At 38.8% G+C, this 144179-nt stretch overlaps 1 protein-coding gene across 5 annotated transcripts; it reads right to left on the bottom strand.

Moving 5' to 3' along the window:
- Positions 1-22860: 22860 nt before the first annotated feature.
- On the bottom strand, positions 22861-102130 carry Tmem161b (transmembrane protein 161B). 5 transcript variants are annotated; one of them, XM_013126380.3, is made up of 13 exons: positions 101786-102130; positions 100684-101368; positions 71159-71262; positions 57502-57585; positions 55178-55275; positions 47181-47337; positions 35966-36117; positions 35450-35510; positions 33239-33379; positions 30514-30627; positions 25565-25739; positions 24657-24753; positions 22861-23593 (listed from the first exon to the last, which is right to left on the bottom strand). In XM_013126380.3, exons 2-13 carry the CDS (start codon positions 100684-100686, stop codon positions 23328-23330), a joined length of 1452 nt encoding a protein of 483 aa, XP_012981834.1. In that variant the 5' UTR covers positions 100687-101368; positions 101786-102130; the 3' UTR covers positions 22861-23327. The 5 variants fall into 5 exon arrangements, with proteins under 5 accessions (XP_012981834.1, XP_005065742.2, XP_012981840.1 ...); XM_005065685.4 differs by lacking the exons at positions 100684-101368; positions 101786-102130 and adding an exon at positions 72833-73475; XM_013126386.3 differs by lacking the exons at positions 100684-101368; positions 101786-102130 and adding an exon at positions 65935-65959.
- Between the last annotated feature and the right edge of the window lie 42049 nt (positions 102131-144179).

A 144179-nucleotide genomic window follows, 5' to 3' on the forward strand; every position in this document is an offset into this window, starting at 1 on the left:
TTCACACAGTGTTCAAATGTCCCTCAACAAAGGCTCTCTGATGATAACTGGGGTTGTCACCAATCTGCTGTCAGATATCTTTTTCTATTGCTTTCCACCCTCGCTTTTTCTTTGCTCAGTTTTTCACATGATTGCTGGGGATCTAAATTCAAGTCTGGTGTTCATGCAACAAGAACCTTACCCACTGGCCATCTCTACAGCCACCAAACTCTTTATATTTTAGCCAATATCCCGCAGTTTTGTCATTCTACACTCTGTTTTCTAGTCTGTGCTTAACTCTGTGTCTTTCTCCTTCCCGTTTTTATTGTCGACATGATTTTTTTTTTTGGTTTTTCCAGACAAGGTTTCTCTGTGACTTTGGAGGCTGTCCTGGAACTACTAGCTCTTATAGACCAGGCTGGTCTTGAACTCACAGAGATCTGAGTTCTGGCTCCTGAGTGCTGGGATTAAAGGCGTGCACCATCACTGCCCGACTCAAATGTGGACAGGCTGCATTGGCCAGGGAACGAATCCATAATTTCTATATGGATTGATCAAATTTTTTTTGAAAAGTCCCTCATATGGGATTTTAATGGCTTATTTTTATTTATGTGTACATGTGTATGTTTGTATGTGGGCATGTGCACATGAGCGAGAGGTGCCTGTGGGTTCCAGAAGAAGGCAATGGATTCAAAATTGGAGTTATAGGAAGCTGTGAGCTACTCAATGTGGATTCTAGTATAAAAACTCAGGTCCTCTCCAAGAGTAGAACATGCCATTAATTGCTAACTCTTGAGCCACTGAGTGGGATGAAGAAGAACCCAGACCTCTTCTTCATGATGAAGCTGGTGTTATGGGGCTTAGGAGGATGACCCAAGAGGTAAATCTCTGCTCCCATCACATAAAGGGTACATGCTATTACTAAAGTGGCATTTTTTCAGGCACTGCCACCAGTTACTCCTTTATTCTGTATGTTTTGTAAGGAAGTTAGGATTCATGTCCCACTTTTGGGGCCCCCACCTTGAGGATGAAAAATCTCTGCAAACAATTTGGATTTGCTGTAGTTGAATCTTAACCGACCCTAAGACTAAGGCATTTGGAGCTTGGTCCCCAGGGTGGTGCTATTGGGAGACAATGCAGCCTACATGTTGCTAGGAGGTGTGAACCACAAAGGGGTTATGGAATCTTGGTCCTTTCTCCTTTTCCTTTCCTTTCTAGTCATGAGGTGAACAGTTTTGTTCTTCTGTGTGTATCCATCATGATACACACTGCCTCATGTTGCTTTAGGTTTATGACATGAAGAAGCTGAAAAAGAGTCTATGTAAGCAACCAACCAATTAAGAGGTTAAAATAATTATTCATCTTTGTTCCTACAGTGTCATCTCTTAAAAACAAAGTCATTAACCACACCACATTCAGGAGTAATCAATGTGCTTTAAAACTTTAAACTGATGGATTTAACAGCTCAGAAAAAGGAAAGTCTCAACAGTTTGAAACATTTGTGTGCATTTGCAACCACATTGCTCCTCCCTTACAGCAAGGGAGGTACTCACCCTCTGTTGCTCTCAAAGACTGTGATTAGAACTGTTATTTCTTCTTCAACTCTTAGATTAAGTTTACTGCTGAAGCAATTTAGGCCAGAAGTTTTCTTTCTGGGAAAGTACTTAAATAATGAATTTATCTTCTATAATAGTTATTCAAGTCTTTTATTTCTTCTTCTGCTGCTGCTTTGGAAGGCTACTTTTCTTCAGTAATTTGTTCATTTTATCTAAGTTGTCAAATTTACTGAGTTAGGGCTATTCATGTTACATTTTTCTTCACCATTTTTTATTGTGGATACTTGAAGCAATTTTACATTAAACACATATGTATTTTCCTACTGGATTGTACCATTAGAATCTCATGTCAAATACATATCTGTCAACTTATCATGCATGGTACTAAACACCTATCCTAATGTTTGGTGCACTTTAAAGTAGATAACACATACAGTAAACTTCCCCTTATATATTCTATGTATACCACTAATTAGAGTGGAATAAATATGAGCTCTTTCCCCATTATTGTTTGATGTTTTCCTTTAAGTAATATTTTTAATGAAATAAACAAGTGAATTACCACTGAGTGCTAATGGATACACACATTCACTTAATCTAAATTATATCAAGTGTCTTAGTTAAGTTTCTATTGCTGTGGAGGGATACCATGACCATAGCAACTCTTACCTGTTTGTTTGCTTGTATATTTATTTATTTATTTTACACCCAGACTCCCTCTGTTCCCCTCACTCCTCTCCTCTCAGCCCCTTTCCCTCCCCACTCTGTTCCCACCCCTCCCCCAGTTTATTTCATGGCAATACCTATGAAGAAAATATTTAACTGGGGTGGCTCACTTACAGTTTCAGAGGGTCAGGCAGACCTGGTGTTGAATACAACTGGCATGCAGGCAACAGGAAGTTGACTGACACACTGGATGGTATCCTGAGCATAGGAAACCTCAAAGCTTGACCTCACCGTGACACACTTCCTCCTACAAGACCAAACCCACTCCAACAAAGCTATATCCCCTAATAGTGCCACTCCCTGTGAGATTATGGGAGCCAGTTACATTCAAGCTATCACATTCCACTCCCTGGTTCCCATAAGCTTGTACAAATATGATGCAGAATGCATTTAGTTCAACTTCAAAAGTACCCATAGTCTATCACAGTCTCAATAACGTTTAAAAATCCAAAGTTCAAAGTCTCTTCTGAGATTTATGCAATTTCTTAACTATAATCACCAATAAAAATCAAAATAAAAAAGCAGATCACATACTTCTAACATATAATGGCACAGGATATATATTACCATTCCAAAACTTAGGGAAGGGAGCATAGTGAGGAAATACTGGACTGCATGTTCAGAAACCACCTGAGCAAACTCCAAACTCTACATCTTCATGTCTGATGTCAAAACACTCTTCAGATCTTCAACTCTGTTCAGCTTTGTTGACTGCAACATACTTTCTCTTGGTTCCACTCCCTGTTAGGTCTCCTTGGAAAGTACCCCATGACTCTGGCATCTCTTGGCAGGTGTCCCATGACTCTGGCATCTCTTGGCAGGTATTCCATGACTCTGACATCCCTTGGCAGGTATCCCATGACTCTGGCATCTCTTGGCAGGTATCCCATGACTCTGGCATCTGTAACATCTTGGGTTCTCCAAGGCAATCCAGGTTTCAATTTCACAGCTTCACACACACACAATGGCCTCTCTAGGCCTCCATTCAGGGACATTCCTGACACATGCCTGGGCTCAACGGCTTTATTCCATCACTCCTTTTATCTATCCTTAATTCTAAAGCCCAAACCACATGACTGGAGCTGCCAAATCCTACTGATTCCTGGGAATGGAATCATCATCAAGGCAGGGAGCAAGGCAGTGTGCAGGCAGACATGGCGCTGGCCACATCTTGGCTTGAAGCCAACAGGAAGTCCACTGACATACATACTGAATGGTATTCTGAGCATAGGAAACCTCAAAGCCCTTCTCCAATTGATATACTTCCTCCAACAGGGCTACACCCACTCCATAAAGCTACACCTCCTAAAGTACCACTCCCTATGAGATTATGGAGTACAATTACAGTCAAACTACCACAATAAGGAACATTCTTTTCTTCCCTGGCAATCCCTAATGACAACATTCTCCAGAGGCAACCATTCTTTTGATAGTTTTTTTTATTGTAGATTAGGTTAAATATTCTAGAAATTTATATAAGTGGAATATTCAGTATGCTATGCTGTAAAGGCTTTATCTTTCAGTGCATTGTTTTAAAGATTAATCCAGGCTTTGTGTGAATCAGTATTATGTTTTCATTGCTGAATACATTCTACTATAGACATATATCAGTGTCTTTACATACTGTATTACTACTGGATTCCAGGATTGCTTCATGAGGCTACTATGAATACAGTTCTACGAACATCATTCAAACTTTTAAAGGTGTTTTCTCTTAGGTAAGCAAGCACATGCTGGCATAATTGCTGGATTATGAGGTAGGTGGACATTTTAAGAGAAATCTTTAACTTCTTTCCAGTGTAGTTATCATTGTTCTGTGGGAAAACTACTCATTTTTTTTTAAAGATTGATTCATATTTTCAGGGAAGTGTTTACAATATCTAGAGTTTCCTGTTAAGGGCTTCAGGGTCTCTTAGGTTTAGTCTCCTAAGATGAGCACATAGTGATGACCTGACTTCTTCCTTTGCTGCTTCTCTGTTTCTCTTGCCTTATTGCTCAGTGCAGACTCTAAGCACCATATTGAATAAAAATGGACAGAATAATCAACCTTGTCTCACATCTGATTTTTGAGAAATTACTTGAATTTTCCAGCATTCAGGAAAAAAAAATGTTGGTTATCAGTTTATTTATCAAGTTGAGGTTTGCTGTTTCTGTCGTGAGCTTCTTTGAGGGCTTTTATCATGAAAGGATGCTAAATTTTGTCAAGTGTCTTTTCTGCCTATTTGACACAGGAGGAGAAGCGGAGGGGGAGGATGGGGAAAGTAGTGGGGTGAATAGAGTCAAAGTACACGGTATACTTGAGCTATGACACTGACACTGCGTATAATGAATACACTGCAATGGAAACCAAAACCACCGGTACCTTTTCTAGAGCAGGGATGCCACTTCCTAAACAACTATACCAGAGCATAAAGTCTCTGTTGCTTTGACTGCTTTTCTACATCTAGGGATGACAGGCTTCTTACTTTTCATCAATTTGTTGGTTATCCCAGGTAGTTTTAATTAGCATTTCTCTGATGACTAATGATTTCAATTGGTATATCTTTTAAAATAACATGCGAACTGGAAGCCTGTCTGTAAGCAGTGATGGAAAACAAATATTCTTCAGCTCGGAATTAAAACCAGAAGCTAGTTAGAATCTTGTACCTCCATCCAAAAGGAAATTAGTGGAAACCAAATATACTCCTTTACTTTTAAAAACTAAAACCCACAAACATATGTTAAATAAAAAATTATAGAATTGAATAAGTCGGGTACTGGAAAGGAAAATAATGAGATAAACACTTGATTGTGCTACTACTAACAGTAGTATCAAGCAAGCCACAGCCCAGCAGAGCCTAAGCAGCCCAGTGTCTCCTGAGGTAAGAGGTTTGTTATGCAAAAGGGAACTGGAGTTCACACAACACAGAGCCATTCAAGACCAAAGCCAGAGCTCTAGAATGGCAGGGGCTACCTCATGCTTTCAGCTGAATTCTGAATTTTCATTGTATTAATTCCTTATAGACAGTATGTTAGACAAAGACATTTCATTCCTGTATATACTATGCACTGAGAATCTTTCCCCTCATAATCCCCTTCCTATGCCTTCTCACCTGATTCCAGGTTTCTTTGTTACTCTGGGAAGTTTTGCTGCTACTCTCCTGCCTTATGTCATAAAATCTTGAAACCACAAATGAGAGAAATGTAGAGAAATATAGAGTATATGTGTGTCCATAGCTCAATTACTTAACATCACCAAGTACGTATTTTTTTTTGGTGTGTTTTGTGTGTGTGTGTGTGTGTGTGTGTGTGTGTGTGTGTGTGTGTGTGGTGTGTTCTTTCTGCTACTGAACTGTGGTAGAGTTATTGTGGACTTCTCTATCTTCAACTTCTATCATTAAAGCATAATTTTGTATTTTTCTTTTCATTAAGCAATCTTAATATACTTCCTTTTAGATCATGTGGTTCACGTACACTTATCCACTACTGGTATAACTGTATGCATTTCATTGTTCATGGTTTCACACTGTTCTGTTCACACTAGCTTTTCTTTCATTCTGTGAATGAACACTATTCTCCTCTACCCTTCCATTTGTTGTAAATTCTTAAACTGATTATTTTAGAATTCTAATGTGTATTTGTTTTTAAAGAAATAATAAACACTGACTCCTTTCACAAACTGAAACATTCTTTTAACTTTTCTTTCCCACTGTTGCTATGAACTCTGGGCCTGTTGAATTAAAAAAAAATAACTTTATGTGTACGTCTGTGCGCTCAAATATATGTATGTGTGCCATGTGCATGGGGTGCGTGTGAAGCCCAGAAAAGGCACCGCATCCTGCAGAACTGGAGTTACAAGTGGCTGGGAGCTAACATGTGGGTGCCGGGAACGGAACCTGAGTCCTCTGCAAGAGCAGTAAATGTAAGCGAATGTGCGTGCCGGGTTTTGGCACCAAAATGTAAGCGAGTATGACTGTGACAGCTCTGGGGTTGCAAAGGTGTCCTGACTTACCGGGAAGCCAGACTACCTAGAGCTGCAACAGGACAGCTCAGACCCGGAGAGAAAGGTGTCCTGACTTGTCGGGAAGTCAGGCTACCAGAAACTGGGGCGCGGTGTGGTGTGGTCTTCCTACAGGATATAGCAATCCTGCTCCTAAGCAGAGCCTTTACAGCTGAGCTCTGCTCTGTTCTCCTGAGAAAGTCCTAGCAGAGGTAACTTCTTCTTCCGCCCTTCTTTCTCCAGTTGGCAGAAGGGGAAGCCCCTGCAGAAATGCAGCAATCTCATCCGGCTCTGGCAAAAGTTGTTCTTTTTCTGCTTCAGCCTCGCTCAGCTCTCTAAGGGAACGTCCCAGAAAGTTTCTTTGGTTCTTCCCAGCCTTGCTCAGCTCCCCCCCATAAGGGAACGTTTCAGCATGCTCTTCTATTGTGCTGGTCAATAAAGATCTTCGCCCAAGACTCTTTGGATAAAGTGTTTCTCTTACTGGCTCAGGTTTCAAATCCCAAGTCTTGCTTTCACTGGCTCTGGGTTCAGAGTCAAGGTACTCAGGGATTGGTTGGTTTCATGTTTCAATTGGTTAGGGGCAGAGTTGGTTCTGGTGTCAGGGCCAAAGTGGATTTCTTTGGCCGGCCCTTGTACAATCAGTGCTCTTAACCTGAGCCATTCTCCAACTTCAAAGTGTGTGTGTGTGTGTGTGTGTGTGTGTGTGTGTGTGTGTGTGTGTGTGTGTGTGTGTGTTCTCTCTGTGTGTGTTGCCTCCATGTATGTATCCATGTGTGCAGTGCCAACAGAGTTCAGAAGAGGGAATCAGATCACTTAGAGCTTAGGTTACAGGTGGTTGTGAGCCAGATATCTTTAAAGCACCATCAGATAGTCTGGCAGTGGGTACTGAAAGCAGGAGACACTGCCCCAAGCAGTTCCCTGTAGCAACCTTAGTTCTTTTCAGAGACTCCTCTCAGGTGAAACTGGGCTTCTTGACAGCTGCCCTAAAAGGATGTCAGGATAAGTCACTATTAGCCTGTGTTAACTTAAGTTAGTGCCACAAGGTTTTTAATAGATTTCAGCACATTAGTAGAAACAGACACCAGAAAGGATAATATGCACTCAAGAGTCACACAATATATATTCTGGATGACTTCAGAGGATACACCTTGTAGCACAGCCAAGGGACAGTCCACCCTTTCCTGAGGTGTCCCTGAGAGGATCACACCCTCACAAGTGACAACATGGTCATAAAGACTGCACATGGGGTTAAGGCATGTTAAGGTGGAGTTTATAGTCCTGCCCATGAGCTTTCTACAAGTTCAAGACTAAGGCTGAGAGAAGAGCAAGGCCATGCTTGCCCAGAAGCTCAGGCCTTAAGCATGGCTCCCTGCTATTACCATTTCTATTTGAAATATCTAATATAAAAGAAATATTATCTCTATATAATCAACCTACAAAGTGAATTTTGTTAATTGTGCAGAATTCTTGATTTTCACATGGTGAAAGACTTAACCAGATTAGGTGTTTGTCCTTCCCATGTCCCCCCAGTTTCCCAGATTTCCCCATCTTCCTCTCCTACCTCAGTCACCTTCTCCCCCTTTAGCAAGGATTCATCCTACAGAATTTCTATGTTATGTTATTTTTAGCATGGTCCTGTCGACCACAGATTATCTTTCTAAAAACAAAACAAAACACTTACCCTATCTAGAGGGCACATATATCAGCATTATTTTCTACTAACACACTGAAGTAGTAATTCCAAAATGGAGTGACAGCATCTAAACAGCATAGCGTCAGTTCCCAAATTCTTCTTCCTAAACCCAAAGGTACATGAGGTCATCAGTATACAACCAACTTTTTCATGAGAAATACAGAAACCAGTTGCTCTCTTGTAACCATACACTGAAGCTGGGATTAAATCCTGCCGCATGCATTTCCCAGTCTCTCCAGAGTCCAGTGAACTGCCTCAGTGGAAACTAGCCCACAGACTCTTCTTGGACAGACAGAGAATGAAATGCACAGCCCACATCAGACTTTGGGGCTACAGGCAGCAGCTGCCTTGCTTCTTTGCATGTGCTTGTCTTTTGAACCATGCTTCACTTATCCAAAAATGAAAGCATGAAATAAAAACATCAAACCTTAACATTGAAACTGAGGTGGGAGAACCCATTTTAACTTAACTTATAACTAAAGTCCCCAAATACACACCATGAATATATTATCATTTTAAGGAATACACACACATTTATTGTTTTCTTGTGCATATTAGTACTATAATTTTAAAGTTTACTTTAAAAAAAAGATTTGTTATGTATACAGTGTTCTATCTGCATGTATGCCACACACCAGAAGAGGACACCAGACGTCATTACAGATGGTTGTGGGCCACCATGTGGTTGCTGGGAATTGAACTCAGGTAATCTGAGCAGTCAGTGTTCTTAACCTCTGAGCCATTTCTCCAGTCCTGGTACTATAATTTTAATGAACTTATTTAAACTACTGGTAGAGAAAGCTCATATTTACAGCCTGAAGGAAATTTGAACTGCTGAATATTGTTGAGTAGTCCAAAGGCCACAGTTTATTTTGCTATATTTAAATCTAAAATACTTCTTTGTTAAAGATTTATTTATAAATTTTATTTATTTATAAATATGTAGTGATATGTAAGCCACTTCACTGTAGTTTAATCTAGGGTCTCTGGACCTGAAGCAACTAGTCTGGAAAAAGAAGACCTATCAGGATTATGTTCCAGAACTTAAATCCTTTGACCATTCTTAAATGTACTTTTATGCACTGGTCCAGCTATTCCAATTCATATAAATAAAATAGCTTTTTTTAAGTAAATCTAAGTGTCCAGGTGTGCTTAGTTATATTCTAAACTGACTTCTAGTTTAATATTTTGAGGGGGTGATGATCATGAAACAATACTTGCAGGAATTAATGAACACTGAAAACTTTCTTGATGGAAATGTTCTAAGGTGTCCGGTAGTTTCAGTAACTAGTTTCTATATTACAACAACAGTGCTGCTAGTATTCTTGTAAAGAAATGTTGAAGCATAAGTGACTAAAGAGATATTCCAATTATCTTATGTTTCTTTATTGACTGGTGTTTCCTACTTTTTCTTGGATGGTCCTTCACTGCCCTTAGCAGTGGAGTCCAGCGCTCAATCTAGTTCCACCTCTAAGAAGAAAAGCAGATTCTCTTTGGCCTCTGGGAAACAAAGTGATCACAGCAACTACAGTGAACACAGGAACAGTGTCTGAGAAATGCACTGGGCAGGGAAGCCAATCCTTGCTGCCAATCCATCACCACAGTACAACAGGAATATACGCTGACTCGCTTTGGACCTTTCAGCTCAGCTGAATAACACAAAATAACCTCAATATGTGCCATGTGGAGGAGGGATCATGGGATTGCTTGAAATGAGGCCACAACATCAGGACAGGTAATAAAGCACCTGACTGAAGACGAAAGTTTGTTGTCATAATTCTGGGGCAATAGATAGTGGAACAAATGGTTATCAATAGCAGCTTGCAAGATTCTCCTTGCTCCATCAAATGTTTTAGTTCATTTACAAACTATTCAAGTACAATCTTTTCTTTTAGCCTTACCCACTGATTTGCTGTAGAGACATAATAGAACCTTACCTTTCCAATCTGACTTGTGATAAATCTAGGTGATCAAATAATTTAATTTTCAATGTTTCATTTAATTTTGATTAATACCATTAAATAAGTAGCTTTGGCACATCAAATGCTTGATTGAGGTAAACATGTGCTACATCTGTATACATTCTACCTATGGCTAGCCAGATATTTATTTGAAAATTATCCAACGTTATAAGAAAATTATAAAGACAAAAGCTTCAGCATAATATATGTGCATTCTATTAAAAGTATATTATAGCAAAAAACATACAAAATAGCGCTAAATCCATATTCTAAAAACACCATGTGAAATCTTTCCACTTGATCTTTGAAATGGACCTGGAAAGGATTGACTAGCTGAATTTGCCTTATGGTGACCCTAGAGGACAAACTACTGAAAACCTCTTCAGTGACCCCGGATGCCTCACACTTGCACTCTAGCAGGAGGTTATAAAACACAAGGAAGAAGTCCAACTTTCACTATTTGCAGATGATATGATAGTCTACATAAATAACCTGAAGAATTCTACCAGGGAACTACTAAAGCTGATAAACACCTTCATTAAAGTGGCAGGATACAAGATTAACTAAAAAAAAATCAGTAGTCCTCTATACATAGACAATAAATGTGTTGAGAAAGAAATCAGAGAAACATCACCTTTTACAATAGCCACAAACAACATTAAATATCTTGGGGGTAATTCTATCCAAACAGGAGAAAGACCTGTATGACAAGAACTTTGAGTCATTAAAAAAAAAGAAATTAAAGAAGATATCAGAAAATGGAAAGATCTCCCATGTTCTTGGATTGGTAGGATCAACAGTAAAAATGGCAATCTTACCAAAAGCAATGTACAGATTCAATGCAATCCCCAACACAATCCCAGAGCAATTCTTCACAGACCTTGAAAAGGGACAGTTCTCAACTTTATATGGAAAACAAACGACCCAGAATAGCCAAAACAACCCTGTAAAATAAAGGAACTTCTGGAGGCATCCCCATCCCTGATTTCAAGCTCTATTATAGAACTATAGTCCTGAAAACAGCTTGTTATTGGCACAAAAATAGACAGGTAGACAAATGAAATTGAATTGAAGACGCTGATATTAACCCACACACCTATGAACAGCTGATCTTTGACAAAGAAACTAAAACTATACAATGGAAAAAGAAAGCATCTTCAACAAATGGTGCTGGCATAACTGGATGCTGGCATGTACAAGACTGCAGATAGATCCATATCTATCGCCATGCACAAAACTTAAGTCCACATGGATCAAAGACCTCAACATAAAGCCAGCCACACCTAACCTCTTAGAAGAGAAATTGGTTGGTTCCCTTGAACAAATTGGTATAGGAGACTGTTTCCTGGACATAACACCAATAGCACAGACACTAAGATCGACAATTAATAAATAGGGCCTCCTGAAACTGAGAAACTTCTGTAAGGCAAAAGACAGTCAAAAAGACAAAACAGCAGCCCACAGAATGGGAAAAGATAGTCATCAACCACACATCTGACAGAGGGCTAATCTCCAAAATTTACAAAGAACCCAAGAAGCAAATCTCCAAAATATCAAATAATCCAATTAAAAAGTGGGGTACAGAACTAAATAGGGAATTCTCAATAGAAGAGTCTAAGATGACTGACAGACACATAAGTGCTCACAACATCCTTAGCCATCAGGGAAATGCAAATAAAAAAAACCTCTTACTCCTGTCAGAACAGATAAAATAAAAAACACCAATGACAGTTTATGCTGGAGAGGATGTGGAGAAAGGGGAACACTAATCCACTGCTGGTGGGAGTGCAAACTTGTACAGCCACTTTGGAAATCAGTATGGAGATTCCTCAGGAAAATGGGAATCAGTCTACTAATCCAACAATTCCACTCTTAGGCATATACCCAAAAGGTGCACATTCATACAACAAGGACATCTGCTCAGTTTGTTCATGGCAGCATTATTTATAATAGCCAGAATCTGGAAGCAACCTAGATGCCCCTCAACTGAAGAGTGGATAGAGAAAATGTGGTACATTTACACAATGAAATACTACTAAGTGAAAGAAAAACAAAACAAAACAAAAACAAAAAAAATGGAATCTTGACATTTTCAGGCAAATGGATGGAACTAGAAGAAACCATCCTGAATGAGGTAACACAGTCACAAAAAGACAAACATGGTATGTACTCACTCATATAAGGATTTTATATATGGAACAGGGGATTGTGAGTCTACAATCCAACTGCCAAAGATTTTGAGAAACAGGGAAGACCTTAAGAGAGGTATGAATGGTAACCCGGAGAAGGGGAGTGGGACAGAATCTCCTGAGTGGATTGGGAGCATGGGGGGAGTGGAGAGGGAGTGGGGAGAAAGAGAGGGGGAGAAGAGGAGAAGAGAGAACACCACAGGACAGGGGAGCAGAAAGGTTGAGTCAGGGGAAGAACAGAGGAGAGCAGGATGAGAGATATCATAATAGAGGGAGTTATTACAGGTTTGAGATTTGTACTAGTGAGATTTCCAGAGACCTATAAGGATGACACCAACCGACAAACTAAGCAATAGTGGAGAGGCTACCTTAAACGTCCTTCCCTGATAATGAGATTGACAACTACTTTATATATGCTGTCCTAGAGCCTTCATCCAGTGGCTGATGGAAGCAGAAGCAGACACCCACAGCTACACAGTGAACGGAACTCCTGGAACCCAGTTGCAGAGAGGGAGGAGCGATGAGAAAGGCATCACAGAGACAGCAGACCTGAACAAGGGACCCCAGACTGATGGCTGAGAGGCCAGTGTGGGACTGATCCAGACCCCCTGAATGTGGGTGTCAGTGAGGAGACCTCGGCAGTCTATGGAGCCTCGGATCAGTATTTATCCCTGGAGTACGAATAAACTTGGGGAGCCCATTCCACATGGAGGGATGCTCTCTCATCCTGAACACATGGGGGAGGGCCTAGACCCTGCCCTGGATGATAGGACAGACTTTTGAGACTCTCCATGGAAGATCTCACCCTCCCTGGAGAGAGGAGGTGGGATGGGGTGGGTAACTGGTGGGATCAGGGGAGCAGGGGAGGGAAGAGAGAGCTGGGATTGACATGTGAAGTAAGCTTGTTCAAAAAAAAAAAAAAGACACCATCTTCAGATTTACAGGTAACACATGGCTTTTTACTTGCAAATATCCATGTAACTTCAGGCTAAAACTTACTTCATGTGCTTTATATATTAAAAATCCACAAAAGAAAGTGTCAGTGTGAAAACTAGTAATTTTGTAAATACATGCAAAGTAAGAATGATTTCTAAGACACTGATACTCTTTCCCATGGTCCAGGGATCGCGAGGAGAAAAGGATAGAATGATTGTTAAGAGCCAGTGATGGTGTATGACAGTGTTTCCCAGCCACAGTAGAACAGCTACACATATGAACTCAGAGCAATGGGATAGCAATCACAGGGTCTGCACAAGCAGGACAAAAATCCAGCATAGAGAGGAAACAATTGGGCATGAGGTCCCACCCACAGCCAAGGAACTGCTGGCAAATGATTGATGCTGGGAGAGGGAAGAATCAGTTGTTTTTAAAAATATAGCCCCTGAAAGGTCAACCATGTTTCAGTGGACGACCACACTCCAAGAGTGTGTGAGGAGTACTAATTGAACTTGATGGATTGAACAAAAGGTAAGATACAAGTTGTATTGGGGAGGGGATCTGAGAAATAAGGAAGAGGAGGTAAATATGACTAAAATACATTGTATAAAATTCTCAAAGAACTAATTAAAAAAATCATAGAAGATAACATTTAAGAACATTATTGACATAGTCAAGAGGGGTTACACCCTAGTGCTTATTCCTCGTACATGTGAGCTCATGTGGTACACTAGCATGTAAGTACTAATAAAATGACCTTTAATCATGGGATTCCATTTAAGCCATGAGTCTTATTTAGAAATTCACTTATCTTGTGAAGATTAGTGTAAAAGTTAAGTTGCCTCAGGAACTCTGAAGTTCCTAGGAAAACGACAAAGCATCTACATTACAACTCTCTTATTTACTTTGACACGGAAGCACAGCTCCTCAGTCAGTTTCCCTGCAGATTTTAAAATTTCATTTTTCTTCATAGCTGAATACTATTTATTTTTATGTATACAAGATTTCTCATTATTCATCTGTTGATGGATAGCTAGGCTGATTCTAGTTCTGTGCTGTAGTGAATAAAGTAGTGATAAATGTGGGGTGTGAATATCTCCACTGTAAGGTATGGAGTTCTCTGGGTGTGTACCAAGGAGAAAAACAGCAGGGTTATGTGCTAGTTCTGTTTTTAGCTTTTTTTGAGAAACCTCCAAACTGATTTCCATAGTGTATTAATTTGTACCCCCACTAACTGTGAATAAGGGTTCCACTCTTTCCGCATTCTCTCCAACATTTGCAGTCAGATTTCGAGAGTCAAAGTCTCCTATGGCATATCTGACTACAGACACTAACTTAATTCACTGGCCTCAAAGTGCCAGCCAGTCTGCAGGCACTGTGGATGTTGGCTTTGCTTGTTGACTCTTCTTAGTGCAGTGTCTTTCTCCCACTCTTCCTGGTTCTTCTGAGAATGCGTTTCATGTAGCCCAGGCTTGCCTTGAATTCAGAATGCAGCTGAGGATGATCTTCAACTCCTGACTCCACCTCCCAAGTGCTGGGACTTCAGCAAAGTGCTACCATGCTAATAGAGATTGTTCAGTAGAATTTTAGTTCGGATCTTTCATGCACTGGGTTCAATGGAAGTCCTTGAGTCCATTTGAGTTTTTTCCCCCTTCAATTCTGGAACACATAGTTGAGATATGTGTGCTATGTATGTATATATGTATGCATCGACATGTATTTAGCAGCTGGCTGAATCCTCAAGGTGAGGATTCAAAATATGAATTCAAGAATATGAATATAGAAAAACTTAACTGTTCAAATTAATTTTTCCTTTTACTCCACAATGCTATTACTTTTCAAATTGTATGACTGACTTTTAAATTAACTAACATTTTAACATAATTTTTCTTTTATATAACCTAGCCCACTGATGTCTAACAGAATAGAACATTAACTTTAACTATAAGCCACTTATTCAAAATAGCTGTAAGGACTTCTTATCATAATAATAGAAATCTGAACATTTGATAAATACTTTATTCCTTGCTTGAAGAAACTATTAAAATTGGGGAGGAAATAGTAAGCACAAACACACTGACATAATAACAATTGTAATAATTCTTTTCACTGCTAACTTGTGGTTTCATATTTCTAATCTTGGAATTTTTTTACTCAAAATTAGGAATTACTTCATTGTACAATTACAGAATGAAAAATCTATTACAAGTAAAAAATGTGTGCTAAAGCTAATTCTTTTTTTTTTAATAAAGCACCGGTTACCAATATCAATATTGATTGAACCGTCCATTTATTATGTGTACAGTGTTCTGCTGCATGTATGGCTGCAAGAAAGAAAAGGGCAGCAGATGTCACCATGTGGTTGCTGGGAATTGAACTCAGGACCTTTGGAAGAGCAGACAGTGCTCTTAACCCCGAGCCATCTCTCCGGCTCCTAAAGCTAATTCTTTTAGACAACATTAAAAATAAAATTTCTATCTCTTAAAAAAAAATAGTGTTGGAGATGCTCCCTATCAGAGCTGTCTACCACCCCATTTTTATTGTACTTAATACACTTCGTGTATAAATTAAAATAAGATATATAAGTGTTTATTTTATTAGTTTCAGAGCAAGCAAAGTCCCGGCACTCAGGTTGTTTGTCGTGTAGTGAGTGTGCCACAGCAATAATGATAATAACAATCATGTTCCTCTCTGCCCTCATGTCCTTCAAGTACTGAGAAACCATTCTCAGTGATGCTTTATGTACTCCTCTTGCTTAAGATGTAAACTTAAGATGTTAACTCCACATTCTCCTCCATGATTTATCCTCCAACCTTGAACTCTCCAGATTTCATTCATATTTAACACACCCTGTAAGAGACATATGCATCTTTTTTTATTTTCTGCCTCCCTCACTAGATTCCCTCTAAGACAATTTAGCTGTATTTAATTAGTAGAAATTGAGGGCCCAGTTCATGAAAAAAAAAAAAAAGGTTAATCACAGACAAAAATGGAATGAGTTATTTTTCATATTAGATTTGTATTTGTGCAAAATCATGCTAGTTCACTCAAGGAAATAAACTGTCTTTTGCCAAATGGGAGTTATATGGAAGAAATACAAAATGCAGAAACTATCTACTCTACTAAAAATAGAAACAGAAGGCAGTTGTAAGGATGTGCCCTGGTTTTCTTCTGCAGGAAGAAACACAAGTGAGTGAGAGCATTCGCTGCTCTAATGAAAGGCCGCCATCCGCTTTCTAGGCATCTGTGCCTATGTTGCCTGGAAGCAGCACTAGGCACAATGAGAAGAGTAGAGGGTGAGACTGTATGGGCTACAGGTCTTCCAAACTCAGGCTTCAAGCTACTGCAAGTTCTGTGAAGATGCAGAATGAACCACATTAAAAAAAAATCACATAGCTTATTTTGCTGAATAAAGTCATATACCACAAGAGTATTTTCAATTATGTGCTGGTTCAGAAAAAGTGTACAAATTCAGAGAATGTTGAGATTTTATGCTTCCAGATACTGAGAATTTAAAGTTTCCACTGAAAAGAAGGAACTATCCAGTGATATTCCAATTATGTATTTTATAATGGATTCAACTCCCTGCTTCCTGGATCTAATAATTCCATCAATAGATGATTGTCTCTTCTGAATCACGACTCTAGGAAGAAATGGATTTTTACCAATGATATTTATTTAAGAAACAATAAGACAATGTGTCCATTATGCATGCATGCATTGGTCACTCCACGAATAACAACTGGGATTTGAAGGAAAGGTAATAAAATTCATATAAATAATAAGATAAAATTATGTGCTTTTCATGTCAGAAATATGGTAACAGAAGGAGCATACAGCTGTGAATTTTACAGTGCATTAGGGCCAAAAATCATCAAATTAATTCTATAAATCATATAAGGCAGTGTTATAAGTGTTTCTACTTATAAGTGTCAAACATGGATTAAAAAAACACTTGGCTTTTGAAACATTCTTTTGAAAATATTCTGAGGATTAGTCTAATGCAAAAAGCACAAAGAACAGTACTGGTCTAATTGGTGGATGCAAACATTATTTGGTAAGAAGGTGTGTCTTTAATTCTAGCACTTGGGAGGCAGAGGTACGTGGATCTCTGAGTTTGAGCCCACCCTCCTCTATAAAGTGAGTTTCAGCACAGCCAGTACTACACAGAAAAACCCTGTCTCGAAAAATAGTAATTGAAAATAAGAAAAAAATTATTTGGTTTATATAAACTACACGAAATTTCAATTAAAGAACATATTTCTTTGCATATAGGTAAGCTAGTTAAATATACTAGTTCAAATTAAGATCAAAATAAATAATTAACTTTTAAAAAGAGCTTCTTTTGCCCAAGTCAATAGTATACTTAGGGAGAGTTCTATAAATAAAAGAACCAACAAAGCATTAAGTACATGTTATTCTATACAGAACTTTAGTGCGTGTCTTTCATCTGACATGCTACCGTGCAATCTGTGAAACACCAAACAATAACTTTTATAGTTCTGATCTTTAGCAGGAGATATAAACACCAGGTGCAATTCTTTCCAAGATTAGCATCTCAGAACCTATACATCCAACATAAATCAAACTCTGGTATAATCTTGTTGTAAGCTACATACTTATTTCGGTGATGCCGGTACAGCTGGAAATACATTTGAAACGTTTTAGAAATACATATAAAGTCTCATTACACTGCAGTCAAAATTCATTTCAATCAGTTTTAGACTTAAAAAGGAACTCATTAGTCTTAAAATATCAACTGCTTCCAAAATATTTAGATGTATATTAAAGACAAGAATTTGCTGCCCTGAGACTATTCAAATGACTGTGAACCATAAGCCATGAAAATTAACTGCAAAAAGTGCTTCAAAACACTACCTGCTTTCAGGAGTGGTAACAGTACTAGAGCTCAATACATAGTTTCCTAGGACAACTGTATGAACATTTATTTACTCATTAAAAAACAAAAAACCCAAACAAAACTCAAACCTATTAATTTCTTATAGTCACTCCTGTTATAACTTTAATCTTCTATTTTGAGTTTCACTTCATTTATTATTTTAAAAATATTTTAAATTTCAGACACTAAAAATTCAAAAGAAGTACTATTAAACAAAGCTTAAACAATGCAAGTAAATTTGGTCAGGAAGCGAATATAACTTTGGAAAATCCTACAGGCCCCACCTGCCAGAAAACCAAGACCACAGACCTCTTACCCCACTGCTCTCTAGTCTCATCCCCAGCTCTGAAGCAAAACACCTGCGGCAGCCTTCCCTGTCCCCATCCCACTCACTGTCCCCCTCTTCTGTGACTCTCATACTTCCCCTTCTAACCTCCCTTCCCCACTCATTGCTTTGTCCAGCTCCCAGCCCCAGCAGGCACGCCATCCTAATCCAAGGGTCCCTCCACCAGAGAAACAAGTAGACTGAGGTACATCCACACACACCTCTTCTGCTCCAATTCCACAGCTCTGGAGCAGCGAACCTGCTGTGCTCTCCCTTCCTTCTCTGACCCCATCCACCAAGGAGCACAAGGAACATCTCCCCCAACCTTCCTTCCCACAGACCTAGACATCGGCATAAAAACATAATTATTAACAGCCAGGAGAGTATTTCACCACTAGAGCCCAGCAACCCTACCAGAGCAGGCACTGAATATTATAACACTGCCGAAGTACACACACACACACACACACAAAGACCATAAGCCAGCCTGAAAGAAGATGACAGAGGCCATAAAAAGAGAAAATGATTAAATCCCTTAGTGAAAACAGGAAAGCAAAGAGTTGTAGGAAATGAATAAAACTGTTCCAAGATCTGACAATGGATACAGAATCTATAAAAAAGCACAAACTAAGGGAATTCTGAAAATGAAAATTTGGGGAAATTGAACAGGAACCAAAGAGGCAAGCTTAACCAATAGAATGCAAGAAATGGAAGCGAGAATCCCAGGCGTTGAAGATATGACAGAAAAAAATGGACACACCAGTCAAAGGAAATATTAAATTTAAAAATCTCCTGATACAAAACATCCAGGAAATTTAGAACACTATGAAAAAACCAAATCTAAGCACAAGAATAGAGGAAGGAGAAGAAACCCAGTTCATAAGCCCAGGAAATATTTTCAACAGAATCATAGAAGAAAAGTTTCCTAACATAAGGAGATGCCTAAAAAGGTACAACCTTGCAGAACTTCACCAAATACAATGGACCAGAAAAGAAAGTTTCCATGATACATAATAGTCAACACATTAATTTTACAGAACAAGAAAGAATATTAAACGCTTCAAGGGAGAAAGTTTAAACAACATATAAAGGCAGGTCTTTCAGAATCACACGTGGCCTCTCAATGGAGAGTCGACTAGCCAGAGGGTGGTGAAGAAAGACGTACTGCAGACTCTGTAGCAAAGGGTCACAACATTAGGAAAGCTGAGAACCACAGAGAAAGAACATTCAAATTAACAAAGTCAGAAATGAAAAGGGAGACATAACAACAGGTATCAATGAAATCCAGAGAATCTTAAGTACATACTTTAAAACTATACTCTACCAAAATGGAAAATCTTAAAGAAATGATACCACTTGCCAAAGTTAAATCAAGACCAGAGAAGCAATTTAGGCATACCTGTAATGCCTAGTGAAATAGAAGCAGTAACTAAGTCTATCAACCAGTATAAGCTCAGGGACAGATGTAAGTTTAGCACAAAATTCTAGCAGACTTTCAAAGAGTTAAGACCAATACTCACAAAATCACTCCACAAAAGAGAAACAGAAGAACCACTGTCCAATTTATTTTATGAGGCCACAGGTACCCTGATATGAAAACTACATAAAGGTCTAATAAAGAATTACAGACCAATTTCCCTTACGAATATAGATGCAAAAATATCCAGTAATAACTTGCAAACCTAATCCAAGAACACATCAAAATGATAACCCACCATGATCAAGAGGGCTTCATCACATCAGTCCAGGGATGGTTCAATGTATGAAAAGCAATAAATATAATCTACCATGTGAACAAACTGAAAGAAAAAAAAAACACGATCATCTCATTAGATGCAGAAAAAGCCTTTAACAAAATCCAACACCCCTCCATGATAAGAGTCTTGGAGAGATCAGGAATACAAGGAACATACCTAAATGTAATAACAGCAATATACAGCAAGCTGGCATCCAACATCAACCTAAAAGGAGAGAAACTCAAAGCAATTCCACTAAAATCAAGACAAGGCAAGGCTGTCATCCACTCTCTCCATATCTATTTAACATAGTACTCAAAGCGCTAGCTAGAGCAGGAAGACAACAAAATGAGGGTATGGGGATACAAATTGAAAAGGAAGAAGTCAACCTTGCCCTATTTGCAGATGATGTGATAGTACACATAAGTGACCCTAAAAAATGCATCGGGGAACTCCTATAGCTTTTCAGTGAGATGTGGCTGGATACAAGATTGACTCAGAAAAATGGGTAGCCTCCATATATACAAACAACAAATGGACTTAGAAAGAAATCAGGAAACAACACCTTTCACAATAGCCTCAAACAATGAAAAATATCTTGGGGTAACTCTAACCAGATACACTGAACCTGACAGAAAAGTGGGGAATAGCCTTGAATGTATTAGCACAGGAGACAACTTCCTGAACAAAATACCAATAGCACAGGCACTAAGGTCAACAATTAGTAAAGGGGACCTCATAACACTAAAAAGCTTGTGTAAGGAAAAGGACACCATTAGTAGGGACAAAGCAGAAGCCTACAAATGGATAAAGATCTTCACCAACTCCACACCTGATAGAGGACTAAGAAATCAAGATATTAAAGAAACCAAATAACCCAATTAAAGAATGGGGTACAGATCTAAACAGAATTTTCAATATAGGAAACTCAAACGGCTAAAAAACACTTAAAGAATGTTCAACATCTGCCGGGCGGTGGTGGCGCACTCCTTTAATCCCAGCACTCGGGAGGCAGAGGCAGGCGGATCTCTGTCAGTTCAAGGCCGGGCTGGACCAACAGTCTCCAAAACAATACAGAGAAACCTTGTCTCGTAAAACCAAAAAAAAAAAAAAAAAAAAAAAAGAAAAAGAATGTTCAACATCCTTAAACATGAGGTCAATGTAGACCAAAATGACTCTGAGATTTCATCTTACACCGTCAGAATGGCTAAGATCAATAATACAAGTCACAGGTCATGCTGGCGATAATATGTAGCAAGGGGGCACTCTTCCATTGCTGGTGGGAGTACAAACTTGGACAGTCACTTTTGAAATCAGTATGGTGAGTCTTTAAAAAGTTGGGAATTGGTCTACCTCAAGATTGAGCTATATATCCAAAGGATGCTTCCCCCTACCATGGATACACTTGTTCAACCTTGTTCACTGGTGCTGTACTCAGAAACTGGAAAAAGCCTAGGTATCCATCAATAGATGAATGGCTAAAAAAATGTTACATTTATACAATGGAGTATTGCTCAACTATTTACAAAAAAAAAAAAACCATGCAATCTGCAGGCAAATGGATAGAATTAGAAAAAAGTCATCCTGAGTGAAGTAAGCCAAACCTAGAAAGAGAAATATGGTATGCATTTGATCATACATGGATATTAGTTGTTCAGGCATCATCAGAGTTTTCTTCTACAACAGATGGGAATGAATATAGGGACCCACAGCCACATATTATGCAGAGAGGAGACAAGAGAAGACAAGGAGAGGGAGAGAGAGAAAGAGAGAGAGAGACAGAGACAGAGAGACAGAGATGCACCTTGGAACACATAGATTAAAACAAGATGTCTCCGTCAAATTCCTCTCCTTGAAGAGTCAGTGTTGGGGAGACAAAGGGGACAAAGGAGACCAGAAGAACAACGTCCTTCCTGAGCAAGGCTCATGTGAAATCACAGAGCCTGAAGCAGCAAGCCCAGGGCCTAAAAGGGTCTGTTCCAGGTCCCCGGCACACACTACAGCTTTCAGTTGAGCACTTTTATGGAACTCCTGAACGTGTGAGTGAGTGCGTCTCTGATTCTTGTCTGCTTTTGGTGTTCTTTCTATTTTTCTGTTGGCTTGCCTTGTCCAACTTCAACGTGATAGTTTATTTTATCTTATTGTATCTTATTTTGTTATGTTTAAGTTGTTGTCTCCTAGAAGCCTGTTCTTTTCTAATGAGAGACAGAAACAGGGTGGATCTGGATGGGAGCAGAGGTGAGAAAGAATTTGTTTAATAAAAGGCAACAACCCCCCCAAAAAAAGAAAAAGAAATTTAATTTGGGAGAAATTACCTAAGCATCCATAACATTTTAAGTACTATCATATATGCACATCAAGTAAATCACACTGTTGAGCTTTTAAAAATGTATTTTAATCTCATTCCAAACAAAATTTCTAGATACAAATACATCTTATTCAAATCACTTTTTAACATTCTGCAACTTAAAATATTATAAGGATTCAATATTTTCATCTTTTATAATCTCAATATATTATATATTTGATATATAATATAAACACAATACATACACGTAGTCAGCAGGATTATAAAGTAATTTTTAAATTTGATCAGTATCGATAAATATTTTTAGGTTAAACGTAACTACGTAGAATCAAAGTAATAAAATACAGCAGACCCAAAACTAACAGTGAGACTGCAAATGTTCAAATAGCCAATCATTGGAAAAGAACTTTCAAGCTTGGTGGCATACACTTTAAACAATACTTTTGCTACTCTCAAGTAGCAGTACTTGTAGACATTAGGCATTTATATTTCCACTCAATTTAAAATGACTATGCAGCTTGTCTTACTGTAATATACAGTAGCGTTCTCTTCCTTTCTGTTGGATTTTTTTGTTTGTTTGTTTAAAGACTAATAGATTACCAACAGAAGTGAGTTTAGTTCCTTTCCCTCCCCTAGAGCATGGCTCAGTTTGAAGATTGTTCTATAGGCAGCAACTTAGTAATAACAGTACCACAACACCATGAAGAGTAACCAGTAACTGGAGTCTTAGGAGTCCGTTGGAGGTTTGCACTGTAAACCAAGGTAATCAGAAGGATCACTCCTGCAGATAGCCCTCTCCCACTAGTTAATACAGTGAGTTAAAATTCCAATGCCACAGTGTAACAGTGTAACAACCTATCCTGGGATTTTTAAATATCACAACATGGATTCACCCTGAGAGTACAGAGGAAGCACTGAAAACAAGACACTCCAATAATTCTTTTTCTCCTTCGTATTTGCATTCTTCTTTTGTCAACCCTTCAAGGGCACAACCATTTGAATTTGAAGTGTGACTTGGACATCTGTTTTTGACTGAAATTCATGCCACTGTCAGATACTGATGATAGAAAAGCCCAAAAAGGCTTGTGGAAAAGAGGCAAGCTGCAATCCACCATGTCAAAAACGACAGAAGTCCCCGGAAAAGGAGGGGGGTGAAGATGGTTTTTAAGCTGCTCAGTGCCACGGTGATTTGTGTAACAGTCACCTTCATCTTCCCATCAGCTGACGGTAGTTCAGAGTTGGAAGGGAGGTTATTCACTGGCAAGGGAGAGACAGCTTCTGGATAAATCCCCCAGGAATGATTGCCTAGAATATTCAAGACACAAACTTGATAAAACAACTAAACAAGCAGAAGAAAATCTTACATCCCCAACCCATATTAGAAACAAAGTGATACTGTGATACGGTAAATCATTTTATGTTGAAAATAAAGTAATAGTTTTCTATTTGTTAAGAGGACACAATTAATTGAACCACATTACAATTTAATAAAATTATTAAAAACCAAGTCTGACAAGACTCTCAATTCATTGCAGTAAAATCTGGAAATCCCTAAGCTATGAATCAACCGCCTTTACTGACAACAGACTTGTTCACTTCCTAGAATCCTTTCTACCTCTACCGCATCACAACAAATGTCTTTCTGAGAAACTATGGATGACGTCAATGTGAACAACTACTAGTGGCTTTCGAACTGGTTTCATCTACCTTGTACAGGATATGACTCACACAATGTAACTGAGCTACCTGCTTGGAATGGGACACAGGTTCTAGGGCACATGTATATTTATCATCAGCTCTATGATATGAGTTAGCCTACTCAGATCATACTTGGTGCTTCTAAGCCTACACAATAGCAGGCTACCCAATCTAAGAGATGAGAAACAGGGTAACAATGGACAGTTCCTGGGCATTGCCACACAAGGCAAGTTGATAGTAAAGACCTCCCTTATTCCCTGAAAATCCTTTACCTTTTCTGTGTAAGTTGCCTAAAGTCAATCTCTCTACATAATCCTGAAGTCTAGTCAAGCTTACCAAGACTTTGTAATAATTAAATGTTAGGCACTGACAAACCTTTAATTCACTTCTATACTAACGTCTAAACAAGTGCTTACCTACATTATTTGAGAAATCTGGACATTAACATTAAAATAATAACCTCTACAATAAAAAATAAGAAAACCATATACTCCTGGGTTTCTAAAATCAAAACCAATCAACTTCTACACATAAAACTTTCCCGGTTCCTCCTAAAGCTATAACAACCACAGCACAAACATCATGACATGCATTTCTGTGCCAGTAACAGAAAGGGAATTAACAACAAATAGAAAGCAAGGGTATTTTCCAGTTGCCATGGCATGCCTACCTAGTGTTTTCAAAAGCAGAGTTGTGTGAAGCAGCATTACCAGAGGGGCCACATACTGCAGGGCAATGACACAAAGGTAATAAAAGACTCGAGCCACCTGCAACCAACAACATGCTTAAGTATCTAATACAGCCAACATGTTATGAGTGAATTAAACTTTCATAAAATCACCCAGCTGAAATGCTTATAAATAATCCTTTCATGAGAAGAAAGCTAAATATTATTCATTTATATTTCACTATACATGTACCCTGATTTCAGAAAGGCTCAAGCCAGAGATAAGCTTTTAGAATTTGAAAATACTACAAAATTTTTAAAGCAACATTTCTAAGGTAAAACAAAACGCTAAAATCTCTATGGAGAGCTACTTAAAATTAAGGTAAATAACTGTGACAAGAAGGCATGTGTGAACAATAAAAACACTAAATATTCATTCTGTATCAACACATTTGCGGTCAAGTTTTGAATGACATGATAATATATGAAACATAACAACAAAACACAGGGGCCCAAAATTATAGTAAGTTTAAAAAGAAAGAGGACTAGATTACAGGTCAACTATAATGGTGATAGATCATTCACATTTTTCTTCTCTAAAACTCTCTGCTAAGTACGGAAAATACACATGGAAGCACATGGAGGAAGGTTAAAAGAACAATCCGAGGCACTGAACTTCCCACCCTTCTAGTCATGGGGTCTGGACAACTGAACCCAGTTGCCACAGCGCTGCAGCACACATACTGACACTTACAGCACCAAAGGTAGGAAAACAAGCCAGACCCTTGCTCGGCACCAAAATCAGGTAAGATCTCTGACAAATCAGCTTACAGCTTCAATACCTGTTTACTGTAAGGATATGAGATGCCTTGTGCCAATTTTGTTTTCAGTTTGACTGTTGCATAACTTACCATTTTCTGTAGCTCAACTGTACTTATTCGGCCTGCTTCTTTCTTCATTTGATCTACGCATTTCTGGGCCAAGTTTAAATATGCTTGCAGGTGACTTCGCATCATGGCCAACCGCAAAGCACATAACAGGATTATTAACCAGATTCGCAGAGTATCGAATGTGGCTTCTGTCATTCTATAGATCAAAAAGTCGATACAGTGCTCTCAGGGACCACAATATACTAGCATAGCAGTTCACAATGTAGAGAATACAGAAAACTTCTACTTCCCTAGTAAACTAGTAGACCCAAACATGAGTTTCATTCTGCCAATAACTTATCTGATGGTTCTTAGTATGTGCAAAATAATTAAGCAGATAAATGTATAATGAAAGCACAAGTCACAACAGAGCCCTCTTTATATCTACCTGTATCTATGGAAGAAATGGCAGCTATAACCCAGGTAGTGATTCTCAATGCTTAGAGATCGGAGAGTCCCTAGAGGACCATAGGTGATCAAGCTGGAACTAATCAAGTAAATGACTCACCTATAATTTGCTGTAAGTTTTGTCTGCTGATATACTTATTTGGTTGGGGGGATTTCAGTCTATTCAGTTTCTAATTAGGACCACTGAAAACTAAAAAAATCTTCACATATTACAAAGATATTAGATACCTCAAATTTCTCTAAAAGCCGTGCCTCAAACTGAGTTTACGATTTTAGCACATCTTTTAGCTAAAGATTAGACGGGACTGGGGGGAAGCAAAGACAGATGCATCCCTGAAGCTCACTGGCCAGACAGTCCAACCAAATCAATCAGCTTCTATGATTCTCTGCCCAAGAAAAATACCAGTAGATTATGCCTAGGAAAAACACCTGACTTTGACAATGGCACTTCATCCGCATGCACACACATGCACCCAATACCGAGCACATACACACGCACACACTCTCACTTCCACATACAACTTTTCCCTTTTGTGTGCTTCTATCCATATATCACCTATTTCAGGACGCTTCTTCTTAGTTCCAACTCCTATTTGGGCCATCAGTGTGTGCTCAACAACAGTCATGCTACATACATTGGGATTTGTTCTACAGATTAGAGTAGTAGCAAGTTCTGCCCAGTTACTAGCTGAATTTACTCACAAGGTAGTCCCTTTCAAGCAGAAATCACAGTTCTTACAAAACAACAAAACCCTTAAACATGGAAGGACATCAGGCTGTATTCAATATGAAAATATTTTACGCTTTTCCTAGTAGTCTAATTTCTGGAGAGATGTCCTAAGAGTATGGTTGTCAGGCCTGGTTTTTTATGTGGGTTCCAGGGACCTGAACTCGGGTCTTGTGCTTACACAGCTGTCAGCTTTACCAACTGGACCATCTCTCCAGGCTGTAAAGATGAGAATAATAACACCCTACAATGATTCACAATGGTTCTCCCCTAAGCATGCCCCATTAGCACACTATCCCTTCGTCCAGCACCTGGGAAGTGAATGAGAGGCCCAGAACAGGTGCTATGGAACGTCACGCTGTTGAATTTCAAAGGACAAGAAAAGGCAGGGAAGATATCAAAGTGTGATTCTGTTTAACTGTCAGAAATGGGAGTGAGAAAAAACTTTCTAATCTATAATCTTCTGTTTCCTTTTTCAAGGTTAAGAATGCACATGGATATAAAGCTCCAATGTGAAGGCACCGCTGCCTAGAAAACATAAACACATAATATTTAACAACACATTTTGACTACAATAAGAGACAAATGAGCCAGTCACATAGACGTAACAGTATACAGGATGGAAGGGTATCTGCAGCTTTGAGGCTTTCCAAGGGACATCTGAAAATCTGTTCCCTGGAGTGTACAACAAGAGCGGACTGGTAACACAATGAAGACAGCTATTTCACAGTCATCAAGGAGAACAAACATGAAGTTACTAGAATAAAAACAAAAATGAGTGACTCACTTTATAAGTTCAGGATTTGGTATAACAGCTATTAAGTATCTTCTAATTCATATTAATGTGCCTTAGTATGTGATCAGATGGGGTATGCCAAGAAGAAATCTGAGCTGGGATAAAACAACAGGTTGAGAATAGGCAGAGGCCAAGTGTGGGAGCTTACATCTTACACAGTAGTCCCTGGGAACCCTGAGCTACATCTGAGACTCTATCAAAAAGAGAAAAAAGAAGTCCAGGCATGTGATGTGGGGGAGGCAGAGGCAGGTCATCTCTGTGAGTTCCAAGCCAGTTGGGGCTGCAGTAAGATCTTGCCTCAATCAATCAATCAATCAATCAATCAATCAATCAATCAATCAATCAAAGAGACTGGGAAGAAGGAATTCTCCCCAGATCCCAAGGTAATAGCGGGCTTTATGGTAACTACTGACTTTTCTTCTCGGGCTGTAACACTAAAAGGATGCACACCCACACTTTACTTTCCAGTACTTTATCAGAGTATATGCATGAGTTAACACACACTTCCAGATTGTACAGCACCACATCTCTGCTTCTGACTACAGATACTTTTCCATATACTAATGTGTTAATACAGAAACAGCCATCATTTCCTTTTTGACTGACAGACAGTCATTATTTCATCATCTACCACAAGGACACTGGAATTTAACAGAAATTTTAAACTAAATTATTAACTCACAACTAAACAAGCGTGAGACAGTGCATACTTAGTGTTATACTTCTGACTGACTATTTATCAAACAGGGCAGAAGCCACGATGACACAAGGGAGAAAAAAGTTTCAGCAAGAAGACCCTAGGCTGCTGTATATAAGCAAAATGGAAAACAAATTTTGGCACTGCTACCATCTGGGGAAGGGATGGCTGGGAAAAGATAAGAATCTCACTCTGTAGCCCAGCATGGCCTTAAACTCCTGATCTTCCTGCCTCAGGCACACACAACTGGGATTATTAAGTGTGCACCACCATGTCTGGCTTCCTCCAAAATGGCTGAACAACTATTTGCCAAGCTAACTTCCGAGACTGCTGCTTAATACAAACAATTAAGACCAGTAACTGCACTGGGTGGTGGTGGTGCACACCTTTAATGCCAGCACTCAGCAGGCAGAGACAGGTGGGTCCCTGTGAGTTCAAAGGCAGCCTGTCTACAGTGCAAGTTCCAGGCCAGGCTCCAAAACTACAGAGAAACCTGTCTGGAAAGTGCCCTCTCCCCTCCCCAGAAAAGATTAATAACTACAAACAATTACTATACAGAGTACCAAGAAAAAATGTCGAGATTGTTGATACATAACATAACTGGTTTATGACAAATGCTAGTTTCCTTGTTTTTCCTAATTTCATTTGTAATCTGTCAAGTTAAAACTATTGTTAAGGTCTCGTTGGTTTACGTATATGGAGAATAAACATTACTTCTTCAGTGGGTACTTTCCTAGTTCAAGAAGATTAAGTAAGAAAAAAAATCATTATGGCCTCACTGGTTCTATTCAAAACAAACAAGCATTTAAAAGAAGTGCATACTATATAATACAATGACTAGTCAGGCTTTTCTATTTTAATTCTGATGAGATAATAGGGAAAAGAATATTACTAAGCATATAATTATTTATTTGTTTGTTTGTTTGTTTTACGGGACAGGCAGGGTTTCTCTGTATTGTTTGGAGGCTGTCGGTCCAGCCAGCCTCCAACTCACAGAGATCCGCCTGCCTCTCCCTCCCAAGTGCTGGGATTAAAGGCGTATGCCACCACCACCCGGCTACTAAGCATATTATTAAACACTCATTTTCAAAGACTGCATTCCATTCCATGTGTTCTTTCACTAATTCTAGCAATAACCCTGTGAGGCATACTACTTCATTTTGCAGATGGGGAAGCAGAGGCATAGTCCAGTTAAATAATCTACTGAGTGACAATTTCCATGAGGGGCAAAGCTGTGTGGACCTGTTCAGAACTGTAGCTTAATTCCACAATACTGTACCTAACACACAAAGTGGCTATTAATGTCTTTCAATAAGTTGCTTTTATATCCTTGACAACTAATTCTGCTAAAACAAAGTTGTCAACCTGGGGATATCTGAACAAGTATTAATCATAATCTTAAGACATTATTTTTAATTTTCCTAAGTATGTCGTAGACAAAACTTATCATTTGTTAGAGAAGGAAATTGCAGTACTTATTGCCTAAAATATGTCTCTAATTTATTTGAAAAATATTTTATTCAAAAAAACGGTCATGAAGCAAAAGGAAATGTTAAAAATTTTCATGGATAAGGAAATGATTACCACTTATATTTCCATTGACTATTTTGCCCTCCATAAAGTTCACAATAGAATAGTAAAAGCACTATACAAAGCTCTAAGTAGGCAAAACAACAAGAAAAATGAAACATGACAATTGGTATGTACAGGCTAATATTAAACTAGTAATCATTAGCATTCATCTAAAAAAAGATAAAAAATGGGTTACATGATGGCGTGCAGCTTTAACTTCAAAAACTTTTCAGCATTTTCACTAATATTAAGTAATAAAGTACCCCATGCTGGACGGTGGTGGCATATGCCTTTAATCCCAGCACTTGGGAAGCAGAGGCAGGAGGATTTTTTTGAGTTTGAAGCCAACCTGGCTTACAAAGTGATTTTTCAGGACAGCCTGGACAACATAGAGAAAGTCTATCTCAAATAACCAAAAAGTAAATATATAAACAAAGTAACTCAATTTATCAAAAAAACCCAAACAAACCCTGAAACAAACAAACAAACAAACACTTAGATATAAGCCAGGCATAGTAGTGGCGTATGTCTTTAGTTCTAGTACTCAAGAGACAGAGTGAGGCAGATCTCTCAGTGAGCTCAAGATCAGACTGGTCTACATAGTATAGGGCTATACACTAAGACCCTGCCTCAAAAAGCAAACAATCAACAAACCTATCTAAAATATAGTTAAGTAAAGCAGCTTTGATTTATAACGAAACTCAGCTCAGTGCTCAAGTCTCAATACTCACAAAGGGACACTTTCTTTCCCCAGTGGTGGGTTCATGATGTAGTCTTTGGTAATTGGCTTTACCCAGAGCAGAACCATAAATAAAGGTGCTAAGAAGTTGATATGAAGTAATGTTCTGAAAGAATACAAGAAATAAACATAAAGATCCAGAAACAAAATGTGCTAGTACAGTGCAACTTGCATATTTCATTTTTAGTCATTTACTGTTAATCTGAGTCCTTAAGAAATGAGGTTATATCTTAGTTTTTCAGATGATAACATGTAGGTGTAGAAAGTTATATAAATGGCTAGAAGGATATCTTAAGACTAAAACTGAAGTTTGTTCACTTCTACTCTAGATGCACTCGGTAATTCCCTATTAAATCTGTGATTCAACAAACAGGTATTTTAATGATTCTCTAACTTCCCATAGTAAGTAATTCCAATGGCAGATATACAAATCATCTGATAATTTTCAGCCCAGCCAAGTAAAATGCTTGCTCATTATTCATAAATAAATGACAGTGATTAGCAAATGTGATAGGTACATGGCAAACGAAACATAACAACTTATAACTGAGGGATCTTGCAATATGAAATCATCATTTACAATGTTAAAATTACATCATCAAAATTATATGTGACTCAAATTTGTATTTCTTTTTGGACTGTTACAAACATAGCTGAAATTAATTTCTTTATCATATTCGAATACAGATAATTTACTTTTGTTTTCTATTTTTAATTTTGTGGAACAGCTCATGTTACCCAGCCTAGCTTGGCCTCCAGTCCATGATACTCTCAGTCTCACAGGGTTGGAAATATAGACATGAGCCACCACAGCCAGCCTTACTTTACACATGACAAGTCTACACTCCTAATGCACCAAAGGGTATTTCAGAATCGAGCTACAACCTCACTGTTAACTAGAATCTAAATTTGTATCGTACAGATACACATGGCTGCTAAAAATTTTGTTTCAGGGAGAAAAAGGCAAACTTGACAGTTTTGTTACAACATACTGTTTTCAATATCAAGAAATGATAGTTAATTTCAATAATTAATTAATTTCATTATCAAGAAATACAATTAAGCACCAGACCGGGTTTAACTACAGGCTTTAACATACATACAAACACACACATTTTAACACATTACTACATAGAGGACACAGGGCTGAGTTGGGAACAGTGAGGTGACAAGAAAAGGTGGCTACAAGCCCTATTACTGTACAAGTCCCAGTGCCTTGCCACAGCGGTAGACAATGCTGTTCCTGTGCCACTCAAGTTACCGCAACAGAACTAGCTGGCCCCAACTGCCAGAACACAGCAGAGTGCTGTATTACAGCACGAGGATGTAGTAACCTGGAAATAAACAAAATCCCAAATCCCCAAAGGAGAAAAACCTTAAGAAACAGCCACATTTTACTGAAGATAGATGTACCACCGCTGTCTCCAGCCATCACTAAATGCTTTATGTTTTATAAAGTGCTTCTTTCATCCCACAGCCTTGGTAAACCATCGAGGGCAGGGAAGAAAGAGCAGTATTAGGTATGCAGTGTTGCTAGGGAACACTCCAGTATCAAGGAGCAGCCCACTGCGGTTTCAGTAGCTTGAGAAGGGCTCCCCTCCACCCATCCTTTTCAGCTTATTTAAATAATAACACTGGGGGTAGTGGACTGCAGTGTGTGTGTAGAGAGGAGGGGGGAACCAGATTTAGTCTTAAAAGGAGCCTTTAGAGAGATGGGTGGTGGGAAAAAAGGCTGGACACAGTAAAGAGCATGCTGAGGGGAAAAGGAGATGAAGTAGTGTGTAACGGGCGTGGGGGACTCAGACAAGCAAACACACACTAAACATGTAGAAAAATGGCATCAAGGAGAAAGAGTAAACATTAAATAACATAGGTAAAAAGCAAGAATGCAAGGGCAGGAGAATCAGCATCATTAAATAGAGTGTTTGAAAGAACAGTAAGTTTAGAAAATATGATTGCCTGGAGAAGCTTCATGCCTGCACTCGTGGATATACAAATGGAGTATTTGAAGCAGGGCTTGCAGTGCAGGTTAAGATTAAGAACCCGGATCTAAACAAAAGTATACACAAGCCTACCTTTCTGTTCATAAACAAACAAACAATCCTCCAAAAACAAAACTAAAAATCAAACCCTGAAATAACTACAAAGAAAACAGCAAAAGGCTTGGAATGATAGGCAAAAGTTTCATGTTTCCTCATTCCAGAATCAAAACAGAATGTGATGGTTGGAACTGATTTGCTGTAGGGTGTGGCTCATTATTTGCAATGTCAAAATAAAATAGTGAGTTAGCCTAACCAACAACTTTATGAAAACAGTTCTTACAAATACAACTCAGTTTTAACATATTTAATAACTTAATTAAAAATAAAATATTTGAACAAACACAAATATTATTAAGTATTTTAAAATAAAATGCAAAAAGATTTCCACAGATCTTGAGTTCCAATACAGACTGAAATATCAAAACTCTCTGAATTAAAAAGGATATAAACAGTGATATTTTCAAGTAGAAACACATTTAACAACAAATGTATTTTTAACACAGGCTTAAAATTTCAAAGCAAACTACTTATAGCTGAGAGGAAGTGGTTGATATAAAATATTTATTAATATTAATTTTTAATAAGATAACTTATTATTTTGTCACAATAATATACCTTAATTAAGATGGAAAACATATATTTATCTGCATGTGTTTATGTACATTTTCCGCTTACTGTGTAATTTTTTCTGTTGCCAAATTCAGGGCATCCAGATGCATTTGAGCCAGCCGTAATCCAGGAAATGTCAAAAAAGCCCCAATGAGTGAACAGAAAATAGCCAGGAAAAATTTGAAAGTAAGTTTTGAAACAGGACCCCTAAAAATAAAATAAAAAAAAAGCTGATAAATTTTTAGTTAACAAGAAGCCATTTTTCCCCCAGTTAATTTACAAATCACAATAATATCAGTACATCAAAAAATGTATCTACAAGAATATTGATCTTATAATAGATCTTGGTGAATGATGAGCTAAATAAAGCAGGTATTTCTTAAATGACAGCTAACAATCCATGCTACATATTCAAATGACAAATGGCTTGAATATATGTTGGTTTCCTCTTTGGAGACAGTGGGATTGTAAGAGCAAATACAGCTAAGAACTTAATGGAAGCTTCTAATGTCACAACTGTAAGGAGTATGAGTAAGCTGTCCCTAGAAGTGATGACAGGGCTGGAGAGGCAGATTTGGGGAAGCCCTAGCTTATGTGCATGCATTAGCCCCTGTGCTTGATCCCAAAACTGCAATGAGGGAGGGAGAGAAGTGAGTATTACTAAGAATTGTTTTATGGATTAAAAGCAACTAATTATAATATATATATATTTACTATAAGTAAAAACTATTTTAAGAATGGAAAATGGAAACTTAAGTCCAAATGGACCAAAGACCTCAACATAAATCCAGCCACACTGAAGCTCTTAGAAGAGAAAGTGGCAGGTATCCTTGAATGAATTGGTACAGGAGACCACTTCCTGAACATAACACCAGTAGCACAGACAGAGGTCAACAATTAATAAATGGGACCTCCTGAAACTGAGAAGCTTCTGTAAGGCAAAGGACACAGTCAACAAGATAAAAAGGCAGCCCACAGAATGGGAAAAGATATTCACTATCTCCACATCTGACAGAGGGCTGATCTCGAAAATTTACAAAAAACTCTAGAAGCAAGTCTCCAAAACACCAAAGGATCTAATTAAAAAGTTGGGTACAGAACTAAATAGAGAATTCTCAATAGAGGAGTCTAAAATGGGTGAGAGACACTTAAGGAAGGGTTCAACATCCTTAGCCATCAGGGAAATGCAAATCAAAACAATTCTGAGATACCATCTCACTCCTATCAGAATGACTAAAAAAAAAAAAAAAACAGTGACAGTTTATATTGGAGAGGATGTGGAGAAACAGGATCACTCCTCCAATGTTCATGGGAGTGCAGTCACTTTCAAAGTCAGTATGGAGAATCCTCAGGAAAGTGGGAATCAGTCTACCACAACATCCAGCAATTCCACTCTTAGGCATATACACAAAGAATGCACATTCATACAACAAGAACGTCTGTTCAACTGTGTTCTAGCAGCATTATTTGTAATGCCAGAACCTGGAAGCAACCTAGATGTCCCCCAACTGAAGAGTGGATAGAGAAAATGTGGTACATTTACACAATGGAGTATTACTCAGCAGAAAAAACAAATAATGGAATCTTCAAATTTGCAGGCAAATGGATGGCACTAGAAGAAACCATCCTGAGTGAGGCAACCCAGTCACAAAAAGACAAACACGAGTCTTCATCCAGTGGCTGAAGGAAGCAGAGGCAGACGACACCCACAGCTAAACATTGAACTGAACTCCTGGAAACCAGTTGCAGAAAGGGAGGAGTGATGAGCAAAGGGGTCAAGACCAGGCTGGTGAAACCCAAACCCCCAGAAACAGCTAACCTGAACAAGGGGGAGCTCATGAATCCTAGACTGATGGCTGAGAGGCCAGTATGGGACTGATGAGACCCCCTGAACGAGGCTGTTGTAAGGACACATCGGCAATCTTTGTGGCCTCAGATACTAGATTAGTATTTATCCCTGGCATTCTAATGGACTTTGGGAGCCCATTCCACATGGAGGGATGCTCTCAGCCTGGACACATGGAAGAGAGCCTAGGCCCTGCCCTGGATGATATGACAGACTTTGGAGATCCCTCATGAAGGGCCTCACCCTCCCTGGAGAGTAGAGTGGAGATTGGGTGGGGGGTTGGGAGGCTGGTGAGAGGCTGGGGAGGAGAGGAGGGAGGGGAGCTGCGATTGACATGTAAAGCAAGCTTGTTTCTAATTTAAATTAAAAAATCAGGAAATTTAAAAAAAGAATGGAAAATTTAAGTAATGCTCAACTTTTCAAAAACTTACTGAGATTCTAAACCCTGCTTTTCAAGAAACTGCATCGCACTGTCTGAAAAATTTGTAAACCCTGTAGGAAAAAAGAGATTACTCATATCATGAGGGTGAAATACAGACTCTCCTACAACAGAGCATCATGTAGGTTAGTGACTAGCTTGGTGTTTGTGTTAACTAGTATGCTATAATGCAATAAAATTAGTTATTAGCAAGAACAATCTCTAAAATATCCCTTTGATACGTACATTCCGTGAGTGCATAAAAAAGTTGAATTAATTCTTTAGTATTACATAAATTGACTTAACTTTAAGAAAAAAAAACTAAAGTGGAAGTATTTCGGGGAAAAGGATAATAAAAACCTTAGCTAAAACAGCAACAATAAAGATCTCATTGAAGATTAATAAAGATATCTAGAACAAAAAACAACCACAATTTTAAGTATTTCTTAGACATAAAACAACTAAGTACTGAAATCAAAATTATACCATGCAAATAAAATTGATTTTTAAGATTATATAAAACTATTACCTGTTTCAAGTCCGAACTCCAGGTAATTCTCCGTTACAATCAAAACTGCCATTGCTTTAACGAAGAAAAAAAATCCAAAGGTGACACAAACTGACCTTTCACCACCGTCTTCTACTTTAAAATAGTGTGTAGTTAATGAAAATAGAACTTTGCTGCAGAAGAAAAAGTTCAGGAAAAACCACCAACAACTTGTGGGAGCTATGCGTAACATCTTTACATGATGCAAATGCCAAAGAAGTAAGATCATCCACTTCCATTCTATTGGTTTGTCTGTCAGCTGTATTTTGGAAGTAAGGAAAACTTTAAAGGAAATAGGACAGAAACAAAGCGGACATCTAATATGAGTTTATATTTTTACACTAAGGAAGAGTACATTAAAATTCAATTGCAATTACAGAATGTATTTCTTATATATATGACCCAAATTTAATGTGGGTAACTACAGAATTTTATGCTAATAGGTTTGTGATAATAGTAGCACGAAAAGAAGGGGTAGAGATTTTAGGCAGTTAATCTTATTGGGAATCTTTATCAAACATTCTATTTATATTTATTGATTATAATTAAATACATAATACAACACCACAGGATTCATTTGTAGCCACTTAATAATCCAAAATTTGAAAATTACTAATAGCTGCTGGTTATATGAAAACTGTTATATGAAACTGTTTAGGACCATCATTCATAGGGTTAAACAAAGACAAGTTCCAACTGAGGATTCCAAACCAGTCAAAGTTTCAACATGCTCAACTTGAAAATCAAGCTAAAAGATCATGTAACCTGAGCCCCACATAACACACTCACTCATTTATAATTAGGATCAAATCAAATATAACCCAAAGATAGAACTTGGACCTTACGTATACACTCATGTTTCTTGAAAGGATAAGAAAACCCCACACAAAATAATGCAGCAAGTAAACAAATCTAGACACAAGCAACTTTGATATGAATGTTATGTTATGCACTAGAAATAATGTCACTTAGTGTGAGTCATGTACAAAACAAAACACATTTAAAGAAACCCGTGCTGGGAGTTAAGTAAGACCTGAAAGTTATGCAGATTAGAGATGGCCGAGATTTAAACCTAGGGAGTCATAATGCAGAGCCTGGGTGCTTGGCACTCACTTCTCTGCCTCCATAAATTACACAAAGCACCTAATACCTATGTGCGGCAGCAAAGACATAAAAGATGCAATCTTTTCAAACTAGGTAAGCATTCTTGTTGCAGTTTTCAAAGGCAGCAAGCTCTATTTTTTTGCATTTTAATTAATCCATCAATTAAAGGATAGATGATGATGGGTTCCAACATAGGTTCTGCTTTCTAGGCAGGTGCTGAGCCACAGAGACACAGGCACATCCTGCTACATTATTTTTATAGCACAGAATAAATCTTCAAGTCTTCTGAGTTTGGAGAGCTGACAATTTCTTCAAAGTACAGAAAGGCTTTAAAGAGCAGTACTGACACGTGTATGTCGCAATGCAGTACTTTGTGGCGCTTCTGTTTCATTACTCCTAAAATCCCTACTACTACTGTATAAATCTTACCTGAACACAGCAGTCAATCTTCTACTTTCACTAACATCTACTCAATCATTTATAAATAGCAAAGAGCATACAGCGGCATTCCTAACTTTGGCATGATTTTGTGCTATCAAGATTAACCAAATTATCATACTTCAATGATTGATAGGTTTGATCAGATGCAGATTTCCATGTTATTTTAAGAAAGATGATCTTTTTAGTTTCTCTTCCACAAAATCAATGCATATAACCCAATATTATTCTTGTCAACTTTTATGCATAAGGAGAATTTACCAATTATGCTTTTACTTATAGCTATAGAAAAGGCTCTTCAATACCAAGATTTTTGATAAAGGTTCAAAGAACCAATGATGGGGATGCACTTCTGTAAATATGTTTCTCTTATTGGTTGATGAATAAAAAACACTGATTGACTGGTTGGCCAGGCAGGAAGTACAGGCAGGGATAAAAGATGAGGAGAATTCTGAGAAACGTAGGCAGATGAACTCGTCATGTAGAGCCTGGGAAGAGAGGATGAACAAGGCATTCTCTGGTAAGCCAAGACCACGTGCAAACGCATAGATTAATAGAAATGGGTTAATAATTAAGACAGAGCTAGCCAGTAAGAAGTTCAAGCCACCTGCCAACAGTTTTATAATAAGTACTGTGTGTTTATTTGGGGTTCTCCGGGGCAGTGGACTATGGGGGAGAAGGACTGTAATGCCCAGAGGACCAGAAACTCTGCTGTGTCCCCACAAATGGCTGTCTATATAACAACTGAACAATGACAATGCTAATATGGAAGGGGAAAAAATATCATGGGGTCGAAATCCTAGATAAAGAACTACAGGCAATATGACTACTGAGAAAGGGAGAATCAACCTCTCCAAAGAATGAGCCCTCTGATTATCTAATACAAAATGGTCAGCCCTGAAATCATACACATACAAAGAAAAGAGACTCAGAAGGCTGTATTTACATATCTCTGCATCTCCCCCCGACTTCTCTCTCCTCTCCTCTTTCTCTCTCTCTCTCTCTCTCTCTCTCTCTCTCTCTCTCTCTCTCTCTCTCTTTCTCTCTCTCTCTCTCTCTCTCTCTCTCTCTCTCTCTCTCTCTCTCTCTCTCTCCACATAAACACACACACCCCAATAATAAAGGAAAATAGGCTACCAGTTGAGAGGAAGTGAGATAGGACATGGAATAGGTTGAAGGAAAAAAAATGGGGAAGCAATGTAAGCAATGTAATTATATGTTAACTGAAAGTATATTAAAACTATCATATACATTGAGAGACTATGACCCTGACAATGATAGTCTCCAATTTTAGCAATACACAGATAAAGGTAATTCATCAAGTAGTTAAGATCAAAACACAGAAATATCATAATTACCTAAACAGAAAACCTTTGACAAACTCCCGCATTCCTTCATGATAAAGTCATGGAGGGAACATACATCAACATAATAAAAGTTATATTAAAAACCTATTGCTACCATCATATGAAATGTAGAAAAAAACCTCATTCACACTAAGATCTGGAATAAAGTAAGGATGTCCCCTCTTTCCACTTTTATACAATACAGTTTGAAGTCTTAGCAAGACAAAAGGAATAAAAAGGAATACAAATAGGAAAAGGACAAAGCATCCCTCTTTTGCAGATGACATAAGAGACCCTAAAAATTCAGACAAAAAAACTTTTAGAAGTGATACTTTCAATAAAATAGGATACAAAACACACAAAAACTAACAGCCCACCTATATACCAATGACAAGCACATTGGAAAAAGAAAACCCCATTTACAATAGCCATGATAAAATAAAATGAAAATTAAACCAAGGAAATAAAAGAACTCTTCATTGAAAACTTTACAACAGAGAAGAAAGAAATTAAGGAAAATATTAGGACTGAAAAATTTTCCATGCTCATGAACAGGAGCAACTAGCTCATCCTACAAACAGCAACCTAGAGACTGGGGTCAACTAGCTGTGTGTCGGGAGAAAAGTAAGGTTAAATGTATTCATGTAAATTTTAAGCCATCTTACATGGTCTAAGATCTTAGAGTTGCTTCATAGTTAAACAAATTACAAATATACTATGATTTACATTTATTTTGCTAGGTTAATAATGGAAAACTGTAAAGTAAGCCTTCTCTACTTAAGACTTTCTAGCTTCTCAAGGAGAAGGCAATGTAATATATATGAAACTCTCATACACAACTAGTTTAAACCATACATCTTAAGGCATTATTAACCACTTAGTAATAGAATTGAAAGCCAACTTATGGTAGAAAAAATGGAAGCAAACAGAAGAGAACAAAATAATCTTCAGGACTTAAGATTACTGAAACTTTTATCCATAGGAATTATAATTCACCCTTGAAAAGTTAAGAGTTTGACTCTCAAGTTAAAGAGAAAACAGCAACAAATTAGGAAACATTTTAAGTCTTAAGAGAAACACATTAAGTAGTCTTCATCTAATTAACACATTAGCTAGAAGCCATATAGTTAAAAACACTTTTCTGAGAGCAATGGTAGGATTCCAGAACACAGACGGTCAAACTATCCCCTATTCCTTCCACTTTACTTTAAACCATGGTTCACTTATTTATCTTTTCCAAAACTAGAGAAGCAAACACATTGGTTTCTTATATTTTTGGTTGTGAGCCTAGCCTTTAACGGCTGAGCCATCTCTCCAGCCCTGATTTCTTTTACTAGAACCAAACACTATGACTCCATCTCTTTGACATTCTATTGGAATACCCAAGAAAAGAGAATAAAGGTAAAAACAGAGAATATGCAATCTCCAAAACCACTCCCGAACTACTTCCAAGATCCAGTTTTGCCATCTTTCAATGCCTCAGGGCCCTAACTCCTGGTTTGAAAAACACATGCATTTTATTGAAAATAGAAACTGTAATTTCCAAAGGGACAATTTCCAACTCCTCCGTTGACATGGAGAAAAAAAAGTCTTTGGCTAAAGTGATGTCAAATGACCGGAATGACATTTCCAAAGATTGCATCTAACGATAAACTATAAATCTGAAGCTGGGCGTTGGTGGCACACATTTTTAATCCCAGTGCTTGGTAGGCAGATCTCTGTGAGTTCCAGACCAGCTTGGTCTACAAGAGCTAGTTCCAGGACAGCCTCTAAAGCCATAGAGAAATCCTGTCTTGAAAATCCACTCCCCCACACACACATAAAACCAAAACAACAAAATAAAGAAACTATAGATCTGAATAAATTACAAATCTACCAACACTGAAAGCCAACAATACTAGATATATAACATGACCCAGGCATTAAGTATGACCTTGCCTTCATAATTATCTATTAATATAATCTCATACCATAGATGTCTAAAACATAACAATCCCTGACTCAATTTATACTACATATTAGATAAACCAAATCACTCCAAAAGACCAAAGTCAATGACATGATGGGGCTTTTTACAAGACGAGCTTCAATATTACAAAATTGTTCTTCAGTGAAACTACCAAACCCTACCTAGGTATATTCCTCTTTCAAGTTTAAGTCTCTCACTTTTAAATATGAAAGGGATCCTTAGACATTAAGGCATGGATCAAAAATGTTCAAATAGTAAATGTTTTGGGCTTTGTGAGAAACATATACAGTCTAATTCTGTACATAAATTTTGCATGCTATTCCCTACCCTGAATTCTTCAAAAAATGTTAATAAACTATTCTTAGCCCCAGAGCTATACAAAACAAGCTGTGAATGTAGGCCTAGTTTACTTGCATAATACTATAGTACACTAAATCAAAGATACAATTATCAATGAGGGAAAATTAACTTGGTAAAAAAGATGCAGTTAGCAACAAGCAACATTTCAAATATGTAAATTATGCATGTTTTTGTACACACATATATATATGTATTTCATATTAGCTACATAAAGATAGATGGTTAGCTAGTAAAACTAAACATATGATAAACAAAACAAAAAATTAGACAAATGACAGTTTCATCAAGGAAAACAAGAGTATCAATGTATGAGGTGCACTATCTGTCTAACAAGAGACTCTGTGTGTGTGTGTCTTAATGATTTTAAAGACACAGTAAAAGAAACTTTCCAAACTTGAAGTTTCCAAAGTCAAGGAGTATTAAAGAAGCTAGACCAAGGAAGCAAGATCCCAATCAAGGTATGTGGCAACTAGCTCACAGAAGTGGGACAAATCATACAACCATTGTTTCCTGGGAGGGGTAAACCATATGTATATCAAAATGAGAATGTTATATTTTTTTATTCATTTTTTTTTACATTAGGTTAGAAACAATCTTGTTTCACATATCAATCCCAGCTCCCTCTCCCTCCCCTCCTTCCGTGCCCTCCCCACCAGGTCTCCCAGTTTCCCACCCAATCTCCACTCTGATCCCCAGGGAGGGTGAGGCCCTCCATGGTGGATCTCTAGTAACTGTCATTTCATCCAGGGCAGGGCCTAGGCCCTCCCCCAAGAGTCCCGGTTGAGAGAGGATCTATTTGTATGCCAGGGATAAGTACTATCCATGGCCCCATAGACTACCTAGGGCTCTTCATTGACACCTACATTCAGGGGGTCTGGGTAAGTCCCATGCTTTCCACACAGCCATCAATCTGGGGTTCAAGAGCTCCCCCTTGTTCACGCCAACTGTTTCTATGGTTTAAACCAGCCTAGTCTTAACTCCTTTGCCCATCAGTTCTCTCTTTCTGACACTGGATTCCACGAGTTCAGTTCAGTGTTTGTCTGTGGGTATCTGCCTCTGCTTTCATCAGTCCCTGGATGAAGGTTCTGTTTCCCAGACTCTCTGGCAATGGGATTGTAGTCTGGCACCCCCTTGATTCATGTCTAAAATCCATAAATGAGTGAGTACATGCCATGTTTCTCTTTTTGTGACTGGGTTACCTCATTCAGTATGGTTTCTTCTAGTGCCATCCATTTGCCTGAAATTTGCAGGCAATTTTTTTTTTTTTTTTTGGTTTTTCGAGACAGGGTTTCTCTGTGGCTTTGGAGGCTGTCCTGGAACTCGCTCGGTAGACCAGGCTGGTCTTGAACTCACAGTGATCCACCTGCCTCTGCCTCCCGAGTGCTGGGATTAAAGGCATGCGCCACCAACGCCCGGCTCACATGTCTATTTTTAATTGGTGGAAAGGCAACTAAAATACTTGAAACATATTACATTTTTCATTCTATACTACAAAACAAATAGACAAACAAAAGTCTAAAAATAATATTAAAATTCTATTACATTTAAAGCTAAAAATAAGCACATTCATTCCTATGACTTATCCAATAAAATCCTTTTAAAGACAATCGTTCCAATGGTACAAAAAGTTTGTAACATTACCTTAAAATTTATTTGCAGTTTTTGATTGCAAGCTTAATTATTACTCAGAAACAAGGAATATAAAATTCTCCCAGATAGGTAATCTATTGAGCCTTAGACAGTAGATCAGTACTCATCCTGAGTATACACACGGACTTTGGACTCCCATCCAACAATGTGAGATGCACTCTCACCCTGAACTCTTGGGGGAGGGTCTAGGCCCTACCCTAGATGAAATGACAGACTATGGACACCCCCATGGAGGGCCTCACCCTTCCTGGGGAAATGAGGGGTTTTGGGAGGGGTTGGGGGGAGGGCACGGGAGGAGGGGTGGGAAAGGGAGAGGGACCTGGAACTGACTTGTGAAGCAACCTTGTTTCTAATCTAAATTTAAACTGAAAAATAAATAAATTCTCCCAGATGTTAGTAAAATTATCATGCATGTTCTAAACTATGTCACAAACAAACTTACAGTCAGCCAGATTCAATCTAACCAGATTGTAGAAGAAAATACTAATTAAAGATATCTGAAAGCAATAAATATGAGCTTTATTTTAAAAACAAAATGACCAAGGTTCTAGATTAAAATAAAACAAAGAAGGCCACCCTTGCTTTAGTTTCAGAAAGAAAATGAGCACTTCCCAGCTAATAGGAGAAAGTCATACTAATTAGACATCAATAGACAGAAAGAAGGTCCTATTATTCAGATTTAGCTCCCTATTTCTGACCAGAAACCTTAGTGCCCTGAAAGGACTAATGTCACAAGGCCTGTAAATGTTTAACAAACAAGTCTGGAGTTACCAAGCAGGCTTAGTCTATAAAGGCTACTTCAGAAGAGAAACATTTGTACAGAGGAAGAATAAGTAATTTACAACATTTTAAGGGATTTAGAAATGGCAAGTGAGCTGTACTGTTTTGCTATAGCTATGTATTTCCTACACCAAATAGGTAGTGTTTGTTTAATTCATATACTTTTGCACGTCTATAAATAAAACTAACTCAATTGGAAAACCTTAGAACTCATTTCCACTTAAACTATTTACAACTTTTGGTTTTTAAAAGTTTGTATGTCCACAATAATGGCAAATTAACAACCAGGTATAAAAACATGCATAACGCCTTTTGTAGCTTATACCTTTGACACTGTATAATACAAACACTGGAAATGTGACTAATGATTTAGTTCTTTAGCCAAGCACAAAAGGTCTGAGAAACCTTAGCATTCTTTGCAGCATACTTTTCTTCTTGAAATTAATATAATTAACACAGCCATGCAGTACTATGGTTTATTCTAAAGAAAGTTTCTACCTGTATGTTGTAAACTATTTTAACATTTAAACATTTTATTTGTATCACAGGAGCACCGGTTATTTCTTATGCCAATTTTACATTTTTACTTTCCATTTATTCATAAATGAGAATGCTATGTTTCATAATCATAAGATTAATAGACATTTCCCCATAATTCTAAGACATAAACACAAAGCAAAGACGGTTACTACAGCTGCTACCCTGTGCTGCAAGGCTTCACAGCTGTCTTCCTGACACTGTAACAGGTGGCATAAATGGAACTGAGACATGAAGGACTGGGTGGGTCACCAGTGATGATCAGGGTTACAAAGCAAAGAAAAAAGGAGCTAAGTCTTACTGTGAGTTTAAAGTACACTGACAGGTGTGGTGCACCTTTAATCACAACCCTTGGGAGGCAAAGACAGATGGACCTCTGAGTCTGAAGCCAGCTTGATCTACAGAATAATTTCCAGGACAAGAGAAACCCTGTATGGGGGTGGGGGTGGGGGTGGGGGTGGGGAGAAGACTCATGACAAGAGGTGGCACATTTCCAGGTTCCAACACTGAAGCTTTAGTATCATGCATTCGAAATCTTATTCTCATATTTTTAGGACTCTCAAGATACTACAGAAGTCAATTCTGCTGTCCTATGAAATTTGTCAGTATACTGAAGGAAGAAAGGAAACAAATGATTATGGAAATAAAGCAATTGGTTCATGACTATTCACTGAGCTGATTAAGTTACATGTATCTCATTTCATTAGTAACAACTGCAGAGACTTTCTGAATCAATTAATGTATATGTGTTTGGAATTCAGCAGCTCTACTGCCCATGAAGTCAATGGAGACCTGAGTTCGATTCCTAAGTAGAGACATAGAATAATGAAATAAAGTCCCAGACACAGTCACTTCTAGTAGGCTGAGTTTATACAGTTAAAGCTGAAAACAGTTGGTATAGCTAGAACAGGCACAGGTTGTCAAGACTCTCTTCTTTGTAGTGAATCCAGATACCTGGCATTTAATTCTGGTCTCTTGAATGTACATAACTACGATAGGTTATTATTCTCACACCCAGTGTTAAACAAAAAACTCACATACTCAGTCACATATGCAATTCTACTTCCTTCTTCTTCCCTAACCTTTTCAGAGAGTCAAAGTTAAAAAAAAAAAAAAAAAGACCTGAATTGTACACTCTACCACTTTCTATACTATCTACAGAAACCTTGATATTCCTGTGGGAAGACAGTATTGTTTGGTGCCTTTCATAAGAACATTAGTTAAGTGGAGTAGAGCTAGTGCACTGCTAAAGATTGTGTATGATTGCTGCCATCATACTAAGCAATATGAAATAAAATGAAAAATGACAGAAAATATGTGAGTAACTAGTTAAACATGTGCTTGTTTCTGGTAGTAATATACTAATGGCTACACCACATAAAATAATCTGCATAAGAAGCATGTATATCATCACAGAAGCATCAACTGTAACTAAAGCTGAGAAAGAAACATTCAATAAAGAATATTTATCATTAATACCTTAAGACACAAATAATGTAAGTCATAAAAGAAGCAGAGTTTCACAGAAGGGGCAAAAAAAAAATCACGAAGAACTCATGAACATTTTAAAATAGTAGAAAAGTCTAAACAAGAAACATAATAAAACAGTTAAGAATATCTCCCAGGAAACCTAAAATTATAATGACCATACATATGAAATACAGATGACAATTCCAGATGCTAACATAGGATCCTCTACTTCCTCCACAATAAGCATCCCCACAATGTTCAAAATGAAGAAAAACTCATGAAATAATTAAAAAATAATAAAAAAGTTTCCTAGAACTCATGAACATGTATTCCCAAACTGGCAGCTTTACCAGAATAACATCAAGGGTATCTAAGGGTAAATTGGACTCAAGGGCAAAATTTCAGAATACAAAACAAAGAAAACAAGTTCCAGGAGTGCTGTATTTAGGTGGGAGGAAAAAGGACAATATGAGTTCTTCAACACTTCAGAATTCTGAAGAAAAACTATTTTTGAATTTTCTACTAAGTCAAATTATCAATCAATAATTATTAGTACACAAAACTTCAAAAACCACCCTTTCTAAAGATACCAAAGAAGAGTTCGTGCTTACAAAAAGAAAGTTAGTAAAGGAAGAGATCAAAAGGGAAACGGAATTTCTTAGGAAGATAGCAACATTGAATAATGTTCCAGGATAAGAGCTATGCAAAGTTTTATGAAAACAGAACTAGGGATGGCCAAGCAGAAGGTGCTCCACACCCTGCCTGAGGAACAGAGTTTGGTTTGAGAGCAACATGGTGGGCAAAACTGGCTCCTGCCAAGCTGTCCTCTGCTCCCTGCCCACCATTACCTTAAATGCACTAACACAACTGTGTAGTTTATAAACAAACGAGGGCTCCAGAAGGATAGTTCTACAGGAAACAAGACAGAAATGATGTACTGATCTATGATGCACCATTGCTCACTCTGGAAAAGCTGCTTCTATAAATCAAAAAGAAATTATTCAGGAAAGGTAATAAAATATGTTTTGCTACAAACAATATCTTCATAGGTAGCACTGTGAAACTGACTGAAAATTAATAAAATGCTATCTCTATTGGGGGGAATAGAAGAGGGAAAGGAAATATCATAACAGTATCTAATGTCCCAATATCAAAATTAGCACCTGGACGGAAAGCTGTCCTGAATCACAGGCACAGAAGGCCCCTTAAAGAACGTCTGCTGGCTTTTCTGCCTCTACTTGGATAAAAAGGGAATGAAAAGAGCTGGCACTTTTCTCTACACTGAACTTTTAAAACTATCCAACTATGCTGACATTTTAAGAAGTTACATAAAAAATTTCCATTGAATACGATCAAGTTACACTGTATATGTAAAGAAATTGCTGAAGAATAAATTTGATATACCCTAAAAATTCTGTCAAGAATTCAACAAAGGAAAATTTTCTAACAACTGACAAAATCTTTTAAAATTAAATACAAGGTCTAATGGTGTAAGTACAAAAAACAAGTAAGTTCACAATGTTAATGATGTTTTGAAGGATACATTGCAAATGACAAAACCAGGAGGCACCAGACTAGGCTGATATTCATTTCCTGTGTAGGCTTCATGAAACTGTAATAGACTTCAGTTACCAAGTACACGACGGTAGCAGCCACTGTGAAATCAACCAGCCACTGGTATTCTGGAAAATAATGCAATGCTGGAAAACAAAGGGCAACAAAAGTCTCAGTTAAATGTTAAGCTCATGAGGGTCTACCCATAGAACTCCAAGTATGAGACTTTACTTGAACTATAAAATTTGCAGATACAAACATGTAGAAGACAGTCAAATTTTAGCATTTAACGTTAAATTTTGATAGTTCATAAATTAAGTAGTGAAAACCCTGGACTGATTACCACAAATTATTTAAATTGCTGTTAAAACACAAATGTAAATATATTGGCGTTTCCTTAACCAATTTTATAAAATTTATGTGAATAATTTTCTTTGTTAACCTTAACTTCAATGAATACAACTTGGCTTAAAATACAAAAGGTTTACATATCATTTCAGAGTTAAACTTTTCTCTTAACCATTGATGGAGGACTAATGATTTGTGAGTTACTGCACACAACGGTAAATGAACAAACACACTTCTTATTTTTCTCTTAGAAAAAAAAAAACCTGATATAGTGCTGATTTTACATAAAACCACAGCTCTTCATTAAATGGTTCTATCATTCAGCACTTATATTCAAAATAAAATTTTCTGATAGTACATATAATTCTATTATTCTATGTATTTCATTTGATTTAAACTTTACAAAATATAGTGTTTTATATCCTCCAGAGTGTGATAGTTATCAATTATGTACATAGGCAACCAAAGGACTATATTCTCAGCCATATATTAACCCATATGATCACGTCTTTTATTTCTATTTAATAATATAACCATATACATTTCTTCAATAGAAAACTGGGAATCAAAAGAAGCTCATAGAGGGCAGAGAGCTCAGTTGTAAAGTGCTTGCTTGTATGACACATTTGGAAGGAGTACCACAAAAAGGAAACGAGGTTGAGACAAACCCATCTGCATACCTGTGCATGCGCACATACATTTGCAAAAACACACAAACAACATCTCTGCTACTGTGCTAAACAAGAATGTTCTTGATATTAAATAACCAGTTGTTAAACTAGTACCATTTGCAAGTGCTTCTCACAACTGTCTATGTGAAATCATATGTTAAATTACATGAGAAAGTCACATCACCTAAGTGTGTTAAGTTAAAATAGCCAAGTTATCAATGGTTTTGTAACACACAGAATATAACTGTCCTGTTATTTAATTTTATATAAACGAGTTTTGGGTAGGGGACTGGGGAACCTGGTGGGGAGGGCGGGGGAAGAGGAGAGGAAGAGGGAGCTGGGATTGACATGTGAAGCAAGCTTGTTTCTAACTTAAAAAAAATTTAATAAAAAAAGAGGCTTGGTACTGATACCTACCCCCAAGACCTCTGACTATAATACTGATACAGTGTTTGGCGAAGTAGCTGGTAACTTTTCAATAAATATTAGTTGATAATAAGACAGCAGCAATATATAAAAATAAGTGAGCAAACACACATACAGAACTCATAAAAACAAATGTTACAACTGCTAATCAAAATAACCAGGTGTTTAGAAGATAAAGTAATAAGAAAAAGGATGGTTGTCAATCTTAAATGTTTAAGGGAGTTTAAGGGATTGGTTCACAAAGTTCTTCACTGGTAATGTCTGACGTTACTTTATATCATAAAATAATTTTATATAAGATGCTAGATAAACCTGCTATGGTTTTGTTGAAGTTGGTATGACTTAATCCAAGGAAAAATCAAATTACAAAATAATACTTTATCTATTACCTGAAGTATTATTTAACCTAATATAACCATTTTAATATATGGCAAAATAGATCTCAAACCAAAACTTATCAGAAGAGACAGGGAATGACACTACAAACTCATCAAAGGAAAATCTACCAAAAGGACACTGAAATTCTTAATATCTATGCATGGAATACAAGTTCATAAAATAACTACAACAACAACAACAAAACACATTCTGACCCTCAAAAGTGTTAGTAGGTGACTTCAATACCCCACTCTCGCCAGCAGACATCCAAACAAAAACTAAACAGAAATGCTGGAACTAACAGTGGTTATAAACCAAGTGGTCCTAACAGATATTTTCAGAACATTTCACCCAAACACGAAAGAATATACCTTCTTCTCAACACCTCAAGAAACTTTCTCAAAAACTTGACCATATACTGGTCACAAAACAAGTTTCAACAGATAAATCTAAAATGAGACAGCATGAAAGCAGTTCTAAGCGTCAAGTCCACAGAGCAGAGTACCTACATAAAAAACTGGAGAGATCTCATATGAGCAACTTAACAGCACACCTGAGAGTTCTAAAACAAAAAGAAATAACACCCCAAAAGAGTAGACAGGAAAAAAAAATAATCAAATGAAGAGCTGAAATCAATAAAATAGAAACTAATAACCAAGAAGAGCCAAAGAAACAAAGGGTTGTTTGTTTGAGAAAACCAGTAAAATTATTTAAGCCTTTAGTAAAATTAAATAAAAGGGAGAGAAAGATTATCCAAATTATTAAAATCAGATGAAAAGAGGGATATCACAACAGACACCTAGGAAATCCAGAGAATCATAAGGATAGATTTTTAAAATCTGTACTTTATCTAACAGGACACTCCCTCCAAGGGATAAATTTCTTGATCTATACACCCTAACAAAGTTAAACCAAGATCAGATAAACAATCTAAATATACCTATAACCCCTAGTGAAACAGAAGCAGTAATCAAATGTCTACCTACCAACAAAAGTCCAGGGCCAGATAAATTTAGCACAGAATACTAACAGATCTTCAAAGAATTAACATTGGTACTCCTCAAATGATTCCCCAAAATAGTAACTGAAGAAACAAACACAGACACAAAAATATTTAATAAAATACTTGCAAATTGAATCCAAGAACACATCAAAAAGATCACCTACTATGATCAAGTAGACTTCAACCCGCAGATGCAGGAATGATTCAACATATGTAAAGAGAAAAACATAATCCACTAAATAAGCATCATTTAGTACAAAATCCCACATGATCATCTCATTAGTTGCAGAAAAGGCTTTTGACAAGATCCAACACTCCTTCATGATAAAAGTCCTAGAGAGACTAAGGATCCAAAGGTCATCTCAACATCATAAAGGTCACTTGCAGTAAAACCACCGCTGACATTGATCTAAATTAAGAGAAACTCAAAGACTTTCTAGTAAAACCAACAAAAAGACAAAGGTGTCTATTCTCTTTATACCTATTCAACATAAAGTACTTGCAATCTTACCTTGCACAATAAGACAACTGAAGACCAACAACATTAATAGAAAAAGAAGAAGTCCAAGTATCATTATTGGCAGATGATATGATTTTATACATAGAGGACCCTAAAAACTCTACCAGGAAACTTCTATAGCTAATAAACACTTGAAGCAAAACAGCAGGATACAAAACTAACAAAGATTAGTATACAAACGACAAACTGGCTGAGAGAGAAATCAAGGAAAGAATACCTTTCACAATAGACTGAAGAAAAAACAGAATACAAACACTTAGGATAACTCTTACCAAGTAAGCAAAAGACTTGTATAATAAAAATTTTAAGATATTGAAAAAAGAAATTAAAGAAGAAAAGCTATCCCATGCTCGCTGATTGGCAGGAATAGAGTGAAAATGGCCATCCTACCAAAATTAATCTATAGATTCAATGCAATCTCCATTAAAATTCCAAAGCAATTCTTCATAGAAATTGAAAGGTTAATGTAACGTGCATGCTTCAGTTACAAATGAACACACAGGATGCTATATTAATTATGAAGCTGTTGGCCATTTGCCATGTTTCTTAATGGCTAGCTCTGACTTAATTATTAACCTGTAATTACTAATACATATTTTTGTAAGGTCTCATCTTACTGAAAATGCCAGACTTGCGCCCTCTTCTCCCAGGATCACATGGCAACCCTCTATTCTTGTCTACATTTCCCAGAATCCTCCTCGACTCCTAGTCCCACCTATCTTGCTTCCCTATAGGCCAAGAGTGCTTTATTTATCAACCAATCAGACTTGCTTCCCTATTGGCCAACAGTGCTTTATTTATCAACCAATCAGACAAGCATATACACAGAAGGGCTTCCCCCACCAGGGAAAATTTTAGTTTCATATGAAAACTAGAGGAACTGCTAGAGATATCATCATACCCTATGCCAAGGAGTACTACAGAGCTGAAGTAATGGAAACATCATGTTATTGTTATAAAATAAGACATACTGATGAATGGAACCAAACTGAAGACCCACACATAAGTTCACACACCTATGCACACCTGATTTTTTACACAGAAGCCAGTAATATACAGTGGTAAAATAGATAGCATCTTCAACAAATGATGCTGGTCAAAATGGATGGATGCATATACAAGAATTAAAACAGATTCCTATTTATCACCCTTCACAACACAACTTTAAATGCATTAAGACATTCAACTTAAAGTCAGATACACTGAATTTGATAGAAAAGAAAGTGGAGAATAGTCCTGAACTTGTTGACAAAGGAAAAGGCATTCTGAACACAACAATGATAGTACTTATACAAAGAACAATTAATAAATGGAACTTCATGAAACTGAAAAGCTTCTGTATGGCAAAGGACACCATCATTCAGACCAAGTGGCAGACTACAGAATGGGAAAAGGTATTTACCAACTACACATCCAATAGAGGGCTATTATATAAATTATATAAAGAAAAAACACTGGACATCAAGAAACAAATAGCTCAATTTAAAAATGTAGTAGAGATTTAAAATGAAAATTCTCAAAAGTGGAACCACAACGAAATGTTCAACATTCTTAATCATCAGGGAAATGCAAACAAAAATAACTTGGAGATTTCATCTTATACTAGTAAGAATGTCCAAGATCAATAGAACAAGTAACAGGTGATGCTGTCAAATATGTGGGGTAAGGGGAACACCATTCATAGCTGTTGGAAGTGCAAACTTGCACAGTCACTACTGAAGTGTGGCAGTTATTCAGGAAGCTGAGAATTAATGTACCTTAAGATCCAGTTATATCACTCTTAAACATATACCCAAAGGATTCTACATCTTACTACAGAGATACTTGCTCAACCATGTTCATTGCTAGTCTATTCACAATAGCCAAAAACAGGAAACAACCTAAGTATCCAGCAACTGATGGACAATGAAAATGTACATTTCACAATGAAATATTACCCAGTTGTTAAAGAAAGACCCTGAAATTATGAAATGTGCAGGTAACTGGACAGAGCTAGGAAAAATCATCTAGAGGGAGGTAATTTTGACCCAGAAAGACAAATATGGTATATTTGCTAGCTTCAACCGGTATGCTATAATCCATATAACAACAGAGATTAGGTACAGAATAAGGGACTAGCAGGGTGGGGAGGATCTCCTAAGGAAGCTGAAATAAAATATACAGCATGAAGACACAGGGGAGGAAGATGGAATAGAGGGGTAAGGGGAATGTCAGGAGGGACACCTAACACGAAAGGCCAGTTGAGGGTTCATAGGGATGCCTACAACTATAGAAGCTTCCTAACATGAATGAAATATAATTGGTGTCACTAATAACAATGCCCCAACTAGTCATCTTTTGCCACCAAGTGAAAACTTCAGTGACAGGAATGGGTTACATCTAGATGTGTTGTTGGTCAAAGAGGTTCCATGGAGACCCCTAAACATCTCAGGCTATTGGTTGCTCTCTATCAAATCCTTCCCTACAGGGTTCAGGAAGACAAGTGGTAGAGGAAGAGGAAAGATTGTAAAAGTCAGATATGATGGATGACTTCAAGGAAACAGTGTCGCCCAGACACACAAGACTAACACTGACGCACATAGGAGCTCACAAAGATTATGGCAGCATGCACAGGACCTGGAAAGGTTTAAGTCAGATGGGGTCCCAATGTTGAAAAAGAGTAGTGGACATGGGAATCCATTCCTAATGAAGAAGCTATCTCCAAACGACACTGGCTTACAAAGGAAAAATTAGTTTTCGCCAATTGAGTCTCATTGGGTATATTAACTACACTAAAGGATAAGTCTCCTGCAAAGATGGCTAACACAAAATAAATTCTATGGTATTATTGTAAACTTTTTGTCTCAAAGTAGTTTGGGCATTTTTGTCTTAACTATCTTTTGCTTGTTGATTATGGTTTCCGACTTTGTATTTTTATGGTTTTTGTTGATGGAGTGTATGTGTGTTTCTTGTGACTTTTCTCTTTTTAATTCTGGTTTATTTTTTGCTGTTGTTTTGTTTTATATTTTTTTTTTTCCCTTTGGATTTCTTTGTGGCTTTGAAGGCTGTCCTGGAAATCACTTTGTAGACCAGGCTGCTCTCAAACTCACAGATCCACCTGCCTCTGCCCCCCCCCCCCGTGCTGGGATTAAAGGCATACGCCACCACCTCAGCTTGTTTTATTTTCTAAAGAAGGGGGGGAAGAGCATGGAATTGAGAGGGTAGAGAAGTGGGAGGACCTAGAGGACTTACAGGAAGGAAATCCTGATTAGAATATAAAGTATGACATTTCTTTAAATAAAAAGTATTGATTAATGTGTTACTTCCTCACTTTTTATGTATCTGATGGGAGATGTCATTCTGTAAATATGTCTCTCTCTCTCTCTCTTTTTTTTTTTTTTTTTTTTTTTTTTTTGGTTTTTTTTCGAGACAGGGTTTATCTGTATTGTTTTGAAGCCTGTCCTGGAACTCGCTCAGTAGACCAGGTTTGGTCTCGAACTCACATGATCCACCTGCCTCTGCCTCCCGAGTGCTGGGATTAAAGGCTTGTGGCTACCACCGCCAGGCAAATATGTCTCTCTTATTGGTTGATGAATAAAGCATTGTTGGCCAATAGGGAAACAAGATAGGTGGGACTAGGAGTTGAGGAGAATTCTGAGAAATGTAGTCAAGATTGGAGAGTCATCATGTGACCTCAGGAAGAAAGGACACATGAGGCTGTGTCCTCGGTAAGATAAGTACTTGTAAAACTATACAGATTAGTAATTACGGGTTAATGATTAAGTCAGAGGTAGGCAATGAGAAACTATAGCAAACGGCCAACAGCTTCATAATTAATACAGTGCTCTGTGTGTTCATTCGGGACCAGGCTGGCAGGGAGAATGTACGCTGCATAACACAGTGGTTCTCTCATCTGATTATAAATTAAAATCACTTGTTCCACTTTTGAAGTCAAATTCCCAGAACCTATTCTAGAGCCAATGGATTTTTAAAGAGGGTAAGGAATCTTTATTTTTAAAGATTTCTTCAAGTAATATGAATGTATAAGGTCTGAAAACCAGCGTTAGGTGCAACATCAGATGCCTTTCCCCTCTAGGATTCAATTAGCTTCATATAAAATTCATTTTAAAGTTAAAATCATTATAGTCTTATTACAGAAACTGAGGAGGAAAAGGAAATTATTTATTTTGATGCATTCAATGGATAAAGATCATCTGTGAATAATTTCTTCAACTTCTTAATACCTAACACTATTAGATAGTTTATTAAAATTCAGATACCTCAATATGCAAAATATAGTTTAAAGTGCATTATTAAAGTATATTATAGAAAATAAGTTTTGGAAGTTATGATCATAAGACTGATTGCAGCCTAAAAACCAGAAGATGTAAGAAGGTTGAGTAAGCATGCTGGTTTCCTGAACTGGGGAAAATAATACGATATAAAGAGAAAAGAAAAATGTCACTTAGTAAAGTCATTTGGAGCTGTTCAGTTCACTTGGACAAACACATGTGTTAGACTCCATGCTCTGTAGAATGAACTTATAACTAGGAAAACACATAGATTTTACCCCATAAACAAATAAAAGCATAGCCACAACAAGCAAAGGGTATTTGCTGCCACGGACTGGCGTAAGCAGAACACTTACAGGACTCCCTTACCTAGAGTATCCACTTCTGTAACAGACTTGGTTTCTAGATGAAGGTCAATATCTTTTGGAATGGTTAGTGGTTTACTTTCAATGTGACCATTGTATTTTCTGCAAAAATTAGACAAGTGACACAAAAAACAATTAGTTATCCAAGTGCTCATATCCTACTAAATGCAAAAGAGATTTTAAGTTTCACTCTAATGTCATCCTAAAGGAGGTCAGATACTCAAAAACAGTTTTTCAGAGGAGACAACAAAATGCTGAAGTAAATTATGTTACTGTGTAATTGACCAGAAAGAGTAACTAAACTAGAAAAGAGTAACAAAATCTTGCTTGCTAGTATAATGTTTTACACCCATTTTTCCTACTTTCTATTGCAAACTTGAAAGCAATCTAGTATCTCTTACATAGGCACAAGATTAAAGGAGAGGAAGAGAAAATAAAATTCTGTGAAATGATGTGCTCACATATACATACAAACAGCTGTAATAATATGTAGGTCAGATGAATGAGTATATTAAAATTAATGTTTGTAAGAAATTCAGAAACACGAAAGGCAAATGTTGGAGGTGCCTACAAAGATTTTCAGAGGGGACCAGCAACGATCTTTAAGTGTACTTGCATCACTCCTAAGTTTAAGTTTTAAGGACAATCACATGAATATAGAAAGTAATAAGCCCAGTTTTAATAAGATTATTTTCAACATTATATCCACTCTTGAATAAGTAAAAATGCAGGGATCTCAGTGATAAACTTTATGTAAGTAAATCAAACCATGATTATTGCTGTTAGTAAGATGAGAATATCTTCACTGCATCTTTCTGAAATTACAACACTGAGACAAGCCTGCCTGCCTAGCATAAAGCCCTGGGTTTGATCCCAGGATACCATAATCAGGAGTGGTGATACATGGCTGCTATTGGAAATTGGAAGCAGGAGGATCAAAAGTTCAAGGTCCTCCTCTGTTACCAGACTGGGCTACATGAAACCCACTCTAAAAGAAGGAAAATAGCAGATTATAAGACATGTAAAAAGAATCCAAATATTTACAAAATGAAAAGTATACTGCATAATTAAACTCCACAATTGTTTAAAAAGGTAACAATGACTGAAGAGTTTTAGTGTTGAAAACAAAAAAGTAACTAAAACTAATCTGGACTAAAATCCTGGTCCTTAAGTATACAAGCTTGGGAAATTCATTTGATACTTTTAAGATTGTTTTTTATTGTGTTTCTGCCAGAATCTGTGTTCTATATGCATGCAGTGCTCTTGGAGGTAAGAAGAGGGCATCATACCCAATCAACCTGGAGTCACAGTTTGTGATCTGCCCTGTGGTTGCCAGGGATTGAACCCTGGACCTCAGGAAGAACAGCCAGTGTCCTTCATCACTAAGCCATTACTTCAGCCCTCATTCAACACTTCTAATCAACAGGTTTACAGTGAAATGAAAATTAAGTTATTTAGGGTGGCTATATTAAGTTGCATAAAGTATTTTGTTAACTATAACATTGGTTAGGAATACTTTATTAAAGAACTACTGAAAATTAAAAAGTGGAAGGATCATGATTAATAAGCCAACGAACTTCAATGTATATTGCAATAAGTGAAAAAAAAGAAGCCTGAGTTGACCCCAGTTGAGGAAACTAAAGCTAATGTGGAGAAGACATCAATGTGGATTTTCTCAGGGTTAAATACAGGTTCGCAACTTAAGTCAGAGGAGACCTTCAGTATGACTATGTTCAATTGTTTCAACTCACTGAAGTCACTGTGGTCATTCAGATAGCAGATAGTTAAAACATTAAACAGACAAATAAAGAGCTGGGGGCAGGGCTAAAGCTCAGTGAGGAGCTCTTGCTTAGTAGCACCTTGAGGAAAAGCAATGTCTAAGTCTAAGTCCATAGGCCAGTCTATCCAGAAACACAATGTAAGGCAGTGGCATGATAGAGTAGAGATTCCCAAACATCTTTGAAAGACTTGTAGACATCACTGCAGCTTTTCTCTTAATGAACCCAAGTAAATATCTATAAAATATTGTTTTCATAATTTAAGTAAAATGTTAACAATTTTTAAGTAAAATAACAACTGACTTGCATTTAAATATTGTTTTCACTTACTGAGATTTATGGGTTCTGATGCTAAATTAAATATATTAACCACTCAAGAATGGTTAATCTTTAAGTACAACAATTACTATTTTTTGCTTATATTTAAATTGCTATTTTACTGGAATCTGCATGGATTCTGATCTGAAATTGCTTTAATCAAAGCATAAACTGTATCTGCACATATGATGTTACATTTTAACCTCAGAAGCTCATCAGGTAACTAACTCACCTGTCCTTCTTGTTCTTTCCTTTCTGCTGCTTCCCTGCAAGGATTCTTAGTTCTTCTTCTGAAGGATGCTGATACCATCTCAAACTAAGGGAGAAAAAAAAGTCCTTTTAAGTAAGTCATTTAAACTTACCAGATTATTTATTCTACAAATATTTACTGAGTTTCCAATTTATGAAGACACTGTAGGGAAATAATCAGGTGACACTATAATACAAACAGACATCGCTGCTTAAGCCTTTCAAAGCTTCTTAGATGCATACCAGCCAACACTTAGATGCACTTACTACATGCCAGCCCTCCTATGTTGTATAGGCTTCTAACACTGTACTGTTCCATAAATGAAACTGACATGAACTCTGCAGGTGACTGGGCACATTAATTCACTACCATCCTTCATTTAAATAAAGTGATAGCTTTCAAAGAGCTGACTGAGTTACTCCTCACATTTGTAAGTCATCTTTTTCTTCTTTCTACCACACAAAATATCATCTTCATTTAATCTTCCCAAGCACCAATCACTTCACTATGACTTTTCTGTTTTACGGAGTGGTCTCACCATATTTACCAATCACTTAAATTTAATAATCATATCTTACCCTGAGTGTATCCAAATGTTACCACCAGTTTGTCTAACACTTTAAACCCTCCCACCTTTACTGCCAACAGTTTACTTCAAACCTAAGCTCCACTCATAGTCTTCTGCGGCCATGGCTATCATCAAACTCTCTCCCACATCCTTCTGCCCTCCCTTGGACATCCTTCTCATCCACCCACTCAGAGTCCACTTAGTTCTTTTTCCATAGTGGATATCTTTCCAAAGTATATTAGCACATTTAAATCCTTCCCAAGGCTACTCAAGCAACACGATGGACAGGGTATGCCAGGACTTTCATCAAGCGCCGGGACTTGCCACTACACTGCTAAAAAGGATGAATACAAACCTTCTGCTCCTACACTACTTTTTAAATCACAAAACTCTAGATTAAAGTATGACATGTCTAAACTTAATATCAGAAACTAATGCACTCTTTTTAGAAAACGCTATAGACTTGACAATTTGAGCAATGATTGAATATCTGATATAAAAGAACATGATAAAAATTCTGAGATGACACTGGAATTATGTTCATTTTAAGTTTACATTTAGAAAGATAAGAAAATATTTACGGCTAAAATTCTACAATGCTTAAAATCTGCAACAAAATATGCTGGGGTAAGGGTAGATGAAGCCAAGAACAGAATTAATATGTCCCAGGACACAGGAATTCATGACATTCGTCTGTCTACTCTGTGTCTGAAACTGCCTACTAAGATGTGTCCCAAGGCCTTAATGTGAACAGAACTTGGGACTTCCTGCTCCCACAACCCTGCCCAGAGCTCCCATCTCCAGATTCCTTTCCAATCATTTCCTATTTCAAAAGGACAAATTCCCTTAACTAAAATGACATTTTATTCTCACAAATTCTTTCATCTTTTGGGGCTTTTACATACATTCTTCTCTCTGGCTAAAAACACCTACACTCCAATTTATTTCCTGTTTTACAAGTAGGTGATAGAGAATTTATTGATTGTTCTTTGCTCATTCTGGGCAATGCATCAAAAGCTCAAAGTGACAGATAGTTTGTTATGCTAATGAGGTAATGCTAGTTCCAGGATATAATCTGATCACAGGAAACCCCAAACACATGATGAAAGGGTTGGAACTTTCAGTTACTTAAGTTCCAGTTATGGGAAAGGTACTAAAGTTTGAGTTAAATCAATGATATAAAGTCTCATACATAAAATTCTATCTAAAAACTCTGGATGCCAAAGTTAACACACAGATAGGCCCAGAAGAGGAAACCTTCAGGGTGAGAACCGAAAACTGATCAGATGGGACAGGGAGCCCAAAGCACCATGTCCTGAAATGTCCTTGTGCAAGCAGCAGAGGGCTGGCCACAAAGGACAATGTATGTTTAGATAACATGGCATTGCTACAAACACTATGGATATCCAGCACAGTTAATACTAGACATGCAAGGGCTGTGATGTAAGCGCTGCATGGTGGAGGAGTCCTCAAGTGGACAGTGATGTCATCTTTTATATTACTATTTTTGGCAAAATGCAACATTCACATGGGCTTTGTATAAATGTGGTCTTGGGGACAGAGGATTTTGCCCACATGTATCTGTCTACATGCTTGTCTTCCTATGCATGGCTTTGTGTGTGCCTTGAGGCCTTTGCCTGGAGTGAACAGCCTATGTCCTATCTGCCTGAGACTCTTGACATCTTCTTAAACTTCCTGGCCTCTCATGACCTGTGTTCTTTCCTGGCATGGAACTTGAATCTCACACCTCAATTCTCTGGCCAGGACACTTGGGAGTTCTGCTTTCCTGCCCCTACAAACCCCCTGCCTTGATGCTCTACAGGAAGACGGAAGGTGGGGAACTAAAGCTACATTAGTCCCTTCTTGGGAGCAGTTTTGGAACTGTGTGTACAAATTTCTATCATCAGTGTGTTGTTATATTTTCCCCAATCTCAACCCAACTCCTAATAGATTATAGGGTCACCTCTTTAGAGAAGAACTGTCAAGGTGGCAGGAAAATGTTCTTTAAGCAAAAGCTAACCTTCTAGCCATGGAAATGGAATCTACCTTTGGGTGAAACAAGCCACTGTTTCCTCCTTAAGGAGTTTATCCAGTTGAGCAAGTCAATTGCCTGGTTAAGGGGACACCCTTAGGAAAGCAAATTCACCTAGTATCATGTTAAAAATGAGGGGAGGAAGGCCGGATGTTGGTGGCATACTCCTTTAATACCAGCACTCGGGAGGTAGAGGCAGGCGGATCTCTGTGAGTTCGAGGCCAGCCTGGTCTACAGAGCAAGTTTCAGGACAGCCTCCAAAACAATATAGAGAAACCCTGTCTCAAAAAACCAAACAAAAACAAAAACAACAACAAAAAAAAGAGGGGAGGATTATTTAGTCTTTAATGAGATAATACCTTTCCTTCCCAGAATTCCTACCCTCTGTACATTTGCTCACAGAGCAGCTGGCCTCTTTTCTTTTCCCTTATCTTCATCTCCTTTGGGTTACTTCACTTGTTGTGTCAAGTTTTCCAACCAGTTTTTGGCAGTGACTTCCTGTTTTTGAATCAATGCTTAACTGTAAGAGGCACTTTCTCTTCTCTGTTTCTCTAGGCAACTGCTGAGATTTATAGCCTGCCTGCCCTGGAGTTTTTCTTTTTAAGGCTCAATAAAACTGCCCTAAAGATTTCTTTGAGTCTGTTCTTAAATTTTTTATTACTGAGACTAAGAACCCAAGAGGGGACGGGGCCTGCATGTGGGACTCTAGTGGGTCTTCCCAAATTTTCTGGTAATACTCTGATTCTACATGCAAAGGACACAGAAACTGTGCCTTTCCCCAGGTCTTTTAATGTGCATCTTGCACAGAATGATCAGTACAGAAGTTTTTGAATTTTATGAATTACTGAACTGTAGCACAGCCAGCTGCCAGTTGGCTTGATAACAACAACAGTAATCTAATTTTCCTGAAGCCAACTTACTATTTTTTGTTTTTGTATACTTCAAAGCTAGTATAGTTACTGGCATATAGTAAGTGCTCAGAAAGGATCACTGAACCAAAATAATTCAGTTTTCCTCCTAGCTTAATGGACACACACACACACACACACACACACACACACACACACACACACACACACCAATCAAGTCCCTACATTACAATTAAGAGGTGAGAAGGAGCTTCCTGCTATTTCCATTCAAGTCCAGAACTTTAACTTAGTTGATTCTTGTTATTCGAAGTAGTTATGTTCTGTAAAGTCACCGTGAATCCCTGAACCATTGCTCCTAGGGGAAATACAGGGTTAAGTTCCTGCGAGCCTCTGGTCACAACAGTTTTCATCAACTGATCAAGACATAACCTTGTTATATGAGTTTCTATTATAAAATGCTTTATTTAAGATTGCTGATTGATTAACATTGAATTCACAGCAAGTAGCACTATCTCCTGCCTGAATGTAGCCTAACGGCTATAGTCATAAACATGACATTTTCCCATGTTCTGCTAATCATTCCAACATAATTTCCACGAGCTACATCACAGCTTTCCTGTGCTTATAAATATTAGACTATGGCTCAGTCTTATGTTTGGAGGTCATTCTATTTTGTTTTTTTCCAACAGGATTTCTCTATGTAGTTCTGGCTGCCCAGGAGCACACTTTGTAGATCAGGCTGGCCTCAAACTGCTTCCTGAGCACTGGGATTAAAGGCTTGCACTACTGCACTTGGCCTGGAGGTCATCTTTTTAAAAAGCAAAACTATCAATAAAAAAGTCAAAGTGAAATGAAAGTAGCCTTGACTAGACAAACAGGATGCCTACTTATGAGAGTTAAAGCAGCCAAAATGTCCTTGTTAGGCCCCAACTGGGAAAACACGTGTAGGTCTACACAAACTTTTTACCACTTTGTAGAAGTCCATGACTGACTAGGAAGGCTCTGTCCACACACTAGCTCTGGTGTTAAAAATATTTTAGTCTGTGGGAAAATTTCAAGTGTAGAATGAAGAAATATTCAGAAGAACATATAAGCAATGACACATTTACAAGACTGCATTTAGTTGTTTGGTTTTGAGAAATAAAACATAATGAGTGAAAATCACAGAATTGATGAACTTAAACTTTTATCATAAAAGACTGTTTCTTTTGAAATTGATTCAGGGTGGTCACACTTATTTGTGTGAGATGTAGTGTATGCACATATGGGCATGCTCACATGCACACATGAACTACAGGAGGAATGCGGTATAAGCGTGTGTGCACATGCTCACATGCACACATGAACTAGACGAGGATGTGGTGTAAGCGTGTGTGTCCATGCTCAGATGCACACATGAACTAGAGATGTAGTGTAAGCGTGTGTGTGTCCATGCTCACATGCACACGTGAACTACAGAAGGAATGCAGTGTAAGCGTGTGTGTCCATGCTCAGATGCACACATGAACTAGAGATGTGGTGTAAGCATGTGCGTGTACATACTCACATGCACACATGAACTACAGCAGGAATGCGGTGTAAGCGTGTGTGTCCATGCTCACATGCACACATGAACTAGAGATGTGGTGTAAGCATGTGCGTGTACATGCTCACATGCACACAAGAACTAGACGAGGATGTGGTGTAAGTGTGTGTGTCCATGCTCACATGCACACATGAACTACAGCAGGAATGCGGTGTAAGCGTGTGTGTCCATGCTCACATGCACACATGAACTAGAGATGTGGTGTAAGCATGTGCGTGTACATGCTCACATGCACACAAGAACTAGACGAGGATGTGGTGTAAGCGTGTGTGTCCATGCTCACATGCACACATGAACTACAGGAGGAATGCGGTGTAAGCGTGTGTGTACATGCTCAGATGTACACATGAACTACAGGAGGAATGTGGTGTAAGCATGTGTGTCCATGGTCACATGCACACATGAACCAGAGGGGGCAGTACACTGGGTGTCCTCTATCACTCTTCTGCCCTGCTCCTTTGAGGCCATAGTCTCTCCTGGAACACGGATGAAGTGTGTTTGTTTTCTGTTAGGCAGGCAGGAAGCCTCGGAGCTGCCCCTGTCTCTGCCCACTACCATAATAGGGTGACAGGTACATTATGGGACCACATTTGGTTTATTTTATGGGTACACAGCAAGTGTTTCACTCACTTGAGCCATCTCTCAGCCCCTAACTTATATTTATAAGTCATGTTTTCTAAAATAAAATAGATACTATAGTTCTTATTAGATAATTTAAATTAACTTCATTAGGATTATTTTTACAGATGAACTCCAGTGATACAGGAGCCTTTTAGGAATATCTATTTCTAATCTACCTCTCATTCATTCATTCATTCATTCCTCAACCATTTATGGAGAGCCCATCATGTTCCAGATACTTTGACATGGTTACATACTTGATTCAAAATCAAGTTAAATAAAGCCAAAATCCCTGCTTTTTTGATGCTTCTATTCCTGTTAGGGTAGAATTTAACCATTTCCTAATGAAAAATAAATTGCAAGCTGTGATACGACATAAAAAAACCAAAATGGTGAAAATATGAGATTTCACTTATTAGATATATGATTAGATATATGGGGAAAAAACAAAAAAACAACAAACTTTTCTGAATCAGTACTTAAGCAGTATCCTAATGGGTAGGAAATGGAGAAGGCCATTTCAAGCAAGAAGCAGCATGTCCAAAAAAACAGAAGCATAAAGAAATATAAAACACTGTAGTAACTAAAAACCCAACAAGGCAACAATACCAACAAAAATTCAAGAGGTAAATTCAAGAGGTAAGAAAGGATCAGATCGTGCCAAGCCTTATAGGTGACAGTATGAAGTAAAGACTTTATACTAAAATCATAGTCTCAAACTGGGAAGAATGTCATTCAATTTACACCTTAAGATTTATTTTGTTGCTCTGTACATCAGTGGGAGGTGAGATACAGTAAAAGGAAGATGTACTTTGGACAGCAAACCAGCAGGCAAAACTCAGATGGCTGCTGGCCTGATCCCTTTAAGCCATCAGTACTCTGCAGTTTCATTCTATACCACATGGTCCCACTTTCTACATTTGTCTTAGGAAAATGACTGCATGTTTACAACACTCGTACTGTACCTGCCTAACACAGCTACAAGAATGTATGAAGAGGAAAAGTTGTTACCTATGCTAAGAAAAAAGTATAATGTAATTTGTTTATATAGTATGGCATGACTAATGGGGGAAGTTAAATAACAAGATTAGGAGGAAATATAATATTTATATTATTATTACCTTTATGTCATGGGCATTTAATCTATTACATTTTTTATCAATTTGCCATATTTGTTTTTCACACAGTAGATGAGCTTTTGAAGTGGAAAACAAAAAAAGATACAAATTAAAAAAGGCTTTCACTAAGACCTGAACCTCTCACATTTATTATATTAATTTCAGTGCATTTGTTAGTAGTTAGTTTGGTTGACTATTCCAGGCTTTTTTTCATCTATAACAGCAATATTTCAGATGATAATAAAGTTAAGCTGCTGTTGTACTTTACTAAATTATTGAATCAAGTTTATAATGGTCATTCTCATATCAGCCACTTACATAAAAAATCTGACCACTATAACTATACAGCAACACTGAAAATCAAGAAGCAAAAACTATAGAATTATTGGTCTGGACATGGCTGTAAAAATTTAAGTAGCAGGGTTATTTACACCAAACCTCTTTAGAAATTTTAAATGGAAATTACCATGAACAAGTATACAAAAGCAGTATTAACAGAGTAAGCTATGATAGTTTCATTATATAATTATGTAAAACTTTATTTCAGGGCATAATACAGGTCACTGCTAAAAAATAGAATGTTTTGTGTGTCTCCAAACTCTTCTGCTGAAGTCTAGTAACCAGTGTGATAATATCTGGATATGGGGTTTTGGAGGAAATTAGGTCATAAACATGGAGTCTTAACGAACTGGATCCAAGATCTTTTCAAACAGGTCAGAAAATTGGCTTTCTCTTATTGCCATGTTGAAGATACCCAGAGAAGTCAGCAGTATGCAAACTGGTGAAGACTCAGCAGAACCAGGTCATGAATTCCAGGCTCCAGAACTGTGGGAGACCGGCTTCTATTTGTACAAGCCACTCAGTCGATGGTACTTTGTTAGAGCAGTCCAAACTGACAAAGGCAGTAACTAATGGCAAGTTCAGTCTTCATTCTAAATGTCCATAATCATATTAGGTGGGGATAAATAATCCTTTGCTATTAGCTGAAAGATTTCAAAGAATAATATCCTAGCCCTGGAAGTTATTAAGGAGGAGAGTAAGGACTCCATAAAGGCAGTATAACTGAAAATTTAAATCTTTCCCTTAGTCTTAGGTCCCACCTACTGTGCACTGGAATAGCAGGTTACTCCCACGAAAAGGAACTTCCAGATTGTTGACTCAGACAACATGCAACCAACAACAGGCAAAAACAAATCAAACAACTGAATATTGAGGTGTTACAACACCCTAATTACTCAATATGGAATGAGACAATATCAGAATACATTTGAGCAAATTACAACTGAATGTTAAGCTATTACTAATGTGTGTGTGAGCGAGAAAGCAAGATAGCATAAGAGCATGCACGCCTGGGCACAAATGTGCCATAGGCTCTTGTGAAAGAGCCCTCAGGGTTATGTGGAAGCACTTTTACCCACTGAGCCATCTCACAAGGGACACATGAAGGAAGGTAGCAAATCAAAACGAGAGATTAGAAAAATGAAAATGTAAAGAGAAATGCACGCATGAGGGTTAAACTGAGCAACAAGCAAGGTGGCAAAGAAACTATCATGAGTCAGCAGTACTCTGTGTTCATGCAAACCCACTATTCAAATGTATGAACACTGTAACCTATCACTTACCTCTGTGCAAAGAGGGCCAAGCAAACTTTAAAACAAAAAGTAACTTTCATTACAATAGAAAGCAGAGAATTCTTCGGCTCAAGTGAGTGGTTAGAGAAAGCTGTCCACTCTAACTATATAAAACGGGCAACTTCTTAGGACTGTCCTTAGGGTAAGTAAGGACTGGAAGTCTAAGAGACAGCATCAGAAAACTGCCTCTGAGGAGTTGGTTCGTTCTCAGGGTCAGCAGTACACTTACTTCATGGCATACCAGCCCAAGAGATGCTACTACTAAACGACACAGCTTCTCATAAAGGAGAAATTCCTTCAATCGAGTTGTAATCTTAAAAAGGTACAACTAACACTTCAGATAACAGTGGCCAAAGAACCTGCAACCGAACCAGATGGGTTTTAGGGTTCAGATTTTGGAATATTTGCATATGCGTGGTATCCTGGAGTTGGGATACAAATCTAATTACAGATTTTGTTTAACATACAAACAATGTAAAAGCAATTTTAAACTGTTTTCAATGTACATACACGTTCACTAATTCTTGGAACATGAGATGTTGAACTGTCTACTTGTGGTATTACACAGATGCTTTAAAAAGTTTCAGACTTTAAATAATTTTAGATTCTAAATGGTCACTATGTATTCTCCTATTAAAAATAGGAAGGATGGAACATAAAAGATATGAAATAAATTTAATTTCAAACGACAAAGTAAGAGGTATAGAATGAGGAGTAAGATAGTAATTAAACTTTACTTCATAGTTAGTATGCTTCTGTAATCAAAATCAGTGTTGATGTGCCTTCTGATTTAGAATATAACATGGCTAGGTGCCAAAGAATAACAACACTAGGAGCACAGTAAGTGAAGAGAAATCACATACTAGCAGTAACTACCGGTGAGTATATACTACATATATAGAACATTCTAAAAGAAAAAGCACTGCATGGAAAGAAGGCAACAAAGAAAATCCTAAATTATTCAACTGCCAACAGAAATCACAGTTCCACTTGTGGTTTGAGAAACATATCACATTTAAAACTCTGTTTACATATGACAGCTCCAAGACAAGAGATGGAGAAAGAGAGAAGCTATCATTCAATCAAACACAGGAGTTCACCCCTTATACTTGATGTATGTACCAGAAGCCCTTAGTGGGTACCTTGAAACTACAGACATTACCAAACCCTTCATATTCTACGTTTTTTCTTATATATACTTATTGGTAAAGTTTAATTTATATATTAGAGTAACAATGAATAATAAGCAGCAAAATTATAGCAAGATACTATAATAAGACTTGTTAATACTGTCTCTCATAATGTCACTGTACTCTCCTGACCCTTATGTAATGGAGCGAGGTAATACAACACCTGGGTGATCAGATGAAGTGAGGGGTAAGTGATGTAGGCAACCTGATCTACGATGTAAAGATACGCAGGACTCTGATAGCACAAAGTAAGCCTCTTCCCTTGACATGGGTCTTAAGTGACTATCAGGCAGGTAGCTGTAGTGTGGTCAGTTAGGAACAGCGTGCAGTTTCATTATGCTACTCAGAATGGTGGATGTGCCAGTTAAGAGATAAGCTCTTTCTTTATTCTGAAGCCTTTTCCAGTCAGTGTTTTCAAAATGAGATGAATCACAGGTTTGGGGGAAACCACTGCCTAGACTATGACCTGGGCTTCTAAGGAAGGTCTGGAGCTGTTTGTTTCTCGGTATATGGACCGGAGAAAATGACTTACTTGTTGGCCCACATGTAACTAATACCATCTATTCCAAAAAAGAAATAGGTGCTCAATAATCTTGTTTTTATTACTGAGGTACAATGAAAACAGCACTGCCTCTTCCCTCTGTCCTTTGGCTAGCTGTAGTCTAAAGGCCGGAGCCTATAAAATGAATGAGTCTAGTAAGCTTGATACCTCAGAATCTCTTGATCCACAATCCACTCTCTTTGCATTTGCCAGCCAGCACAGTATTTTACGGTAGACTCTAAGGTCGTTGAAGAACACGAAAAGCACCACAAGCAAGACAACTAGAATCCCCATCTTTTATCACTTAAAAGATAACTGAATTCTTTAATCACCATTTTGTGAAGAGCTCATCTGAAGAGCTGCCCTACCACAATGCTTCCCCATCTGATCCCATTCCTGTTTAGCAGTAATTCACATGCACTGGGATTTTGCAGTTTATAACATGCCCCAATTTTATGAGGCACTAGATTTTTAAAAAAATTTGTCAGTATGCCTTCCATAAATACAAAGGTAATATCAATGGAATTAAACCACATTAAAGGCTTTACAGTTTTTTTAACAGACAAAAACTATTGTTAAAAAATGGCAGTAATGTTATTTAGTGAGAACTAAAAAATAGTGAACTTTTAATATGAAAGGTCTTGTTAATTTTAAAAACGGCTTGTTCAGTTGCTTATTCCTTGAAAGTATTGACTCCTTTGGAAATGGGCTGAACTGTTAACCTCTGTACTGCAAAGACACAGTCAAAGAGATACAGGACATAAGTTGGACCGAAGTCCTAAGTTTCAAGAAAGTCGTGATTTATTTCTATTATCAAGGAATAAATGAATAGTAAGATGATATACACAAAAACTAAGAAAAAATAGATCCAAATTATTATTATTGTTATTTTGGTTTTTCGAGAAGGGTTTCTCTGTATTGTTTTGGAGGCTGTCCTGGAACTTGGTCTGTAGAGGAGGCTGGCCTCGAACTTACAGAGATCCACCTGTTTCTGTCTCCCGATACTGTTGATTAATGATATCTATACATGTTTTCATCCACATAAATCATCTCTCTAAACAGTTCTATTAAACATAGTAATTCCCAAGTCATCCAATAATAGCTTTCAATTGCTCAAATAGCTTCCAATGAAAACTATCATTTATAATTAACAGTACATAAGGCACCAAGAAGCTATCTACGTATTTTTCAATTTTAACACGGTATGGTTTCATATCCCCAAAGGTTGACAAAACAGTAATCATTCTAAATGTCATAAAATCAATGATATTATTCTACTGAATTAGTTGACAGAGCTGATGTGAGTCCAAAATGTCAGGATCGAACTTTACAAATATAGTTAACATTAAAACACAAAACAAAACAGAAAAGATATGAAGTAACAGAAAAGTAACCTTACTAGAATATACGTCTATTAATAGAACTTTCCTTAGCATTAAAGGCAGTCTTTAACAATACAAGATACAATCTGTTTACATAACAAGTTAATAGGAAATATGACACATTCTTGTAAAGGACCAAACTTTGAGTAATGGGATATAGCTCCGTGAGAGCCCTTAGCATAAATAATACCCTGGGTTCAATTCCCAGCACCACAAAAAAGGAAACTTTAGAATGCATTATTCTGATATAACAACTTTATTTTATATATTTTAAGGTTTTATATGTTTAGTTTTAAGTCATTTACTTAGAACTAATGATACTTTGCACAGATGTTATTTATTTTGTATCTATGGAATACAAAATAAGTATACAAGATTAAACCTACATAACAAAATTTCAGTCACAGATGACATATCTGTACATGGGCTTCTCAATTTTATCAAAAAATTCATCATTATTTATTTAAGATACATTTAAACAGTTTATTTCAAATCATCATTATATATATAAATATACAGTATTTAAAACTTTTAAGTCTGAATATTTTTCTATATTTGACAATCACACAAGTATGAAACATAGCAAAAACAAATAAAACAAAGTAAATTAGATGAAGGAAACTAAATTAAAGGCTCATTTGCCTTGCTGCATAAGAAATTATTAGAAATTATTAGTAAGAAATCCATCCATTGTGCTCAAGTTTCATATGATCTAAGAACATGATCAACATTCGGTCATCTATTGAAATAATTGTGGTACCAAATTTATCACTGACCTTTCATTAACCACACAGGAAATACATATGACTTATAGTTCTGTTTTTAAATTTTTCTGTAAGTCTATCATCTAATTTCTTCTGATTTTACTATATTATACAAATTCTAGCATGCCAACCTAGGTCTTTTTTGGAAGCAGTGAAAATAAATAGTATCAAGGTTACAGCACAATAGATAAATTTAAATAATAAAGCATAATTCCACTCCATCCTTACTGAATTAAGGAGATTAAAATTATTTGCAAACAAGGGGTTAAGACTGGGCTGGATTAACCCCCAGAAACAGCTGACCTGACAAGGGTTAGCTCTTGAATCCTAGACTGATGCCTGGGAATCCAGCATGGGACTGATCACCACCCCCTGAATGTGGGTGTCAGTGAGGAGGCCTAGGCAATCTATGGGGCCTTGAGTAGTAGATCAGTATTTATCCCTGGCATACAAATGGACTTTGGGTGCCCATCCAACAATGAGAGATGCACTCTCAGCCTGGACTTTTGGGGGAGGGTCTAGGCCCTGCCCTGGATGAAATGACAGGCTATGGACACCCCCATGGAGGGCCTCACCCTCCCTGGGGAAATGAGAGGGTATTGGGGGGGCTGGTGGGAGGGTGTGGGAGGAGGGGAGGGAAAGGAAGAGGGACCAGGAATTGACATGTGAAGCAACCTTGTTTCTAATTTAAATTTAAAAATAATTAAAATATTTAAAAAAATCCATCAATGGCAAAAAAAATTATTTGCAAACAAAGAACATCTAGTTCTTATACTAATTTTTTAAAGTAAACCACCAAAAGCAGGACATTTCTCTAATTTCTAATATTTAATTAAGCACTTGGATTTCTAAGTTTTCACTCTCTTGCTGATCAGCTTTTAAACATAACTAGAAAAAGAAAGTTCCTATTCTCATTGGCCAGAGAAGAGATGGAAAAAAGAAAAGGGAGAATGGGAGAGGAACTGAATTCTTTTCCCTTGCCCTGTTGCCTTTGCGCGATACAAATAAAACTACCATGGCCAGAGAAAGCAAGATTTTCTCACATTAGACCATAAACAAAATATCACAATTCTCAGCTGTTATTTTAGAAACAAATTTGTATTAGTACTTCGGGTGTATAAGCTGAATGGAGATTGCAGGTGCCAGGCATTGTCCAGGTGAGGTGGTATATGCTTACAATTCTAGTATTTTGGAGGCAGATGGAGGCAGAAAGAGAAAGATGGTGAACTGAAGGTACCTTAATTACACAGCAAATTCTAGGCCAACCTGGGTTACAAGAAGCCTCGTCTCAAAACAACCAAAGGAGTGCCCATTACAATCAGCCTATCCCTTACTTACCTGCCATTACAGAGTAGCCAACGAGCAAGAGAATAGTGAGGTATAATCTTCTGCATGACACTGGCCATCACCATGGTAACAACCAGCTGTATACCTATCACACCCTGTGTGAAAAAGGAAACAAATAAATTTAACAATAAAATAATTAATGTGTAGGGAGCTGGAAAACTATACATTTTGAAAATTATATTTTAAGGAAACTGACTTTAACAATAAAATATCTCATTCTTGTGGCATTTAGGTATTCAAGTCCACATACTTAGTTTAAACCTAAAGCACAGAATGAGATGTCTCTCATATAGTCCTCTCTTCAAATTACCAAAGTATCACAAGCATGTGAAGACAAGTAAAATAAACTAAACATCAAAAATGTATTCCGAATAAATACTCTATATAAATTGAGGGTATCTGGTCAATTTTGGTGAAAATTCTCTGAGGTGCTGAGAAGGGATACGCTCTTGTGTTTGCAAAAAATGTTCTGTAAATATGTCAGGTTCATTTGTTTTTTAATGTCTGTTAACTCCAGCATGTTAGTTTGGATGATCTAACTGTTGAGAATGAGGTAGTGAAATCTCCCACCTCAGTGGGAATCAATCAGTGTGTGAGGGTTAATATGTGATTTAAGCTGCAGTAGGGTTTCTTTTACTAACTTGGGTACCCTTGTGTTTGGTGCATACATGTTACAATTTTAAATGTCATCTTGGTGGATTTTTCCTTGATGAATATGTACTGTCTGTCCTGCCCTGTATCTGCTGATTGGTTTTGTTTGAAGTCTATTTTGTCAAATATTAAAATGGCTATACCAGCTTGCTTCTTATATGCATATGCTTATAATATTTTTTTCCTATCCTTTTAACCTGAGGTGATATCTATCCTTGATGTTAAGGTGTGTTTCTTGGATGAAGTAGAAGGGTGAATTCTGTTTTTGCTTTCATTTTGTTCGTCTGTCTCTTTTTACTCAGAAATCAAGACAACTGGTGTTGAAAGATATCAATGAGCAGTGTCTGTTGATTCCTGTTCATTTGTGTGTGTGTGTGAGAGAGAGTGTAAGCTTGTATGTGAGTGTGTAAGCTTATGTGTGTGAGAATGTGTAAGCTTGTATGTGTGAGAGTGTGTAGGCTTGTGTGTGTGAGAATGTGTAAGGTTGTGTGTGAGAGTGTGTAAGGTTGTGTGTGAGAGTGCATAAGCTTGTGTGTATGTAAGCGTGTGTGTGAGTGTAAGCTTGTACGTGTGTAAGCATGTGTATGTGTGCACATGCATGTACTCGTGCACACATGCTTCCCCTCTCTTGATTTGTTGGTCTAGGATTATTATTTCTTGTGTTTTGTTGGGTGTGTTTAACCTTTTCAGGTTGGAATTTTCCTTCTAGTACTTTCTGTTGAGCTTGATGCATAGATAGACAGTGCTTAAATTTGGTTTTATTGTGTAATGTCTTATTTTCTCCATCCATTGTGATTGAAAACAACCGAGGCTATTGCCAAGACTATAGGTTGACCTCTGCAAGCTGATGGCAAAGCCCTATTACTGAAGATAACACATACAAAACTCACTGAACACAGAGAATCAAGCTGCTGCCTACGTAATGGTTTCTACATGCTAGCTAGTATCTTTGGTGAAAGAAGATACTATTCATGCTACTAAAGGGGAAATGAAAACACCAACCCAACTACAAACCTTTTGATCTACAAAGGTGTCCTGACTACATGATATGTTAGTGCAGTGGGGGCAGCCAACCAATAGACTTGACATAAGCAAACGGAAACAAATACAGAGACCACAGCCAGATATTACGCTTGGAACACTCAGTCCTAAACAGTGTATCTCCATGAAGTCGCTCCTCTCAGGGCTCAGGAAACCTTGCAGAAGAGGTAGGCATAAAGAGTGCAAGAGCCAGGGGAATGGAGGACACCACAGAAACAAGTCCCTGTACATCAACAGGATGAAGCACATAGGAACTCACAAAGAATGAGGCAGCATGCAGTGAGCCTGCACAGGTCTGCCCCAGACAGGGTCCTAGAGATGAAAGGCGAGTGGACACAGGTCCTATCCTTTACCCAGAAGCAATGTCTAAATGATAACCACTTGCAAAGAAAATTTAGTTTTCTCTAAGGGATTCTCAGGGGGACACAAACTACTCTTAAGGGTAGGCAGTAGATAGCCAGCACAAAATGAACTCAAGAGTATCTTTGGAGGTTCCCTGTCTCATAATGTTATGTCAGGGCTTTATATAATTGGTAATAACAAAGTAAAAATAAAATAAGATAAAACAAAAACTAACACACTAGAATAGGAAAGTGAGTTTCTGTATCTGTTTCTTGTGACTTTTCCTGGGCTCTTTTCCTTCAATTTGTTTTTTTTTTTCTATTCCAATAGTTTTTTGTTTTATTTTATTTCATTTTACTTTTAATTATCCCTTAGAAGCCTGTTTATTTTACAATTTGAGATAGAAAGAAGTGGTGGGGAGGAACTGGGAGGAGTAGAGGGAGGAGAAACTGTAATCAGGATATATCATGTAAGAAAAAAACCCTCCACTTTCAAGAAAAACAACAAATTAAGGACATCAAAACGGTGAAATTGATTTTTTTATCTTTCTCTAATTCACTTACCAATGAAAACACCAAACTTTAAAACCAGCAGGCTGGGAAAGGTGGCACATACCTTTAATCTCATTACTCAGGAGGCAGAGGCAAAAGGCTACACACATAGTGAGACCCTGTCTCAAAAGACAGAAGAATAGTAACCACAGTAGTGAATGCTTAAGGAAACTGAGGTAGGAACAATGAATCAGAAGCCAAGCTTGACTATCCTATCTCTAAAAAGAGAGAAACAAACAAAAACCAAAAAACAAACAAACAAAAAAACAGCTTTTACTTCAAGACTGATCAAAGAGAATGGTTAAAGAACACCTTGCTGTAGGCAGAACTTTGATTTTCTCTCTTCAAGTCCTCGATCTAACAACTGTGTACCTGGGTCTCCTTGTCCATAAACACAGTAATTCAATTTACTTCACTGACATGTTCATGCTCATTTGTTATAGTGATTAGACCATTAGAAGACAACTTTTCAAGTAAGGAGTTGAGAGGTGGTTCTTGAACAGGACTATTTTTAAATGTGTACCAAATCTATTTCAACTCTACTTTATTTCTAGATATTTAATGTCTTAAATTCTGACAACTGGATTACAGATAGAGCATCTTTTATTTCAGTTCACATCCAAGGTTACATTATTTAACTTCACATTCTCCACTCTTTTTCCTATAGGTTGTAACAGTTCTACAATTTCTATACCCTGAATACCATCACAAAAAACTCCTTAACAGTCTGCCAGAAGGTTGCTTTATTTGAAATTATAGATTTAAAAGGCAAAGCACTTTTAGTTAAGAAAGTGTTGGAGACAAAGTGAGCCTCACTGGACCTGGCCTTGAAATAGTGACAGTAGTCCAGCATCACCAAGATTAGCGGTACAGCCTCTCACAGACACAAAGACAATTTAACAGTTCAGCATTCCTGCCCTCAATTGTAAAATCATATTTTAGTCGCATTTAATAAAGTCACCACCATAAAACGCTATTCCAGCAAGATATATCTAGAAGATGTATATGATAGAATGTGACAAACTGGGGAAGGATATTGCTCCTCTTGCTTCAAACCACAAACTATAGTGAGATACTGCTAAAAGCTTTACTGTTAAAGATGTAGACCATGCAAGTAAGGCACAAACAATCCAACAAGATTCAGAGAAACATATGCAATGATCACAATTTGGAGATAATGATGTTGTATCTTTGGTATCCAGAGAAGAAAAGCATCCTAGAGATAATGTTGAAAAATTCAGAACCTGATCAAATATGGAGTCAAGAGAGAATCAAGAAACTCACCTTGAGAAAGGCAAATGCTATAGGAAAGTTGGTATATTCTCAGTATTCTAATTTATGTATGACTAAAACCTGAACAAGGCAAAAGCATAACTCTAATATGTTCAATTTACTATGTCACTTGCCTCTTCTGAAATGAAGCTGAAAATAGCTTTCCAAAACCTCATCTACCTGCTGTGCTAAACACATTATTCCATAACAGGAATCTTTCAGCTCTCTAAGACAAATCACCAAGTCTTTCCTAGAATGCGTCACTGTTAGATGACTACACATGTCACACTAAATGGAAACATAACTTTTACCGAAAAACAGGAATCTACATAAACAGGTCATTTGAAAATTATGTGGAAAATATTTGAATACAGTTACTACTTTCCATACACACACACAGGAAGAGTACCTTGAGTATGCTGTCAAAATTGTAATTTTTGGAGAACTGTTTCATTAATTTTCTATTTTACTAGTACTAACTTAGACATTAGCAACTGTAATAATCTTCTCTGATGTGGATATCTTAAAGTGTCTTAAATGTCCTGAATATTTTTCATTATTTAACAGAGCATACTTAAATAAATTTAACTCTGGAGTTAAACAAATTTCACAACATTAAACTTTTAAACTGATGCACTGAAGCTACAAAGACCATCACAGTTGAACCTCAAACATGCCACCACAAAGCCTTCATGGTTTTATTAATGCTTCAAAACAATAACTTAGCCAAACAGTTTCTATCTGGATTAATTGACTCTAGGTTCAACTTCCCTTGACAATTGGAACTGGAAAAATGAACTTAAAAAACAGTTTAGTAGACTTGGGTGAACCTTCCCAAGTCTACTAACCTGAGTTCATGAAGAGCAAGAAAAGTTACATTTTAAGTATTTAGAAGGACGATCATTTCAATTTTTGTCATTAATAATAGGTTTTAAAAATCCTACCAATGAAAATTAAGTAATTCTCAAATAAATAAAATATATACCAAATACTAGTAGTTTCTTCTGCTTGTCAACAGTGGAAACAAAGCTTCAATAGTGAAATACAACCATGTTGTAATTTTAAATTTTAAGCTTTGAAAATCATGTCGCCCTCAGTGAAGTTGACACTTTGTTATGTTTCATTAAACTAGCTCTCCTGCTGACAAACAAATTGAAAGGAAACACGCATTGTTTACTATTAGAGGACATATTTGCATATAAAGTTGGGACTCAGATCACCCCAAATGGTTTCAATTATCATCTCCCTTACAAAAAAAGAGAACGGCTACTACCCATCGCCCCCCCCTTTTTCTCAACGTTTTAGTGACTGATACCAAGACATATTGAGGTAGATTTCTTAAACATGCAGAAATCATTTTTACTCAAAAAGAACAGGAAATTTATCATTTCAACTTATATTAAAAAAAACTTACGAACGGACACTTGAGGCATTTAAACAAACCTTCTCTAGACAATTAACAAAGGCAAGCAGAATGTAAATGACCAAAATCATACAACTACCTGGTTATAGACTCAAATAGAACCCAGGCACCTAATTTCAAATGTAATGATTTTTCTACTAAAGTCTATTGAGTTCACTTAATTAACATGTATTAGGGAACCAGCTATTGCATTGTGCTTTACAACACTAGAAGCAAGGAAATGTGCATGGTGCTGACCTTTAATGAGCAGTTAGCACATACTCAGATGAGATACATAGTATATTCAAAAGTGAACAGATAGGAAGTTCACACAACAAAAGGAGAGAGAAATTGAGAACAAAACTATGGAAGGTCAAGCATTATTCAAGAGGCAGTGGTTTGGTCAATCAACATTGCTAACTGCTTTAAGAGAAAGATAGAGGGCAAAACCAGATATTGAAAGGTGAGACTATCAGATTTAAAATTTAACCTTAAGGCTATAATACCATGAAACATGGCACAATATGATGAGCGGTTAAGAAAAGTTCGTCTGGATACCAAGAATGAACAAGGACTAGCCCAGCATCACTAAGACAACTGGCCCAAGTGACAAGAACTATGTATATCTGAGTATCTGTACTGTCACAGAGAGAAAAACTTAGAGCACATAGTACAGCACATGAGAGCAAAAACCCAGGCACATATCATTTGTGCCCAAATGTAGTCTTATGCGATGTTCCCTTATATGCTAATCTTGCAGTCTAAGTTTCGATCATATATTCTTTACAGCCATTTCATTCATTCAGCTACCACATGCTATACCATGTGCTCCAAACTGCTCTGAATGCTAGGGAGTTGACAGTAATGTGCTGAGTGTAGAATGCATCTCCAGGCGGATAATGAAGGCTGAAACTCAATTCAGTGGTCAGTGCACTGATGGAGTCATGCTTTGAGAGCATACTGGGAAGTCACAGGAACTAAGAGGTGGGTGGGCACTGATTAGAGGAAGTAAGTCCCTTGAGGGTGTGTGTGCCTTTAATGTTACAACTTGTTCCTTGCCCCTTCCCATCTGCCTTTCTATCTTCCTTCTGAAACAATGGAGCAGCTGATGTGGACTGACACTTCTAACACTCTAAACCAAAATAAACCTTTCTTTCTTAAATTGTTTTTGTCAGGAATTCTGTCATGGCAAAACAAAAAAAACATCTTGTGTGGGTGGTGGGTACAAGTGGTGTCAAGAAGCAGGTGATAGGTCTCAGAGAGGCTTCCCAAGAAAAACACTTGGCTACAACCCCGATTTTAGAAAACACACCTTTACTGGGGTGGTATGGATAATCAATCTGCTTGAGACAGACTGACAGAAATCAGGCTTAGAAGAGTGCTATGACTTAATTTACAGGAAAATAGAAGATAGAATGAATCAATTTTACTAAGGATCCATTCCATTACTGTATTTGTCCCCTTTATTTTAATTTAAATTAGAAACAAGCTTGTTTTACATATCAATCCCAGTTCCCTCTACCTCACCTCCTCACCTGCCCCCCACCAACCCCCTATTTCATCCCCTTTCTGCTCCCCAGGGAGGGTGAATCCTTCCTTCCATGGGGAATCTTAGGTTTGTCACATCATTTGGAGCAGGGCCTATACCCTACCCCCTGTGTCTAGACTGAGAGAGTATCCCTCTATGTAGAATGGGCTCCCAAAGTCCACTTGTGTACTAGGGATGAATACTGACCCACTACCAGAGGCCCCATAGATGAACCAAACCGCAAAACTGACATGCACGTTCAGGGGGTTTGGAACAGTCCTATACTGGTTTCCCAGCTATCATTCTAGGGTCCATGAGCTCCCCCTTGTTCAGGTCAGCTGTTTCTGTGGGTGTCACTAGCCTGGTCTTGACCCCTTTGCTCATCACTCCTCCCTCCCTGCCACTGGATTCCAGAGTTCGTCTCAGTGCTTAGCTGTGGGTTTCTGCTTCTGCTTCCATCAGCTACTGGATGAAGGCTCTAGGATGGCATATAAGGTAGTCATCAATCTCATTACTGGAGAAGAGCCTTTTAAGGTAGCTTCTCAACTACTGCTTAGATTATTAGTTGGGGTCAATCTTGCAGAGCTCTGGACATGTCCCCAGCGCCAGATTTCTCTTTAAACCTATAATGGCTCCCTCTATTATGATATCTCTTTTCTTGCTCTCCTCTATTCTTCCCCTAACTCGATCTTCCTGCTCTCTCCTGTCTTCCTCTCCCCTTCTCTTTCTCCTAACTCCCTTTCCCCTCCCCCCATGCTCCCAATTAGCTAAGGAGATCTTGTCCCTTTCCCCTTCTCCTGAGGACCATGTATGTCTGTCTCTGTTAGGGTCCTCATTGTTTCCCAGCTTCTCTGGTAGTGTGGATTGTAGGCTGCTACTCCTTTGTTCTATGTCTAATATCCATACATGAGTGAGTACATACCATGTTTGTCTTTTTGTCACTGGGTTACCTAATTGAGGATGGTTTCTTCTAGTTCCATCCAATTGCCTGTGAATTTCAAGATTCCATTGTTTTTTTCACTGAGTAGTACTCCACTGTATAAATGTACCACATTTTCTCTATCCATTCTTCAGTTGAGGGGCACCTAGGTTGCTTCCAGGTTCTGGCTATTACAAATAATGCTGCCAAGAACATGGTTGAACAGGTGTCCTTATTGCATGATTGTGCACCTTTTGGGTATATGCCTAAGAGTGGAATTGCTGGGTCTTGTGGCAGACTGATTCCCATTTTCCTGAGGAATCTCCATACTGATTTCCAAAGTGGCTATACGAGTTTGCACTCCCACCAGCAGTGGAGGAGTGTTCCCCTTCCTCCACATCCTCTCCAGCATAAGCTGTCATTGGTGTTTTTGATCTTAGCCATTCTGACAGGAGTAAGATGGTATCTCAGAGTTGTTTTGATTTGCATTTCCCAGATGGCTAAGGATATAGAGCACTTCCTTAAGTGTCTCTTGGCCATTTTAGATTCCTCTATTGAGAATTCTCTATTTTGTTCTGTACCCCACTTTTTAATTGGAATAGCTGGTGTTTTGGTGACTAGCTTCTTGAATTCTTTTTATATTTTGGAAATCAGCCTTCTGTCAGATGTGGGGCTGGTGAATATCTTTTCCCATTCTGTGGGCTGCCGTTTTGTCCTGTTGACTGTGTCCTTTGACTTACAGAAGCCTCTCAGTTTCAGAGGTCCCATTTATTAATTGTTGATCTCAGTGTCTGTGCTACTGGTGTTATGTTCAGGCCGTGGTCTCCTGTACCAATTCATTTGAGGGTACCACCTACTCTATCAGGGAACTCCTACAGCTGATAAACAACTTCAGCAAAGTGGCAGGATACAAGATCAACTCGAAAATCAGTAGCCCTACTATATACAGATAATAAAAGGGCTGAGAAAGAAATCAGAGAAACATCAGCCTTTATAATTGCCACAAACAACATAAAATACCTTGGGGTAACCCTAACCAAACAAGTGAAAGACCTGTATAACAAGAACTTTGAGTCTTTAAAGAAAGAAATTAAAGAAGATACCAGAAAATGGAAAGATCTCCCATGCTCGTGGATAGGCAGGATCAACATAGTAAAAATGGCAATCCTGCCAAATGCAATCTACAGATTCAATGCAAACCCCATCAAAATTCTTCACAGACCTCGAAAGAATAATTCTCAACTTTATATGGAAAAACCAAAGACCAAGGATAGCCAAAACAACCTTGTACTATAAAGGAACTTCTGTTGGCATCACCATCCCTGACTTCAAGCTCTATTATAGAGCTATAGTCCTGAAAACAGCTTGGTATTAGCACAAAAACAGACGGGTAGACCAATGGAATAGAATTGAACACCCTGGTATTAAGCCACACACCTACAAACACCTGATTTTTGACAAAAAAAAAAAAGCTAAAATTATACAATTGAAAATAGAAACCATCTTCAACAAATGGTGCTGGCATAACTGGATACTGACATGTAGAAGACTGCAGATAGATCCATATCTACTGCCATGCACAAAACTTAAATCCAAATGGATCAAAGACCTCAATATAAATCCAGCCACACTGAATCTCTCAATTACTGTCTTAATGTATGAGTTATACAAGTAAGCAGAAGTACAGTCTGCTTGGTGAATACTGTCTTAATGTATGAGTTATACAAGTAAGCAGAAGTACAGTCTGCTTGGTGAATACTGTCTTAATGTATGAGTTATACAAGTAAGCAGAAGTACAGTCTGCTTGGTGAATGTAGCACAGAAAACAGCAAATAACACTGAAGGGCATTTCACTCATGCAATGTTTAAGACTGATGAAAATGCAAACACAATATAACTTTGTAGTGTATAAAATATATTCAACGCTAAATAGTTCTGAATAAGTATGTTTTATTTGACTTAAGACTTCCAACTAATAACACAAACCTGTCTGCTCTTTAATAGATAAAAACAAATGAAACACTACCCCTTTGGACATGTAAATACAACTGATATGACTACACTACTCTAGAACAAGCAAGCCAAGGAACCAAACCATATCTAAGTTCAATATGAAAGGACATTTTATTTCTTTCATTGTACATTGATTTCATCTAATTCTAGAAATGCTAACCACCCCAGCACCACCTACAAGTGTGGTAAATAGCAAGATAAATGTCATTGTCTAAGTGTTATGCTAACCCTACAAATTTAGGGAATAATTAAGCCTACAATGGTAGTACAGGAAAGCCTGTTTCAAGGAATGACATTTGACCTAGTCTGACAACTTTAAAAATGGACCCCTCTCGAAGGTTGCTCAAGTCAGGGCAATATGTAGGCTGACATTATTTCCATACCTATCCTTCTCCCCAGCTCCAATCCCCCAGTCTCATCCCCATCTCTGTAGTAGAACACTTGCTGAGGTCTACCTTTTCTTTCTGACTCCATTCCCAATGGATCACAAAGATGTTCTCCTCAACCTTTCCTCTTCCAACTCATCTCAGTATCCCAGCCTCCAACACCATTTCAATGGGAAGAAGACACCGGCTGAGCGGGGCCAGGGAAACAGATAAGCAAAGTTAAGACCTTAACCACTCACTCCTCCCCTCAAAATCCAATCCCCCAGTCTCATCCCCAACTCTGCAGCAGACATCTGTGGCAACCCTGCTTGTCCCCTGTTCCTATGTCCTATGATCCCACAAATCTTCCCCCTCCAACCGCTCTTCCTCAACTGTATCCCAGCCCCAAACTCAAACAGGCTCAGACCACTCATGCCAGAAAACTAGGTAGGATGCCTGTGGATTCTCTCTTCTCCCTGGGTCCCACAGATCCAATTCCCAGCCTTGTCCCCAGCTCTGTAACAGACCACCTCCGGCAGCCTTCTTCTCCTCTGCCCACACCTCCAATGGATTACACAGACCTTCCTCTCCCCACTTGCTGCTTTATCCCAGGCCCCAACTCCAGGAGGCACTCTCTGCTAACACACAGACCACTCCTGCCAAGAAAGCTGGGAAGCTGTAGATCTTTCCCTCTCCCTCTGTACCTCTAGATCTAATCCCCAGTTCTCATCCCCAGAGCTACAGTAGACCACCTGTGGTGACCATGCTTCACTCTCTCCCCCAGTTCCAAGGAGACACAATGAGTATATCCTTGTTGAACACTCTGCCCTCCTCCCTCCTGTGGACTCACTCAGACCTCTAGCCCATTCCTATGTGTCAATTCCTAATACCCAGAAACAACATTTTACCTGGAACCACCAAGTGGCCACAACTATCATGTTCATAGAACATTTCCTACCAGGCAACACAAAGGCACCACATTCTCCAAAAATCCAGAGACTAAAACAGAAGCCAAGGAATAAAACACCGACCTAACACCAAGAAATGTGGAAATTAGCACCCAGATCTATAATCAACCCATCCCAGATGCCTAGACACCAGAGTAAAATCACAATCAATAACAGCCAGGGCAATATAGTCCAGCTGTACTATCACAGCAGGCCCTGGATATTCCAACATAGCTGAAGCACAAAGGGAAAACAAAAACAAAAACTTTAAAACCACCTGTACGAAGATTGCAGAGGTCCAGAAGGAGAAATAAATAAATCCCTTAAAGAAGCCCAAAAAACACAAACGGTGTAAAGAAATGAGTAAAACTGTCAAAGGCCTGAAAATGGGAAGAGAAAAAAGAAAACACACACTAAAGGAATTCTGGAAACAAAAATTTTAGGAATTGAAACAGGAACTACAGAGGCAAATTTCATGAACAGAGTACTAGAGACAAAGAGAATCTCAGGCATTAAAAATATGATAAAAGAAATGCATACATCAGAGAAAATGTTAAATCCAAAAAACTGACATAAAACATTCAGGAAATCTGGGACACTATGTAAAAAGCAAATCTAAGGATAACAGGAAGGACAGAAATCCAGTTCAAAGGTCCAAAAAATGTTTTCATCAAAATCAAACAAGAAAATTTCCTAACCTAAAGGTAATGTCTATAAAGGTACGAGAAGCATACAGAACACCAAATAGATTGAACCAGAAAAAAGTCACTTTGGCACATAATAATCAAAGCACTAAATGGACAGAAGAAAGACTAGTAAAAACTGCAATGGAAAAACACCAAATAACATAAAATGGTAAACCTATTAAAACTACACCCAACTTCTCAATGAAGACTCTAAAAGCCAGAGGCTTGGATAGATGTTTGCATCTTCTAAGATACCACAGACACCAGTCCAGACTATTATATTCAGCAAAATTTTCAATCACCATAGATGGAGAAATTAAGATATTCCATGATAAAGGCAAATGTAAACAATATCTCAGTCCTACAGAAAGTGAGAGGGAAAATTATAACCTAAGGTGGTTAATTAACTACAACCATGAAAACCCGGGGAATAAATAATCTCACACTAGCAAAATCAAAGGGGAAGTGTTTGTGTACATACACACACACCACCACCACCACAAACAAATAAACAAACAAACAAAACAGGAAATCAGCCACCAGTCACTGATATCTGTCAATATCAATGGTCTCAATTCCCCAATAAAGAGACACAAGTTAACAAAATGGATGCAAAAACAGGATCCATCCTACTGCTGCATCCAAGAAACATACCACAACATCAAGGATAGTCATTGCTTCAATGTAAAGGGTTGGAGAAAATATTCTAAACAAATGGACCCAAGAAGCAAGCTGACCTAGTCATTTTAATATCTAACAAAACAGACTTCAAACCAAAAACTAATTCAAAGAGATGGGGAAGCACACTACATACTCAAAGTAAACATGCTACCAAGATACCAAGATTACATTCAAATTCTTAACATCTATGCACCAAATACATGGGCACCCATGCTTGTAAAAGAAACTACTACAGCTTAAATCACATACTGACCCCTCACACAAAGAGATTTCAATAACCGGCTGTCCAGACAAACCTAAACAGAGAAATTCTAGAGCTAACAGATATCTACAAAAGAATATTTCTTCTTCTCTACAACTCATGGAACTTTCTCCAAAATTGACCACATATTCACATATGTTAAATATCAACACATGCAAGAAAATTGAAGTAACTCTATGTATCCTATCAGACCACCACAAATTAAAGCTGGACATCAACAACAGAGACAACAGAAAGCTTACAAACCCATGGAAACTGAACTCTCTCCACTGAATGAAAAATGGGTCAATACAAAATAAAGAATTTAAAGATTTTTCAAGAATTCAATGAAAATTAGTGCATAGCATACCCTAACTTACGGAACAATAAGACAACTAAAGGTGATCAAGGGGTTATAAACTGGAAAGGAGGAAGTCAAAGTATCATTATTTGCAGATGCTATGAAGTATACATAAGTGACCTTAAAAATTCCAACACTTTAAGGAAAGTAGCTGGGTACAAAATTAACTCACAAAATTCAATAGACCTCCTATATACAAATGTCAGACTAAGAAATCAGGGGAAAAAAAAATCTTTCACAAGAGCCCCAAAGAACAAAATAACTTGGAGCTAAATTTTAACCAAGCAAGTGAAAGACTTGTGCAATACAATATTTAGGACATTGGAGAAAGAAATTGAAGAAGGTATCAGAAGATAGGAACATCTCCTGTGTTCATGGATTAACATAGTAAAAATGGTCATTCTACCAAACGCAATCTACATATTTAATGCAATCCCCATCAAAATCCATACACAATTCTTCATAGATCTTGAAGGGACAATTGTCAACTTCATATGAAAAAAAGCAAAACAAAACAAACAAATAAACAAACTAAAAACACCCCACAGGATAGCTAAAACAATCCTGAGCAATAAAAGAATTGTGGGAAGCCTAATCATTCCTGATTAGGTTATACTACAAAGCTATAGTAACACAAACTATATTGGCATAAAACAGACACACTGATCAATGGAATCAAGTTGAAGTACCAGACATAAACCCACACATCTATGGACACCTGATTTTTGATATAGAAATCAGAAATACACACTGGCAAAAGGACAGACTCTTCAAAAAATGGTGCTGGTCAAACTGAATGGCTGCATGTTTGCCCAAATCCCTGCACAAAACTCACCTCCAAATGGATTCAACACCTCAAAAAAAAAAAAAAAAAAAAAAAAAAAACAGGTACACTGAACTTGATACAAGAGAAAATAGGGAAGAGCTTTGAATTCACCAGCACAGGAAAAGACTTTTTGAACAGAACACTGTTAACACAGGCACTAAAATCACAATTAATAAACGCGACCCCATGAAACTGAAAAGCATCTGTAAGGACACCATCATTCAGACAGAGCAGCAGTCTACAGAATGGGAAGAGATTTTTTTTAACCAATTCACTTTTATTTAAAATATACAAAGAACTGAAGAAGGTTAATTATTAAAAACAACACAATTTTAAATGGTATATAGATCTAAACAGAATTCTCATTACAGGAATCTGAAATGGCTTAGAAACACTCAAATGTCCAACACGCTTAGCCATCAGGGAAATGCAAACCAAAACTTTTGAGATTCCATCTTATACCTGTCAGAACAGCTAAGATCCAACAACACAAAATGACAGCTCAAGCTGGCAAGGATGTGGAATAAGGGGAACACTCCTTCATTGCTGGTGGGAATGCAAACTTGTAAGGTCACTATGGAAATGAATATTCTGGTTCCTCAGGAAGATGGGAATCCATTTACCTCAAGACCCAGCTATACCACTTCTGGGCATAACCCCAAAGGATATTCCATCCTATGACAAGGACACTTGCTCAACTACGTTCGTTGTTGCTCTACTCATAATTGCCAGAGATTGGGAGCAGCCTAGATGTCCCTCTATAGAACATTGAAAAAAGAAAATGCAGTACATTTACACAATGAAGTATTACTAAGCTGTTAAAAAAATTACATCAGAAAATTTGTGGGCAAATGAACAATCCAGGCTGTTGCTAAGACAAAGGGTTGCTCTCTGCAAATTGACTGAGGGACCCCTTGCTGGACCATGGAGTAATTGGGCTGGAACCTAAATAGTGTCTTCACCCCCATGTTCTAGTGCCTTTTAGTGTGGAAAGGTACTCTGCAGGCTACCAAAAGAAAAATCTAAACACCAACCACGACAAAACCTTTGTCCTATAATCTTTCCTGCCTGCAAGATATGCTAGGGCAACAGAACTTATGGGAGCAGCCAACCAATGTCTGATTTGACCTACAGACCCCTCCACAAAGGTGAAACCCATAACCAACACTTTATGAATGACCAAGAACCAGACCCTAGATAGCTCAGAGACTTAGGGTAAAACCAAGTACTACTACTGGTCTAAAAACTATTTTTTTTAAAGTAACAATAAAAAGATTCTTAATGATATTCTATTATACTCAGATCAGTGCCTTATTCAACCATTATCAGAGAAGCTTCCTTCCTTCTGCAGCAGATGGGAACAATACAAAGATGCACAGCCAGACGTGAGAGAGAGACAGAGAGACAGAGAGAGAGAGACAGAGAGGGGGGGAGCAGAGACAGAGACACAGAGACATACAGAGACAGAGAGATAGAGAGAGACAGAGACAGAGACTGGCTGGCTCTCCTCAGAAAGTATAGCTCAAATGGGAGGTGGTCTCCATCAAATCCATCTCCTCAGAGGTCAGGAAACCCTGCAGAAGAAGAGATGGAAAGAGTGTAAGAGCCAAAGGAGACGGAGGAACAGGGGAACGAGGCCTCTGAAACAGGTAGGCAAAGCTCATATGAACTCAAGAGACTAAAGCAGCAAGAACAGAGCATACACCAGGTCCTCTGTGTATACACTACAGCTTTAAGCTTAGTATTTTTATGGGACTTCTGGGTGAACAAGTTGGTCTGATTCCTGTGTCTGCCCTTTTCTTTCTGTTGGATTGCCTTGTCCAGCCTCAATGTGATGGCTTTTGTTTTATCTTATTATATTTTATTTTGTCTTGCTTAGTTCTTATCTCCTAAAAGTCAGAAGAAGGGCAAGTGGGAAGGAACTAGGAGATGTAGAGGAATGGGAAACTAATCAAGCTATATTATATGAAAAAATAATTTATCTTCAACAAACAAAAAATAGTTCAAATACTCAAACAAAAAACCTTTTACAATAATCCTAAAAAGATTCATTTTTTCCATTGTGCATATCTTCCCTAATAATTAAAAGATCTTTTATTTCATGTTGCATTAGTGATTGAACCCAGGGCCTTGTGTACACTAGGCAAATATTCTATCAAGTTACATCCTTTCAGATGTAGCTTTTTGATTGAGCCATTTTTAGTGCCTGTATATAAAAACTTGATTTGTTACATTGCAAATAAAATTAATACATCCTTTAACAAAAAGACCCCACTGCTACAAGAGGAAAAGAAAGAAAAATTGAGGCAGATGTACCTACCTATACAAAGAAAAGACATGATCCAGAAATAATGCCAAAAATATACTCTGTATGAGCTGCACAAAGGACTTTTTCTGCAAGAACTTGAACATAATTCCTAGATCTTATATAAAAAGCAGCCAAATCAATGACAGCTCAAAGGGTAGGAGGAAAAAAAACCAAAGCATGGGGCTTAGAATACAGCTAACTAGTACTGGATCTCCTAGTATGCAGAGTCTGGTGCCAATGCAAAGCAATACAACCAAAGTGGGGTTACAAGATTCTGTAAGTCTTCCTGAGTGACTACAGGCTTAGGTACACTATCAGAAAATGAAAGATCTGGGTTATAACCTTTAAATGTTATGTAAATTAGGAAACACGTGAAAGAGCTTATCAATAGCCAAATAAAGCATCAGACAGTATTTGAGACGTCGTTGAAGAACAGCCAACACCAACAGCAGGATCTCTGAAGGTGAAAAAGTCATAAAATAAACACTAGGATTATCACCAAAAATCAATGTCACTTAAAGGAGGGTTAGAAACCTAAAAGGCAAAATCTGATAAAAATCACACAGGTGAATAACTGGCAGAGCCCTAAGCGGAGGCTTTTGAGATAGTTGCCTTAAAAGGTCAATACATTAGAATAGTTGCTTTAAGAGGTCAAGAGATTAAGAACAGTTTAGAGTTAATCCAAAAGAGAAATCCTCTACATACTTCAATACTGGTAAAAGCAACCCAAAGCAACCATAAACAGCCACGTCTTTCTCATGGGCCATCCCCAGTACTCCAGAATTGATTACAGGAGCTATTTCTGATTTGAGCCAGGAACAAAACAAAACAAAAACCAGTGTAAACTGTTCTTGCGGAGGACCTCCCTTAGGTTCCCAGAGCCTTTTTAGGAAGCTCACACTGGCCTGTAATCCAGCTCCAAAGGGGTTCAGTACTTTTGGCCTCTTAGGAAGTATGAACTCATGGGAACATATGCATACACAGATACCAACAAACACATAATCTTAAAAGAGTAACAAATATTTTAAAAATTAATAAAACTGATGTTTAGTAAGTATAAATTTCAAAAAAATGCCTAAATACAAGGCAAATTTCTTATAAGCTAAACCTACAATGCATCAATACATGCCTTTGGCAACTTAATAAAATTCAATTGATCTCCAGAGACCTAGAACTTAGCAAAACCTAAACTTTTGGGTTTTTTTTTTAAGTCTATCCCAGAAATTTAGTCAATTCTCTCTTTAAATGACCTGTTTTTCTGTTTGTTTGAATGATACAGCATTTTTTTTCTCTAATTAGTGGGTATTAAGAGAAAAAGAGTTGGAGATATCACTTAGCGCTGGGGAAAAATTTGAACAAAATTGCTTATTTGAGGGTTAGTAGATTTGTAACCTCAACACTTGGAGAGATTTTTATCAGGACAGTGGGAGAGACAATGAGGATAAGTACGACGACACAAACACTTCTAGTAAAAATGATTAAAGATAAACTATAAAAATAAAATGAAAGTACTCAACAAACATTAGTTGAAATTACCCTAGAAAAATAGTTTCAATATTGTAAACTAAGTGTCTTAAGATCAAGGTCATAATTTGTAGTATAGTGAAACTGTAGTGACCAGCCCCCCATTTCAGTCACCATGACAGACTACCATGTGCTTGCATGACCCATATGAAGGACCTGAGCTAATGGGTTTAGCTCATTAAATAACTTTAATAAAAAGACTCTTTGCTTTTGCATCAAAATAGGCCTCTTGGTGATTTTGGGGTTCGGAATTTGGGCACAACAAAATGTGTCGGGGGTTTTTCTGTGTCTCTAATGATCAGAAAAATATTCTGACAATTACTTCCAAAATCCAGTTGCCAAGACTTCTACTTTTTTTTGACTTAAAGATCATAAGACAATCTTTAACACAATAAATGCAAAATTTAGCTGGACATGGTAGCATACATCTGTAATGATAGTTCCTGGAAGGCTGTAGCAGAGGGATCAAGAGTTCAAGGTAGCATGAAGAACAGAGTGAGTTCTATGCTAGCCTGGGCTAATCAGCAAGAAACTGCAGTAAAAAACAAAAGCAAGGCCTATGAGATAAGAAGTCATGGTTTCCCTTAAACAAGGCTAAACAGAAAGGAATGGTTTTAGTGACAGAATAAATACACATACACAGACATCCCCACAAGCCTGAAGAAAATGAACCATTTGTAATTAATCACTTATAATCATCATAAATATGGTTGAAGTTTTTTGAATGATAAAACTCTTTAAATATAGTAAGCTAATGGAGTTTCTGCTTTGGTGGAAAAAAAAATTTGTCCAGTACGACGTCCCTTCAGAAAGTAGAAGGTGACATTGCTCTCCAGAGCAGATCACGGCATTAGAGTCAACAGCAGCAATCAGCAAGCAAAGATTACAAACACCAGTTGAGCACAGCATGGTGTGGAGGACAAGCAGATAACTCAGACAACTGAGATTACTAAGGACTCCTATTTATCACAGAGATAAAAACGTGAAGTTTGCTTTAAAAGGTAAACACAAGGTTGTAAGTTGGTAGTTGAACCCTTCCCTCAGCACTGCAAACCAAAACCTGGCAGTGCTAAGTATACACAGCAGGAGGCATGGACTGCTGGCAACCTATAATGAAATATACAGAACACAAAACATGCGAAAGGCATGACATGGTGGCCGCACTAGATAAAGGTTTCCTTTGCTTACTCCAGTGCCCATTCATACTAACCCACACCTCTTCCCAATCCACACATCTGCACCAAGAATTTGCTGCAAAGATACTATCACTGTCATCTAGTAGGTGTTTCCACCGAGTGACATGAACTGCAGAGTGAATATGAACCAACAGTTGTAAATTTACCTAAAATATGACATTGTTTTAAAATTTGATTTCTCTTGTAACTGAAATCTGTGGCTACTGAGCATAAACTTGAGATGACAATACCTCACCAAAAATCCTTTTTTACCTCTTAAGAAGAAAAAAAAATCTGTGCTAATTAACCTGTTAGTGGTCCAGAAAAAGTGGCATGGTGAGATGGCCTTTGTGTCGGCTGACTATATGGAAGGAAAGGGAAGCTTCTCTAAGCAAGTGCAGTTTTTCCAACTCCTATAGAAGCAAAGTTTCAGTTGTAAGCAGTAGTCATTACAACTGTAAGGAGGAGGAGAGAGGCAATTCTGGAGCCCCCAAGGAAAAGAAATGGGTGTGACACAGGTTTGAACAAGTATGATAAAGAAGCTTACAGTAATTAAGAAATTCCAGTTCACAGCTCCGCATCTCTAACTCCTTCTCACTCACCAGTATTACTTCAAGTCCATGCCCAGACATAAACGACTAATACAGTGGTATGGGGGCTGGAGAGATGGCTCAGAGGTTAAGAGCACTAGCTGTTCTTCCTGAGGCCCTGTGTTCAATTCCCAGCAACCACATAGTGGCTCACAACCATCTGTAATGAGACCTGGTGCCCTTTTCTGGCCTGTAGGGATACATACTGGCAGAACACTATATACATTTAAATAAATAGGCCTTTAAAAAAATACTCTGGTATGAAGGAATCTTTTAACTGGATACATTTAAGGCAAAAGAGGTACTACTGTAGTACTGACTGTCCTACTATACAATGACTTGCTGCAGTAATGGACAAAGTTTAGCACTTAGAAATGTCAATCATGTTATACCTAACAGTAATGACTAATTCCTCTAATACTATTTGTTATATTAGGTATCAGCTAGGCTTGAGAAGATTTTCCAAAAATACAAGTATATAGTAGTCATAAAAATTACTACTTATTTTTCTAAGTGGTTCTAAGGACTAAATTTAGGGTCTTATACATGCTACACTAGGCAAATACTCTACTACTGAGTTACATATCTCCAGCCTTCTTTATGCTTACTTGGAAACAGGGTCAGGGTACATTGTCCAGGCTGGCCTTAAACTCTATAGCTCAGGTTACCTTAACCTGTTATCCTCTTGCTTCAGTCTCTAGAGTAGCTAGGATTATAAGTTTGAAGCACCAGGACTAGCAAAAATAATTATTTCTTACTGTAATATTATCTTTCTAAGAAATTGGTTTTTAATTTTTAACATTGGATTAAACTTCTGAAATCTAATTCTTTTATAAGCTGAAAGTCATCAAATTAAACAATAATCAGCCTGGCCAAGTAGCACAGTGGAACAAGTCAAATCCTACCATTGCTATCTACATTTCTTTGGACATGTGAAGATTGAAAGGGGGTGTGGTCAGCTGCAGGATGTGATCTCTCCCTGCAGACATGTTACTCTAATTCTGTTGTGCCTCCATCTGTAAAATAGAAGATAAAACAAAACAAAACCCCAGAACTTAAATACATCATCAGGATATAAGTGAAGTTTACTTCTACAATATCTGATGAAGTCCAACTGCTAAACACACTTAGCTATTACAGTTACTGATGAATGTGAAAATTCAATTTGTATCCACCTATAGTGCTTTGAAAGTCTAGCTTTGAGGGACTCTCTTGCTGCTCAGATAGCTGTAACAAAAGCAACTCAGGAAAGCCAGGCTCATCTGGCTTACAGTTCTAGGTTACAGTCTATGTCTGCAGGGAAGTAAAGGGTTAGGAAGTGAAACTGTCAGTCACAAGACAGTTACAGTCAAGATGATGGAGCAGTGAACTAACACACTCATGCTAGTGACTGGCTTGCTTTCTCCTCCTTCCTATGGAGGTGGGTGGCCTGCCTATCTTAATTAAGGTTAAATTTCTTAGAAACAAATGAAATTGTTCCCCCTTTTCCCCAAATCTTACACTATATGCCAAAACATACAAAGGTATTCCATCTACTTTAGTAACAGAATTATCCTTTCTGTTTTATTTAAGTGTTATAAACTGGAATTATTGGTGCCTGAGATATATTTTCTCAGAACTCTAATGAGAAAGAGTACTAACATGGCACACTGTGGACCCAACAGCAATTAGAGCAAGGTTGTAGAATACAATCTAAGGCACAAAAATCAATGACCTCACACCAGCATAGAACAAGACCCTGCCTTTAAAATTAGCTGAAGTTGTATCACGTGGTAGAACATTTCCCTAGTATGAAAAGTCTTGTACTTATTCTTCAGCATCAACCAACAACACCATTTTTATATCAGTATCCAAAATAAAGTGAAAAAAGTAAATGTAAGTCTATGAAAATACAACCAAACAGGCTGACACACACCAGTCCCAATTTGAGAGGAAGTGGGAAGACAATCATGACAAACTATACATCAACCTGATCTCCATAACAAGCCAGCCAAGACTATGTGTGAGACCCTCCTGTCTCAAAAACAAAGAGAAAATGTGAGCAAGATCTGAGAAGGATAAAGACTGATGTCTAAAACAGAGAACAAAATAAATGGAAGACACTCCAGGTTCATGCATTGGCAAGACTCAACATTATCATGACATAGATCTCTTCAGCCTTATCTACACCAATTAGTTTATTATATTACCAAGCAAAGCCATGGGAAGAAGGGCTGGGGAAGTGGCTCTGTAGTTAAGAATATGTACTTCTCTTCTGGAGGAGAAGTCTGGTTCCCAGTATTCACTTCAGGCAGACAAGTACCTATAACTTTATACAAGGGGATCTAACCCCTCCAGTCTCCTTGGACACCTTCACTGAAGCACACATATTCACAGAAACACAAAATTGAAAATAATAAATCTCCAAAATCATGGAAAATTATTCTATAAATTAAAAACCTGATCCCCAGATGTATAAAGACAGGCAAAAAAGCTAGGATAGAAAAGAAAATACTAAAGGAAATAAAAGTTGGAAGACTGACATTAACAGATTTCAAGACTTACTATAAAGCTATAATAATCAAAACAGTACTGTATTGACAAAAAGACAAATTAATCAATACAATAGGATAGAAAGGTCAAATATAACTCCATAAAATTTAGTTAGTTAAACGTGGACAGAGAATAGTATCAGAAAAACAAAGGAAAAAAGTCAGTATTTTCAAAAAGTGAGGTTGGAACAAATAAATATTCACACTGAAAAATGAATCTAGACATATGCTTACTCTCATACATAAATTTACTTAGAACATCATAGGTGTAAAATACAAAACTTAAAAGAGTCCCTATAAAATAACACAGGAGACAACTTGGTTGGCCTTGGTTATGGTATTGACTTTCTAGATCAGGGGGCCAGAAAGATGGCAGCCCCTGAAACTAACCAGATTCACTAGGCTTCTCTCTCCCTGTCAGAGTAATCAATAAAAGCAGAGAGTCAATCCTCCTCAGACAGAATGATGCCAGGCTTCCAAGAAGACTACAAAGACTTGAGACTACAACAGCTGCCCGAAGAAGCAAAAGCCAGCTATGCTTTCTGGAAAAGGTAGAGTAACTGAGGCACCTGGAAAGGACACTCTCCATCCTGCTTGAGCTGTCTGCAGGCTGTGCAGTGTGCTCCAGGTTCCCAGCTTTGTGGGCTGTTACCTATGCTGTGGGGGAGAGTCTTGAGTCATTTCTGACCCTGTAAGTAAGTAACCTCTCACCCATATTCTATAAGTCACCCCAAGAGAACTCGCCAAGTTAGACTTTGGTGATATCCACACTGTGATCTGTCATATGTTTCCTATCTGGGATGAACAGATGTGTGTTGTGTCTCCCCAGGAAAAGTTCTGACACACACCTGAAATTCAAGTACTGATAATGACAGTACTTGCCTGGCAAGTACAAGTTCTGGGTCTGTCTCACAATAAAAGAATGAGATGGTAGGGAAGAAAAACGAAACTATCAAATCTAGAACACCTGGGAAAACCTTAAATAGTTATTACAGAGTAGAAGAAGCCAATCTACAAGGGTTATAAATCTTCATGGTTCCAATTATGTGACATTCTAGAGAGCCTTGGTTACAGTGAAAAATATCAGTGGTTGGTAGAGAAAGGGAATGAGGAAATATGAGTATGAACAGCATAGAAACGTTCATGGAAGTTAAATAATCTTACACAATAATGATGGGTACACAGAATGATGAATTCATCCAAACCCACATCCAAACCCACAAAAAGTACATTAAAAATGAGTTCTGGGCAGGTAACATAGCTCAGTAGATACAGGTGCCAGCCACTGCCACCAAACCTGTTAAACTGAGTTCCATTCCCTGAACCCATATGATGGAAGAAGAGAATCAACCCCCACAAGTTGTCTCTGACCTCCATATACATGCTAAGGTGATAAATGCATACACACTAACACACCAAATAAACATTTTTTAAAGAAATCCTAATTCAGAATATAGGTTTGGGTGATTATAATGCATCAATTGTACAAAATGGACCACTCTCAGCTGCTGGGCACAGTGACGCATGCCTACAATCACAGTGTTGTAGAGGCTGAGACAGAGGATCAGAAGTTCAAGACTAGTGTGAGTTATATAGCCAGAACCTATCCCAAAAGTAAAATAACTAATTTTTAGTTTTCTAAAAGGTGAAGACCCCCTTAGTCAGTCACACATTTCAGCAGGACCCACACCAGAGAGTAGCTAGACAAGACAAATCAGACTCCACTTGTGGGTTTAAAAAAGGAGACACAGAACATGGATGAGCAGATAAAGAGGTGAGGTGGGTCTGGAGAAGAGCTGGGGGAAAGGGATGAGTATGACCAAATCCACTGTATGAAACTCTCAATGAGCAAAAATATACTATTTTTTAAATGGTGAGGATATGTACCACTCTGGTCAAAGTTACAAGTAATGGAGAGGACATGTAGAACAACAGAAACTTATGCACACAAATCCAAAGCTAATCTAAAGCTCCTCTTTAAAAAAATACCTTCAGGGGCAAGAGAGATGGCTTAGCTGTTAAGAGCAGTTTCAGAAGGTTGTATTTACTAATTGTCGATCTCAATGTCTGTGCTACAATCCACACTGCCAGGGAAGCTAGGAAACAAAGAGGACCCTAAGAAAGACAGACATGATCCCCTGGGGAAAGGGACAAGATCTCCTGAGCTAACTGGGAGCATAGTGGGAGGGAAAAGGTAGTCAGGAGAAAGAGAAGGGGAGAAGAGGATTTTCCAGGGGACCCTCATTCAATACCCAAAAGCTATGTGACTACTAACAACCATCTGTAACTCCAGTTCTAGAGGATCTGACCCCTGCCTATGGCCTCTTCAGGCACTACACACACATACATGCAGGCAAACACACACACACACACACACACACACACACACACACAGTAATTAGATAATAAAATATTAATTGCGTTAAAAAAAAACCCTAACTTCCAAGGGGCTGGAGGTGGCTGAGAAGTTAAGAGCACCTGCTGCTCTTGCAGAGGATGGAGATTCATTAAGAACACCGACATAGGGACTCTGTCTATTACTGCAGTTCCAGAGGATCTCTGCAACTTCTAGCCTCTGCACCAGCCATACAAATTGTATATACATACGTACATGCACACACACATACATACAGGTAAGCACTAATACCCACAAAATAAAAAAATCAATCTTTAAACAATGAAAGCCTTCTTTTTTGCAGTATGTGACATAAAACTGCAGTCGAGGCCTGGCTGTGGTGGCACACGCCTTTAATCCCAACACTGGGGACACAGAGGCAGGCGGATCTATGTGAGTTCGAGGCCAGCCTGGTCTACAAAGCTACACAGAGAAACACTGTCTTGAAAAAACAAAAATTGAGGAAATAAACACCATTATCTTCATGCTTAAATATAAAAGTATCTGTAATCTAAACCTGTAATGAGTTTACTGGAAGTCTTATACAGCTAAAAACAATGTAAGTTTTGTGACTGCTCACCAGAAATATTACAACTGTCTAAAATGCCATTGGTAAATTTGTACTCACATGTGCCAGTCAAATGCTATGTTTCCTTATAGCAACCACCATCATTTTCTATCTCCTTCTGCTTTCTTTGTTTCTTTTACCAAGACTGCTTCACTACAAGATCTGCACCAGCCTCTCCTCATGAAAAGCAAGCTCCAAAAAACGCAGAGATGTTTGTTTTATAAAACTATATCCTAGTTGGGTGGTGGTGGCACACGCCTTTAATCCCAGCATTCAGGAGGCACAGGCAGGCGGATCTCTGTGTGTTTGAGGCCAGCCTGGTCTACAGAGTGAGTTCCAGGACAGCCTTCAGAGCCACAGAGAAACCCTGTCTCGAAAAACAAAGTTATATCCTTTGCCTACCAATGTTGAAAATAGTGAGTAAACGGTTATCATTTGAAATAATAGGATTTTTTTAAAAGCAGTTGCCTGGTTAAACAAAGGAAATAGTTAATTCAAGCAAACATAATTCCAGAGCAGATGGTAAAGTATAGTTTGTCCTCTCTAAAATTCACACTAGAGTTTTGCTTCCAATGCATTAAGAGGGTAGAAACTGAACATAACTCATGTTTCAGGGCATTGCCATTGGGATGTGATTACTATCAGATAAGGTCATCATAGGAGTTCCTATATTAAATCAAGAAAAGAAAGCATGCATTCACACACACCACACCAGGCACTCAACCCCCCCCCACACACACACCTCCATCTCTTGTCACCACTGCCAGCAAAGTCATCACTAGATGAGGTCCACCAACTTGGACCAAAACTGCAAACCAGAAACCCGTTTCTAAACAATGCACACAATCTGTGGTACCATATTATTGACAACGGAAGAGAGAGCAAGACAATTGCTATATAAAGAGTGAGAGTTTATGTTTGGGGTACTTTTTTTTCTACAAAGGTGCTCAGGCACAAGTTGGATTAACCAAATACTAACTGGAGTTCAGGAAGCCTCAATATAGCATCGACTAGGCCTCTTGAAGGACAAAAATAGCAAGGAAGAATCTTAGTAGAATGAAGTCAGAAAACCTCAGAAGAAACTCAACTCTCTGTCACTAAGTGGTCAATGCTAAATCCTCCTTAGAACCTGTCTTCTAAACTGTATGTCTGATTTTCATTCAAATGCAAAGGAACTTCTAATAAATACACCCAAGTATCTCAGCCTTCCATTTTCCTTTATGAACGGCTTGAAGCCCACTTGTTTCTGACTTACCTACAGAATTCATTAGACACAAAATTCTGAGTTGGAAACGATGGCCCATACAATAATCCCAGCACTTAGGAGACTGAAACAGGATAGTAGGGAATTCAAGGCCAGCCTGAACTACTGAGTAAGAACATGTTTAAAGAACAACCAAACAAGCAGGCAAAGATTCTGAAATGTTATAATAATGAGGCCCAAAAATACATTTTTACAAAGAATCATAGGTTTGTTTTTTTGTTTTTTATTCTATCTATCTGTCTATCTATCTATCTATCCCATCCATCCATCCATCCATCCATCCATCCAGGCAAATCTCACTACGTAGACCTGAATAGCATGCAATTCACTGTATACAAGGCTTGCCTCAAACTCAAGAGATCCCATGTTGGGATTAAAAAAACAGGCACCGCCGGGCGTTGGTGGCGCACGCCTTTAATCCCAGCACTCAGGAGGCAGAGGCTGGTGGATCTCTGTGAGTTCGAGACCAGCCTGGTTTACAAGAGCTAGTGCCAGGACAGCCTCCAAAGCCACAGAGAAACTCTGTCTCTAAAAAAAACAAACAAACAAAACAAAAAAAAAAAAACAAAAAAACAGGCACCACCATGCCCAGCCATTCTTAACTCAAGTATCCCAACACTGTAAGTTCATTAGAGGTCACCTATTCTAGGACTCCCCAAATTTATACTCAATGCATTGATCTGTACTTTTTAAGTATACTGTGTATTTCTCCCATAACATGTACCACCTTATCTATCCAGCACTACTGCTCACCAACTCTATAGCAAAGCTTTGCATCTCCCCACAGCTAACACCTGCTACATGGACTAAACAAGCCTGGAAACACCTACAACACTAGCTCTAATCTACACAAATCAAGCATGAATGCAAAACTTCCATCACAACAGAAAGTATAACAGAATTAGTTGGTATACCTTTAGTAAATTTTCTACATATTTTCACAAACCGAAAGCAAAATAATTCAGAGAGCACCCTATTTTCAGTCTACATCACAAGCTTATTGTCATTTGCTTACAATTGAAGAACGCAATACACACAGCACACCCCTGAAGTTTGGAGCTAGACACCGAAACAAAGACTGAGAGGGAATAAATTTATAACCAATTAAACAATTATAAAGTCAAAAATGTCCATTCTGGGGTAGCATTTAAGACAGTAGTGAAATACTTGGACAAATATAAAGACAAAGATTTTAAGACTACCCACATGATGTATAAAAATATTAAAAAAAAGAGTGAATATATTTTTAAAGGAATTACAGGGCTAAGGAAACCAAGTTAAATCTTAACCAGAAATATGTAGGTATCATGAAACAGAGTTCTAAGTCACTAAATGTGAATCAGAAGATGACTCAAAGACCAATTCTACTACTTTTGTCATAAATCTAGAACGTCTTATAGAGTTGAGTAAACAACTTCGGGTACGTAATGGGCAGATTCTGGGTCTCCAGGGTTCACATATGGTGCTCATTGTAAGATTAGCAATTTAAAAGAAACTACTAATTCAACTAAGCTGCATCCTAAATTCAGCCCATCCTAACAAAATTCAATTCTTAGACATTTTTCCCCTCAGGATTCCAAATACAAACATGATCAATTTCATAGCTGTGAACAACTTTAGTCCAGTAGCTCAAAAACAAGACCAATGTCACAATGGAGACAGTTAACTATCCAGCCTGACACTGAAAATCACCATGAGATTAGCTGGAAATATACCTATTTCGTTGGAGCTCTCAGAGTGGAACACATTCTAATTCAACTTCTCAATGACTATAATGCATTGAAGAATTTTATTGATATTCTATCTTCAACTGTCTAGATTAAGAAGCCAAAAACCTACTTTACACTTAAAACTGAGACCAAGTTCTTTAGATGTCACCTCAAGTATATCATTGGCTATTTCCAGACTCCATATTCTTCCTTCTGTAAAATTTGACTAGGTGGGACAGTTGAATAGATCTTGATTCCTTCCAGTTCTAATATTCCTTCATTAATTTCATTATGCCAAATGAAAACAGAACTCTCTTATGAATTGTAAGCCATATTATACAGAGGTTCAAACATTAAAAAAAAACTAAACTAAAAGGAACACTGGTCATCTGATAGAGCGCAAGTGGACGGAGATGAGTCAAAGCGTTTACTCTCATCACACATGTCCTTCTAACATCATCACACACAACAGCTAAAACCAGCAATATTTGACCCTAAACAACAGGTATGACCAAACTGGGGGGGGGGCATTTGCCTCTGATGCCAACACTCTGGGAAGCAGTGGCAGACAGATCTCTCAATTGGAGGACAGCCTGGTGTACATAAAAAGAAGGCAACACGACATGACCAACTGAAGACAGACGTGCTTGCAGATGACATCTGAAGTCTTTCATGCGGTTAACTGTCCAACGTTACCGGAACCCTGTGGTCTGGGAAACATCAAGTTTGTCTTTAAAATCCTTTTCTGTTCCAGAAAAGTTTCCTGCAATCGCCATCCCCTATACAACCGCTTGCCCTCCTCCCATTTCCCTGTCAAGCTAATCCTTGCCCTTCCATAAGTTAACTTCTGAGCTGTGCGATCAGTCAGCACCTGCAGCTTAATTACAAGATTAAGAGTGTCTTTCTCCAAGCCCCCGAGCTTTATTCCACTTCCAGCCTGAAACAGCACAGGAACTCTCAGGATGACTGACTTTACAGTAAACACCCTCTGCTCACTGCCCTTCATCCTGCTTTCCATCCTACCTTCCCAAACCAGGTTCTTTCTAGAATTACTCCTCTCCATGGAACCCTTCTTACCTAACCTTTCAGACACTTGCAAACACGGCCGAGGCTAGTCTCCCTCCTGCAACTGCTCTCTTCTCCACGCAATAACTTTACATATTTTCCTTTCGGATTAAATCTGTTGATTACTCAAGTTGGCTATCTCTCTTTTTTAAGTGACCATATTTCCAGTTGTAAAAGAGCTGAGTTTTAAGAGAAACCAAGTTGATGTTAAATGCCTAGCGCCGCTGGTCTCCAGGAAAGACACAGGCAGGGTTCAAAGGGTGTTTTCTACACCCTTACATTCCCGGCCGCAAGCCCGCGTCGGGAAAGGTGACAGGGACGTGGTGAGGAGCGGAGCAAGGTCACCCGGGGGCCACCCGGGGCCTCAGGCCGTGCGGGCCACTCAGTCAGTGTCCCCCGACGGACGGATGGACGGACCGCGCCTCCCTCGGCTGAGCGGGGCCCCGCGGCGGCCGCGCGCTCCGAGCATGGGGGATCCCGCTCACCCCGGGCTGCGGCGGACTCACCTCCGCGCCCCCTCCTCCCGACGGCGGCCACCCCGGCCCTCGCAGAGGGACTCACCATCACGCCAGGGAGAGGTCGGGAGACGCGCACGCTCGCGCCGCCGGGAGCGTCCTCGAGGTCCTCTCCCGGTCCTGCAGGCAGAACGGACCTCTCCAAGCCGCCGGGGGAAGAACGGGGTCTTCCGGCTCTGCCGGAAGTCCTGCCCGCGCGGGACAGGAAGTCCCTCCCCCTCCTGACCGCCGGCGACCCCGCGCCGTGCAGAGACGAGGAGACGCAAGGCGTGCTCTCTCCAGCCACTTCCGTGGGGGCCCGGCTGGGGTGGGATGGGGGCGGGGTCGACCTTGAGAGCGCGGGGGCGCAGGCGCACAGGTAGGTGGTGGGCGGGGCGGAATGCGGCGCCCGCGGGGTTGCTAGGCAGGCTGGCTAGGCGCTGCGGCCGGGGGTGAGGTGGTGTGGGGTGGATGCGGCCCGCGTCCGAGGCCGGGATCGGCGGGGATCGGCGGGGCAGGGGAGTTCACCTCACACCCTGCCGGCGCGCTGAGGACGGAGAGCCGGCGCCCCGGGCTGTGTTCGTGCTGAGCTAACTCGGAACTTGTCCCGACCAGCCAGCGTCCTTTCTGTCTTTGGTTTTCCTTCCGCGGTTCCCTGGAGTCTTGGTCAAGACCCGGGTCCTGCTTAAGTCAGTGGGACGGTTTCAGAAGTTCTTCGCTCTCCACAGATGCCACCTGGAGCCAGAATTCATCTACCAAGAACGGGAGCCAAGAAGAAAATTCAATGTGGACACCTGCTACCTACTTAATTCCAGTATGAACAGAAAAGGCACTATAACAGGAAAAGAAGTGAAATTCTCATATACATACATGATAATATGTGTATATATATACACACACACTCATACACATACATACATACATACATACATACATACATACATACATACATGGACCCACCCTCCCCCTCAAACATCTGTACGGGCAAGCTCTTTCTGCCTTTTTATTGTGATGAGAATTAACCTTGGAGGCAAGTCTGAAGTCATTACACACAGAGCATCTTGATCCAGAAATTTATCAGTTTGAGAAGCCTTACCAAAACAGTACCCATTTTACCCATATCCATGAGATATCTTTTACCATAATGTGGTTTCGTCCTGACAGAGTACCTGGAAGTGATGATGATCAACCTTCAAGTGGTCCAAGGACCCTGGGTCTCAGAAGTTGGATGGGGTGGGAAACAAAGTTCCTCAGTGGGGTGGGGGATGGGAAGCAGAGTGACAGGCAATAGAGGAAGGATAAGAAATGACAGAAGTTGCTTAAGTCCAGTGGCCCTGAGGCGTAGTTTGTGAAATAGATTGTGCTGATGATCAATCCAGAACTTCCCCCAAGGGTTCAGTTTCTGCACTTCCGAGACAAGGTTGTTAATAGACAGGTCCTGCCCAGAACAACCATAGATGGTTGAAGGCAGTAAGGAGGGATTGGGGTAGTTCGGTCTGTCTGGGGAGGAAGAAAAGGTGGAGGAGAGTGGCTAGCCACCTGTCAGTGACATCACATTCTGTGAAGTCTCACTCTTTCATTTATGACACTATGGGTCTTCTAACAGTCCTAAACCTGGGAGCCTTACTGAGGTTCACAAAACTTGTCCTCCTATACGACAGTAAGCTGGGAATCAGTAGCAGGATAGATTCCATTCCTGCCAGAGTGAAAACAAGAAATCAGTCAGGTTTTGCTATCATCACTTTTAATAGTCTGTCATATTCTATACTCCTTATCTACATGACACATTGATTAACAATCCTTGCCTGAAATTCTTTAATTTCACATGATTACCTCTGCAACATTACAAAATCCATTATACAAGTAGTATTTTTAATAATTAGTTTGTGTGTGTGTTTACATTTACAGCTGTTTCAAGTCTTTCTATCCTATAAAAACAATTTTCTATTGATTAACTCTTTTTTGTTTGTTTGTTTTTTGTTTTACGAGACAGGGTTTCTCTGTATTGTTTTGGAGGCTGTCAGTCCAGCCTGGCCTCAAACTCACAGAGATCCCCTGCCTCTGCCTCCCAAGTGCTGGGATTAAAGGCATGTGCCACCACCGCCCTGCTAACTCTTTATTTTTTTAAAAAGAATTTATCTCTCTCCATTTCTTAGATGGATAGAGGTCTTTGACAAAGATTCAAATAGAATCATAAGAGGGAGGGAGGGGAGATGTGATGATAATTTAATGATTATTTTTGGCAAAGGTATACAATCTGAGAAATGTCTTGGCTCTTACCATTTGAGATTATTGATGATTTAAAATGTCCTCTTTGAGAATTGGTCTCAAATATGTATAAATATCAACAGAAAGCTACTTATATCAACACCAACTCTGATCTGAAACTCACTTATTAAAATCTCTTTTTCAAAGTCCAATCCCTGTCATTTACAAAATGTGTTGATTCTTTTTACCTCTTTAAAAAGTTCCATTGCTTTTTCTTTACTAAATATGATTATATGTTTTTTTCTGTGATTTATATTGTTTTGCTATTTGTCTGCGGCTGTGTGGAGAGTTACGTCCTTGTTTTTGTTGGGTTTTGCTTCCAGAGTTAAATTGTACTTGAAGTAGGCAATAGTAGGAACAATTGTGGTCCAGTAACAATAAAATATTGGTCATATTCTGCTGTGTATGGTTAATGGAACATTATGTAATTGTTCTAAAAGGCCACTAGCCTAGTCTCAATAGTGGAACATGGTTGTCTTTTAAGTCACAAGAGGATCTGAGTGTGGAACCTACACAATGTGTTTAACGCCCTTATCACACACAAAAGAGTCTGTTTCCTTTATTTATTCAGCACCATCTTAAGAATGTAGTGAGAAATCTACCAGCCTTGAAGAGGGTCCTCTTTAAATCCACCTTTGATAACTATGAGAACTTATTTTGTGACTGAAACCACCCAGTTTATGGTAATTTTGTTACAGCATCCAAAGTAAAGAATGCCAAATTGTTTTCAGTGTAATTGCTTTGACCCAAAAAAAGGTCCTACACCCACAGAAACATATAATCCAGAATGTATTTATTAATGCCCAGCATTGATTTTCTAAACTCTTCTATAGTAAGGATAACAAGGAAAGTTTTGAAAAACTTATTTAAGAAAAAATTTATATTCATCAATAAAACTTTTAAAAATCCATCTTCCTAATCGACTCTTACCTTCCTTTGGAGAAAAGTTCTTCAGAAGTTAAACCAGGCATATGCCCATAACCCAGAATTTGGAGAGTAGAGACAGGAAAATCAGGAGTCCAAGACCAGTCTAGGCTTCATGAAACAGTCTCAAAAATAAAAATGTGCTGAAGTCCTTCAGTAAATCAGTAGCATTCCTATGAATCTTTATTTCTGTGGCTTCCCTTTGTTGTTTTTAGAATGTAAGGAGTGGAATGATAACTCAAATTTTGTTCAACTTGTATAGTGCATATTTTCATAGGATCTGGGGTAGGGGAAGCCAAAGACATCCTTCCTCAGGAGCTTCCCACCATGCTTTTTGAGTTGTGTTCTCTCTCTCATTGGCCAGGAACTTTATAGGTAGTTTAGGCTGGCTAGACAGAAAAAAAATCTCATCATGGAAGTTGTATTGTGACACAGTGAGTCATATAGTACACCCTTTAGTCCACACATTTTCTTTTAAATTTCAATTATTTTCTGGGGGTGGTTGCAAGAGCAGACACAAAGGGACAGGGAGATGAAAAGAATCAGGATGTGTAATGTGAAACTCCACAAAGAGTCAATCAAAAATCAAAACAATAAAAATATAAGGAACACTAAAGTGGTATGATTTAAGCCATTTCAATGACGACCCAGTTTTGCAAAAATTTGGAAAACTTATTAGAACAAGCAACAGCATGAAACATGAAACCATAATCTAACTGGGTGGGTAGCTTATGAGGAGGATGGGGGGACTTGGGGGAGGGGGGGAAGGAAAGGTTTCACACAGGACATCAAGACCCATTATGGGGAGATATCTCAGGCAGTAAAATGCTTTCTGTTTAAGTGTGAGGGCAGAGTTTCAATCCTAGAGCCCATTTTTAAATCAACAACAACAAAATTACATATATAAAAATAACCCAGAACAAAATTTGCTATTCTCTCAGAAAACAAAACAAACAAAAGAAAATTTTGAGTAGATCCAGATCCCAGATGGACGGGATTCAGCCTGCCCAGAGATTGCCAGCTTCCAAGTCCCAGTCTCCACCCACGGGTCAGACTAGGTGAGGATCCAGCCTACCCAGAGTTTGCTAAGGTCCCAATACTAGGACAGCCTCCATCCAAGCAAGAGGAATGCCACCAGGGTATTGGACCTGCTCCCACACACTGGAAAGGAACCGTGGTCATATACCTACCAGGGGAGGCAAAGACTCCTTCTGCACCCACAGGAAGAAATGATGGGAAGGACACAATACAAAAACACACCCACCAACAGAAAAAAACAATATGGCACCACCAGAAACTTGAGAATCTACACCCTCCAGACCTGAACAGTCCATTGCAGAAGAAGCAGATGAGAAAGACCTTAAAAACAACTTCATGAAAATGATAGAGGCCCTAAAAGAAGATATGAGAAAATCCCTTAAAGACATGGAAGACAAAACAAACCAGAAAATACAAGAAATGGAGGAAAAGAAACAATCCAAAAAATTCAAGAATTGTAAGAAATGGAGGAAAAAACAATCCAAAAAATGCAAAAAATGGAAGAAAAGACAAACCAAAAACTTCAACAAATGCAAGAAAGAGAGGAAACGACAAAGCAAAAATTACAAGAAACAATTCAAAAAGTACAAGGGTTGAAAGATGAAATAGAGATAATAAAATAAAACAGTCTGAAGGAATGCTGGAAATAGAAAATGTGGGCAAATGGTCAGGTACTACAGATACAAGCATAACCAACTGAATATAAGACATGGAAGACAGAATCTCAGGTGTTGAAGATACACTACAGGAAATAGATTCTTTGAACAAAGAAAATCTTAAGTCCAACAAATCCCAACACAAAATATCGAGGAAACATGGGACACTGCGAAAAGACCAAACCTAAGAATAATAGGTATAGAAGAAGGTGAAGAAATCCACCTCAAAGGGGCAGAAAACATATTCAACAAAATAATAGAAGAAAACTTTCCCAACTTAAAGGAAGACATACCAATGAAAGTACAAGAAGCCTACAGAACACCAAATAGAGTAGACCATAAAAGGAAATCCACTCACCACAAAACTGAAAAACCCTGAACATGCAGAATAAAGAAAGAATATTAAGAGCAGCAAAGGAAAAAGGCCAAGTAACATACAAAGGCAAACCTAGAAGAATCACACCCAACTTCTCCATGGAAACTCTGAAAGCCAGAAGGTTCTGGATAGATATTCTACCAACACGAAGAAACCACGGATGCCAGCCCAGACTGCTTACCCAGCAAGGCTTTCAATCACTGTAGAAGGAGAAAACAAGATATTCCACTAGCCCAGCCCTACAGAAAGTTCTAGAAGGAAAACACCAGCCCAAGGGAGTTAACTACCATCAGAAACACATAGGCAATAGATATCCCACCTTACCAACAGCCAAAAGAAAAGAGGAGGAAATCAACAAGCAATTTCACCAACATCAACTATTCCAAAACAAACAAGAATGAGCAATCAATGGTCATTAATATCCCTCAATATCAATGGTCTTAACTCGTCCATAAAGAGACACAGGCTACCAGAATGGATTCAAAAGCAGAACCCATCCTGCTGCATATAAGAAACACACCTCAACCTCAAAGATAGACATTACCTCAGAGTTAAGGGTTGGGAAAATATTTTACAATCAAATGGACCCAAGAAACAAGCGGGGGAAACAATCCTAATATCTAACAAATTAGATTTTAAAATAAAATCAATCAAAAGAGATGAAGGAGGGCATGTCACACTCATCACAGGAGAAATCCATCAGGATGAAGTTTCAATTTTGGACATCTATGCCCCAAATACAAAGGCACCCATGTTCATAAAAGAAACATTACTAAAACTCAAATCACATATAAAGCCCCACATACTTATAGTGGGAGACTTCAACACCCCACTCTCACCTCTAGACAGGACTACTAGACAGAAACATAACAAAGAATCAAAGGAAATAATAGAAGTCACAACCCAATTGGGATTAACAGACATCTATAGAACATTCCACCCAAATAAAAAAGGATATAACTTCTTCTCAGCACCACATGGAACCTTCTCAAAAATCAACCACATACTCGGCAACATATCAAATCTTAACAGGTAAAAAACAATTGGAATACCTCCATGGATCTTATCAGACCATCATGCGTTAAAATTAGAATTCAACAACAACACAAATTGCAGAAACCCTACAAACACATGGAAGTTGAATAATGCACATTTGCATCATTCCTGGGTCAATGAAGAAATAAAAAAAGAAATTAAAGACGTCCTAGAATTCAGTGAGAATGAAGACACAACATACCCAAACCTATGGGACACTTTGAAAGCAGTGCTACGAGGGAAGTTCATAGCACTAAGTACCCACATGAAGAAACTGGAGAATAGTTACACTAGAGAATTAACAGCACAACTGAGAGCTCTAGAACACAAAGAAGCAAATTCACCCAGGAGGAGTAGACACCAGGAAATAATCAAATTGAGGGCTGAAATCAATAAATCAGAGACTAGGAAAACAATACAAAAATCAATATAACCAAGAGTTGATTCTTTGAGAAAATCAGCAAGATAGACAAACCTTTGCCCAAACTTACCAAACAGCAGAGTGTGAACATGCAAATTAACAAAATCAGAAATGAAAAGGGGGACATAACAACGGACTCTCAGGAAATCCAGAGAATCATCAGGTCATACTTTGAAAACCTATACTCCACACAATTTGAAAATCTAAAGGAAATGAACAATTTTCTGGATAGATATCACTTGCCAAAATTAAATAAAGAACAGATAAGCAATTTAAATAGACCTATAACACCTAAGGAAATAGAAGCAGTCATCAAAAGTCTCCCAACCAAAAAAAAAAAAAAAGTCCAGGGCCAGATGGCCTCAGTGCAGAATTCTACCAGAAATTCAAAGAACAGCTTATACCAATTCTTTTCAAAGTATTCCGTGCAATAGAAGCGGAAGGGTCTTTGCCAAACTCTTTCTGTGAGGCTTCAATAACCTTGATCCCCAAGGCACACAAAGACACAACTAAGAAAGAGAACTTCAGACCAATATCCCTCATGAACATTGATGCAAAAATACTGGCAAATCGATCCAAGAACACATCAAAACAATCATTCACCACGATCAAGTAGGTTTCATCCCAGGGATGCAGGTTTGGTTTACTATTGGAAGAAATTAGATTTTACTTAGAAGTTAGCAAACATAGTAGAACTACGGGTGGGGGGGGTCATTGGGAGAGCACTTGGTTACCATGCATGAGATCCTGTGAGATGACCAACATAAATAAAAACATTAGCAGACATGAGATTGCCGGTGTATGTCAGCAAGAGAGCTTTTGGTTGGGATATTTGAGACCCTGTATTTGATCCTCTGCAAAAGGAAATGGCAGATATGGGATGGAGGTATGGGTCAGTGGGAGAGCACTTGGCAAGTGTGTATCAGATCCTCTGTTTAATCCCTGACATAGATAAAACCGTACGCAGTTAATATTTTGTCAACTTAACTAAGGCCTGCTTTATGATTGTAATCTTACTTTGTAGAGTTTTTGACATGTATTGTACTTCAAAAATACCATCCTCACAAAACCTCCTGCTTTCTGTCTTGAGATTACAATCAAACAGTGATATGCAAATGCCTTCAGTTTGTTAGAGTTTTATTAGATTATTAGTGAACTGTGGACTAAGAAGTGAGTATAAGAGTAGCCAGAATACACATATAGACAAGACAAAGCTTGGGGTTGATATGGAAAGTTTTATGCCTATCTGATTTCAGACATTTACTGCCAATGCTATTCTTCATAAAATAATTTATTGTTGATTCCATACAATACAGCATATGCAGTTTTTCAATACCTGTAACCATGCCATACTCAGAGAAGAAAATTCAAATAACTGGACACCTTTAAAAGTTTCCTTGAGGAAAATTATTTTAAAAAACGAAGTTTTTCACCTGCTTTTCTTATGACTTAGCATACTGGCACAGCACCTGGGGGACCTGACTCTGACCAACAAGGAGGAATCGCTTGACTAACTGAAAGTGACAGAAACCTTGGGAGAAAGCAATAGCACACCAAGGATAATTATAAAAAGTAACATGAGCACTAAAGAATGGTGTTAAGAACCTAAAGCTCCCAAATGAGGTTAGACTTGCAAAAAAAATCTAAGAGAGGACAAATAATGGACCTGTTAAAATTCTGCTCGAAACCAGCAGATAATCATGGGTAAGCCATGTGCAGCTTCTCATACTGGCTTAGTACTAACAGAGAAAGCTGAGCTCCCTGTCTTGCTCCATTTGAACAAAGGAAGCATATGCTGACATGGGGAAAGAGCCAGCTTTTGTGGTGTTAAGAACCTGGTGTTAATTCCTGTTCACACTATTAAAATGTATTGAAGCATTGTTTTGAATTGAACTTCTCCAATGAACCAGACAAAAACAGAGTCCTCTTGATAAAGCAGGACATCCCCAAACTGAAAGCATCCAACCCCCCAAATGAGCTAGTTTAGCCCACATGTTAAGGAATAGGTCTCACTGTGAACCTGCTTGGAAAGTAACTTTGAAGTGACCAGTTGGTGTCATGTTCCTTGTTTGTACTTTCTTTAGCCTTGTTCTGCTTATTGAACCTGCCCCACCATCCCAGTTCATTGTATCACCTATATTACAGAATGAGACACTACTCAATTTTAGAATCATCTATAAATGCCAGACTAGTCTTTAAGACAAATGTGTTGTGATTTTGACATTTGGCAACACTTTATTATTCTGGGTAGATGTTCCTCCCATCCTCCATAAGATGGAGGTAATATTTCTCATGTTATATAAATTTTCTAAATAATGAAAACAACACATTTAAAATGCTGAATCAGGCTCACAAATTGTCTTAGTTAAGTTGTATTGCTGTGAAGAGACACCATGACCATGGCAACTCTTATAAAGGAAAACATTTAATATCATCAGGCGTACAGTTCAGAGGTTTAGTCCATTGTCATCAAGGCAGGAAACATGGTTGCATGCAGGCAGACTTGGTGCAGGAGAAGAAGCTGAGAGTTCTACATCTTGATCTGCAGGCAGCAAAAGGAGACTGTCACTAAGCCTAGCTTGAGCATATAAGACCCAAAGCCTGCCTCCACAGTGACACACTTCCTCCAACAAGGCCACACCCACTCCAACAAAGCCACATTTCCTAATAGTGCCACTCCCTGTGGGCAAAGCTTTGAAAGACATGGGTCTATGTGGGCCATTCCTATTCAGACCACCACACAAATAGTACCTAAGAAGGAGTAACTCCAATTTGCAGGTTCTTCTCAAAAGCTAAGTTGAAACAGTTGTGAAAAGCAATACTGTTCGCAAATAGGGAGAGACATTCTGACAGTTCCTAACAATTCAAGCTCTTATTACATTATCTACTATGAGTGGTTTCCATTTCAGGCTTTGGAGTGAAAGCATATATGAGGTCTGGAAACAGTCACACACATATTTGAAGAATTGCAAGAAACAGGGCAAACTAAACTAAACCTAAGTAAATGTGCACCTTTAAGGCAAGAAAGGGACTCTTTAAAATATATTTATTAATATTTATTTGTGTGCTCGTGCATATGCCTGAGTGGTAGAGACTCTGAAGCTGGAGTTATATGCAGTTCTGGGCTGCCTGTTGTGGGCACTGGAGTCACACTCAAGTGCCCTGTAAGAACAACACATGCTCTTAACCACTGAGCCTTTCTCCAGCTCAAAAAGTGGAAATCTTAAACTCTGTATTATATTCATGCACCACATAACGATATTTTGGTCATCAACATGTCACACATATGGTCATGGTCCCACCAGATTATTATCAAGAGAAAAACATCCTCTAGCCATCCTAAAACAGTAACTCAAGTTATGTGTTTGTGGTGTTAGAAAATGCACTGTACTGTTGGTTGTATAAAAGTATAGCCCACACTTGATAACTATTTCACTGGTTTATGTATTTACTGTGTGTTTTAGTTTCTTGTCTCCTTTTGAAAAAATACCAGACAAAATCTACTGAAGGCAGATATGATTTCAGATTGTAGTTCTGGGGACAGCGTTTATCATGGAAGGGAAGGTATGGGAACAGGAACAGGAAGCAACTGCTCACATTGCTGCACAGTCAGGAAGCAGAGAGTGATGGATACTTATGTCCAGTCCGCTTTCTCTTCCTTTGGTGCAGAAACCTACACATGGGGATGGTGTGCCCACAGTTACGGTGACTGTTCACCTCAGTTAGCCTAAACTAGATAATTCTCACAGACATGTCTAGAAACTTGACTCATAGGTGACCCTAGGGCCTGTCAAGTTGGTAACATCAACCATTACAATGTGTTTTTAACTGCACATACATCCATATCTATTGTCATGCACAAAACTTAAGTCCAAATGGATAAAAAACCTCAACATAAATCCAGCCACACTGAACCTCTTAGAAGAGAAAGTGAGTGGTACCCTTGAACCAATTAGTACAGGAGACAGCTTCCTGAACATAACACCAGTAGCACAGACACTGAGATCAACAATTAATACATGGGACCTCCTGAAACTGAGAAGCTTCTGTAAGGCAGAGGACACAGACAACAAGACAAAATGGCAGCTCACAGAATGGGAGAAGATATTCACTAACCCCACATCTGACTGGGGGGCTGATCTCCAAAATTTACAAAGAACTCAAGAAGCAAGTCTCCAAAACACCAAAGGATACAATTAAAAAGTGGGCTACAGAACTACATAGAAAATCCTCAATAGAGGAATCTAAAATGGCTGAGAGGCACTTGAGAAACTGCTCGACATCCCTAGCCATCAGGGAAATGCAAATCAAAACAACTCTGAGACACCATCTCACTCCTGTCAGAATGGCTAAAATCAAAAACACCAATGACAGTTTATGCTGGAGAGGATGTGGAGAAAGGGGAACACTCCTTCACTGCTGGTGGGAGTGCCGACTTGTACAACCACTTTGGAAATCAGTATGGAGTTTCCTCAGGAAAATGGGAATCAGTCTACCACAACAACATCCAGCAATTCCACTCTTAGGCATATATCTAAAAGATACAAATTCATACAACAAGGGCATCTGCTCCACTATGTTCATAGCAGCATCATTTGTAACAGTCAGATCCTGGAAGCAACTTGGATGTCCCTCAACTGAAGAGTGGATAGAGAGAATGTGGTATATTAACACAATGGAGTACTACTCAGCAGAAAAAAAAGTGGAATCTTGAAAATTGCAGGCAACTGGATGGAACTAGAAGAAATCATTGTGAGTGAGGTAACCTAGTCACAAAAAGACAAACATGAGTCTTCATCCAGTGGCTGAAGGAAGCAGAGGCAGACAGCTAAACACTAAACTGAATTCCTGGAATCCAGTTGCAGAGAGGGAGGAGTGATGAGCAAACAGGTCAAGACAAGGCTGGTGAAACCCACAGAAACAGCTGACTGAACAAGAGGGAGTTTATGAACCCCAGACTGATGGTTGAGAGGCCAGCAGGGGGCTGATCCAGACCCCCTGAATGTGGGTGTCAGTGAGGAGACCTCGGTAATCTTTGGGGCCTCTAGTACTGGATCAATATTTATCCCTGGCATTCAAGTGAACTTTGGGAGCCCATTCCAAATGGAAGGATGCCTGGACACATGGGGGAAGGCCTAGGCCCTGACCTGGATGATATGACAGACTTTGGAGATCCCCCATGGAGGGCCTCACCCTCCCTGGAGAGTGGAGTGGGGATTGGGGAGGTTGGCAGTGGGGGGGGGATGCAGGGGAGGAGGGGAGGGAGAGGGAGCTGGGATTGACACTTGAAGCAAGCCTGTTTCTTATTCAAATAAAAAAGTAAAAAAAAATTATGCCTACTTATATTTGTTTTTTCTAGTGAATTCCTTCCCCAGTGATAGCATGTTCATTTATCCAGTGGACTGAGATTTTCAAATAAACAGAATCAAAACAATAAATTAACTGAAGAAACACCTAAGTGGAAATATAAGACCTAGAAACTAATGTGATATGGAAAGAACAGGGTTCTTGAATTTCCTTAAAGCTTTAGGAGGCAGTTTTAAAAGGAGAGAAAGCTTTTGTCCTTATGCAGGAAGTAATGGTTGATGACCATCAAAAGAAAAACCTGTATCCTAATCTTATCATCTGTGAGCATGACTTTATTGGGAAGGGATATTACTAGGAATCTTGGGATGAGATTATCCTGGATTATTTGGTGAGCTGTAAATCCAATAACATATTTCTATATGACAAACAGGAGGCAGTGTAACCATAGAAACAGGGAGTGGGGTAATATGGCCACAGATCAAAGAACACTGATGCTTGCCAGAAACTGGAGAAAACTAAGTAGATATTCTCCTCCATACTCTCAAGAGGAAAACCCAAGCCTGTTAATGTAAGACCCCCTACCCCCAGGGACTTCTAATTGCCAGGTTCCACCCACAGAATACTCTAACTGCCATAACTGCTGGACCCTGCCTACATCCTACAGAGTAAAAGGCCCAATCTCTGGACATGAAATCCCACCAATCTCCACCCTGAAAAGTTCTACCCCCTTCCCAAGAAACTCTGGATAGGTCCTGTATCCAGTTCAGTTTGCTGCTGTTTCTCACCCCAAGCAGGGGCAGCCACCCTCCTCATTTTTTCCCTCCAAAGGAATGTGTGAGGTTTCTTGTGCAGTGTGACCTTGTGGTATTCCTTGGCTCCCGGGTATCAGAATCCCTTTCCATCGGAGCTGCAATGCTTACAGCTAAGGCCATGATTTTGGAGCCTTGGTTTAGATTGCCAGGAGAGGCAATCTTACTGGTTTTAAGTGGAGAGAGGAGGAGGGAAAGAAAAACAAATGAAAAGATGAAGAAAATAAAGGGAAGGAGAAGGAAAGGAAGGAGAGAAAAAAATTGAAATGGAAACATTGCTTGAAGAATCTCTTAACCAAAAAAAAAAGGCTTCATAAAAGAATTTTGCTTGATTTTCAAACAAGTAAAATAAAAAGCCAATTCTTACAAATGCATATAATTACATACAAAAATTAACTTAAGCTTATCAAGAATCAGCCAGCAAACAGAATTTTCCAGTGTGGGATCATATGAAGCAACTGTGGCTAGTAAAATATTGCTTTGCTTTACATCTGTGTTTCCCCTACTCAAGCCTCCCTCAGTGGAAGATTTGCTCAAATAAACTCTATTTTTTGTTTTTGTTTTCTTTTTTGTTGAGACAGGATCTTACTCTATAGCACTGGCTGGCCCTGAACTCACAGAGATCCACCTGCCTCTGCCTCCAGAGTGTTGGGATTCAAAGAGTGCACAGTTGTGTGCATGTGTGTGTATGTAGGGAGTTGCCTCAGTTTACATTTTAAGATAGGTAACAGTAGAACCATATCAGAAAGATATGGTTCAAGCTGAAGAACAAATAAGGCACGTTATATGATTTAGCTGAAGTTTGAAGGCCTGAAAACCTGTGGGGTCAATGATGTCACTCCCACCCCAAGGCACAAGAATGAGGTCTGTGAGTGCTGTCATAAGCCCAGATGTTTAGAACCAGATCTAGTGTTTGACAGGTTAAAGGACAGTTGATGCTCTAACTCTAAAGAAAGCATTATGAAAACATTTGTCTTGGTGTGGCCACGATCAGCTAGATGATGCCTGCTGGTGCTGGTGAGGTCAAATCAATGATGTAAAACCAGTCTCTTAAAGAAATATAAACACTCACAGGAAAGAACCTAAAAGATAGGCATATATGCATAGTACCCAAGAGAAGAGGATGGAGACAAGATCCTCTGAATGGATGGGGAACAGGGCGAGGGGGGGGGGAGTGGGACCTGGGAAGAAGAGAGGGGGTGAAAAGGAGGAGAGTTGGTCATGGGGGAAAAGGAAGTTGAGGGGGTGGGGGTAGAATAGGGGGAAGAGGGAATCATAGGATCGAATACAGATCAGGCACCAGAGCGACCTCGAGTGATCTAAAGGGATAGCACCAATTGGCAAGCTAAGCAATAGTGGAGAGACCACCTCGAATGCCCATTCCTGATAATGAACTTGATGTCTATAACCATCCGGGAGCCTTTATCCTGTGACTGATGGAAGCAGAGGCAAACACACAATTAATCACTGAACTGAACCCAAGGAACCCAGTGACAGAGAGAGAGGAGTGATGAGCAAATTGGCAAAGAATGGGCTGGCAAAACCAGCAGAGACAGCTGATCTGAACAGGGGAGAGCTCTTGGATCCCAGACTGACAGTGAGGAGGCCAGTATGGGACTGATCTGGACCCCCCAAATGTGAGTGTCAGCAAGAAGGCCTGGGCAACCTATGGGGCCCTGAGCTGTGGATCAGTGTCTATCCCTGATATACAAACAGTCTTCGTGTGCCTATAGCACAAAGAGGGATGCTCTCTCAGCCTGGACTCTTAGGGGAGTGCCTGGACCCTACCCAGAGTAAAATGACAGACTCTGATATCCCCTATGTGGAAGGATTTGGCAATAGGGTGGGAGGGTGGGGGGAAACGGGGGTGGGGGAGGAGGGGAGGGAGAGGGAACTGGGATTGACATGTAAAACAAGCTATTTAAAATAAAAAAAATCATAAAAAAAGAAATATAAACACTCAAGTATTTCACCAGCTATCTATGCATCCTTTAACCAAATCTGAGGAACATCAAATTAGTCATCACAATCAGGTTTAGAGGAAATAAGAGCTATGACAGAGGGAGAAGGAGTTCTGGGGTACATTAGAGGGAATAACAGATGCAAGAGGGTGACAAGGGTCTGAGATGTGTTTCAGGGTGATTATTTGAACCAAAATGCAGTTATTAAATTATACAGTCTCTGTGGTGATATAGATTACCAGGATTCACAAGATACTTACAGGATTAGTATTGCCAGCAGCAGAAAGACATGTTTCAGCAAAGCAAAACCCAATGCTCCCCAAAGTCAAGCAGTCAGAGAAAGCTTGTCTGATTAACAAGTGCTTCTACCTATTCCTTTGGTCTGTAGAGGAAGTAAACCTGTGACTGTGCACATATTTAAGACAGTCATATTCAAAGTATGTATAGGATAAAATACTTTTAAAAATGTCTTCAAGCCTCAAATATACAGCCATAGACAAAGTAAAGCGATGTAAAATGGAAACCATATCACCTAGAAACTGTCCTTTCAATTTTGTTTGAGTGGAAATTGAAGCAAGAACCCACAAAAGTATAATAACCAGTTTATTAAGGGGTGCAATGAAAAGACAAACTCACAGACACAGAGCAAGGCAGATGCCACTGATGATCTCACTGCCTTCGTCCAGCTGTTCTGCTCCAGGGTCAAGAGCACCAGCTGTGAAGCCTCTCTGCTGCTTGGTCTCCAACCGTGCCAAGTTCCAACCAGAGCAAGAGATGGAGAGAGCCCTCTCCTCAGCTTATCAGTTGGCATGTAGCAGATAAGACCACACCCTACAGCTGGTACTCCAAGACTATAGGTGGAATGAATTCCCACAGCACTTCTCTCTTTTGTCTAAATAAGAAGGCTCTAAACCTAATAAAAATTATGTATAACAAGAACAGTTATCAAGTATTTTCTAGGAGAAAAAAGGGATAATAGAGACACTGAGACTACAACCATCAGGAACAACATCAAGCATGATATTCCAACTAAATGTCCAGGTTATAGGTGATTGGCAAATGACGAGATCATTCCAATATCTGTCCTATTCTGATACTTGATATGCCTTAACTAAGATACTAGAGGATAGTAACTATGACTGTCTAGTCTTCAACCCTATCAAAGACCTGAAAAGGAAAATAATATTACCAGAATAAACAGGAAGTGCAAGTAAGCAACTTCCAAACTATGCAAGAAATGACAGAAACAGCTGGCTACCTGGACAGTCACCCAAATTCTTTCTGCAACTTTGGGGCAACCAACTCTGATTGTGGGCCTAGAATATCTAACATATCATTTTCTCTCTCTCTCTCTCTTTCTTTCTTTCTTTCTTTCTTTCTTTCTTTCTTTCTTTCTTTCTTCCTTCCTTTCTTCCTTTCTTTCTGTCTGTCTGTCTGTCTTTTTTTGTGTGTGTTTTGTTTTGTTTTTCAAGACAGGGTTTTTCTGTGGCTTCAGAGGCTGTCCTGGAACTAGCTCTTGTAGACCAGGCTGGTCTTGAACTCACAGAGATCCGCCTGCCTCTGCCTCCCGAGTGCTGGGATTAAAGGCGTGCGCCACCACTGCCTGGCTCAGACCATTTTCAGAAGCAGGAAAATTCAAAAGACTGTCCGACCCTGTCTGGACAAGGTTTAGCAGTTGCGTTTCCTTGTATCCTGCTTGTCTGTAGTGCTTACTGTCAGCAGCCAGGGCAAGGGCAGTTCTTTGACCCAAAGGCCTGATTTACCAAGAAGAAAACAAGCTCCATGTGGCATGTCTCTAGTGCCCATGATTCTCTCAGGAGCAGATCCATGCTGCCAGGACCAGCTGTGTCTCATGTTAACAGAGTTCTAAATTACTGAAACATTTCAATGCCACATTCTGTAGGTCTTTGAAGTGTGTTAAGATTACCTATCTATTCAGAGTACATCTCTGCGCATCTAGAGAACCTAACTAACATCACTGTATGACAAACATGGATGACTATTAACCTGTAATTTTTAATAATCTATATAGCTTAAAGGCTAAAAATTCACATTATAAAAATAAACAATCATTAAACAGATATGCAGTGTGACCTTAGAATTGTGACAATATATAAAATATCTTGATCAGAGGTAGAAATGTATAGTACACTATGACAAAAATACCCTTAATTTGTATCAATTTACAAAATATCTTAAGCCAAAGTGGAAACATACATAGAGTATAACAAAAATAATTTTATATTTGTGTGCAAAAACATTGTAATTAGAAATAGGGACATATACAATGTGACAATTTTGAATTTGTATCAATATACAAATTGTCTTAGACAAGAACACAAAAATAACTTTACATGTACAGGAATCTATATCAACGTAAATTGTTTAAAACTAAGATTTCCTGATAACCTGTCCTGCCAAAATATGACCATGTTGATCCTTAGCAAGAATCTTAATATGTATAATTTTCCTAGCTAGGGTTGCTATCACTATGATGAAACAACACAAACAAAAAACCAGTTGCGGAAGAAACAATTTACTTGGGTTATAATTCCACATTGTAGTCCATTACTGTAGGAAGTTAGGATAGGAATTCAAGCTTGACTGAAAGCTAGAGGCAGAAGTTGCTGCTCACTGTCTTGCTCCTCATGGCTTGCTCAACCTGTTTTCTTATAGAAGGAACTGAGGACCAACAGCCCAAGGAAGTACCACCCACAATGGCCTGGACCCTCCCACATCAATCACTAATTAAGAAGATGCCCTACAGGCTTGTCCACAGCAGACAATCTTATGGAGATATTGTTTCAATGAAGGTTACTCAAGTTGACATAAAACCAGTGAACAACAGAACACAGTAATCAATGTATGACTTTACCTGTAATAATTGTTTGCAGTCTAATTTTTCTCATGATAAGGTTACTAGCCAAATAGAAAAGTAAAATGCAATAAACAGTATTTACCTGGGACCAATAGAACTCTGGCATTCATCAACATGTACTTGTAAGTTGGGACAGAGGGTGGGTGACAAGCTAGATGCTAGTACTGTCAGAAAATGGTAACAGCAAAGGACAGTGACTCTTGAATGGAAGTCATTCTCTACAGAGGACATTCACGCAGACCTGCATGTTCTCCTTGGACAGTATTGTGTTTCATTGATGAACGAAGATATAAAACCCATATTTACCCAAATTACACCTGATTCAAAGTCTGGATGGATATATTTTTAAATGGTCCTAATTAGAGTTGCCAAAACTGTTCAGAGCTAACATTTAATATCTTAAACAGAACCAAACAAACTGGCAGGAATTTTCACACTTATTCACTCATTTAAATACTACAAATTTACAGAATATCCCACATAAATGGGTTTTAGAACAATGACTAAAGGGTTAAAATATGGTAATAGAAACAGACTTGCAAAGAAGTAAAACATAATACAACATTTGAAGGTATTATACTTAGTAAAAACTTTAAGAGCTACATTCAGTTATATGGGGTGGATGAACATCAACATATGTGAAACACCACTAAGAATTTCATAGATGAACATGTGCATACCACTAGTGAAAACATAAAATGGTTGTATGTGGAGAACTGTTCTGTACAAACCAATGCTATTTGATGTAACAGTATTCTTCTACAAATCTAAAATATACACATAAAGTGATATGTATAAGTGTATGACAATTACAACAAAATAATTTAACATGAATTTTCAAAAAGATGATGGTATAACCGTGTGAAAGATACCACATTCATGAAAGTAATGTGTGTGTGTGTGTGTGTGTGTTTTTAAAGAATCATACAGAAGACATCACAGCATGTCCAACTAGAAGGCAGGGGTCATGGTGTTTTATTCCAAATCTTCTTTAATGTAGCAAATTTTTAAAAGAGTTCATGTAACATTTGAAAAATAATGGCAATTTGTGAATGGGATTTTTAGGTTAACATTTCAGAACATAGCTGGGTGGTGGTAGCACATGCCTTATTTAATTCCGGTACTCGGGAGTCAGAAACAGGTGTGTCTCTGTGAGTTTGAGGTCAGGATGGTCTACAGAGCAAGTTCCAGGACAGCCAATGCTACACAAATAAACCCTGTCTAGAAAAATTAATCAATCAGACAAACAAAAAAGAAAAAGAAGAAAGAAAAAGATAAGATTTCAGAATATTTTTACAAATGTCTTAGTGATATGAAATATATTGACAATGAAAAACAAACACATGTTATTATATTCTGATGTAGATGTGTATAGTCTGTATTGCTAGAAATGTTTTGCTTAGTGTTTTGACCATTACCAAATCTAGGACTGACTCACATGAGAATAAGCAGTGTGGTGAAGAAGTTTACTTTAGGAATGGTTGAAGGGAAAATGTGAATGTTTATCATAAAATGTATTTGAGATGTCAGGATGACTGTTTTCAAATATCTGAGTTCCTGCCATGTGGAAAGAAATCACATTTCAAACCGATGGTCTCAAAGGATTTAAACGAGATCGTTGCCAGGATCTATATAGCAAGCCATTTTAGCTCAATGTCAAAACACTTACACTGTCCACTCGTTTATAGGCAATTTCATTCAATATCAAGAAATACTTCCTAAAAGCACAGAGTAAAAAATGAGTGGGTTCCCAGACAATTTAAAGATTCAAACTTAAATTGTCACCTACCAGATAGGAAATCCTACAGGACATTGAACTATCATGAGTGTTTATTATGATTCCTGGGATGAAAAAATCATCCCAATTTCTGGCACAAACGACAATTGCCTAGTTGCAAAACAGGGACCCTTGGAATTTTACTTCACTTTTCCCATCCAGTTTACATTGTTTTGAGCCTCTATTGGTGCAGCCAGCATGTCTGGCTGCCTTTTACAAATCCAATACACGACACAAGCTCTTTATCACTTGAAGTACATTTAACCATACTTCTGAGGATGAATATAAATGTTCAAAATGTTATTTTTAAAAGTGCAAAACATAATGTAAATGTGAAATGTCATTTTACTTTAATACAGTTGGCCATTAAGCAAATACAAAGTAATAACTTAGTGAGTTGTCACTATACATCCATTAAAAGGCATAATACGATGAGGGTGAGGGAAAGATACCCTCCCCACCTTGCCCTTGCCGCATGTGGTGGACGAGAGAGCTTACCCTTCCCCTTACCAACGGCAGCTTAGGAAAAGTGGGCTCTGCACCTTGCATGGACTGCACAGCAAGACTGAGCCTATCGACAGGGGTGTGATGAATCGTCCTGAGACTGAGTTTAAGAGACCTGTCCCAGTCCCTCATCTGCCGTATGGTGGGGTTGGGGTGGGGACTTGCCTGACTGCCCACAGCCCTTCACCACCTGCAGCGTAGGGGCAAGCCTGCACTGAGGTCATAGGAGCTGGAGAGCAGTCCTTGCCCCTCACCAGTGTCTGTTCTCGGGAGAGTGGCACCTCTTTTGGGCAACACAGTAGAGCTGGTCCTGATGGTGTAGGTATGGGAGAGCTGACCCTGAGGATGTGGAAGAAGAACTGGCCCTGGCCACTCAATTCGTACTGGTCCTCAGTGCCGACAAGGAGGAAAGGACTGTACTGCAATCTGAGCTAAGGGATTAATCGTCCTGGACTGTGGAACAGCAGCTGTGGGCCCCACCAGGATCCTGTGGTCTCAGGGTGGAGAGCGCAGAGAGTGGTCAAACTCCTGGGAGAGTTCCAAGCACAAAGCCAAACCACCATTCCACACAGATACCACCAAACATTCTCTACTCTGCACAGGATCCAAGCTCTGGGCATGTGTCCCCGTTCTGGTTGTCCCTGTCTCCTTAAAGAAACCACCACACACTATATTATAGCTTCTGTTCTATCTATTCCTGACCTTTGGTATCAGAATGTTCAGGAAACAAACAAAAAAAGTCTAATACAGAAGCTGTACTTTGAGTGTGGCATTGAACAACTCACGACAACTCTTCTTTGCTGGATTTAAAATGGACTAGTTGATAACTAGTGGCTTTCTGGGGTTTCAGGTAATGTATTGTACCATCACAACTAATAAATACTTAAGTTCAGTCTCAAAAAATGAAGCATAAAATAAAAATTTTTTATGCCAAGTGCTTACAAGTTGCCGATGGAGATATAAGAGAGTGCAATGACCCTGAAAAACACTTTGGTGGTATTTAATATAGATAAATATATATTTTTCACATAATCCAGGATTCCAACAATTAGGTATGTAAAGAAATGAAAGCTTAATCTTTACATTTTACACACCACCTTTCTTTGCAGTAGCCTAAAACTGAAAACAACTCAGATGTTCTAAGTTAAAGGAATGAATGGGCTGATGTACATTCACATCATGGGATGACAGTAGTCAAAAAGAACAGTTAATTCATACAGCAATTTGAGGGTATTGCACTGACTGAAAAAAGCCAATCTGTTTTCATATTGTATGACTCTATTTACATTACATACTCAAAATAGCAAAATCATAATGATGAAGGACAGATAAGTCAGTGGTGCCCAAAGCCAGATTTGGAAAGAAAGTGTAACTGTAAAAAAAAATTAAGAAGGTTTCTTGAGAGTGATGGAATAGTTCTATGTCATAGCTGTGGTGATCCATACACTATTGCATATAATAAAGATATATAGAGAACTATGTCAAAAATAATGTGTTTATTTTTAAGATTATGAGAATTGTCCTCTGATGTCTATGTGGATTCCGTGATACATGTCTTCACACACACACACACACACACACACACACACACACACACACACACACCCGGGTGGGGGGTGGTGTATCTGGGGGGTGGTATATCACATTCACTCTTTGTTTTAGTTTGTTAGGTATTTATTCTGTAACAAAATGTGGGGAATTTTATATTGATGAAAGAGTTGTGGCTTAAAGTTCTAGGTTTCCATCCACAGTCACTTGGCTGATTGGTTTTAGGATGTAGTGAGACATCACAGCATGTTGAGAGTACATGGTGGAGCAAAGCTATATATCTCATAGTGTCATAGAAGCCAAGAGACAAGAGAGGACTGCAGACATTGCTCAGTGGTTAGAAGCACTTCTGCTTTTGCAGAGGACATGTGTTCGGTTCCCAGCACACATATCAGGGGGCTCACAAACACCTGTAACAATGGTCTCAGGGGGCTAGGCAACCCTTCTGGTTCCTGTGGGCACCCATATTTACACAGTGCACATATAGATAAGCAGACAAGCACACACATAAATAAAAATGACTGCTGAAACTTGAGCTAAAAAAGAGCAACCGGACAGGAGAAAGACCACAACACCTCAACCCTTAACAAGCAACTACAGGCAAACATATGTTGAGAATGGGAGAAACGGTCCTTTTCAGGGAAGAGTACACCAATTGGTTATCCAATACCAAATGGTCAGGCCTGAAAATATATGTACATATAACATTATACAGACTGAATGGGTTATATTTAGGAAAATATATGTATATACATATATGTACATTCATGTAACAATAATTAATGAAAAAGGAGACCATGTAGATTAGATATTAGCTGTTAAGTCAATGATAATCATGCTACAATCCACAGATCCAGAAAGGTTATGTGACAAGGAGGGATCTAAGGGGTATATATGGGTCTCCCTGGGAAGGAGAAATAGAATATATTTTTTTGGGTGGACTAGACAGGGATGGGAACAGAAGTGATGGGGTGTGGCGTGAGAGAGTACTAGAACTGGAGGACATTTGGGGTGGGAATTATGTGGAAACCTAGTGTAGTAGAAACTCTCATGATTCTACGAGGATGACCCTAGTGTTGACTCGTAGTTACTGAGGATCTGTAGCCTTAACTTGCCGTCCTGTGTAACCAGAAAAGGTTCCAGAGGTGGGACAAGGACATCAACCTAGCCACAAATTTGACCAATATTGTATCCTGCTTGCAAGGTTTATGATGTCAATGGCCACACAGAGTTTGTGGGATAGGTCAAAAAATGACGGGTCTAATTTGAGAACTACAACCATGAGAGGTAGCACTTGCCCAACACTGCTTAAATGACCAGAAATCAGAGATTGGATAACCCAGTTATCTATAATAGAAAAAAATCAATAAAATGACTTCTAATGATACTTTATATACTCATAGAGTGGTGTCTAGCCAAGCAAAGAAGGTACCAACGGCAGCTAATGGGAGCACATACATTCATCCATTGCTAATCATTTAAGAAATCAAATTGGAGATCCTCACTGGATCGCTCCCTTTGGAGCTTGGGAACCTGGGGAAGAGGGGAAGAAAAATGTAGAATCCAGATGGGTCAAGGATACTAGGAGAACAGTCTATTGACATAAACTAAGTATGGCTCCTAGGGGCTCACAGAGACTGAAGCTGCAAACACAGAGCCTGCATGGGTCTATGCTAGGTTCTCTGTGTATATAATATGGTTCTTAGCTTAGTGTTTTGTGGGACTTCTAACAATGGGAGGGTGGTGTCTTTGACTCTTTTGTCTGCTCTTGGGACCTGGCTCCTCCCACTGGGTGGCCTCACCCAGCCTTGATATGAGGGTTTGTGCCTAGTCTTACTGTATCTTGTTATGCTGTGTTAGGTGGATACTTCTGAGAGGCATGCTCTTTTCTGAAGGGGAATGGAGGAGGAGCAGATCTTGTGGAGAGAAGCGATGGGTTGGTGGGAGCGATGGGAGGAATGGAGGGAAGAGAAACTGTGCTTGGGATGTATTGAAAACAAAAGATAATTTAAGTAGAAAGAAAGGGGAAAGAAAGAAAAAAGAAAGAGAGAAAGAGAGAGAAAAAGGAAGAAACAAAGAAAGAACATGCCATGAATTTGAAAGAGACTAAGGAGGGATGTATGGGAGGGTTTGAAGGGATAAAAGGAAAGAGGAAATTACATTCTTATATTAATATCAAAAATAAAAGAAATAATAAAATCAAAGTTGAGCATAGTAGTGAATACCTTGATCCCTGTACTCTGGAAGCATAGGTAGGTGGAACTTTGCAAGTTCAAGGCCAATCTGGACTATGTAGAGACGCAAAGGCCAGTTGAGACCTTCTCTCAAAAATTAGAAAGAAAAGAAAAGAAAAGGAAAAAGACCTGGTTCCCAATACCTCTACAAGGACATGTTCTCAGTGATCTAATGTCCTTTCACTAAGCCCCACTTTCTAAAAAGTCTATCAGTTCCCAATAGCATCAAGTCTTTAACACATGAGACTTTGGAGGACATTTCAAAACCAAATCACTTTAGATGTTAAACATTTGAACTTTTCATGCTATGGACTGTCCATAATACAGAATACTTTGTACTGATACTGTTTTTCTTAGAATATGGTAGAAGTGCATACCTATAGTCCCAGCATTCAGAAATGAGGCAGGAATATCGTGAGTTTGAGATCTGTCTGGGCTATATAGTGAATTCTACAGTAGCTTAGGCTACACAGAAAGATGGTGCCCCAAAGAAAGATTGTGTTTCTATCTTAGGGCTTGTGCAATGGCTCAGTGGGTAAAGTACATGCTGCTCAACTTGGTGACCTGATTTCAATTGCCAAGTTCCACCTGGTGGGAAGAGAGAAATGACTAGCAAAAGAAGCTGTCCTCTGACCTCCACATGTATACCACGCCACACACATGTGTTCATAAAATCTCTACACATATAATAAATAAATGTAAAAGAGTTTTTGAAGAGTTTGATAGCTATAGGGATAAGGGTGTACTGGCTGGTTTTGTGTCAACTTGGCACAAGTCAGAATCATCGAGAGAAAGGAGGTTCAGTTGAAAAAAATACCTCCATCAGATACAGCTGAAAGGCATTTTCTCAATTAGTAATCAATGGGGAAGGGCCCAGCCCATTGTGAGCAGTGCTATCCCTGGACTGCTGGTCCTGGATTCTATAAGAAAGCAGGCTGAGAAAACCAGGGGAAGAAAACCAGTAAGCTGCACCCCTCCATGGTCTCTGCATCAGCTCCTGCCTCCAGGTTCCTGCACTGCTTGAGTTTCTGTCCTGACTTCCTCCAGTGGCATATGATATGGAAGTGTGCACCAAATACATCCTTCCTCCCCAACCTACTTTTTTTGTTACAGTGTTTCATTGCAGCAATGGAAACCCTAAGAAAAAGGATATGAAAAATGGGGTCCACTTCCGCAAGTACTCAGGGCAGAGGGCAGAGGTGAGCTCCGGGTCCCGATCTTAGACCCAAATTCCTCCCACCTGCCCTTTCATGGATCTCCTGGCCTGGGGACCACAGCCAGGTCGACTCCTCCCTGGACAGATGACTGAGTGACCAGGAGCCTGCAGAGAGAGCCAGCCTACACCTGCCCACACTCAGGGCAGAGGGCAGAGGACAGAGACCAGAAGAAAGAGAGTATTGGATTTGCTTGTACACACCAAAACGGAACCCTGGTCACCTACCCACCAGGAGAGGAAGAGACTCTTTCTCAACTCACTGGAAGAAGTGATGGGAAAGAGGCAATATAAGAAGACAGTTATCAACAGAAAAACAAATATGACACCACCAGCGCCTCGAGATTCTACACCAGCAAGACCTGAACACCCCAATGAGGATGAAGCAGAGGGGAATGACCTTAAAAACACCTTCATGAAAATGATAGAGGCCCTCAAAGATATGAGAAAATCCCTTAAAGAAATGGAAGAAAAAACAAACCAAAAAATCCAACAAATGCAAGAAAGGGAGGAAAACATGAAGCAAAAATTACAAGAAACAATTCAAACAGTTCAAGGGTTGAAAGCTGACATGGAGACAATAAAAAAAATACACACCCTGAAGGAATGCTGGAAATAGAAAAACTGGGTAAATGGTCAGGTACTACAGATACAAGCATAACCAACAGAATACAAGAGATGGAAGAGAGAATCTCAGGTGTTGAAGACACACTAATTGAAATAGATTCATCAAAAAAGAAAATATTAAGTCCAACAAATACCTAACACTAAATATCCAGGAATTATGGGACACCATGAAAAGATGAAACCTATGAATAATAGGTATAGAAAAAGATGAAGAAGCCCAACTCAAAGGGGCAGAAAACATATTCAACAAAATCATAGAAGAAAACTTTCCCAACCTAAAGAAAGACATGCCAATGAAGGTACAAGAAGCTTACAGAACACCAAATGGAGTAGACCACAAAAAAGTCCCCTCGCCACATAATAGTAAAGACCCCAAGCAACACAAATTGCAGAAACCCTACAAACTCATGGAAATTGAATAATGCACAATTTCACCACTGCTGGGTCAGAGAAGAATAAAAAAGAAATTAAAGACTTCCTAGAATTCAATGAGAATGAAGACACAACATACCCAAACTTATGGGACACTTTGAAAGTAGTACTAAGAGGAAAGTTCATAGCACTAAGTGTCCACATGAAGAAACTAGATAATAGTCACACTAGAGAATTAACAGCACAACTGAAAGCTCTAGAACAAAAAGAAGCAAACTTACCAGGGAGTAGACTCCAAGAAATAATTAAATTGAGGGCTGAACACAATAAAGGAGAAACCAGGAAAACAATACAAAGAATCATTGTAACCAAGAGTTGGTTCTTTGAGAAAATCAACAGGATAGACAAACCTTTATCCAAACTCACCAAACCCCAGAATGTGAACATGCAAATGAATAAAAATCAGATATGAAAAGGGGAACATAACAACAGACACTGAGGAAATACGGAGAATCATCAGGTCATACTTTGAACACCTGTACTCCATGCAATTTGAAAATCTAAAGGAAATGGACAACTTTCTGGATAGATATCACCTGCCAAAATTAAATCAAGAACAGATAAGCAATTTAAATAGACCTATAACACCTAAGGAAATAGAAGCTGTCATCAAAAGTCTCCCGACCAAAAAAAGCCCAGGGCAAGATGGCAGAATTTTACCAGAAATTCAAAGAACAGCTTATACCAATTGTCCTCAAAGTACTCCATTCAATAGAACCAGAAGGGTCTTTGCCAAACTCTTTTTACAAGGCTTCAATAACCTTGATCCCCCAAGGCACACAAAGACACAACTAAGAAAGAGAACTTCAGACCAATATCCCTCATGAACATTGATGCAAAAATACTCAATAAAATACTGGCAAATTGAATCCAAGAACACAACAGAAAACACATCCACCATGATCAAGTAGTCTTCATCCCAAGGATGCAGGCAGGGATGGTTCATCATACCAAAATCCATCAATGTAATCCACCATATGAACAGGGAAGAAACAAAAATCACACGATCATCTCACTAGATGCTGAAAAAGCCTTTGACCAAATCCAACACCCCTTCATGATAAAGATCTTGGAGAGATCTGGGATAACAGGAACATACCTAAACATAATGAAAGCTATATATAGCAAACCAACAGCTAACATCAAACTGAATGGAGAGAAACTCAAGGCAATTCCTCTAAAATCAGGAACAAGACAAGGCTGTCCCCTTTCCCCATACCTCTTCAATACTGTACTCGAGATTCTAGCTAGAGCAATAAGACAACAAAAGAAGATCAAGGGGATACACATTGAAAAGGCAGAGGCAAAACTTTCACTATTTGCAGATGATAGGATAGTTTACATAAGTGACCCAAAAAACTCTACCAGGAATCCCTTACAGCTGCTAAACACCTTCAACTATGTGGCAAGATACAAGATCAACTCAAGAAAATCAGTAGCCCTACTACATAGAGACGATAAGCGGGCTGAGAAAAATCAGAGAAACATCACCCTTTACAATTGCCACAAACAACATAAAATATCTTGGGGTAATGCTAACCAAATAAGTGAAAGACCTGTATCACAAGAACTTTGAGTCTCTAAAGAAAGAAATTAAAGAAGACACCAGAAATTGGAAAGATATTCCATGCTCTAAATGGCAATCCTGCCAAAAGCAATCTACTGACTCAATGCAATCCCCATCAAAATTCCAGCACAACTGGAAAGAAAAATTCTCAACTTTATATGGAAAAATAGAAAACCCAGGATAGCCAAGACAACCCTGCTCAACAGAGCAACATCAGGAGGCATCACTATTCCTGACTTCATGTTCTATTACAGAGCTAAAGTTCTGAAAACAGCTTGGTATTGGCACAAAAATAGACAGGTAGACAAATGGAATAGAATTTAGCACCCTGAGATTAATCCACAAACCTTTGAACAGCTGATTTTCAACAAAAAGCTAAAATTATACAACGGAAAAAAGATGGCATCTTCAACAAATGGTGCTGGCATAACTGGATACTGGCATGTAGAAGACTGCAGATAGATCTATTTCTATCGCCATGCACAAAACTTAAATCCAAATGGATCAAAGACCTTAACATAAATCCAACAACACTGAACCTGTTAGAAGAGAAAATGGGTGGTACCCATGAATGAATTGGTACATGAGACCACTTCCTGCACATATCACCAGTAGCATAAACACTGATATCAACAATTAATAAATGGGACCTCCTGAAACTGAGTAGCTTCTGTAAGGCAAAGGACACAGTTAGCAAGACAAAAAGGTAACCAATAGATTGAGTAAAGGTATTCACTAACCTCAAGTCTGACAGAGGGCTGATCTCCAAAATTTACAAAGAACTCAAGAAGCAAGTCTCCAAAACACCATATGATCCAACTAAGAATTGGGGCTCTGAACTAAATAGAGAATTCTCAATAGAGGAATCTAAAATGGCTGAGAGACACTTAAGGAAGTACTCAACATAATTTGCTGTTAGGGAAATGCAAATGAAAACAACCCTGAGATATCATCTCACTCCTGGCAGAATGGCTAAAATCAAAAGCACCAATGACAGCTTTTGTTGGAGAGGATGTGGAGGAAGGGGAACACTCTTCCATTGCTGGTAGGAGTGCAAACTTATACTGACACTTTGGAAATCAGTATGGAGATTCCTCAGAAAAATGGGAATCAGTGTACCTCAAGACCCAGAAATTCTACTCTTAGGCATATACCCAAAAGATACACATTCATATAACAAGGATGTCTGTTACACTATGTTCATAGCAGCATTATTTGTAATAGCTAGATCCTGGAAGCAACCTACATGACCCACAACTGAAGAGTGGATAGAGAAAATATGGTATGTTTACACAATAGAGTACTACGCAGTGGAAAAAAACAATGGAATCTTGAAATTTGCAGGCAGATGAATGGCACTAGAAGAAACCATTTGAGTGAGGTAACAGACACAAAAAGACAAACATGGTGTGTACTCACTCATATATGGATTTTAGAAATGGATCATGGGAATGTCAGCCAACAATCCCAGTGCCAGTGAGTCTAGGAAACATGAAGATTCCTAAGATATATGCATGATACCGCAGCGAAGTGTAATGAGGCAAGCTCTCCTGAGCAGATTCGGAACATGGGGGAGAGGAAAGGGAACCAGGAAAAAGAGAGGAGGATAAGAGGAGGGGAGAAGAAGAGATGGAGAGCAGGAAGGCTGAGTCAGGGTAAGAATATAGGAGAGCAGGATGAGAGATACCATAATAGATGGAGTCATTATAGGTTTGAGGAGAGAGTTGACAGTAGTGAGATTTCCAGAGATCTACAAGGATAACACCAACTGGCAAACTAAGCAATAGTGGAAAGACTACATTAATAGCTCTTCCCTGATGATCAGGTTGATGACTACCTTATATGCCATCCTAGAACCTTCATCCAGTGACTGATGGAAGCAGTGAGAGATACACACAGCTAAACATTTAACTGCACCCCTGGAACCCACTGATAGAGATGGAGGAGCAATAAACAAAGGGTTAATCCTGTGCTGGCAAAACCCACAAAGGCTGCTGACTGGACAAGGGGGAACTCTTGAATCCCAGACTGATGGCTGAGAAGGCAACAGGGCACTGATCCAGACTCCATGAATGTAGTGTCAGTGAGGATGCCTCAGAAATCTCTGGATCCTTGGGTAGTAGATCAGTGTTCACCATGGCGAAGGAATGAACTTTGGGAGCCCATTCCACATGGAGGGATGCTCTCTCAGTCTGGACACATGGGGAAGGCCCTAGGTCTTGCCCTGGATGAAATGACAGACTCTGGAGAGTTCCCCAAGGAAGGCCTCACCCTTCCTGGGGAATGATAGGAGGATTGGGCCAAGGGCTGAGGGGGAACTGGTGGAGGGACAAGGGGGGGATGGAAGAGGGATCTGGGATTGACATATGAAGCATGCATTTTTCTGATTTAAATAAAAACATATATTGAGAGAAAAAGATATGAAAAATGGTTGTGATGCAGAGTAGTTTTATGTCTTTTTTCCATAAAGGAATGAATTTTAAAATATGGAAGTAAATTCTTGCAAAGCTCAGCTTACCATTTTTTAAAGCTTCATAATAATCTTTTCAAGGAAATCTCTGGGGAAATTTTACCTAATTTATTTGTTCAAATATGTTCCTCTCACATCTAATTATCTTGTGAGTTAAAAGCTTTCATGGTTGTTTGTGGTTCTATAGTTCAGATGAACATGCTTCAGTTATATGTAAATCATCACCTTTTCCAAGAAGTACTAATATACAAAACAGCTCAATCAACAATTTGTGTCATTAGTCTCTAATATTAAATTCTCTAATTAAAATGAAGAATGATTTAATACTTTTCATTATATATACACTTTTTTTTCAAACTTACACTTTGGTATAGTATACTATAAAATAGACACTGGCTTAAGCAGTTTCCTAATTTCCTAATAGTATTCACATCTTACCTGTTTCCTGGGAAATAGAATCTGAGGCTGATATGTACACAAAGGAAAACTTTTGGAGATTTGTTTTTGGAGTCAACAGTGTAGAGAAATACTGTCTTGAACACAGGGAAGAGTTGAGGCAGTTACAGTAAAGCTCACTCCAACTCTGTGGGTGGCTCTGAACCTAACATAGGCCTTCAATGGTGTCCCTACTTGACACAGGATATTGGAACTTGACCTAACTACCAGGGCCAGACTACCCTGGGAAGTGGATAGCACCTTGAGCCAAAGCATTCCCAGCAGTTGAGCAAATTCATCTTTTGGACCCAAATAAGGATCTCAGTATGTCCCAGTGCTTGACACAGTGATGATCACAAAAGACATGTCTGAATGATGCTCTCCAGCACTGCTACCGTCGTCCCCAGAATGTACTAGTAATGCTGCTTTATGCTGTGCACTTTGTGTCTTAAGTGCTTTCAAATTATTAACTCATGCAAATTTCAAAATAACACTACATAATTTAAATATGCCTTGATCGGAAAATTTTAAGTGTTAATGGGTTCCCTCCCCACGAAAACATGCCCCAATACGACAAATGCTTTGTTAACAGGTGTTCAGTATTTTCACTGAAAGTTACTCTGTCCAGTGTGAGTATCCCCATTTGGTGGCATCATGGCGAGAATGGTTTTTTCATAGCTGCACTGTCTAAATCACAGATGGCTTAAGATGTCTTCAATTTACTATCAATAGCTGAGGATATACAATGTGAAGATATGTGTTGATACATACATATATGCTAATTAAGACTACATCAGAAGTGCCATTGCTCTCCAAAATTTAAAAATCATATTCTTGTGAATGGTTAACTCATAGTTAGTGAAAAGTTCACCTTGCTGCCTGGTTTTATGTCAGCTTGACACAATGCATCTGAGAGGAAGAAACCATACTGGGAAAGTGCCTCCCTAAGATCAGGCTGCAGGCAAGCCTGTAGGGGATTTTCTTAATTAGTGATTGATGGGGGAGCATTAAGCCCATCAGGATTGGTGCAGTCCCTGGGATGATGGTCCTGAATCATACAAGAGTGCAGACTGAGGAAACCACGGGGAGTCCGACAGAAAGCAACAATCCTAAATGGCTCCTGGATCCCTTCTTGACTCAAGATTCCTGGAGAGTTTGAGTTTCTGTTCCGACTTCCTTTGATGATGAACAGTGAAGTGAAAGTGTAAATAAAATGAACACCTTTCTCCCTGCGTTGCTTTTGATCATGTTCAGAAGTAACCCTAACTAATACAGTGTAATGAGAAGCTTTTTCTTTGAGAGAAGCCTTTCCGCCAGCCTGGTTCCAGATCCGCATCAGTCCCAAATAAACACACACGAGGCTATATTAATTATGAAGCTGTTGGCCTTGCTTGTTTCTTACTAGCTAGCTCTGACTTAAATAATTACCCCATAATTGTTAATCTAAGTATGTTTCTTACCGGAGAATAGTTCCAGGCTTTCTACCCCCATGGCGTTACATGTTGACTCTCTTGTGTTTCTCCTTCCCAGAGTTCTCCTCGATTCCTAGCCCCACCTATCTAGATTCCTATTGGCCAGACAGTGCTTTATTAGCATAAGACTTCCCCGACAATACAGAAATATTCTAGGGAAAGTCATGACAAGTGCATGGTCATAGACACCATAATTTTCTATTTAACAAAGTGAATATTGGTTAAAAAAAAGTTTGGTTGGTAAAGATAATGCTGTTCCAAGTACAGTGGGTAACAAATTCATTTTCCACATCCCAGCTTTTCAAAGCATAAATATCTAGCAAGCACCGTAATTATATCAGTAAGAATTGATCCTTTCTTCACAGCAAGTGCCAGCCCTACTTCCATTTTTCGGTTTTTGTATGTGACACTCTGAGTTTTATTAGTTTCTGCTCTAGCATGGCTGGGAAGTTATTTACTGGACTTAGGACTACTTATCAGTGGCCATGTCACTGAAGAAAATGATGATTTCTTTCCCCAACAGGTCCTCAGGATGGGGCCTCTCTCACATTATTGATGAGATGTTTATGGGCCGAATCAAGTGCAGGTCTCATTATAGACAGCGACAGTTGCACTGGGTTCAGGAGTACAGCAGTTATTTCGCATCCAAAAGATTCCTTTCTCCTGCACATCTACCTGTCTTCTGGTTTGTACATTTTTTGCACCTACATGAGAAAGCGCAATTAGAAAATGACTCAAATTAGTGAAAATGACTAAAATTCATTATGTCAATGATGAAACTGTCAAACAATAAAAACCTAATAAATGACAACAAAAAAGAAAAACGGAACCCAAAATTTGAGCACTAAAATGCATTCTTTCCAGCTGTTGATTCAAATGTCTGCGGGTTTCCTAAAGTCTACCTCAAAATATGCATCCACAATAAAACAACTCTGCATATGTGTGAAGGCCAGCCTTCAAACTGGCCTCCAATGACTGACTTACATTGCTTTGTGCTGCTGTAACAGAACACTGGAGAGCAGAAAGGTCTTTTAAAAAACAGAGGCTTAATTCGTTAGGGTTCCAACACTAGAAAGTCCAAAAGTATGAAACCAGCATTGGATGAGCTAGAAGGTCCAAAAGCATGACACCAGCGTTGGATGACGGCCTTGTCGCTGCATTGTGGCACAAAAGCGAGCATCATATTCAAGCTTTTTAAAATTAAGTTTTTCCATTTGTTTTACATACTAACCACAGTTTTTCCTCCCTCCCCTGTTTCTGTTACCACCCTTCTACCCCAAGCCCCAATCCACTTCTCCTTTCAGAAAGGGACAGGCCTCCCATGGGAGTCAACAAAGCCTGGCATATCAAGTTGAGGCAGGGCCAAGCTCCTCCCCCTGCATCAGAGCTGGGTGAGGCAATGCAGTGTGGGAAATAGGTTCCCAAAGGCCAGCTCAAGCGCCAGGTCCTGATCCCACTGCTGGGAACCCACAAACAGACAAACATCACCCACATGCAGAGGGCCTATGTCTGTCCACATGCAGAGGGCCTATGTCTGTCCACATGCAGAGGGCCTATGTCTGTCCACATGCAGAGGGCCTATGTCTGCCCCATGCAGGCTCTCTAGCTGTCTGTCTAGAGTCCCTGAGCTCCCCTAGTTCTGGTCAGCTATCTCTGTGGGTTTTCCCACCATGGTCTTTAACATCCTTACTCATACAATCCCTCATTCCTCTCTTCACCTGGACTCCCAGGGCTTGGACCAGTGCATGGCTGTGGATCTCTGCATCTGCTTACATCAGTTCCAGTCTGTTTACAGGAAAAGGCCAGGTCAGGCACCCTCTCCACTGTTGCTAGGAATCTTAGCTGGGGTCATGTTTGTGGATTCCTGGGAGTTTCCCTGGCACCAGGTTTCTCTTTAACCCCAAATTGGGCCCCTCTATCAAGATATCTCTTCCATCACTCCCCAACTCTGTGCCATTCCCAACTCAACCAACCCAATATCTCATGTTCCCATCCCCCCATCCCCAGTTTACTCAGGAGATCTCATCGATTTTCCTTCCCATGGAAATTCTTAGGGTGCTCCTTGTTACATAGCTTTTCCAAGGTTGTGGATTGCAGACTGCTTATGCATTGTTTTATATCTAATATATACTTATGAGTGAGTACATACCATGTTTATCTTTCTTGATCTGGGCAACCTCACTCAGCATGATTTTTTTCTAGTTCTATTCATTTGCCTGCAAACTTAATGATGTCATTGATTTTTACTGCTGAGTAATACTCCATTGTCTAAATATATCACATTTTCTTTATCCATACTTCAGCTGAGAGACACTAGGTTCTGGCTATTAAGCATAACACTGCTATGAACATAGTTGAACAAGTATCATTGTGGTATGATTAAGCATTCTTTGGGTATAGGCCCAAGATTGGTAAAGCTGAGTCTTGAGGTAGACTGAATCCCAATTTTCGAGAAACTACCATACTGATTTCCAAAGTGGCTATACATGTTTTCACTCCCACCAGCACTGACATACAACAAGGATGTCTGTTCCACTATGTTCATGTTCATAGCAGCATTATTTGTAATAGGCAGAACCTGGAAGCAACCTAGATGCCCCTCAACTGAAGAATGGATAGAGAAAATGTGATACATTTACACAATGGAGTGCTACTCCGCAGAAAAAAAAACAATGAAATCTTGAAATACACAGGCAAATGGATGGCACTAGGTGAAACCATCCTGAGTGAGGTAACCCAGTCACAAAAAGACAAACATGGTATGTACTCACTCATATATGGATTTTAGACATGGAGCAGGGGATTTTCAGCCTATAATCCACACCACCAGAGAGCCTGGGAAATAGCGAGGACCCTAAGAGAGGCATGCATTGTACCCCAGAGAAGGAGAAGTGGACAGGATCTCCTGAGCAGAATGGGAGCACGTGGGGAGGGGAGAGTGAGCTGTGAGAAAGAAAGGGGGAGAAGAGGAGGGGAGAAGAGGACATGAGGGAGCAGGAAGGTTGAGTTGGGGAAGAATAGTGAACAGGATGAAGAGATAAAATAGTAGAGGGAGCCATTTTAGGTTTGATTAGAGATTGGGCACTAGGGAGATTTCCAGAGATCTACAAGGATGACCCCAACTAACAATTTAAGCGATAATGGAGAGGCTGCCTTAAATGCCCTTCCCCAGTAATGAGATTGAAGACTACTTTCAACCAGGGGCTGATGGAAGCAGAGGCAGGCACCCACAACTAAACACTGAACTAAACTCCTGGACTCCAGTTGCATAGAGGGTGGAGCAAATGGGTGAAGACTGGGCTGGTGAAACCCACAGAAACAGCTATTGAATCCCAGACTGATGGCTGGGATTCCAGTATGGGACTGATCCAAACCCCCTGAATGTGGGTGTCAGTGAGGAGACCTCAGTAATCTATGGGGCCTCTGATAGTAGATCAGTATTTATCCCTAGTGTACGAATGGACTTTGGGAGCCCATTCCACATGGTGAGATGCTCTCTCACCCTGGACACATGGGGGAGGCTCTAGGCCCTGCCCCAGATGATTTGACAGATTTTGGGGATTCCCCCACGGAGGGCCTCACACTCCCTGGGGAGCAGAGGAGGGGTGGGGTGGGGTGTTGGTGGATGGTGGGGTAGGAGGGGAGGATCAGGGAGCTGGGATTGACATGTGAAGCAGGCTTGTTTCTAATTTAAATAAAATAAATTTAAAACAGATTTTGTTTCCAGTCACAAAATGGACCTGTGCCACACCATGTGAGTCCCTCAGGATCACACCTATTTGGGAGGGAGTCAGGCCCTTCTTGACCAGTTTGTAAATCTGTTCTTTCAGGTAGTCAGATGTCAGCTTCAGCCATGTGGGAACACTATGGCAGTAGGGCAGGCCCTTGCTGGGAGGGTGCATGAGACCATGATGGCAGAGGTCTGGCAGCAAAGACTCTCAGAGTTATTTTGATTTGAATTTCCCTGATAACTAAGGATGCTGAACAGTTCTCTAAGTGTTTTTCGGCTATTTGAAATTCTTCTGTTGAGAATTCTCCGTTTAAATCTGTACCTCTTTTTAAAATTGGGTTATTTAGTATTTTGATGTATAGTTCCTTGAGTTCATTACATATTTTGAAGATCATCCCCTTGTCAGATGTGGTGCCAGTGAAAAATCTTTTTCCATTATGTAAGATGCCATCGTGTCTTAATAGTATCCTTTGCCTTACAGAATCTATTTAGTTTCGGAAGTCCCATTTTAATTGTCTATCTCAGAAAGTTGTCTTTGATGCATTCAAAGCTACTTCCCACATTCTCTTTTGTTAGGTTCAGTGTAACTGGATTTATGTTGAGGTCTTTGGATTGTTTGGACTTGAGTTCTGTACAGGTTGATGGATATGGATCTAGTTGCATTCTTCTATGTACAGTTATACCAGCACCATTTGTTGAAGAAGCTTTCTTTTTGTACAGTTTTGGCTTCTTTGTCAAAATTTAGGGGTTCATAGGTGTGTGGGTTAATGTCAAGGTCCTCAATTTGATTCCATTGGTCCATGTGTCTGTTTTATGCCAATAACCAGCTGTTTTTATGATCATGACTCAATAGTAGAGTTTGAAGTAAGGGATGGCGATACCTACAAATGTTCCTTTATTGTAGGGTACTGCTTTAGCCATCCCAGTTGAGTACTGTTCTTTTGAGGTCTGTGAAGAATTGTGTTGGAATTTTGATAGGGATTGCATTGAATCTGTAGATTACTTTTGGTTAAGATATGGCAAGAAGTTTTACAGACAGACAGAACTCAGTTTTTTTTAGGTGTTAAGTATATTTTTATATAAATTAGAAACAATCTTATTTTGCATATCAATTTCAGTTCCCTCTTCCTCTCATCCTTGCATACACCCCACCAATCTCCCCACCCCACCCCCCATCAACTCCCCAGGGAGGGTGAGGCCTTCCACGAGGGATCATCAAAATTCTGTCAAGTCATTTGGGGCAGGGCCTAAGCCCTTCCATGTGTATCTCAGATAAGAGAGTATCCCTCCTTGGGAAACGGGATTCCGAAGTCCATTCATGCTCTAGAGATATATCCTGCTTCCACTGCCAGAGGCCCCATAGACTGCCCCATGCTCCTAGCTGACACCCACATTCAGGGGGTCTGATTTGGTCTAATGTTGATTCCCCAGCTGTCAGACTGGGCTCCATGAGTTCCCACTTGCTCAGGTCAGCTGTTTCTGTGGTTTTCTTCAGCCTGGTCTTGACCCCTTTGTTCATCACTCCTCCCTTTCTGAAACCAGATTCCAGGAGTTCAGCTCAGTGCTTAGCTGTGGATCTCTGCTTCTGCTTCCATCAGCTACTTGATAAAGTCTCATATTTGTCTCTCTGTGACTGGGTTACCTCACTTAGGATGGCTCATCTAGTTCCATCCATATGCCTGCAAATGTCAATTTGCTGTTGTTTTTTTTTCTGCTGAGTAGTACTCCATTGTGTAAATGCACCACATTTTCTGTATCCATTCTTCAGTTGATGGGCATCTAGGTCACCTCCAGGTTGTTGCTATTACAAATAATGCTACTGTGAACATAGTTGAAAAAAAGTCCTTGTTGTATGATTGTACATCATTTTGGTATATGCCTAAATGTGGATTTGCTGGATTTTGAAGTAGACTGGTTTCCATTTTCCAGAGAAACCACCATACTGATTTCCAAAGTGGCTGCACACTGCCAAACTCTTTTTATGGGTCTAGAAAGACCTTGGTCCCAAACCACACAAAGAGATAACTAACATAAAGAACCACAGATCAATCTCCCTCTTGAACATTGATGCAAAAATACTCTATAAAATACTGGCAAATCAAATCCAAGAACTCATCAGAAAAGCCATACACCATGATCAAATAGGCTTCATCCCAGGGATGCAGGGATGATTCAACATACAAAAATCCATCAATGTAATCCATCATACAAACAATCTGAAAAAGTTAAACCACATTATCATCTTACTCTAAGCTGAAAAAGCCTTCCACAAAATCCAATACCTTTTCCTTGTAAAGGTCTTGGAGAGATCAGGAATAACAGGAACACACCTGAACATAATAAAAGCAATATAAAGCAAACCAACAGCCAACACCAAAATAATTGGAGAGAAACTCAGTGTGATTCCTCTAAAGTCAGGAACAAGACAAGGTTGTACACTTTCCATACCTCTTCAATATTGTACTTGAAGTTCTAGCTAGAGTAATAAGAAGACAAAAGGAGATCAAGGGGATACAAATTGGAGAGGAAGAAGTAAAACTGTCACTATTTGCAGATGACATGATAGTTTACATAAGTGACCTGAAGAATTCTACCGTGTAACTCCTACAGCTGATAAACACCTTTAGCAAAGTGTCAGGATATACGATTAACTAAAAAAAATCAGTAGCCCCAATATATATATATATATATATATATATATATATATATATATATATATAGAAAATAAAGCGGTTGAGAAAGAAATCAGAGAAACATCACCCTTTATAAATAGCCACAAACAACATAAAATATCTTGGGGTAATGCTAACTAAACAAGTGAAAGACCTGTATGACAAGAATTTTGAGTCATTAAAGAAGATACCAGAAAATGAAAAGATCTCTCATGCTCTTGAGTAGGTATGATCAACATAGTAAAACTGGCAGTCTTACCAAAAGCAATCTACAGATTCATGATAATCCCCATCAAAATCCCAACACAATTTCTCGCAGACCCTGAAAGGACAATAATCAACTTTATATGAAAAAACAAAAGACCCAGGATAGCCAAAACAACTCTGTAAAATACAGAAACTTCAGGAGGCATCACCATCCCTGACTTCAAGCTCTACTATAGAGCTATAGTAATGAAAACAACGTGGTATCGGCACAAAAACATACAGTAGACCAATGGAATCAAATTGAAAACCCTGATATTAACCCACAAACCTATGAACATATGGTCATTGACAAGGAATTAGAAACTATACAATGGGGAAAAAAAGCATCTTCAACAAATGGTGTTGGAGTAACTGGATGCTGGCATGTAGAAGACTGCAGATAGATTCATATCATGGACAAAACTTAAGTCCTAATGGATCAAAGACCTCAACATAAATCCAGTCATACTGAACCTCTTAGAAGAGAAAGTAGGTGGTAACCTTGAATGAATTGGCACAGGAGACAGCTTCCTCAACACAACGCCCGTAGCACAGACACTGAGATTGACAATTAATAAATGGGACCTTGTGTAAGTGAGAAGTTTCTGTAAGGCAGAAGACACACTCAACAAGACAAAATGGCAGTCCATAGAATAGGAAAAGATCTTCACCAACCCCACATCTGACAGAGGGCCGATTTCCCAAATATACAAAGAACTCAAGAAGCTAGTCACCAAAACACCAAATAATTCAATTTAAAAACGGGGTACAGAACTAAACAGAGAATTCTCAATAGAGGAATCTAAAATGGCTGAAAGACCCATAAGAAAGTGTTCAATGTCTTTAGCCATTAGGGAAATGCAAATCAAAACAACTCTGAGATGCCATCTTGCTCCTGTCAGAATGGCTAAAATAAAAAACACCAATGACAGTTAATGCTGGAGAGGATGTGGAAAAAGGTGAACATTTCTCCACTGCTGGTAGGAGTGCAAACTCACTCGTACAGCCACTTTGTAAATTAGTATGGTGTTTTTTGTTTGTTTGTTTTGGTTTTTTATCATTTTTTATTTTAATTTTAAATAGCTTGTTTTACATGTCAATCCCAGTTCCCTCTCCCTCCCCTCCTCCCACACTCTCCTTGCCCCCCACCCTCCCACCCTATTGCCAAATCCTTCCACATAGGGGATATCTAGAGTCTATCATTTTACTCTGGGTAGGGTCCAGGCACTCCCCTAAGAGTCCAGGCTGAGAGAGCATCCCTCTTTGTGCTATAGGCACACGAAGACTGTTTGTATACCAGGGATAGACACTGATCCACAGCTCAGGGCCCCATAGGTTGCCCAGGCCTTCTCGCTGACACTCACATTTTGGGGGTCCAGATCAGTCCCATGCTGGCCTCCCCACTGTCGGTCTGGGGTCCAAGAGCTCTCCCCTGTTCAGATCAGCTGTCTCTGCTGGTTTTGCCAGCCCATTCTTTGCCAATTTGCTCATCACTCCTCTCTCTCTGTCACTGGGTTCCTTGGGTTCAGTTCAGTGATTAATTGTGTGCTTGCCTCTGCTTCCATCAGTCACAGGATGAAGGCTCCCGGATGGTTATAGACATCAAGTTCATTATCAGGAATGGGCATTCGAGGTGGTCTCTCCACTATTGCTTAGCTTGCCAATTGGTGTTATCCCTTTAGATCACTCGAGGTCACTCTGGTGCCTGATCTGTATTCGATCCTCTTCCCCCTATTCTACCCCCACCCCCTCAACTTCCTGTTCCCCCATGACCAACTCATAATAGTTTAATTGATTTCTCCATTAATTCTTGAGTGGGTTCATATATTAATATACTTGTAAAGGCAGATTCCAAATTACTTCCTAAAAGACCCATGTTTCCATACACAACCTATAAAGGACATTCTTTGTGACCTTACACTGGTAATTTTTAGTGTATGTCCCTTTGTATACTACTCTGTCTGATCAAATAAAGAAACCTATATAATCAATAAGATATTGACATAACATTTAGCTACTTCTAAGTCTATGTCTTAAAAGACATTGCAGAGTTCTTATTATGTGGATTATCTGTTGTAGATGAAAATAGCTCCATCTTGTGAAGATGTTGAAGCTGAGATCAGATCTACATGGGTAGGAGCTAGAGACATCTAGCTAACCATGGGAATAAGTCAAGATGGAAATATCTCACACTGTCTGGTAACACAATCTTAAATCAAGACAGATCCCTAAAACAAGCTGTTCTCAAATTCCTGAACTACAGATAGTAGAACAACAGATACTTAAAGTTGTTTTGTATCAATAAGTTTATGGTAATTTGCTACAGAGAATAGACAAACATTACATTACTACACCTAAAAGGACAGAGTTCTGAAATTTAAATTAGCTTTTGGAGAAGATTATGTGAACTATTATATGCTTCATTGTTAATAAGTATTTATTTATAAAATGTCTTTTTATTTCTCAGTGTGATAGTGTATGCCTATAACCCTATTACTCAGGAAGCTGAGGCTAGAGGATAGAGTTCACTATCCTGAACCATATAACAAAACTTTGTCAAAACAAAACAAAATATGCTAAAGACAGCATATACTTTGGCCACAGGGTTAGGAGAAATCAACTTAGTACTGACCTGGAAGTCTCCTCCCTGAAAGGTAGCTCTCACCATGTAAGAAGGTGCTGTGTAAGCTGTTGAGAAAGAAAAGTTATCAATAGTCTCACCCAGGAATTCCATGAACTTCAATAATGATCAGTCCTGCAAAGTATCTCTATCAGTAGACTAGTGGCACAAATATGTTGGAGGCAACCAACACCTATCTGATTGTACTCAAGGTCCAATCAATAGGAGAAACCCATACCTGGTCCTATGAATCTAGCAAAGTATCTGTCCACAGAACCTATAATTTCCAACTGCCAGCTACAGATTCACCCTTGTATCCATACGTAAGTGCATCTTTTGCCACTTGTTAGGCAGTGTCTTTTTGCAGCTGACAGAGGCTATTACAGAGAATAAATGAGTGGCCATCCCCAAATGGGACATCTACAACACAGCCACTGCATCTAAGACTCAGGGCACCTTGAAGAAGAAGAGGTAGAAAGATTGTAAGGGCCAAGGACCAGGAGTACTGTTGTGAGACATCTTTTGGATACTTCAGGACTGTTTCACTCATCAGCTCTAAAATGTATTGTGCCTAACATAGCAGCTGACATGCCAACAGAACAGGGGATGGTTTGCAATGCCCACCCCTTGTCAAAGAAGAACTCTAAAGCAGTCAATAACTGCTAAGGGAAGGAGAATCAGTTTTCTTCAGGCACAAGCCCCGTTACATGTTGCCCAAATTTAGTGGTTAGCTCAATGTAATTGTGTATATATGAACAACACTAACTGGGCATAGTAGAATATATATATGTATATATATGCATATTGTGTTATTGTGTGTGCATGTTTTATATATGGAAGAAGAAGCCATGAATTTGAAAGGGGACATGGGTGTATTTGGAGAAGAAAGAGGAAAGGATAAAAATGATGAAAATGTAGTGTAGTCATGTATGTAATTCTCAAAAATATAAAAATAAACACCGCCAATGAACCAATGTCTTTCTATGAAGAGTTTGTTTGCCTTGTGGCTATCCCTAAGACTTATCTGGATACTCCTTTTATCTATCTGAAAAAGCAAATAGTTGTATATGAGCAAATTGTCTTCTATCATTTTAAGTTCCAAGTTGATTTTTCTGCTTGTAATAGTTTAATTCTATGCACTTGTCTTTATTACCATCATCACTCTAATATGATCATCTCTCACTTGGACTATGACAATAAATTTCTAATTAGTTTATATCTATGGGCTCTTTTCCATTTCATCATAAGCATTGAAGTTATAATGGTGCTTTAAAAACACATAACTGTAATTCCACCACTGATCTTCTCCTGTTTAAAAATGTTTAAATGCTTGGAAGAGTTCATTAAGTAAAAGTTATGAAGGCAAAACATGTCCTGTATAACCTCTGTTGATCTGAGCCTACCAGCCATTCTCTCCTAGTCTTCCACTCTTCTTCATCGTGCTCTCTGTGATTCTTGCCATACTAACCTTCCTTCAATGGTTACTATTCTTGCTTCCTTTGACCATAAGGATGTTTTGTTTCATTTTGAGATATAGTTTCTCCATGCTTCCCATGCTGGTCTCAACCTCCTATATGTAGCTGCTTTTCCTACTTCGGCTCTGGAGTAGTTGGAACGACAGGCACATGTCACAATGCCCAGCCGTCCAATGAGAATTGAGTGCGCTTAAAATCCTTTCCTTTTCCTCCTCTTTGTCTGCTCAACGGTTTGCACCCTTCATAGTTAATGGATATGTCACATTCTTTCCAATATTTTGGCTAATATTTCTTTTTGACTTCATAGAATCATACATTTGTCCTTTGTACACCATTCATATTGAAATTTTACATTTGTTTGTGACATTATTTGATTAATACTAAGGTTCCCTTATAAATCAAACTGTGAGAACAGGCACCATATCTGCTATCATTCACTTATGTATTCCCGGGAGCCTACCACAGTGATGGGAGAATAGTACATATTTCATGAAAAAAAAAGTAACTGATTGCCTAATTTGATGAGTACATTTGACTATGACTGTTTCCTCAGAACCAGACTACCAAAGTTCAAATTATATCACTTTCTAACTCTGTAATGTTAAGGATGATTTTAATGCATTGTTCCATAGAGTTGTTCTCTGTGAATTGAAAACAATTCCCTTATTGAGTTTTAATTTTTCTTTTATTGTGACAGGGTTTCTTTGTGTAGCCCTGACTGTCCTAAAACTAGCTCTGTAGACCATGTTGGCCTAGAACTCACAGAGATCCAACTGTCTCTGCCTCCTGAGTGCTGGGGTTAAGTCATATGCCACCAACATCCCCGTCACCCAGCTAGTTTTAAAATTCTTAAATAAATTAATACACA

The sequence above is a fragment of the Mesocricetus auratus genome, unplaced genomic scaffold (assembly GCF_017639785.1).
Source record: "Mesocricetus auratus isolate SY011 unplaced genomic scaffold, BCM_Maur_2.0 Super-Scaffold_100020, whole genome shotgun sequence".
Classification (NCBI taxonomy): domain Eukaryota; kingdom Metazoa; phylum Chordata; class Mammalia; order Rodentia; family Cricetidae; genus Mesocricetus; species Mesocricetus auratus.

Excerpts from the sequence above, each read along its gene's own strand:
- Tmem161b (XM_005065685.4), bottom strand. The coding sequence starts at position 73,108 with ATGTGCTTCATCCTGTTGATGTACAGGGACTTGTTTCTGTGGTGTCCT. Across the intron at positions 30,628-33,238 it reads GCAACAGAAAAAATTACACA|AACATTACTTCATATCAACT; the intron begins GTAAGCGGAAAA and ends GTATTCTTTCAG. Across the intron at positions 25,740-30,513 it reads GGGAAAGAAAGTGTCCCTTT|AATGACAGAAGCCACATTCG; the intron begins GTGAGTATTGAG and ends TTTGATCTATAG.